Raw genomic sequence first — 130,105 nt, forward strand, 5'->3', positions numbered from 1 at the left:
GTATATATGAGCAATGTATTATCATTATCATTTGTTTACAGTTACTCCCTTAGTGGATAAAGGCTGATGATATGAAAACAGCCCCAAAAGCCCCACTCACAGAAGGTAGTTCACCATCATTTTTCAATGGTAATCCCAAGTGTGCAGTGGGCTTTGGAACATAGCCAATGGTAGTAGCAAAAATCCTATTATAAATGCTTAAGTTGTCTTGTAATTAACAGGACAGGAGCACTTGATTGGGGCCACATTCACACCATATATTTATTCCACTATTTTTTCACTTTAAACAGGCATGACTTCCCCCAGAGAATCCTGGGAAGTGAAGGGTGCTGAGAGTTGTTAGAAGACCCCTATTCCCTTCACAGAGCTACTATTCCCAGAGTTCCCTGGGAAGAGAGGTTGACTGTTAAACCATTCTGAGAATTGTAGCTCTGTGAGGGGAATAGGGGGCCTCCTAACAACTTTCAGCCCCATTCAGAAACTACCTTTCCCAGGATTCTTTGGGGGAAGTCATGACTAAAATGGAATAATAGTAGAATAAATGTATGGTGTGAATGTGGCCTGGGTGTTGGATTAAAGTCAATGTGATTGAAAAGATATTCTGCTTTCTTTTATTTACCTACTTACTTTCCTTTGTGGGTACTCAGGATATATTACTGCTAGGTCTTTCTGTACAAATGAAATTGATTGCATACCTGAAAAATGGGCATTCTTCCAAAATGGCCATTGTCACATTTTAATAAAACATTACTAATGAAAGGGTGTTCTTTAGAATGGCAAGAACAATTAAATGTTTTGCATGCCTTGGTATTCCTAACAAAACAACAAGTGAATTCACCCTTGGAAATATTATTACTTTATTATTTCTAGCATGCACGCACGCACGCACGCACGCACACGCACACACATACTGCCTTCATGATCCAGTGAAAGATCTTTCTTCCTTGCATATTTATTACTTTATTCAATATGTGCTTGCCAGCTTTTAACATTTCTTCAAATAAGGAAAGGTTTTAGTTTAGTGTTTACATGTGGTGCACTTTCCTATGATTCAGGCATTAATAATAATCAAATATAGTCCAGAAGATGTTCTGTGTAGCAGCTGGAAGGCAAAGAAACATAGCTTGGTTTATTATATATTTGATGTTGGCTGTCTCCACCACCCTCTGTGGCTACGCATATAAACTGTGAAGTGAGTTATGTACACAGTAGCTGAAGTAATAAAGAACATTCTTTACATATTACATTGCAAATCCAAATAATAAAATTTGCATCCAGAAAGAGAAAGCAAATTGTGTTCTTATTGAAAAGTCTGATAAAACAGATAACTTTGTCTCCAGGATGTGTCCATAAGGATTTTACATGAGCTTTTGCTATGTGTATTTTAAATGGTTTAAATACTAACAGAGCAATCCAAACCCCCTATGTGCCAAGCAACCAACACCAGGGGAGTTGGATGAGGCAAAGGTGACCCTCTGCCAGCCTTCCTCCAGCTGCTGTCTGTGGAGTGACACCATTATTACTCCACCAGCTTCCTGGCCAACCAACAGTTGGCTGGGTGGAAATGCTACCAGTAGGATCCCCACTACTGGCAACCAATGGAAAGCCCCCAAATGCAGCATTACAAGGGTAAGGAGAGGATGAGCCAGGCCAGATGTGTTAAATCCTGAGCTGGATCATTGGCATGACATGATGGCATTGGGCCCGATTGCTGTGCAAGCTCCAGGCTGGTACAGCAGTTTGCATGGCAGGACTACAGATGTGGTGGTTCTGCCACTCCATTAAGCCCCCCCCAGCAGCAGGGACAGTTAGGATTGCAGTCTAAAATAGTAAGCCTTCCTGCATCGGGTCCATATAACTTCTGTGACCTGTATGGCATATCGCTAGAACCAGCTCAAGACAATGGGCAGAAAATTATTTTCAAATCTGATGGCTGCCTTATTCTGCCTTGTAGTAAGCAGGGTTGTAGTCATCCAGGGTCTCAGGAGGCCTTAGACCCCTTACTTTGTTGGGAGCCAGGTCCCAGCAGGATCCCTATGTCTCCGGCATCCTATGAGCCAATCAGCATGAAAAGGAACGTTGGTTAGCCATTGAGAAGAGTCTTCTAACTTGCTTCCTTGTCATTTCCTGCTGATGGGAGCCAATCAGAGTAAAAGGAGTTCCTGTTAGTTCCTACTTCAAAAAGCCAAGTTGTGGAGAGTGAGAAGACTGTAATACAGAAGAAGAAACAGTGAATTCTAATGATAGCATCTCATCTACATGATCAAGAAGTTTCATAGCAGGAGATAAACACATAGACACCAAACACAGTAATTCAAGCAATATCTCTGACAGCAAGAAAGGGTAGTCAAATGATGACAGTGACAGAGAAGCAGAAAGCAGTATTCAAACCTGGCCACATCTTAGAAGGGAGCGTGGTTGTGAGGGGGCGTGGCTGTGACTATTACAAAGGGGCCATGCACTTCTGAATTTGTCACTACACTACTGATAGTAAGGCATTCATGTGAATGAAGCACATTGTTAAATGGTGGTAATAGCTTCAAAATCCCTTAAGTGAATTCCCTAGATTATGTATAAGGTAAGCAATGGGAAACAAGCTCTTAGCTTCAGAATACATGGAATCATATAGTGTAACCTGTTGTCATAAATATAATGGAGTAAGTGTACCTCACTGAATTAAAATAAAGGGTTGATGGACATAGCGGGTAAAGCATCAGTGATTGAGGGAATGATATCAAAATCACACACACACATTTCCTACATACAGGGGAAAAACATTTTTGAGTTGCAAAGAAATGAGAATTAGAATAGGAAATTAAGGTAGCTTCTCTGTTTCTGGCAAAATTAGAACATAAAATGATAGCCTTTTGTTGTAGCATTAGAAAACCTGAAGTCCACCTACAGTATATGTATTCCAAGAAGAAATACAAGTGCAAAAGTTGGGAGGTGAGAAACAATGGATACCAAAATCAAGAGTTTTGAAGGGCAGGCAAACCTAAGAACGTGCAGCTTTCTTGTTGCTGTGGTCTGAATGCTTGGCACCTCAGAGACATGCTGGTTGATGCCTAGAGACAAGAAGTAGGTAGTTTTGATGCAATAATCTCTCTGGCTGACATCTAGAGATGAACCTGTGGACAAGTCGAGGAACCTTACCTACTGCAGGATGGGGACTTGGCAAAGCCATGTCAAGAATCATACATGGCTTCATAGTTCCCCTATGGTCTTGAGGATCAGCACCTTCCAAGATAAACCCATAAGACCCCATACTGAACTCAGACTCACATCCTGTTCTGACATTTGCAGTGCCCTTCACTTATGTAGTTCCATTAAGGGATACCATTAAGGGCAAACCATAAGGACGCAGACATTTATGCGGGGTTCTCCATGCAGCAAGACATGCAGGTCCACTTAAACAAAAAGTTAGACTCATTAGCAGACACAAAGAACTTTGAATTGCTGTCAAGGAAATAAAAGAGAACAAAATGGGTATAGCTTCATTTAGTTGCCCTTAGCTGATACATTGGGCAGGTAGAAGATTCATAGCAAAAGGAAGTAGTAATAAGACATCTGTCAAAATATATCTCTGCTTGAAGACTCTTAACAAAAGACTTTGTCTCTACAGTTGTAGGAAATTTATCTTCGAAATTGACATAATGGCATAATAAAGAATCTGCTCCAGATATTGAAAATGAGGCACAGGTAGGCCAAATAATATTCTGTGCCTGGAGTGAAACAAAGTTCAGCTACATGCAAACTTGTCCCTTAGAAATGTAGGCAAGTTGGCCCACTCAGATACAGATATACTGATATTTGAACATAATTTCAATAAGTCGAACATGCTCTGTTCCTAATTCTTCATTATATCCTCCTGGAAGTAGGCATCGTAATGGTGTAATGCATTTTTCAAAAGTAATTCAACCCCCCTTTGGGAGGACCAGATGCCCGATCATGTTCCTTAGTGGCAACACCCCATCCATAAGTCCTCATCAAACTGATGGTCAAAGAACAGCTTGTATTGCTGAAGCTCAGCTTGCAAAGAAACAAAAGTTTTCCACTTGAGTTTCCAATAATGTTGATGACAAAAGGAGCAAGGGGAAAAAATGACACCTGCAAAATGAACATTTTAATCTGTATAAACTTCTAAGCAATGTGCTCATGGAGAGGCGTGTGAAAGTGCTGGTCTGTAGTTGATGCCTACTGATATCTTACCTGTTTCAAACTGAGCCTTCTCTTTTTACTACTTGTGCGCAGAAGGGATTTTCCTGGTGGCATAGGAAACCAGCAGAGGCAACCCGGGAAACTGGTGCCACTGGCAGGTTGACAACTCCCATACACTGAATATTAGCAGGTAAAACAAGGTGTGTGTGTGTCCGCTTCTGAGTTTTCCATTGATCCTATCACCTGTGTCCTTGAGAGAGCAATGGAAGTAGGGAGAATTTTCTAGGGTCCATATCTGTGTGGGAAGAGCAGGTGTGTGCTTGAGGCTTTCCCTTCTATTCCCGGCTGATCATTGCAGCAAAAATAGGAAGCAATTCCAGGTTGCTGGCTCATACCCAGAGGAATTGGAATCTAGCCAGGAGGAACTTCTTGTGGGATTCCCCCTCTCCTTTAGAGACAATGTAAGGAAGGCGAAATAGTAAGCAGAATCTGATTTCCAAAGTGAATGTTGATGTGACTTAACTGCTTTGAATTTACACTCTCTACTCTGGACATGCTAATCCCACTCATATGTGGTGCTGATTGTGATTCCTCAATAGAGACAGCATGGTTCTCTGCACAAGCTCAGATGAGTCCTCTTCTTTATTATTACTTCACATAATCCAGGGGTAAATTGGAATAAGCTTGTCTATGCTGAGTATGTCTAATTCTGAGTTTATTTCAGAGATCTGACCAGAGGTGGGATCTGCCTATGAGTGCAGAGTGTCAGGTCATCACGGATACCTATAGTGGTAGGGATGGAGATGTGCAAATGGTTCTTGCATCTTGCCATAATGTATTCCTCAGTTTACTTGATTAGAGATCTGCACAATATTTCACATCTAATCCAAATGCCTAGTCTTGGATCTATAAGTAGTAAACATTTAATCAAGGTGTTATGATTGGGCTTGGAGCTATCTACATGAGTAGAACATGGTGCTGCTGCTAGGGGCTGCCCAGTTGGTGTTGACCTGTGACAGGGCCTTTTCAGTGGTGGTTCCCCATTTGTGGAATGCCCTCACTGGTGAGATGTGTCTGTCTTCCTCTTTATTGGCTTTAAGGAGGAATTTAAAAGCATTCAAGTTTACCCAGGCACTTGATGGCTAAAAAACTGTTCCTAGCAACCCTGAGATCAGTAGTTGTACTTTTTTTTAGAATGCTTTTAACTGTTTTTTTGAATGCTTTGAAATTATTATTATTGATGTGTTTACCACCCTGGGCCCCTTCGGGAAGAAGGGTGGAATATAAATTTAATCAATTAATCAATCAGTAGAAATTGCCATGGGCTACAGCAGCTCCATAGGTTTTCAAAAATTTAGAGTAAGAATATTTAGTAATATTCACACCTTTACATCTGCAGACATAAGCACAACCATCTCTGGCCCATTGACAATGATGGAATAAAATGTCCAGGCTTGAATGGCCAAGCTCAACTGTGACACCCAGGACAATTTTATAACTGCATCACTTGTAGCCAAGAAACTATATAATAAAAGAATAACAGCTACTTCTGTAGGCAAATGAAATGTCGTTGTTAGCACTTGGGATTCATTAAGGAAAGTGATATAAGTATACACTTAAATATAAAAAATGGAAAATACTATAATAATAATAATAATAATAATAAATTTAATTTCTGTGTCGCCTATCTGGCCAATGGCCACTCTAGGCGACGTACAAAATCATTAAAATACAATTAATAAAATACAGTGATACAATATAAAACAGTGTAAAATCAATAAATCTGCAACATCAGTATTAAAAGAGGGCAGGAGGCATTACAGTTATAGCAGTTAACCCTCCCCAGAAACCCCGAAGGCCTGTTGAAAGAGCCAGGTCTTTAAGGCTTTCCGAAATACATTTAGGGAAGAGGCGTGCCGGAGATCTTGTAGGAGGGAGTTCCAAAGAGTGGGGGCCGCCACTGAGAATGCCCTCTCTCTAGTACCCGCCAATCTGGCTGTTTTTGTTGGCGGGATTGAGAGAAGGCCCTATGTGGCTGATCTTGTCGGGCGGCATAATTGGTGGCGTTGAAGGCGCTCCGTGAGATAAACTGGGCCGAAACCGTGTAGGGATTTAAAGGTCAATACCAACACCTTGAATTGGGCTCGGAAAACAACTGGAAGCCAGTGTAGATCGAACAACACTGGTGTGATGTGATCCCGGCGGCGACTATTCGTAAGTAATCAAGCCGCCGCATTTTGTATAAGTTGTAATTTCCGAACCGTTTTCAAGGGTAACCCCACGTAGAGCGCATTACAGTAGTCCAAACGAGAGGTGACCAGGGCGTGTACCACTTGTGGGAGCTGGTGATCAGGAAGGTAGGGTTGCAGCCTTTGTATGAGGTGTAGTTGATACCAGGCTGCCCGGCTCACTGCCGAAATCTGAGCCTCCATGGACAGCCTGGAATCAAGCACAACCCCAAGGCTGCGGACCTGGTCCTTCAGGGGTAGACTCACCCCATTGAACTTCAGGTGAATATCGCCCAACCTTCCTTTGTCCCCCACAAGTAGTACCTCGGTCTTATCAGGATTCAGCTTCAGCTTCTTCCTTCCCATCCATCCACTCACGGATTCCAGGCACTTGGACAAGGTCTCCACAGCCGACTCTGGTGAAGATTTAAACGAGAGGTAGAGCTGAGTGTCATCCGCATATTGATGACACTGCAGCCCAAATCTCCTGATGATTGTCCCCAGCGGTTTCATATATATGTTAAATAGCATGGGAGAGAGGATAGAGCCCTGTGGCACACCACAATTGAGAGGCCAAGGGTCTGAAACCTCTTCCCCCAATGCTACCTGTTGGTACCTGCCGGAGAGAAAGGAATGGAACCACTGTAATACAGTGCCTCCAATTCCCAATCCCTCCAGGCGAAGTAAAAGGATACTGTGGTCGACAGTATCAAAAGCCGCTGAGAGATCGAGGAGGACAAGAAAGGTGAATTCTCCCCTGTCTAATGCCCTCCTCAAATCATCTACCAGAGCGACCAAGGCTGTTTCAGTTCCGTGACCAGTCCTGAAACCCGATTGGTATGGATCCAAGTAATCCGTTTCATCCAAGTGTGCTGACAACTGGTTGGCCACCACTCGCTCAATGACCTTGCCCAAAAATGGCAGGTTCGAAATTGGGCGGAAGTTATTGAACATTTGGGGATCCAAGGAGGGCTTCTTTAAGATGGGCTTTACAATTGCCTCCTTGAAGACTGATGGCATCACACTCTCTTTCAAGGATGCGTTTACCACCGCTTTGATCCCCTCGCCCAATTTCTCTCTGCAGCTCATAAGGAGCCACGAAGGGCAAGGATCAGTAAGCCAAGTGGTTGGCTTCACAGATGAAAGCACCTTGTCCACTTCCTCAGAAGGGAGAAGCTGAAACCGACCCCAATTTACCGGCATGCAACTGGCCAACTCTGGTTCATCCACTGTGTCCACGGCGCACGGGATCGAGCTCCGTAAGTGTTCGATTTTATCAGTGAAGTGCTTTGCTAATAAGTCACAGGAGGCCTTTGACTGTTCCATGGGTTCCTGAGCAACTGGACCGACCAGGCTTCGGACCACCTGGAACAGCCTCCTGGGACAGCACTCCGCAGACGCAATAGAGGCAGCAAAGAAAGCCTTCTTTCCTGCCTTTATTGCCACTTGGTAGGCAGCTACTGCTGCTCTAACCTGTGTCCGGACATCTTCGGAGCGAGATTTCCGCCACCGGCGCTCTAGTCGTCTCACCTCCTGTCTCAGACTACGCAACCACGGTGTATACCATGGTGCTAGCTGAGTTCTATTCAGGGGGAGAGGATGTTTCGGAGCCACCCGGTCTAATGCCCTGGTGATCCCCACGTTCCACTCCTTCACCAGGGTTTCGACCGGGCGACCTTCGGCAGGTTCCAATTCCCCAAGCGCAGTCAGGAATCCATCCGGATCCATCAGGCGCCTGGGGCGGACCATTTTAATAGGTCCTTCGCCCCTACGGAGGGGGCATGGCAACGAGAAGTCCATGTTTACCAGATAGTGGTCTGACCGTGACACAGGAGTGGCGTGAATCACTCCCAACTTCAGACCACTTCTCTCCTCTCCCAGGACAAACACAAGGTCGAGAGCATGACCGGCTACATGGGTGGGCCCAGTATTACTTAGGTGCAGTTCCCAGGAAGCCATGGTTTCCAGGAAATCCCGAGGGGCTCCTATGAGAGCAGCCTCGGCATGCACGTTAAAGTCACCCAGCACTAACAGCTCTGGGGACAATGCCCGTACAGCCGAGACCACCTCCAGCACCTCGGCCAGGGAATCTGCTGTGCAGCGGGGTGGGCGGTACACCAGCAAGATCCCTAAACTGCCCTTCGGGCCCAGCCTCCAGTACATACAATCAACAAATTGAGTCCTATGGAGAGGAGGTCTGGCGAAAACCAAGGACTCTCGATAGATGACTGCCACACCCCCTCCCCGCCTTCCCACCCTCGGCTGCTGTGCATAACGGAAACCTGGCGGACACATGGCCTCAAGAATTGGAGCAGAGGCTTCGTCCAGCCAAGTCTCCGTAATACATGCCAGGTCTGCGCGCCCATCCAAGATCATATCATGGATGAGCGAGGTTTTCTGAGCCACAGACCTGGCATTACATAACAGCAGTCGAAGGTCGGTAGGAACCTTGCGTCCCCCAGTTTTCATCTGGTTCTGAGCATAATGCATCTGTCCCGTGTTCCCCTATTCCGGCATGGTCTGCCAGCAGCACCCTTCCAGCGCCTGCCGCCCAAGTTTCCTATAACTTGGCCCCCCGCCTCCCTCCCTGGCTTGCACATGCCTCTATCCCTATCTGCTTGTCAACAGGCCACCCACCCTAATAAAATTAATCTGGAGACCCGCCTCCGTACCCTATAGCAGCAGTTTTTACTAACTTAAGTTAAATAATTAAACCAATTAATTAATTAATTAAACTAATTAAACTAAATTTGAATTAAATTAATTAACTAAAGCAATACAATTCAACCCAATTCACATTCATACATATTCACACATTCATACACCCATACATCCATACATACACCAGTTTAAAGCAGCACCTGGGTTGTGATAGCCGGCCAGAATGGTAATCGCAGCCGGCCACAATGATAGATCATAAGCAAAAGCAAAAGCATTGAAGCTGTAATGACAAGTCCGTGGAATTCTTGGTCCGGGTCACAGCGACAAAGTCCCAGCCGGCACAAGCTGGCAAGTAACGGCAACGGCGACAGCACGACGACGATGTAGACAGCGTCTCATCAGCAGCGCACCCTGCGAGCAGGACGACCCACAGCAGCAACGGTGACACCAGGCAATAGGTACGATGATAACAATACAGGGCCGCAACACCCCGGTGTTCTAGCAGCGGCCAACCCGTAACGGCAGCCGCAGCGCGCGAGCAGGAAGTCCAGGCAAGCAGGCAGGGAACAGCCGTGGCGAAAGAAGGACAAACAGGCCCTGGGGGCGGTACAACCCCCACAATAAGCAAGCAAGCAGGCGGCCGCGGCGGCAACATAAGATGACACAGGTCGCACGCGACGGCGTCTCGACCACAACAGCAAGTGACAGGTGGGGCGGCGAGCTACAGCAAAGAATGCAGCAGCAGCCGCAGGCCGCAGCAAAGCCCCGAGCCACAACAGCCACAATGCCGGAGGAATCAGCTCACACCGGGATGGAAGCACAACCGCAGCAGCAACGAAAAGGCACCGGCCGCGATGAAGAACGCCAGCCATAGCAATTCCGCCACAGAGAAGGTTACAGCCACATACACCCTTTTATGCTCATAGGAGGTAGTTGGTTGAAGTTTTGTCTCTCCTCAGAGAGAATAGCATCAGTTGCAAGCAATGGAACCCTGCTTAGGTAGCCTCCCTTAGGCACCAGTCAGAAGGAACCTTTCAGAACCTTCCTGAGGGAATAATACTAATGCTGCAATCCAACACAAGTGGTTAGGCATATTAAAGCCCATCTGTTTCAACTGCCTTATGTGCACCTAACTTTACTCTGGACCATAGCCCAAGACTGTAGCCCTGTGTCTGATTATATTACATGTATATTAAGTCTGATTGACATTTGAGTGCATGTAAAGGAGTGTTTTGATGCCATTTGTGTATTTGCTGAAACTGCTCAAAATCTGAGGAATGTTAATCCATTAAAAAGATACCTTTCCTTTCACCAGAACTTGTAATGTACTGTATTCACAGGGGCAAAATCACAAAAACACAACATGGCTGTTATGGGGACGCAAGGCATAATACAAAATTAGAGAGTATTGCCATTGTTGCCTTTGCTTCCCTTCTGCCCCTGGACAACTTCATACTTACCATGGGAAGTCATCACTTTGAGGAATGTAGAAAGAGGTGAAAGGACAGCAGAGAGGTCAAGAGAGAGAAATATACATGAAAGGAGACAACAACAACAATCCTCAATCTGCTCCCCATGCTGGCCCTTGTCGCCTATTGCCCCAGCGCCACCAAAGAGCTTCTTCACTCAGCAGACTCATGAGCAGGATGTTCCCGGAGATGCGTCGGCATCTTTGGTCATCTCGACGCCGCTGCTTGAGATCGGGCCCGCCGGGTAGAGCTACGGCGGGTGGCTGGTGGAGACTAAAAAGTGCCTCCCGAGCTTCCAGCTGGGCTGGCCCAAGAAAAAGGACTCCCTCTCAGGAGGCCCCTGCTTTGAAGAGAGTGAGAGCTGCTAAAAGGAGTGAGACTGCAAGTAACGTCATGGGTGGGGTGTTTCTAGGAGCCAAGCTGAAACTGTCTTAATTTTCTTCTATTTTTGCCATATTGCCAAGTGGTGTAATGTGACCTGTTTAAGATTGTAATGTTATATTTATAGTATTGAAATGGTTTTTGTGTTGCTGTGACATTTGTTGTTTATTACTGCTGTTGTATTATTTTATTATGAAATTGTTTTTGTAATTGTTGTTTGCTTTTGTTGTAAGCCACTTCGAGTACAGGGTTTTTTTGTAAGTCGCTTTTTGGAAAAAAAGCAACTAATAAATTATTATTATTGTTGTTGTTGTTGTTGCTGCTGCTGCTGCTGTTGTTGTTAATAATGATGATGATGATGATGATGATAATAATAACAACAACAACAATAATAATCTGTGTTCTGCTGGTCCTGATTGTGGAGATACAGCTATTAAAGACACAAGAATGCTATCAATAGCAACTAGCTGCAGTGGTTATGTTCTGTCTCCACTGTCAGAGGCAGTATGCTTCTGAATGCCTACTGTTGGGAATCACGAGAGGGGAGAATACAGTTTTGCTCAGGTCCTGCTTTTGGGCTGTCCATGGGCATCTGTTGGCTATGCGAGAAGATGCTAAACTAGATGGGCCATTGCCTGATACCGCAGGCTCTTCTTATGTTCTTAACTCTGTTTTCTCCAATACTAATATCAAACCAAAGCCTAGGCTGCTATCCTGTAACCAATAACTTGGGAAAAGCCCCATTAAACACAAACATACCTCTGTGTAGACTTGTGTACCATTGTACTGTCAGCTAAGTATATAGTGAATCCTTAATGAGTGCCTGGGTTTAGGTCCTACACAGCATGCCCAAATCTCTTTTCAAAGAGATCACTTTTTATATTTTGCATTTACCAATATTTTTTTTTGGGGGGGGGCATTCTTTAACATCCACCCACACTTGTTTTGTAATAGTATTTGCAGAAAATAGCTTTTAGGGAATCCCTGATCTAAGACGAACCCATCACAGGAAAGATGCATCCTGATTGGTAGGCAAAAAGGAAGGGCAAACTACGGAGATTCCAAGGACTGCTAGAAAATAAAGCAGAACCAGGAAATGTGCAATAAAGGGGAGGTGGAAGCAGTGACTCTTTAGGACCCCAGGGATTGCTATTGCCTGGTATCCAAACTATTAACTTACCAGTCACAGCTCTGACTTCACTCATTTGCTAATAACACTGACAGGCAGGAGCAGCTAGGCTGCCATCTGTCGGGAATGCTTTGATTTGGATTCCTGCATTGAGCAGGGGGTTGGACTTGATGGCCTTATAGGCCCCTTCCAACTCTACTGTTCTATGATTCTATAATTCTATGACTCATTCCACAGAAATTGCTTAGAAGGGCACCTGCACATTTTATTTCATAACTCCCTTAAAAGGGGGTTGGATACTAACTTAAAAAAAAAAAAAGCTCAGTGTCTGGGGGCCCTTTCTGTGAGTGACAATTGTGCCTGCAGGTGCTGTGTTGGTGACTCCCGAGGTAGCAGATCTGCTACCTCAGATCACATCCTCAGGGAGAAGTCCTAAACCTCTCATATACCTTTAGCCAACTCATAGCTCTCACCCTCTCTCCTCCAAGCTGCTAAATTGCTGTTTCTCTCACTCTAGTAACTCTCTCAAATATACCCTTTACACCCTCCCCACCTCCTTAGCTGGAGGTGGGTAGGGTGTCATCTTCCTCAAGCCCTGATGGGTTATCTTATTCACACACAGAGATTCCCAACCATCTGCTAAGCATTGAAGAACCATCACCCTCCCAACTTGGTTTACTAACTAGCAATCTGCCTAACAAAAGAAATGGTCAGGGAGATGCTGTAATACTACAGTCCAGCTTTCTATCTGAAAGGTTGATTGGCAGATTCACATTCAGCCTTTGATCATTGCTCCATTATGACAACTTGCATGTGTGAATGAATCATTACATATAGAACTTTCACATGATTGCAAACACACTTCTCCATGGAGATGTTCCTGTATGACAAATGAGCACATAAAGTCAAGGTCTAATAATAATAATAATAATAATAAAATTTTATTTAGCAGACGCCCATCTGTCCGACTGAATGGATACTCTGGGCGACGTACAATATAAAATACAATATAAAATACAATCTCCTCATATACATAATCATCACATTATTAATATCATAACATCTCATCTGAAGACCATCTTACGCTAGTACAGTGTAAAACCTAACCCACCCCAGAGATCCCATAGGCCTGCCTGAAGAGCCAGGTCTTCAAGGCTCGGCGAAAAGTCAACAGGGAGGGGCATGCTGAAGGTCAAAGGGAAGTAAGTTCCAGAGGGTGGGGGCCACGATCGAAAAAGCCCTCTCCCTGGTCCGCACCAACCTAGTTGTCTTAGTCGGTGGGACCGAGAGAAGGTCTTGTGAGGCTGATCTTGTTTGGCAGCATATTTGGTGATACTGGAGGCGCTCCTTCAGATAAACTGGGCCGGAACCGTATAGGGTTTTAAAGGTTAAAACCAACACCTTGAATTGGGCCCGGTATACAATAATAAAACATGATAGCCATAGACCATATTTTCCATCATTTATTTCTGCATGTTTTTCAGAATATATAATATTTTATAAGAGGAAGGCAATGGTAAACCAATTCTGAATACCTCTTACCATGAAAACCCTATTAATATATCAAAAAAAAGATTCATAGGGTCGCTATGTCAAAATCAACTTGAAGGCATATAACAACAACAACAACAACAGACCTTGACTTTATGTGCTCATTTGTCTTTGGTTATTGGTCAAGGAATAGGTTCTCCATGGTAGATTAATGTTCATCTATGGGTCATCATGGTTTGCATAAGCATATGATAAGGAATCAAGTGATGGACATGTCTGTGTGAACATGTCCCAAGACATGACATCCTATACAACATCCATACGTCAGTGGTGTTCTTGGTGCAATCACTTTAAACTATGAATGGATGTTGTAGAATCTGCCCAAAAAAGGTGATTCTACAACATCCACTTGTAGTTTAACATGATTTTAGCCATTACCTGGAAACAATGAAAGAGGATCCCTCCAGGTTCCTTTTTACATAAATAAAGAACATGCATATATGTTAAAAATCAATATCAAATTGAAAATCAGAAAAAAAAATCTTTATCAGAATGTAAAGTTCTAGCACTAGGTCTTACTAGAGCAGTTCTGGGACCAAGAACCTCACAGTTTTGTATCACAATGAATTTGATAAGAATGTTTTTAATATGTTTTTAATATGTTTTATAGATGTTTTTAGTATTTTGTCATTTGTTTGCTGCCCTGGACTCCTTCTGGGAGGAAGGGCAGGATACAAATTTAATAATAATGATAATAATAATGATAATAATAATAATAATAATATTGTTTCCCACCCTTTTATCTAATTTGTTTTTGAGTGTTTTGAACAGCAGCTATCTTGGTTTATGGCAGATGTGGAAAACCATTAGTTATCTCTATCCAATTCTTGAAAATCCATCTGATGGTGAGCCAACTTGATGCCTCTTGATTGACTTGGTTTACAACCTGATGAAATAATTAATCTTCAAAGAGATTATCTTAATTCCCTGATTATCTTAACTGTTGAGGAAGTGAGGCATTTTATGTATGTAGCCAAGGTATGGAATAATAACCAAGTGAACAGACCTACTGGGGTTGCAAAGATCATGAAATTTGTCACAGCATTTTGGTAAAAAGTCTTCAAAATCTGATGGCTTTGTTCTTTCTCTCTTTCCTCTCCTCCAACTATATTTACCCACTTCTTCCCTTGATTTATTCTTGTGATGTCTGAATTTTCTGCAGCACTCTCAAGTTTTCCGATGTGTTGAGAAAGCTTTTCCTGTTTTTTAATTACTTGTATTTTCAGGGAAATTTACGGGAGATATGAAGGAGATTAACTTTGAGCAGTTGGAAAGACTCAAGATGATAGGAAAGCTATTCTGAGAACAGATTTTTGTGTGGGTCAGAGAAGGTGGCAAAGGGATGGGAATGTTTTTAGTTGGCATGTATCAACTGAAGAGCATGCCCTATTGATGCTCCAGGATTTTATAAAAGATAAAGGTCCTATAGTTGTTTACAATGTTAGTTTGCAATGGCTGCATAACTGAATGCTCTGCCATACACAAAAGCCTCTGCATAGAAAACTGGCATGTAAGAGAGAACAGTATGCTAGAATCATTCTCCCTGAAAACTAATTTCCTATGTGGATCATTTGTTTTTAAATAGGAACATTATGTGATGTGAACCCCCATCAGCAGTCTCAAGTGATACAGTCCACGTAGAGAGTTACCATTCAGTGAGAACTTTCTCAGAGTCCAACCCTGGGAAAGAGTGCTGTAGAAGACCACTGAAGGTGCTGGGCCAGGGAGATCCTCCCTGGCTCTTCTGCCGTTTCAAACCTTTCTAGCAGAATGCAGGCTGAAGATGCTACATGTGAAAATACTTTCAACCTGTAGTGGAGTGTTGTTCTTTTGCCAAAAATAATGGCAAGGATAGTTTTCTCTTTTGATTATTTCTTGCACTATCTACTTGACATTTTCATAAATGCCAGTGAGCCAGTATGGTGTAGTAGTCAGAGTACTGGACTGGGACCTGTGTGACCAGGGTTCAAAAAACTGCTCAGCAAGGAATCTCACTGGGAGACCTTGGGCCTGTCACTGTCTTTCAGGCCAAACTATCTCACAGGGTTGTTGTGAAGATAAAGTCGGGAGGGGGATAACATGTTTGTATACCACGTTGAGGTCCTTGGAGGAAAGGTGGGATATAAATGTAAGATTGATTGATTGATTGATTGATTGTTTGTATTTGTGTACCGCCCCATAGCCGAAGCTCTCTGTGCGGTTTACAACAATTAAAAACATTAAAAACAGATATACAAATTTAAAAACACATCTTTTAAAAAGCAATTTAAAAACACATGCTAAAATGCCTGGGAGAAGAGGAAAGTCTTGACCTGGTGCCAAAAAGATACCAGTGTTGGTGCCAGGCACACCTTGTCAGAGTTATCATTCCATAATTTGGGGGCCACCACTGAGAAAGCCCTCTCCCTTGTTGCCAGACTCCCAGCTTCCCTCGTAGGAGGCACCCGGAGCAGGGCCTTGGATGTTGAGAGTAGTGTATGGGTGGGTTCGTGTCGGGAGAGGCATTCTATCAGGTATTGTGGTCCTAAGCCATGTAAGGCTTTATAGGTTAAAACCAGCACCTTGAATCGAGCTTGGAAATATACAGGCAGCCAGTGCGAGCTGGCCAGAATTGGTTTTATATGTTTGAACCGTCTGGTCCCTGTTACTAATCTGCAGAGCTTGGAAAAGTTACTTTTTTGAACTACAACTCCCATCAGCCCTAGGCAACATGGCCAGTGGATTAGGCTGATGGGAGCTGTAGTTCAAAAAAGTAACTTTTCCAAGCTCTGAATCTGGCTGCTGTGTTTTGTACAAGCTGCAGTTTCTGAACCATCTTCAAAGGCAGCCCCATGTAGAGCACATTGCAGTAATCTAATTTGGAGGTTACCAGAGCATGGACAACTGAAGCCAGGTTATTCCTGTCCAGATAGGGGCGTAGCTGGGCCACCAACCGAAGTTGGTAGAAGGCACTCCGTACCACCGAGGCTACTTGAGCCTCAAGTGACAGAGATGGTTCTAGGAGAGCCCCCAAGCCATGAACCTGCTCCTTCAAGGGGAGTGCAACCCCATCCAGGACAGGTTGGACATCTGCCATCCAGTCAGAAGAACCACCCACTAACAGCATCTCAGTCTTCTCTGGATTGAGCCTCAGTTTATTAACCCTCATCCAGTCCATTGTCGCAGCCAGGCACTGGTTCAGCACATTGACAGCCTCACCTGAAGAAGATGAAAAGGAGAAATAGAGCTGCGTGTCATCAGCATACTGATGGCAACGCACTCCAAAGCTCTGGATGACTGCACCCAACGGTTTCATGCAGTTGTTTAAAAACTATTTTAGTGTTCGTATATAATAAAAAAACAAATAAAATCCAATGATCCAATACTAAGAAATTTTAAAATATATAATTGCAAACCAAATATTGACAAAGTACCCCCAATTAACATTAATTCAATTGAATGTAACTATTAGGTACAAAAATGATACGCATTTGGGAAGATTATTAGTTGGGTGCATGAGTGTCTACCCTTTCCCAACCTTGAGTCCCCAGATGTTGTTAGAGTACAACTCTCATCATGGGAGTTGGCTAGGGATTATGGGAGTTGTAGTCTAACATCTTCACTCCATTCACTCAGTTCCTCAATAATTTAGAGCAGGGCTTTCAGTGTGGCTGCCACTTTTCTGTGGAACAGTGTCCCTGTTGAGATACAAAAATCATCCACTCTCTGTAGTTTTTGGAAACAACTGAAAACACGTTTATCCCATCCCGGCTGGATGAAAAGGCCTCTGTCTTAGGTGTTCATTTTGTATCGTTTTAAAATGTATCTTCAGTTGTTTATTGTACTGTTTTAAAAACTATTTTAAATGTTTTTATGGTATGTTTGTAAATAGCCTTGAGGCATGTGTAAAAGATGATTCAAAATTTAAGAAATACAAATAATAATATCTGGGAAAAAGCTGACACATTCTATATATGGACCTATATTGGGGCACAATATCAAGACTTTCTTCTTGGCCAGTTTCATTTGATGTTGCCTACTATTCCAGATAACCCTTAGATTTCCCTCTGCATGGAGCCTCAGGAAGCAATAAGGAACCCTCTGTTTTAAAGTTAAACCCTGTTCTGTTCCACCCATGCTCCAGGATCCAAAGGGCTCCTTTAAGGAAACTCAAGGGCTTGGGCAGACTCCAATTTAAGGCCAGCTACAAGCTTTTGGGGTCCTTGGACAAAACACCTTCAGTGGGCTCCCTTAGCCATAAATACGTTAGTTGCGCAAACCAACTTATCTCACATTGCCTTTCATCTCCTTGGGTATGCCATACAAAGTGAGAAAACTGGTGCTGTTGGTCTGGGATACAGGCAAATGTCCACCCTTCCCACATTCACTCAGGAACCAGACATAACCTTATGCCATATCATCAACATAAACTGTTTCAAAAGAGCTTTGCCATGTGGTGGTGGTGGTGGTGATTTGAGTAACACTAATTTCATTTCTCCTTAGGTGCTTGTAACTAGTGCAGTTCTTTGGATCCCACCAAGTAGTAATATATCAATTATTTATCCAATAAGGGCAGTGGATAGTTATTAATCATATTCAAAAGGTTCAAGTCTTGGGTCTCCAGAGATCCAAGTAATTTGGTGCTAAGTAATTAGAAAAAGGAGTTGTGGGAATCACAGTGCACTTAATTAGTCTAACATTGTTCAACTATTTTCTGCATCTAGGAGATGCTGCACATTGAAATTGCATGTGACTGAAGGAAGGTGAACATCCTCTCATAGAAATGTAAAAGAGCAATAAAAAAGCCAATTACACGATAACTGAATCAATATTATACTATTTCCTGAATGCTGGATTACTGGTATTACAGTGAAAATTTCAGCTCTGTTTACTTTCTAATCTTAGCAAATGTTGCACCCATTTTGACCACTCCTTCTTCTCCTCACCTTCCATCTCCTCCCCTGTGGTGGCATGAACTTCATCAATGGGCATTATATAAAGCACAACTGTAGAAGGATTTCTGTCCTTCCCTCTCAGTCACCATGGGGCTAAGGCTAACCAGCCTTTTGACACTATGGCTGGCCATTTGCTATGCAAATGAAATAAGAAAAGGTAAGACTTTTAAAGGAGATGCTGGGGAACTATCCAGTGGTAAAACCTAGGGAACACTCACTGGCTGTTGCAAGATGCAACAAATAAAAAGGGCTTTTGAATACACAAAAAGTATTCTGGATGGTGAGCACTATGTGCTTCTGCTCTCTGTTTATAATAGATAGTATTCTGGATGATGTGAACTAATATGCTAATGATGTTAAGGCACAGGGGATCCGGTCTCAGAGAATTTCAGGTAGGGAGGGAAAGAGGTTGTATTGCAGCCTTCAACCTAGTGTCCTCCAGATGTTTTGGAGTATATCTCCCATCACCTCTAACCAGCCAGCTATCTTGATGGCTCCTTCAGCACTACAATACTGATTCTGAATTCATCATTAGTGTTCAAATGCCAAGGACCTCCAAATGGGGCACAACTTACTTTCTTTGGAAATGTAAGCTAAATGGCCCAGTCATTTATAGATACAACCTTGAGTCTGCTGGTATATGTGATGGAATAAACTTATTTTTAATAAAAATATTTATGAAATTCTATATGGCAGCAACTTTGCTTGAAATGCTTCAGCAATTTTGCATGTCCTATGCTATCCTAATGGATAAATAAAAGGTAACCAGAGATATCACAAAATTGTTGCTTCAGTGTGCAGTACATCATTTATGCGTCAAGGTGCCTATGTTTCATGTTTTTATGGCAAAGATGAAACAACAACATTGCAGTAGAACATTTGATACTGGTATTGACCTCTTCCCCTTCAGAGGCTCTTTGGATTTTACAGGTTGTTTTTATTTCATTACATGTCATTCTTCTGCTTTATTGTTCAATGATTACACTCAGTGGTTCCTTTGTCCTTGTTCTCCATCATTTCAGGAAGAAATCCTAGTCATGGCCACTATGTCTGCAGTACCTGGGGGAACAACCACTTCAAAACTTTTGATGGTGATTTCTACCAGTTTTCTGGTGTCTGTGAATACAATTTTGTTTCTGACTGCCGAGAGACTTACAAGGAGTTCTCTGTCCATATCCAGCGTGAGCTGAATGACCAAGGGCACCCTGACATCCAATATGTTCTTGTCACAATTAAGGATGTTGCAATCTACCTCACGCACAAGATGGTGGTGGTGGATGGACACATGTAAGTTCTTCCAATATTATTATGCTTTCAACACATGGAAACTTACGTTCTCAGCAACAATTCTTTCACAGAAAGCTTATAGTACTAATTGTTGTAACTGTAAGCTTTTCCAACTACTCAAAATAAATTTGAAGGAATTGCATTGTGTAGAAAGTCAAGTCATAGATCTTGGTTAATGTTGCTATTGAAACCTTGCCTGATGCAAAGGTTGAAATGCATTAGGTGTTTTTTAAGTGAAACATCTGAAGAAATTTCAAAGGAAGTCAAAAAATATTTTAATAAGACAGGTGACATTTCTTAAGGTTTCTACACATCCACAGAATGAATTGAATTTGGACATTGTTGTTTAGGTAAGACATCTGAGAAATGACAAGGGACTCCAAAAGAGTTTCAGTCATTTCTCAGGGGGATTTGTCACATCCCGAAATGCTGCCCACTCCTAATGACATAATTGCCTACAAATCTTATTAGATGAGCATGTCCCCTGCATGTTGGAGAAGAACAGAATTCTATTGTGACTTTGAGCAATTTCCCCAGCACTACTTCTCATGTGCCGCATGTTGCAGTCCAATTTTGCATTGCAACCAAAAAGCAGAGCTTGGAAAAGTTACTTTTTTGAACTACAACTCCCATCAGCCCAATCCAGTGGCCATGCTGACTGGGGCTGATGGGAGCTGTAGTTCAAAAAAGTAACTTTTTCAAGCTCTGCCAAAAAGATAACCACCAGTGGAAATTATTATTAAAGCAAGGTACAAAACTGGAAAATTGATACTTATAATATTTATAATATATAATCATTTTTATAATGTGCACAGACCTGACAGCCAGGATTGTTAAAATATTAATAAGTGATTATTGTCATGGTTATCTCTTGCATCTTTCACCTTTTTAGTTACACTTCATATACAGCTACCTATGTTTGTTTTGTTAGTTTGTTTGATCATTTGATCTTGTTCATTCTTACAATGCATCTTTGAAATAAAACATTATAGTACAAAATTTCAGATGGGGAAAATGAGGCTGACAAATAGTGGCTCCTCCAGAGCCACCAGGTGAGTCTGTGGCCAGACTGAGAATTTTGGGCAGGTTACCTATAGATCCAGTTCCACCAGTGGACCATGTAAGCTCTTCATTGGTGCTTACCTGATTACAGAGACATCCTAGCCATGGCTGTGACTCTGTATTTCTTGGCTCCCCTATATCTCACTGTACACACTGACTACATCCTCTACAAAAGGATGAGACTCATCCCTGTTTGTGCTGAAGATAAGAGGGAGACAACAGCAGTTCTCCTAGCTATGCTAATACCATGTGAAAATGACCCATTTAGCCAATGGCTGGGCTGGTTCTATTTGGTGTTTGTAAATTCTAATTGTTTTTTCAACCCTACCACAGCTGAGATGGATCATGGATTTTCTTCTTAAAGTAATACTTTGTAGTCAGGAGGACATTCCTTATCAGATTATTGCATTTGAAATCCATACCAAAAGTTGGGTAACTGGCTTAAGAAAACATATTCTTTCTTATAACAAATGTTAATATTTTCCTTTTCCTGTAATATGACCTGCTCCACTGTTCTTAGGTTAACTAATGTTTTACTTTGCAACAAAGCCTCTGAAATGAGTATAACCACTTATTTAGTAATATCCTGCTCTGGAAATAAAACTCTTGAGCAAGAACTTAATCTAAAGGTCTACTCAGTAAAAATCAAGAGGTGTTGGGAATCAATCTACCAAGTATCGATTTCCTCACAATCTCTTTAGTTCTAAAGGGAGTTTAAAGGCACACAAGCCCCATTGCATATTAAGGCTATAATCTGCATAGGCATGCTACATCCATTCGAACATACTGTGTAGGAAAAAGCAAGGACAAGTCAAGGACAAATGAAGGTCAAGCACAAGAAACCAATTTGAGTCCAAACATAAACCAGGGAAAACATCAGTAGGTAACAGTTGAAGGGTTAATAACAGAGGGAATCCTATCTAAAGCCGGCTAAGTCAAAGGGGCCAGTGTTCTCCCAGCAACTGGGAGTCTGAAACTAAGAGATGAATGATATAGCCTAGCCTCGCAGGCCACAATGAAACCTAGCTATAGTTGTTTTAAGGTTGTTCTGAGAGTCCTATCTCTTAAGGAGTACCCTTACTTGTGAGGATTCCTTTACTCTGGAGTCATATTGCAACTATGGCTTTCAGGCATTCATTTCATCAATGAAGGACTGTATCTCAGTGGTGGAGCTTTTGCTTTGCATGCAGAAGGTCCCATGTTCAATCCCTGGCATCTCTAGATAGGGCTGGGAGACCTTTGTCTGATACCTTAGAGAGCCACTGCCAGTCAGTTTGGCAATACTGAGCTAAATGGACCAATGGTCTGTCTTGGTATAAAGTAGCTTCCTATATTTCTATGACCCACAGTTCAGGCTTGGACCTTTAGGTGCCTGCATTCGCAAGGCCTGGGGCTGTATTAACCTCTTTCTCTGACTCTGCCGGGGGCTGTTCTGCTGATAATAACACTGGAATCTACCCCAAGGGCCCCTCAAGGGAATCCTCTGGCAGTGGCCCTGTTGAGGCTTTGCCTAAAATCTCCATGTTCAGGGCTGGCAATTGGACCTTGCCTACTTCCCAAGTTTTTTGGGGAGGTGCAGGCCATCGTCCAAGGATTCGGTGCCTGGTTCTGGGTAAGGGCTGACAGCTTATATGTTCTTCAGCTACAGAACTAAATTCAAATGTCATCCTGCATTTTCCTGGAATTGGGGGACTTTTTATTGCATGTGTGTTCATGCAAGGTGATTGATCCCCCCCGCCATGTTAGCTTAGTGTAATCTAATCATTTCAGTAAGTAAATGGGGAAAGGAGGGGAAAGGCGCAATGGATACAGCACACACACAAAAAATAAAATAAGCACCTCTTTAATTCACAAGTAAAATTTGACAATCCATTTTCTTAGATCAGTGGTTCTCAAACTTTTTTGGTTCGCAGCGCACTGTAAAACATAAAAATTTTCTGGTGCACTTCTTGTACAAAATTAAAAATATATTAATATATTTTAAACTATGAATAAAAATAAATTATAGAAAACTATTACTTACCCTATACAAATGGGTTTCTTCTCATTTTTAAAATATACTTTTATAATATTTGAGGCACACCTAGCCACCTCTTAGGGCGTACCAGTGTGCCTGGACCCACCATTGAGAATCACTGTCTTAGATTAATGTTCAAATTTAGATGCAGAAACTGAGGAAAACCTAACAAACTTTAACAGATTATGAATAACATTCTGCTTTGTTTTGTGTATTCATAGACACTTTAGGCAGGATGTAATTTCATGTAAATAAAATTGTGTCTTACATATTGAAAAAAATATTGGGGAAAAATACTGTTGGGATGGCATGGTATGAGGGCTGTAAAATAGATTTGAATTGAAAGGTAAATCCTCACCAAATTCTACAAATGTGTGTGTTTGTCTGTCCTGCAGTGGTATCTAATGAAAACTCTACATGACTTTCTTTCCTATAGTGTAAAGACTCCATATTACAGTTCTGGTGTCCTCATTGAGAAGAATGACATGTATAGCAAAGTCTATGCCAGAGTGGGGCTGATTTTGATGTGGAACAGAGAAGATGCCTTGATGGTATGTGTGACCTTCGACTTCAAGTTTGATGCCTTGGTGTAGGCTTTAGGGCTTAGGCCCAGCACACTTATGAGACTGATTGCTTACTTCTGTCCCTGTCTAGTGGTTAAGGGTGCCCAAGAGGACTCCCTTGAGTGCATTTCTTGACAACAAGGGAGAGTTTAGAAGCATTCTACAATTGAGGAATTCTTTTCCTCTGGATACCCAGTAGTGGTTGAGCCTAATTCAAGTTCAACCGGGCTGCAAAACCTTTTTATGGCTCTGGCTTTGGGTCGATAGGATTATTTTTTTTAAATTGCTGTTTAAAAATGTGTTTTTAAATTTGTATATTTGTTTTAATGTTTTTAATTGTTGTAAACCGCCCAGAGAGCTTTGGTTATGGGGTGGTATACAAATGCAATAAATAAATAAATAAAATAATAAACGTTGGTAGGGAGATGGAATTTTGGGATTAATATTCTATCCTATTCCACTGCAAAGGGTCACTCTGTACTGTATTCCAGAAATGCTTCCCTGCAAATCTCTCCAAAAAGTTATATACTATTTATGGAAAAGATTTGGGGTAATATCTAAGGAAATCATTGTGCTCATGGAGCAACTTCCACTCCAATAAAATTTCCACTCAATAACATTTCCCCTCCTTCTCTTCCCCCTGGACCCTTCCCCCAATCTGGTCTAGAAACCCCAGGTTACAGGTGCATGAGGAAAGGAGAAGCGGGGGAGTTCTGGTGCACTGTATGAGAGGAAGTTGTTCCATGAGTGCAATGACTTACTTGGATACAGTTCTTGGTGTTTCCTATATTTCAAGCCCACTCCCTTTTTCCTTGGATACAATTCTTGTTGCTTTCTATATTTTACGTCCACTCCCTTTTTGGTTCTTCTTCTAGAAAATTGTTTTGCTTGTCATCTTAGAGCACAGGCACTGCATGTATAAAGATCCCACTGTCCCAAATTAAATTACTGGCGTCTGGCAAGGATAGAAAAGACGTATGCTTGAGACATTGAAACACCACTGCCAGTCAATGTAGCCCTATTGGGCTGGGTGTCCCAATGGTCTGACTCAATGTAAAGCAATTTTATATACCTCTTTGATACCATAGCTGAGATGTTCTTTCTGGTTTTACTTTTTCATTTTAGGTTGAGCTTGACACCAAGTTTAACAACTATACTTGTGGTCTTTGTGGGGATTATAATGGCCAGCAGATTTACAGTGAATTCCTCTCCAATGGTAAGTGGGATAACACTACAGAGAAATGCCTATTATAATGATTTACAGATCATGAACACTTTCAATGCAGAAATGACAACCAAGCTATAGTTTTCAATACTAGACTTTTCTAAATGCACAGAGAGATTAAAATACATTTTATTTCTATGAAATTGGTTCATAAATGTGGAATGAATTCTATGGTCATACTCAGAACAGAACCATTGAAATGAATGGAATTGTGTAATGTGTACATTGATTTCAGTAGGTGTACTCTGAATATGATTGACATTGGATACCACCCTATGCTCATAAAAGCAGTTTTGGAGAGTTTAACCCAGTATTTTGTTCATGTGGTCATGGTGGCTTAAGAGCATCATATTCATCCAGAAAACATGTAAACATCAAAATGATTGATGGAGTTCACTTTACAGATTGTGAAACACAGCACTTCCAATAAATCCTAATTTAAGTCCTGAGGTTCATGGATTCTTTCATGAGCATGGATTGGAAATGTAGAAAACATTCAAAATTTACCATGTTTGAATTCATCTTTGAATGTATGAGCAAAGAAGTAATTAATGTAAAATTAAAAAATTAAAAAAGAGTAATGTAAAAGGTTTAAGTAATCTATAATAAGTGACTGGTAATTCATTATTCAGTAAGATGCCAAGAACATAAGCTAGAACAAAGAACCATTACCATTCAGATGCTTAATTATTTGAAATACATTTTAGTGTCTCTAAATATGCTGTTCACTCCTTCTCATAGGATTGAGATACAATCCAATCACATTTGGAAACCTACAGAAGATCAATAAGCCCAGTGTTATATGTGAAGACCCTGATGAGACACAAACTGTTGAATCTTGCAACCAGCATGTGAGTCTGAAAAACCTCATTATACAATACATGCCAGGAAGAGAAAAATAGGGGAATTATAAGTGTGTATAACTTAACAATGTTCCCAGTTGATGCGTGGATGTGTCACTGGAAGTTAGAGGAAAGGAGGGCAAGAATGGATTGCCCTCTACAGACATAGATTTCTGTGCAAAGGTTGGAACTTCTTCCTTGTGCTATGCAAAATGGTGGGGGATCAAGCAGGCTCTGTATATGCACCATATATCTTAATGAATGTATTGATGACCCAAAGATCTTCATGGCAGTGGCAGCTTTAGATTCTCTGACAAGCAGAGGACTAAAGCAGCAGTCATTAGATAGTAAGGATGGAAAGATCTGTCAATTTTGGTTCTCCCTGTTTCTCATTTTTTCTTAGCTTAAATTCGCTTCTCCACATTTCTGCAGCAATTTGTGATTTTTAAAAAAAAAATCATGAAAATTCTTCAGCATTTTAGTGTCAATTTCTCCTAATAAATGCATTTTATGCAGTTTTGACTAATGCACACATTTTTGAAGCAATTTCTTCTAATATAATGCATTTTTGTATGTTATTTTCACCAATATATTCATTTTGTGCACATTTTCCTCTCATATATGCATTATTGCTTGGCTAGGAAACCTCATCGCAAAATTCAGATAAGTGTGAATTTCAAAGGATGGCTGTGTTTCAGTTTTCTTATTGTTTCAAAAACCGTGAATTTAATACATTCAGTTTTAAATGTGAACTGAATCGAATTTCTCCTCCATCCCTATTAGACAGTGCATAATACAGACACCCTCAGATCAATAGCACCATAAAATATCTAAGTCAATATGAAAAATGCTTGTATCAAGACCATATTTCCCATCATGAGGTTAAGGAACGAAATCATATGTAGCCAATGTCACTCAAAAGTGACTACTTATCAGACGCTCTGTGTCAGCATCAAGAGCTCTTGTTGAGAACAGTGACTTAAATTCTGTATTTCTTAATCTTGAACCCACTATTTAGGTTTATCAATTATGATTTATTTATTTATTAGATTAATATCCTGCCCTTTCTCCCAGTAGGAGCCCAGGGCGGCAAACAAAAGCACCAAAAACACTTTAACATATCATAAAAACAGACTTTAAAATATATTAAACAAAACAACCATTAAACACATATTAAAACAAAACATCTTTAAAAACATTTTGAAAAACCTTTAAAAATATCTATTTTTTTAAAAAAAAGAAGGTTTAAAAACATATTAAAAAGCAATTTCAACAAAGATGCAGACTGTGATAAGGTCTCTGCTTCAAAGGCTTGTTGGAAGAGGAAAGTCTTCAGTAGGTGCTGAAAAGATAACAGACATGCCATCTGTCTAATATTTAAGGGGAGGGAATTCCAAAACTAAAGGTTTGTTTTCTGTGTTGTGCGGAATGGACCTCCTGATAAGATGGTATCTGCAGGAGGTCCTCACCTGCAGAGCTCAGTGATCAACCGGGTATATAAGGCAGAGCTTGGAAAAGTTACTTTTTTAAACTACAACTCCCATCAGCCCCAGCCAGCATGGCCATTGGATTGGGCTGATGGAAGTTGTAGTTCAAAAAAGTGACTTTCCCAAGCTCTGATATAAGGAATAAGACTGTATTACCGGTATCCTGGTCCCAAGCTGTATAGTGCTTTGTACACCAAAACTAGAATCTTGAACTTAGCCTGGTAGCTAATAGGTAAACAGTGCAATTCTTTCGGCAGCAGGGTGACATGTTGGTGATACCCTGCCCCAGTGAGCAGTCTTGGTGCCACATTTTGCACTAGCTTGGACTACAACCTGGGAGACCAGGCTTCGAATCCCCACACAGCCACAAAGCTCATTGGGTGACCTTGGGCCAGTCACTGCCTCTCAGCCTCAGAAGGAGGCAATGGTAAACCAGCTCTGAATACCGCTTACCATGAAAACCCTATTCGTAGGGTTGCCATAAGTCAAGATCGACTTGAAGGTAGCTCATTTCCATTTTACAGCTTCTGGGCCAACCTCATAGAGTCCATTACAGTAATCCAGCCTGGAGGTTACCAGTGCATGGACAATAGTGGTCAGTTTATCCCAGTCAGGAAATGGCTGTAGCTGTCTTACCAGCCAAAGCTGGAAAAGGCACTCCTAGCCACGGAGGTCACCTGGGCCTCTAGCGACAAAGCCTGGGAGACCAGGGTGCGAATCCCCACACAGCCATGAAGCTCACTGGATGACCTCGGGCCAGTCACTGCCTCTCAGCCTCAAAGGAAGGCAATTGTAACCCCCCTCTGAATACCACTTACCATGAAAACCCTGTTCATAGGGCTGCCATAAGTCGGGATCGACTTGAAGGCAGTCCATTTTTTTCCATGACCCCATCCAAAGCAGGCAATTGACCAGTTATCCAATCTCCAGAACCACCAACCCACAGTGTCTCCATCTTGCTAGGATTCAGACTCAGTTTCTTGGTCCTCATCTAGCCCACCACCAAGTCCAGGCAGTGGTCCAGGGCTTGCATGGCCTCTCCCTATTCACATGTTACAGAGAAATAGTGCTGGGTATCGTCAGCATACTGCTGACACCTTACCCCAAATCTCCTGATGACCACTCCCAAGGGCTTCATATAGATGTTAAACAGCATGGGGGACAAGATAGTACCCTGCAGCACCCCACAGCACAACTGCCAGGGGGCCAAAAGACAATCACACAATTCTATTCTCTGAAAATGACCCTGGAGATAGGATTGGAACCACTGTAAAACAGTGCCTCCAATGCCCATCTCACTAAGTTAGCCCAGAAGGGTATCATGGTCAATGGTATGAAAAGCCACTGAGGGATCCAAGTAAGAGTAACAGTGTTGCACTCCCCCAGTCCTTCTCCTGATAAATTTCATCCATTAAGGCAACCAAGGCCGATTCAGTCCTATATCAAGGCCTGAACTCAGACTTGGATGGGTCAAGATAATCTGTTTCATCCAAGAGTAGTTGCAATTGCTGCACCACAACCCTCTCAATCACCTTCCCTAAAAAGGGGGTATTTGCAACTGGTCATTACTTGTCACAAATCAATGGGTCTAGGGTGGGCTTTTTCAGGAGTGGTCAGATCACTGCCTCTTTCAGGGCGCGTGGAACCACTCTTCTCATAACAATGCATTGACCACACCCTGGATCCACTTGGTCACACACACCCCTTGGCAAGCTTTAATAAGTCAAGAAGGGCAAGGGTCGAGAGGACACGTTGCTGGCAGCATCATTGAAAGCACCATGTCATCAGGCCGCATCAACTGAAACTGTTCCCAAGAAATTGCAGCAGACGTTGCACTGGACACCTCACTGGGGACTACAGTAGATGTGGATAAGACATCAAGATTGCTACGGAGGCGAGCAACTGTACCCTCAAAGTTCCTTGCAAACAATTCACAGTGGGCCTCTGAGTTTAAAACTCAATTTGCTGGAGCTGATGTCAACAGACCCCTGACAATATGGAAAAGCTCCATGGATGGCTACTTCAGGATGTGATAGTGGCAGAGAAGTGGACTTATGTCTCACTTTACATTTCAACAGCTGACATATCCTAACAATAAGGAATTCTGAAATGAATTACAATACAAGTTGCACATCCAAACCTGTATAATACTAATAATTCCACATTTTAGGTAGCATAATAAAATAACAACAAATATCTCTAAACAATGTACCTAAGTGCATAACAATGTTTGTTCCTGTAGCCTCAGAGGCCACTTTGGGAAAAGAAACAGAAAGAGTTTGGGAGACCTGTTAAAACTTTCCTCTCTTTCTAGCGTGATGAGTGTGAGAAGCTGTTGACTGCTCCAGCTTTTGCGGACTGCCAGTCCCACCTGAATTTGGAACAGTACATTCAAGCTTGCATGCAGGACAGATGTGCTTGCCAGCAGACTGAGGACTCCTTCTGCATCTGCAGCACCATCTCAGAGTTTTCACGCCAGTGCTCCCATAGTGGTGGCAAACCTCAGAACTGGAGGACATCACAACTGTGTCGTAAGTAACTAATTGGCTCATATAAGATGGCAATCCGGCATAATTAACAGGGGAAGGGGAATCACTCCTTAAATTCATGTAACTCTGAATTGTCCAGAATGCACCCGTCCTTGATCTTTTTCATTAAAAAAGAGCTGCCCTGGGCTCCTACTGGGAGGAAGGGTAGGATATAAATCTAATAATAAATAAATAAAATTATAAATTAAGGCTAATTTCCAAACAGCATCAGAGGAAACCTTGGGACCTGTTCATATAATAACCAATGAGAGTTTTCCCACTGATTTTGATGGAAACAGAAGTCGAATAATTGTTTTCCTGTTTGAGAATTAAGGAGAACTGAGAACAAGAGACTGAGATATAAAGAAATTGTATTCTTAAATTCAACTGAAACTAATGAGGATTATGATTTTAGTTGTCTGGATTGTCTTTCTTTTGGCTGAACTCTCATTACATATGTTAGCATATGCATATATTAAACAGTACAAAGGGCTACAACTTCTCCCTCCCCCCCCTCACTCACTCTCAATCGTTCACTCACTCACTCAAATCTGGACTTTTATCAAAGCCTTTGTTAATTTTCACCAAAAACTGAAAAAAATAATACTAATGGAGAGTAAACAATATTTAGACTTAATATTATGCCCAATTCCTCTTAGTTAATTTCCATTTTTTCCCATTAGTATCTTCCCTGAAATGTAGAGTGTTCTTCCTAGCCAGTGCCTATTTCTTTCATTATTTTAGCTAAGTCATGCCCTGAAAACATGGTCTACCTGGAAAGTGGCTCACCCTGCATGGACACCTGTTCACACCTGCAGATCAGCAAACTATGTGAAGAACACTACATGGATGGCTGTTTTTGCCCTGAAGGTAAACTTTTCTCTGTGGCACAGTGGGTACAACAATGGGCTTAGATATCAGGAAATCCAGGTTCAGATTTCTACTCAGCTGGGTGGCCATGGACAAAGTTCTAACCTACTCCTCTGGGCTCCTGTACTGTGCTGCAATGTTAGGAAGAATACCTTGTTGAACTCAGTGAGACTTCATTCTAGGTAAACTAATTTGGGATTTATTTGAAAAGTGCCGCTCTTAGCTCCTTTGGAAAAGTGTGAGTTACAAATATTATAGATAAATAAAAATATTTGTCAGGGTTAGGCCAGAAGTGATTTCCCTCCTTACAAAAGCTAACACTGTCTTGTATTAGAAGCCACACCAAATGCTTTGCCCCTTCTGGACTGTTGGGCTAATCTCAATCATTAGCTTGGGGGTTTGGCTGAGAATTTCTTTTTTCAGTCTTGGTAGTGGGTTAAATTCCATTCAGTTCCTTCCTAAGTATGTGTAGGTGTGCAGCCTTAGTTGCCATGAATGATGAACATCTTTTATTGTTGTTGTTGTTGTTTTGCAGGCACAGTATATGATGACATCACTGGGAAAGGCTGTGTGACCACAAGCCAATGTCACTGTAAACTTAATGGGAATCTATTTTCCCCTGGTCAAAGCATCACTAAAGAGTGTGAAAGCTGGTACGAAATCCAATTCCCTATGTAGTAGCAACCACTCTCTCTGAGAGTAATTATGGGCAGAACATACTATTTTTGAGTTGTCACTTATCACATTCTTGTAGGAATGGGAATGTCTTCTTGATGAACTCCTTGTACTATTAGATGCTTTCATAGCCAGCACTCAGTATAATTATTCTGCTAAAACATACCCACCTTGATCAAATAATCCTTGATGAAAAATTGCTTAGCATCACCAAATATGTACTCACCTGAAATAATTATATGCGTATGAGCCATAATCCAGTCTCTAATTGGAAAAAACATCCTTCTGGAAAGGTTCTTGGAGTAGAAGAAGGAATTGCTACTGCTGCCACTTTTCTATGTAGCATCAGTACCATCATAGCTTGCTGTATCTGGAATATTTGGAAAAAGAAGAGGATATTAGGTACAAAAATATTACAGGCTCATTTCCAAATGGACCTGTTGTGGTGCAGATATTTCCAGTACAATCTCTCAGTTTGTATGTCCTGACCCCACTTTTGATTTCTTGTCTGTATTTCCAGCACCTGTCAGTCAGGTAGATGGGTGTGCCAGGATTTACCCTGCCCAAGTACTTGTGCAGTGGAGGGAGGATCTCACATTACTACCTTTGATGGGAAGAAATACACCTTTCATGGAGATTGCTACTATGTGCTGACCAAGGTACATGCATGAAACACTTCTACTCTGGTCATAGAAAATATGGCAATTTTCTTTATTTGCTTCTGAATTTCCAGTGTTTTGAAGACTGAGAAGGCTAATAATATCCAGGTAGCAGAGCATTCAGAGTGCATGCTGGTTACCTTAATGCCCATTGCATAGGCTAGCTGATTATGGATTGCTTGTGATGATGTGAATAATTCAAAGAGTTTAGACACTGTTATAGATGCAAATGTGTATTAAGCTAATATCATTATTTCCTTTAAGACTTTGGGAAAGTTCAATTATGCTAGGGGAAACAAATCAGTTTGTTTCTGGCTCATACATCTTTCAACTGATAGTTCTCCTATCAGTGCATTCCATCCCATTTCCACTTTAATCCATAAATGTTTTCCCTCAAAAGTCAGCACAAAATTTTGCTTCAAAGATGTATCTAAACATAAATTTCTAAACATATTTTCCTTAAAATAGGCATTTAAAGGTATTCTGTTATTAGAAAGAAAAGCTATGTCAGAACCCCAGGGAATTATGAAAACCAGTGAATAACTAAGGGCGATATTCAGAACTTTTTGTGCTAGCACAAGGATTAACACTAGTGCAAGGGGATTCCTCCCCTCCTTTCCCTGTGTGCATCCTGTGCCATCCCCCAATCTGCTCTGGAGGGTTGGGGGAACCAACCAGATTAGGGTGCACATGGAGTGAGGAGTGAGGGAGAATGTTCCATTATGCAAGGAGAAATCCTTGCACTGATGGAATATTCTCCTTAGCACTATGTTGAATACTACCGTTAGTTTCAACCTGCATATTAGTTCAAAAGGTGCAGATGAGGTTAGTATTTTTATTTGTAGGTATCAAGTTCCTTAAGCATCCTTAAACTGTGCTATGCCTATGCTGTGAAAGTGCAACCAACAGCATAACCCTCTTCATTTTCTGTCTTGTGATCCATGCCATGATCAGTTGACCTCTTTGTTGGTTGTACCTGCTATAGTACAAGGAGAACCAAAACTAAGATGGTTTCCTGTCCATTAACAGTATCATCACATTTGTGTCTAAAAGTCACTATAAAGCAGAGGTGGCTAACCTAGGAATCTCCAGATATTATTGGACTCCCATCTCCCATTGGCCCCAGCCAGCAGGGTCAGGGTTGATAGGAAGTGGATAATGGTCAGGGTTGATAGGAAGTCCAATAACATCTGGAGGGCCAAAGGTTAGCCACCCTGATATAAACCTTCTCATTACAGCTCCTTTGCTGGCTCATTTTGCATTGATTGGCACTATATGATGAAATCATTACCATCAGATACTATGCTAGAGATTATGGGTAGCCTAGCATCCTTCCTGCTACTGCATCTCATAGGGGCTTTCTTCTCTGCAGCAGTACTAATGACTGCTACTCCTTTGGTGCAAGGAGAAGAGCCAACTCCTAACACTGGAGCAAGAGGTAAAGCATTCCCAGTTTGAGGAATGAACCTTGTATCCATATGCCAGGGGTGGGAAACTGGTGGTCTATGAGCCAGATGCAGGATCTAGGGTCTCTCCATTTGACTTGCAGTGTCCCCTACTTGCCTCAACCCTCCTCCCAAATTGGGAGCCAATAGAAAGCATTTTAAAAATCCAATTAATTAAATGCATATGCATGAGTGTGTGTATTTGTGCTGTATTTGTATTGCTAGGAAAAAGTGGGAGTGAGTGTATGTGAGTGTGAGCATACACACATGCATATGTGTATGTGTGTTCTGTGTGTCTGTGATGTGTACTGTATATGTGGGTGGTCATGCCCACTTTTGTCTTGGCCACACCCACCATTAGCATGTGGCCCCATGAGGGTTGGCCAAGAGGGTATGTGGCCCTTGGCTGAAAAATGTTCCTCATTCCTGCTTATGCACTTTTATTAAAATACAACTGAATCTAAGATAGGGATAAAATGATGCTTATGAATGGGAATGACTTTAATGGGATTTGGGGTCCGATGCTGTCAGATGTTTTCCAACAGGAAGGCTTATGCTTTCCCTGAAAGAAAAAGAAAAGGCCTGTGACCTGGATCATTTTCTGACATCCTTAAATGCACTTTTTATTTAAAGCACTTTTTGTTTAAACAGGTAATTTTAATCTTTCTGTGAAATGAGTTATTTCATAGCAGCAGTGGTTGACCGCATTAATTATATTTGTTCTTCTGTAATTGCAGAGCATAAAGAATGACTCCCATGTCCTCTTGGGAGAGCTGGGCCCATGCGGTTCTACCGACAAACAGACATGCCTAAAGACGGTGGTGCTATTGATAGACCACAGGAAAAGCGTAAGTTTAGGGTAGATAATGATGGTATGGCTTTGAGCAAATTCATCCAGAATATGATGTCAGTTCAAGGTTTTGCTTATCTCTCAAAGGCATATCCAATCAATACTCTAAGATTCCCAACCCTCCCCCTGTCTCTGCCCACCTTTGGCTGACTTTTCTATTTGTTTATCGGGACGGCGTCTTATTCCATTTGTATTCTGTTAATTCTTCTTGCCCAGCCTAACAAAAATAAAATTAAATTCTGTCATATGTAACTCTACTATTACCATTCTGGGAGGTTCTGGTTAATATTTAAATGTCAGAACACTGTTCCAAGTGTCTGAATTACATTGAACAATGAACCAAACGTAGAAACCCTCATTTCAATTTTTTCTGTAAATAATATACTTTGCTTATCTGAGTGTGTGTTTTTTACACCCTCTTTAACTTCAAGCCCACATTGCCATTAGCTTTGGGCTCTATTTATTTTGTAATATCTTCATTTTAAATCTTCTATATTTCTCATTTGTAAAATGTACATGATAAACATTTAAAAAGTTATATTGCCCCAGAAAGTTTTGTGCCAAAAACCTAATAAGAGTTTTTTGAGCATTATTTCCTCATGACGCATTCTGCATTGTACACTCATGAGTCAGGTGCCAATTGCCAAAGGGTATATATACTCTACAGCAGGGATGGGTTACCTGTGACCTAACAAATGTTATTGGGCTCCAGTTCCCAGTGGTCACTGAGGGTGTGATCTGTAGTCCAGCAAAATCTGGAGGGCTACAGGTTCCTCACTCCTACACTACAGATTTAAAGCAGATTCAATTCTATTTAACTTTCTTGGTTCCTAAGCAGAGTACTGTTGACTGTGTCATTTGGTGAAAGGCTTCTTAACAAACAAAATTCAGCGTCTGAAATCAAAGGTGACTGTCCTGAATCACTGCATTCCCCCAAGCCCCAACACACACTCAAGGGTATGTGATCCAGGCGAACTCAAGAGGGGTTCCTTTCCCCACCAGGTCCCAAATCCCTGAGAAACAGGTCTATGGAATCCCCTTTCACTCTTCTGGTGCCTGTGGGTGTTTGCCACTCTTTGTAGCCTATTCTCCAGCACTGCACTGCTATTGTGAAATGGTGCTACCCCATGCTAGCTGCCAGCCTTCAAAAGACACAGCCTTTCTGTTGCTTTACACCCCCCAAAAAACCTCACCACAAACTGATTCCCTCTTGTCAATCTGTTCAGGTGGCAACCTTCCCCCTCCCCCCGCCACTACTTTGTTCCTATGTTTGGCTATGTCTACATTAAGAACCCGGGGGGGGGGGGATATGGCTCTGAGATAATTCAAACCTAGTGAGGAGTGGATGCTAAACTTATAAATCATCCACTGGCTGCATGATGGGTGTCCACATGCCACCTTCCACATGTCTGCCTCCTGCCAGGAGCAGATGCAACACACTTCCCCTCCCCCTCTATATACTTCCAGTTGGAAGAGGAATGAATTAGACTGAGGCTACTTCCCTGACTGAGTACTTACTGTAAATTGGCCAGCTGAAAATATGTGAATGCAATCATTTTGAAAATTGGAGTTTGTATTACTTTATTTTACAAGTTAATGAACATGGAATAAAGAGGCTGAAAAAATAGCATCGGGAATGGCTGGTAAAATATAATGAAGTTTTGATTCTTCTCTAATATTTGGATAATGTATTTGCATATTGTGGAAATGTGTTAGCTAATAAGTATCCAGAATCATCTTAGACAAATTCCATTGTACATATCTATATATTCTGGAGGTCACCATACATTCTGCAACTATCTTTTCAGTGTGTCATGCTTATAGAAACTGCCTTCCAATCCAAGAAAGGGCACTCTATCCTGCAAGGTGCTCTCCGTGTCCATGAAGGATCATTTGTGTGTATGCACATATGTGTGTGCATGTGTGCACATTCCATTGCTTAGTTCTTTGGGTTGTTTAAGCTTTTCCCCAAATCCCTATAGTCAGATTGAAGAACACTGTCATTATTCACAATTTCCAAAGTGAGTTGCCTTTGACTATTGAAACGGTTATTATGAATGTTCATGAAACATAACATTACCCTTGAGGTCACACTAACATAGGCTGTTTCTCTCTTCACACAGATTGTAGTTTTCAGATCAGATGGTACTGTATTACTGAATGAAATGGAGGTTCACTTGCCTCATATAACAGGTGAGGAAGGGAGACACAACACCACACCACTCCCTATGCAATGCCTAAATTGATGTTTCCACAGATATTTCAGATTAGCATTTTGTGTTTTAAGGTGTTAGGCAAATGAAAACCAGAGATGACTAACATACAGAGCATGATTAAAAGTAATGCTATGTAAAATATGCTGGGAAGGAGGGTAAGAAAATGTCCTCGTTGGTTTATTTGCCAGGGGTTGATCAAATACAGTATAGTGCTTATCGTTGCCTCAGGGTGCTTTTCCTTTTCCATTTTCTCCTTTCTTCTCCTCCTCCTCAGTGAGAAATCATGCTAGCCCAATATCCACCCTTTCCAGCTCTCCAGGTTGGCAATTCAGCTAACGCCAATATTCTTCACAATAGGAAAGGATATCTGATATGTGAACCTGGGATAAGACAAGATGGCTACTATTTCCCCTCTATGATTAGATGAATGAATTACAATCAGCAGGCAATAACTAGGCTTTCCCTTTGTTTTCCAGCCAGCTTCTCAGTGTTCCAGCCATCTTCTTACTACCTTATTGTGCAGACGAACTTTGGCCTTAGGCTGCAGATCCAGCTGGTTCCAGTCATGCAGTTGTTTGCCATTGTGGATCAGTCTGCCATGGGAATACTCCAAGGCAAGTCTGAACTTTAATCTTGAACTAAAGAGGAGGATATATCAACACTAATAGGGGGAAGTTTTGTTTTTTTAATGGGATGAAATCTCTATCTGAAAAAAGCCAGTGTATTGTATTGTATTGTATTTATTAAGAGATTTCCATAGCACTATCACCAAAAATGTTCACAGGGTGGTTTGTAACAAAATAAGACAATATCTATTATAATAAACAAAAACAATAAAAGTAATTCTCATAAAACACATAATTAACAGCATCATAATTTAAACATGAACTCATCAGGCTCTAAAATCCTGACAGAAAATGTGAGTTTTTACTTGGTATCTGAGGGAATATAAAGCTGGGGCAAGTTGCACTTTAGTGGGGAGGTCATTCCACAGATGCCAAGTCACCACCAAAAAGGCTCTTTCATGGCCCCCCGCACCTCATTTAATGTAGGGACCACCAGCAGAGCCTCATACACCGATTTTAATGCAGGGGCAGGCTGATACAGGAGCAGGTATTCTTAGATATTTGGATCCCAGACCATTTAGGGCTTTACATATCTTAAAAGAGTTCATCCATAAAACATAAGACTCTGAAGAAGCATCGCCAATAATCAGGGATAATCGGAGTTATAATCCAACAATACTGGTTCCTAATTCCTGTTCTAGACTCTTCAATTATTGAATAGAATGATAGAATAAACTGACTATATTGGATTGGAATAATCTGTCTATAGCACCCAAGCTATTCAATTATTGTATAAGGATCTCACAGTGCATCTGCCCTTCTGAGTTTTTGAACCTCATTGTGTTGTTCACTCTACTTTTCAATTTTTAAAAATTTGGTAAATCTCCATTTCCAAAGAGATCCCACAATAGTTTGTCACCCCCTGGGTAAATCATCTCACACAGCTATCTCAGCACTTTAGCAGAAAATCAGTATTGTGGTCAATACCCACAAAAAAGAAATTTGGCATTATCTGAGATTTTTTCCTGCTACACTGCCTCTGCTACTTGAACTAAAAAGGGATAGCACAGAGAACAGCACAGGTGCTATAAGGCATTCAGGAGCACTGATGTACCTGAGTCCTGATAAAAAAGTATGTACACTTTAGTTAGTGATGTACACGTTGGATTTGGGGAGAACTTACATTTAGAAGGTCTTAGGCTTTGTTGTGTTGAACATTGTTCACTGTCCCCATTGTACAAATAAAAAAGACACAACATTTTTTAAATAAAACCACCAACAACATCTGTTTATTCATCCATAGGTCTTTGTGGGAATTTCAATGGAATAGAAGGAGATGATTTCAGAACATCGAGTGGATTAGTAGAAGCTACGGGGGCTTCCTTTGGTAACTCTTGGAAAGCACAAGCCAGCTGTAGTGATAAGCCAGATGAGTGGGGACACCCTTGCACTCTTAGCCTTGAAAATGGTAAGGATGAATGGTTTTCATAAAGAAATTACAGAATTCAATACCTGTGCATTACTTTCTGTAATGTTCAGATCAAATATTTCATCTGAAGATGGGCAATTTTCTTTTTTTCTTTAGGACAGCAAGTTGTGATGTATAAATCTATGCTAGGTCTGGGGCGTTGAATGCACTATAAGCTGGCTGCTTTCTGTCACTGTTTCAAAAGAAACAGAACAGTTTCTAAAGAAATAGGATGCAACACTGGTGGAGAGATGCCAATTTTACCTCTTGCAGTTTTGAAAATGGAAGCCTTCTTAAAGTTTTTGCCCATAATATCTCTTCTATTTTATTATGCTTGGCATATTCTCCTTATACAAAGATCAAAGACTCCAAGAAGGGAAAACTATTGAGCATGTACAGTTCTCACAATGATTTGTTACCCAGTTATTTGCCTTTAAATGCATAGGGAAGTTGCATAGTGGTCAAACACCCAGCCCCTGTATACAATGCTCATTTGGCATTGCTGTATTGCATTGCAGAGTAATCTGAATTCTAGAATATGGATATAGCAATAGGCATTGCATAGAAAGACATGAAATGAGTGGTTGATAATAACATTTAATTTCTCCCCAGAAAATTATGCTGAACACTGGTGCTCTTTTTTGAAAAGTACAGAAACTCCTTTTGCCAGATGTCACTCAGTCATTGATCCAGCAGACTATTATAAGGTATGAATTTTTAAATTATACTGAGTCTTTTTCTCTGGCTTGGTGTTTTGTTATATGGATCTGTTCATTGTCAGGAATTATAATAAACTCAAAATAGCAGCTCTTCAGCTGTCTTCCAAATATTTTGTATAGTATTGGGGGGATAAAATTATTGATGATGGATAATCCAGTTTCAAACAGCCAAGTTTCTAGCACCTTTAGTTAAAATATATGAACTAAAACAAACCCATAATAAATATCTAGAAGCTATAAGGAGAAGCTATAAGCTAGCCAGAGAGCTGTTTTAGCTACACCCAGGGGTGTAGTCGTCTAGGGTCTCAGGGGGTCTTAGACTCCTTACTTTTTTGGGAGTAGGGTCCCAGCAGGATTCCTGTATCTCCAGAACCCTATGAACCAATCAGCATGAAAGGGAAGTGTGTTAGGCACTAAGAAGAGTCTTTTAACGTGCTTCCTTGCTGTTTCCTGCTGATTGGAGCCAATCAGAGTGAAAGGATTTCTTATTAGTTCCTACTTCAAAAAGCCAAGTTGCAGAGAGTGAGAATTTGGTAACTGCAAAAGAGACAGTGAATTCTGATGATAGCATCCCATCTACATAATCAAGCAGTTTGGAAGCAGCAGGAGATAAACGTATAGACACCAAATTCAGTAATTCAAGCAATATCTTTGACAGTGAGGAAGGACAGTCAAATGGTGACAGTGATGGAGAAGCAGAAAGCAGTATTTAAGCCTGGCCAGGTTATACTATAATCTTAGAAGGTTGTATAACCTTAGAAGGGGATGTGGCTGTGTGGGTGAGGGGGTCAAGGGACCCTGCACTTCTGAATTTGCCACTACGCTACTGGCTACACCCAAGGCTTTGGAAATATCCTGTAGGAGTTGTTTACATTTATTTTTAAATAAGCCCTCATGCCACATAACAAACTGATCTGAAAAGTCACCTCATTATATTAAAGAAAAACAGTTTGCTAACAGTTTGGGTGACTAACAAATCTAATAAATGAAATGAAATGAAGTTGAAGAAATGCAACCATAAAAATCTCTTGGTCATATGGAAATAGTTGCAATTTTCTTGCGGTCCTGACCATAGACATTCTCAGATGGCAAAAATTAATTTTATATTTAGTACTTAAATATCTCTAGCTCTGATCTAGAATCATAGGTAAGATATCCAATTCCTGTGTATTAGAGGGAAGGCTTCCGTTAGGTCAAAGGTGGGGAATGTGGTTCTCAAGAGGAGAATGAGGCCCTTGGGCTGAAAATGTTCCCTGCCTGCTTTAAGTGGATCACCTTGCTGTGGGGGGAGCAGCCCATTAAATGCTTTTAAAAATAAACAAATAATGGGAGAAATGCACTCTAGCATGTGACAAAAGGATGGGGCAATCTTGAAACAACTACTCACATTTTTAAAATAAGGAAATAGAGACTTCTAAATGTCCACAAATGCCACTTGAAAGGGAAAACTCTCCATTTATCATTTTACTTTCATCTCAACTGCTGCTGTTGGGTGCTAGTTCTTCACTCACCTTCCTGTAAATGTGCTTGAAAGTTTACTGGTTATTTTTCTCCCTAGCGTTGCAAGTATGATACCTGTAACTGTAATGCCAATGAAGGATGTTTGTGTGCTGCCCTATCCTCTTATGCCAGAGCCTGTGCCTTCAAAGGGGTCATGTTGTGGGGCTGGAGAGATATTGTCTGCAGTAAGTGTCTATATCCCCATCCCTACCTTAAACAAAACGGACAAAACCCTTTTGGATAACAGTGCATTATCCGTAATGTTTTTAGACTAGAATGTGGTAATAGCAAATATAGTATACATAATTTATCAAAATGGCTTTTGGAGCATGCAGAATATTTGGGTGAATTGATGGTGAAACACCCATATATGTTGTTTACATTGACACAGGAATACACTAGGACAAACACAATGAATTCAGATGAATTAGAATTACATTTTGGACAATGAGGTGCCTATAGTACAATGTGAGGCAATGCCAAGGAACGTAGACAGCTGAAAGTCATTTATTCCTTCCTGATATTTCATGTATGGCTGTTTTATCATCTAGACAGTAATACTTTTCTCCCTTCTGTTGTCTTCATTGCTGCCTGAGAAATATTTCGTGTTCTCCCAAACATATCAACGTTTCTTCATAGAAAGCATCAGAAATAACGTTCAGATAGCAAGCACAAAATGGTTGGTTGACTTTAGAAATAACAAACAGGGCATATTGTGTTCACTTTGAGTTTTTAATTTATCATTTTCTCCCGTTCATTCAGACAAAGAAGTGTCCTCTTGCCCAGCCAACCAAGTCTTCCGTTACAATGTGACCACATGCCAGCATACCTGCCGTTCCCTTTCCTATGGTAATAGGCATTGCTTGCGAGGCTTCACTCCAGTAGATGGCTGTGGCTGCCCTGAGAATACCTACATGATGGAGAAAGGCATCTGTGTGCCAATTGCTCAGTGCCCATGTTATTACAAAGGTTCATATGTGGGGCCTGGAGATGTTGTTATGAAACAAGAGGGACGCTGGTATGTTAATGCCATGATTTGTTGTTTTCTTTCTGATGAGGTGGAGAGATCGATAGTACAAGAGACTGCTCTCTTTTCGTGTTGCACTACAATGTTGGTAGATTAAACAGGATGGAGAATCTTGGTATTATTATGTTGACAGAGTAGGAGCATGAGCATGCCACCCTGAGCTCCTGCAGGGAGGAAGGGCAGGATATAAATAAAATAATAAATAAATAAATAAATGTATGAGCATTCTCTTCAGCAATCATAATTTGGCATAACTCAGTAGAAGGTTCTTCTAAATCAGCATTAGAGATATAAACAACACAATGCTTTTTGGAGTGTCTAGTGTTTCAAATCCTTTAGAAATCTATGTTTTTCATCAGGCATTGAAATGCTTCAGTGTTAATTCTTGAGATTACATGAACAGGAACATCATGAGTATACATGATACTCTTTTTTCCTCTGTTTATCTTTAATGGATGATCCAAAGGTTCCCAAAGTGCTCTTCCATATTCCCCTCAAAAGAATTTGTCTCAGAATAAAAATTTAGAAATATATTGATAATTCTTATTGAGAAACTGACCTCTTACCTTTGGTGACTGAACAATTTTGCTCTTATGTTATTTTGTGCATTGTCAGTAGAGCACCCATCATGTTCAAGAGATATCTAGGAGAAGTGGTACTCTTAAGTTTTTGCAGTGTATCTTTAGTTTGTATTCATAGCATTATAAAAATTGGAATTAACTGGAAAAACCCAAATATCTGGCATATAAATTTTTCTTCCGTGTATTTCTCTCTAGTGTTTGCAGAAATGGAAGATTTCACTGTGTATCAGTGGATCCACCAGATCATGGTAGTGTAAAATTTGAAGTTATATTATGCCTTTTTCCAGTTTGAACTGTCCTCTATATGATTTTGTTGTTGTTCTTAAGAAAGCCTTTTGAAGCTGGCTTATGCTAAAGTTTACTTCTTCCTAAAAATATACCAGAATTTTCCCTGACATATATATGTAGGTTTATCCTCAGTCTTTGATTTGATTTGTTTTAAATTGCTTCATACAAGTATTGATAAGAGACTCCTAATATTAGTTAAATATATTTATTTACAGACTGGTCTTAAAGTTAGAGTGGGCTTAAATGACTACCTTTCCAACATGATTCTAAGTTCAATGGGTGTAAGACAGGGATGTCTGTTAGACCTTTTGTTTAATTTTTATATAAATAAAGCTTTCCATATTGTTGTGGTACTACTATGGTAGGTTCTCAGAGACCTTGGGTTATTTTGTAAAAAGGATTTTTTCTTACCTTGACTTAAGCTAAAACTAAGATGATTCCATTTAGTAAAAGACTGTACCCACATAAGTGGGAAATAGATAATATAGATATAGAATCAGTGAAAGACCAAGTAAATAGATAATATTAGTATAGAATCAGTTAAAGAACCTGTTAAAGACTGGAAATTCAGTTCAGCCAGAACCAAACTTGAGTACCACATTTTGAACCCTAAATTACTTCCTAAATGTTTTCTCCCTGTAAGCCTGGAGCATATCTCTCTTAGAGGCACATAGAATGCTACTCCATGATCTTGCAGAGAATATTGGCAATGGCCTTCCCATCTTCCCTAGCCACATACCCACACACTACATATTAGACAGACAAAATGGCTGCCTAATACTTGCCCTTTAAATCTAGAATTTGGTATATGGCTGGTGCTGTTCCTCTGTTCAGTAGATGAACTCACTACAAATAATATGGCATCCACTATTTAATATGAGTGACAATTCAAAGGAGAAAGGTGCCTCACAGAGCAGCATAAGATTTTTTTCCAGAGTTGTCTTTTGTATGTATGCATTGGTGCATAATAATAATAATAATAATTTAATTTTTGTGTCGCCTATCTGGCCGAAGTCACTCTAGGCGACGTACACAATAAAATTCCAGTAAAATTACAATTTAAAATACAGAGCAAATACAATACAGCATCATAAAACAGTGTATAAACAACGGGCATTCAGTAATATTGATAAAGATTAGCCCACCCCGGAGGTCCCGAAGTCCTGTTCAAAAAGCCAAGGTTTTAATGCTCGGCGAAATGCATCCAGGGAGGGAGCATGTCGAAGATCGAACGGGAGGGAGTTCCAGAGAGTGGGGGCCACCACTGAGAATGCCCTCTTCCTAGTTCCCACCAACCTAGCTGTTTTTGTTGGTGGTACTGAGAGAAGGCCCTGCATGGCTGATCTGGTCAGGCGGCTTAATTGGTGGTACTGGAGGTGTTCCTTCAGGTAAACTGGGCCGAGACCATATAGGGATTTAAAGGTTAATACCAACACCTTGAATTGGGCCCGGAAAACAACTGGAAGCCAGTGCATGGTGTATATGTTGAGAATCTCAAGGCTTTGTAAGTGCCAGCTACTCCACTGTCTGAATCACCTGATTTCCTCTGGCCAGGTTTTCGATTTTCCTTGCTGATTAAGAAAATGGATCCAAGAGAATGTCCTCAGTGTTCTATATTTTATTTTACAGAGTGCTCAGCAAATAAGACATATTTTGACTGCAACAACATTGACTCTTGGTCTTCCCAAACACCAATACAACTTAGCTGCCAAATGCTGAGTACTGATCAGGTATGCTCTTGTATTTTTGACCACAGCTTCTCCGTTCCCTTGTTCCTCAAGTGATGTAATTCACAAAGGAACTCTTATGGTTAGAAAATCCCACTGAGACTGTAGTGCATATTTCCTAATAAATGTTATTAGGATTGCAACTGGGAGAAACAAATATTTGCACTTTTATATCACCAGTTTTCCTTCATTGGCTCTGATTATTTTTACATTATTAACATTTTCCTTTCATTTAAAATAAAACATTTCTTCCATGTGGGTAACTAAGGTTACAACTCCCTCCTCCACCAGCCTGTTAAGAATGCCCCTGGGAATGATGCTATGTCATGATGTAGTATCTTTCCCAGGGACATTCTGTCCCAGAGACAAGGCCAAATTGCTGAAAGCAGGCAAGCCATTGTTTGAAGTGGCAGCAAATTGCAGTTGAAGGGTGAAATAAGACACTGATACTTCAACTTGGGTTGAACATGGGCCACTTTATTAAATTACAACGTATAAACCCAATTTAAAGTGACCTGCAGAGGGAAAATCTAGGTGCGGGACTATCTCTAAGCAAGTAGCTTGCCATACAGCTCTTGGGCAACCAGTCCCTGCTGAGGCAATGGCAAGCCCATCTGCTTACCCCTTACCCCTGCCACACCTTGTAGGTGAGTAGGGGGGCCTTCCCACGTCATCCCCACCCGGGGTTGCATAACCCTTGGGTAGATGAGATAAGTTAGCCCCAGAGGCAGCCCATATCCTGTCCTCGAGCCGCAAAGCCTTGCTGGACAGGCTTCCGGAACCGCCAATCACCTCCAAAGGTGCCTAAGGGAGCCACCTAGCTGTCCTTAACTATTTCCCTTCCCGCACCTTCCCGCACCAACGCTATACAAAAGTGCCTCATCGGGCATTAACTGTCAATATATAAATCGCCAAATCAGCCAAAACAACCTATTAACAACAACGCCCCCTAACCCGATTCCCTCCCCCTCCCATAGTGTGGAGCAGGCAAAAAACCTGCCCGCCAACAAGGGTGGGCAGGATAAAAATTCCTGCTCGGCCCCGAAGTGACTCCTAGGCACACCATAAAAGAGGGAGGGCGGGGTGGGCGTTGCGATGAAAAGAGGAAGGTAGGAGGGGCTGCTGGGCTTAAATAAGCTCTCCAGCCTCCACCCCCTCCCTTTACCAAGTCGCGCTCGTGTCATAGGCGTGACGTGCGACTCTGCCCTCTTTTGAGATGGGGGCAACTGCTTCACCCCCATCTGCAATTATGCCCCGCCCATCAGCTGTGTGATGAGCGGGGCATCATTTGCAGTTGAAGGGTGAAATACGACACTGACACTTCAGCTTGGGTTGAACATGGGCCACATTATTAAATTACAACGTATAAACCCAATTTAAAGTGACCTGCAGAGGGAAAATCTAGGTGCGGGACTATCTCTAAGCAAATAGCTTGCCATACAGCTCTTGGGTGACCAGTCCCTGCTGAGGCGATGGCAAGCCCATCTGCTTACCCCTTACCCCTGCCACACCTTGTAGGTGAGTAGGGGGGCCTTCCCACGTCATCCCCACCCAGGGTTGCATAACCCTTGGGTAGATGAGATAAGTTAGCCCCAGAGGCAGCCCATATCCTGTCCTCGAGCCGCAAAGCCTTGCTGGACAGGCCTCCGGAACCGCCAATCACCTCCAAAGGTGCCTAAGGGAGCCACCTAGATGTCCTTAACTATTTCCCTTCCCGCACCTTCCCGCCACAAAAGGGGGACAAATCTCTATTTAGTCCCCCTTTGCCCCACTGCTGAGAAGCACCTCTCGCAGACACCCCTGCAGGTCCCCAAGAAATATATTGTTACTTGTGTCAGACAGGTGAACGCCATCTGCCCTGTAAAGTTCACCCTGCCAGTGCCGAATGCATGGATGTGGGATGGTTAACCCACCACGTGGAAGAAGGGCCAAGCGAATCCGTCGGTTGACTGTCTTCCGCACCCAATCTATAGCCCTTGGATCCCATACGCCACGCCACTCCCTCCGCGGGAGCATGTCTGACCATATCAGATGTACGCCAGGCCACCATTGCCTAATAAGCTGCATGTCAGCACATGCTTGAAAGATGAGGGCCTTACCCTTCATAAAGCCAAGGTCATTCCCACCAAGGTGTATGACCAATACATGCGGAGTAATCCGCATCGCGTGTTGCTGGAATAGTGTGGGTAGGAGCCCCTCCCAACGCATTCCTCACCGGCCAAGCCACTGTATCGCTGCCCATCTGCTCAGGCCCAACTGTGAGCCGGCGCTCGAGTTCGCTGCCCTTCGAGCTGCCCAGAATACCATGTTGTGGCCGCAAATTAAGATTTGTGTCTGCTCCGTTCCCGACCAGCAACCTGTCAACATAAATGCAATTGTTAAGCTTCCGCAGTCCCCATTCGTCTAGAAAGGGCGAATATAGCCCTTAAATGCAACAAAATAAATAAATTAATTAATTAAAAGCACCAGAAGACCAACGTCCAACAGCCTGTATCTGTGTTTGGGGAAAACCAAAACTTGCTGCTGTAGAAGCAGCTCCAATTCGAAAGGAATGGGTACCGAATTGTGCAGGGTTGTGGCCAATCCCCTGTAAAGCCCTTTTTGTTAAAACCCAAAACTGGTAAATGGAAAGGGGTTCCTGGTTTGCATGGGTGAATAAATATCCTGCACCGGGCCCCCTATCTCTCAAATATGCTTGCAAGGCCCGGACAGGGCAGAGGTTAGGCATTGAAGCCGGGGCCAAACGCACGCGTCGTCCTTTACACTTTTGGTCTGTTTTAGACCTTCTCAGGACTATACAGGCACAACCTCCTTCTATTGAGATATCTGCAAACTGGAGGGCACGTCCAGATGTCTCGCTTAGAACACGCCACTACCTCACCAATCCTGAAAGCCCCGAAAAACAGCGTAAGGGCCACCGCATGAAATAGCTTAATTTCATAGCTGGAGGAGCAAATTGCTTCCCATTGCTCAACCATGCCCAATAACATGTCTGGTGAAATAGGGCAACGGGAATCCGGTGTGACGGGTTGGTTGCGAGCCCACCCTGTCAACATGCGACGGACCCTAAAGTCCCCAGCATGATCCGAAAAGCCACCAGCCTTTGCTAAGAAGGAAAGCCCTGTCAGCTTACCTTGAAGAGCATGAACTGACATGCCACGTTGCTTACCGTCCACAAGGAACTCCATGATGTGACTCACCGGATTAGGCCACTCTGGAGCATAGCCCTTGGCAGCCCAAAATTCTTGCATCGCCCTACCTGCCCTCCGGTAACTGGCAAGCGTGCTGGGGGCAATGGATAGGCTTATGGCCCTCTCCGATTCAGCTCTCCAATCTCCCAAATCGCAAGGGGCAATGCTTCCGGCTGAGCCCTGGCCCACGGTGCCAACTGACGGAAATGATCCATCTGATTCTGTGACAGAGCATCAGCAACATCGTTATTAATGCCAGGAACATAAGAACATAAGAACATAAGAAGAGCCTGCTGGATCAGGCCAGTGGCCCATCTAGTCCAGCATCCTGTTCTCACAGTGGCCAACCAGGTGCCTGGGGGAAGCCCGCAAGCAGGACCCGAGTGCAAGAACACTCTCCCCTCCTGAGGCTTCCGGCAACTGGTTTTCAGAAGCATGCTGCCTCTGACTAGGGTGGCAGAGCACAGCCATCATGGCTAGTAGCCATTGATAGCCCTGTCCTCCATGAATTTGTCTAATCTTCTTTTAAAGCCATCCAAGCTGGTGGCCATTACTGCATCTTGTGGGAGCAAATTCCATAGTTTAACTATGCGCTGAGTAAAGAAGTACTTCCTTTTGTCTGTCCTGAATCTTCCAACATTCAGCTTCTTTGAATGTCCACGAGTTCTAGTATTATGAGAGAGGGAGAAGAACTTTTCTCTATCCACTTTCTCAATGCCATGCATAATTTTATACACTTCTATAATGTCTCCTCTGACCCGCCTTTTCTCTAAACTAAAAAGCCCCAAATGCTGCAACCTTTCCTCGTAAGGGAGTCGCTCCATCCCCTTGATCATTCTGGTTGCCCTCTTCTGAACCTTTTCCAACTCTAGAATATCCTTTTTGAGATGAGGCGACCAGAACTGTACACAGTATTCCAAATGCGGCCGCACCATAGATTTATACAACGGCATTATGATATCGGCTGTTTTATTTTCAATACCTTTCCTAATTATTGCTAGCATGGAATTTGCCTTTTTCACAGCTGCCGCACACTGGGTCGACATTTTCATCGTGCTGTCCACTACAACCCCGAGGTCTCTCTCCTGGTCGGTCACCGCCAGTTCAGACCCCATGAGCGTATATGTGAAATTAAGATTGTTTGCTCCAATATGCATAATTTTACACTTGTTTATATTGAATTGCATTTGCCATTTTTCCGCCCATTCACTCAGTTTGGAGAGGTCTTTTTGGAGCTCTTCGCAATCCCTTTTTGTTTTAACAACCCTGAACAATTTAGTGTCATCAGCAAACTTGGCCACTTCACTGCTCACTCCTAATTCTAGGTCATTAATGAAGAAGTTGAAAAGTACAGGTCCCAATACCGATCCTTGAGGGACTCCACTTTCTACAGCCCTCCATTGGGAGAACTGTCCGTTTATTCCTACTCTCTGCTTTCTGCTTCTTAACCAATTTCTTATCCACAAGAGGACCTCTCCTCTTATTCCATGACTGCTAAGCTTCCTCAGAAGCCTTTGGTGAGGTACCTTGTCAAACGCTTTTTGAAAGTCTAAGTACACTATGTCCACTGGATCACCTCTATCTATATGCTTGTTGACACTCTCAAAGAATTCTAATAGGTTACTGAGACAGGACCTTCCCTTGCAGAAGCCATGCTGGCTCTGCTTCAGCAAGGCTTGTTCTTCTATGTGCTTAGTTAATCTAGCTTTAATAATACTTTCTACCAGTTTTCCAGGGACAGAAGTTAAGCTAACTGGCCTGTAATTTCCGGGATCCCCTCTGGATCCCTTTTTGAAGATTGGCGTTACATTTGCCACTTTCCAGTCCTCAGGCACGGAGGAGGACCCAAGGGACAAGTTACATATTTTAGTTAGCAGATCAGCAATTTCACCTTTGAGTTCTTTGAGAACTCTCGGGTGGATGCCATCCGGGCCCGGTGATTTGTCAGTTTTTATATTGTCCATTAAGCTTAGAACTTCCTCTCTCGTTACCACTATTTGTCTTAGTTCCTCAGAATCCCTTCCTGCAAATATTAGTTCAGGTTCAGGGATCTGCCCTATATCTTCCACTGTGAAGACAGATGCAAAGAATTTATTTAGCTTCTCTGCAATCTCCTTATCGTTCTTTAGTACACCTTTGACTCCCTTATCATCCAAGGGTCCAATTGTCTCCCTAGATGGTCTCCTGCTTTGAATGTATTTATAGAATTTTTTGTTGTTGGTTTTTATGTTCTTAGCAATGTGCTCCTCAAATTCTTTTTTAGCATCCCTTATTGTCTTCTTGCATTTCTTTTGCCAGACTTTGTGTTCTTTTTTATTTTCTTCATTCGGACAAGACTTCCATTTTCTGAAGGAAGACTTTTTGCCTCTAAGAGCTTCCTTGACTTTGCTCGTTAACCATGCTGGCATCTTCTTGGCCCTGGCGGTACCTTTTCTGATCTGCGGTATGCACTCCAGTTGAGCTTCTAATATAGTGTTTTTAAACAACTTCCAAGCATTTTCGAGTGATGTGACCCTCTGGACTTTGTTTTTCAGCTTTCTTTTTACCAATGCCCTCATTTTTGTGAAGTTTCCTCTTTTGAAGTCAAATGTGACCGTGTTGGATTTTCTTGGCAATTGGCCAGTTACATGTATGTTTAATTTAATAGCACTGTGGTCACTGCTCCCAATCGGTTCAACAACACTTACATCTCGCACCAGGTCCCGGTCCCCACTGAGGATTAAGTCCAGGGTTGCCGTCCCTCTGGTCGGTTCCATGACCAACTGGTCTAGGGAATAGTCATTTAGAATATCTAGAAACTTTGCTTCTTTGTCATGACTGGAACACATATGCAGCCAGTCTATGTCCGGGTAGTTGAAGTCACCCATTACTACCACATTTCCTAGTTTGGATGCTTCCTCAATTTCATATCTCATCTCAAGGTCTCCCTGAGCATTTTGATCAGGGGGACGATAGATCGTTCCCAGTATTAAGTCCCTCCTGGGGCACGGTATCACCACCCACAACGATTCTGTGGAGGAGTCTGCCTCTTTTGGGGTTTCGAGCTTGCTGGATTCAATGCCTTCTTTCACGTATAGAGCGACTCCGCCACCAATACGTCCTTCCCTGTCCTTCCGATATAGTTTATATCCAGGGATAACCGTATCCCACTGGTTTTCTCCATTCCACCAGGTCTCGGTTATGCTCACTATATCAATGCTCTTCTCTAAGACCAAGCACTCCAGTTCTCCCATCTTGGTTCGGAGGCTCCTAGCATTAGCGTACAGGCACTTGTAAGCAGTGTCTCTCTTCAAGTGTCTTTGGCACTTGTGGTTAGGCCTGTGGTAATTTTACTCTTCTGAATTTATATCCTGTGCCCCTGCTCTCACAATGCCTACTTCTAGGCCTACCCCTTTTAAAATTTCATCATTTCTTTGGTTTTTATCCCAGGGGGGAGGTTTATTCCGAACCGGACCTTTCTCAGCTCCTGTCGGGTTTCCCCCCTCAGTCAGTTTAAAAGCTGCTCTGCTACCTTTTTAATTTTAAGTGCCAGCAGTCTGGTTCCATTCTGGTTCAAGTGGAGCCCGTCCCTTTTGTACAGGCCCGGCTTGTCCCAGAATGTTCCCCAGTGCCTAACAAATCCGAACCCTTCCACCTGACACCATCGTCTCATCCACGCATTGAGACTGCGAAGCTGGGCCTGTCTGGCTGGTCCTGCGCGTGGAACTGGTAGCATTTCAGAGAAAGCCACCTTGGAGGTCCTGGCTTTCAGCATCCTACCTAGCAACCTAAATTTTGCTTCCAGGACCTCACGGCTGCATTTCCCCATGTCGTTGGTGCCAACGTGCACCACGACCACTGACTCCTTCCCAGCACTGTCTACCAAACTATCTAAACGACGAGCGATATCCGCAACCTTCGCACCAGGCAGGCAAAACACCTTGCAGTCTACACGCCCATCACACACCCCACTGTCTATGTTCCTAATGATCGAATCACCCACTACAAGGATCCCTCCACCCCCTGGAGATATATCCTCGGCACGAGAGGATAGCTGCTCATCCCCCAAGGAATTGGTCCCTTCTAAGGGATCGTTTCCCTCTTCCTCAGCTGGATGCTCTCCTTTCCCGAGACCATCGTTCTCCATGATAGCAGGAGAGCTATCATCGTTGGAGTGGGACACAGCTATAACGTCCCTGAAGGCCTCCTCCACACACCTCTCTGCCTCTCTCAGCTTTTCCAGGTCTGCCACCTTGGCCTCAAGGAAATGAAGTCGCTCCCGGAGAGCCAGGAGCTCATTGCACCGAGAGCATACCCACGACTTCTGTCCAACAGGCAGATAGTCGTACATGCTGCAGGCGGTGCAAAACACTGGAAAGCCCCCACACCCCTGCTGGCTTCTTACCTGCATAGTTTTGTTTAAGGTTTATTACGTCAATGGGTTGGAGACTGCGGTATAGTTGAGGTCAGGGAACAGATGGGCAGAGTGGGGGGCCCTGGCCTCCTCGCCCTGCTGCCGAACTCGCTCTGCTGCTTAACTCGCCTTGACGCTTTGTCAGCTGGGGCTCCCTCTAGCTCGTGGAGCAGCCGTGGAACATGCCGTGCCCGAAACAAAACATTAAAGCGCAGGCATTGGAGAACGAAGGAACGGATGAGACCCATAACCCTGGCGTTCCTAGACGTAAGGGAATTGATAACCTGGACTGTGGCCATGTTATCACACCAAAAGTGGACGGTAGAGTTCTTCAACTCCCCAGCCCACAGATGGACTGCCACAACTATTGGGAAGAATTCTAGAAAGGTCAGATCCTTGACTAGACCTTCTTGCATCCATGTCTGTGGCCATTGTCCCTTACACCAGGAAGACCCAAAGACTACCCCAAAACCATAACCCCCAGACGCATCAGACTGCACTTGTAATTCAGCTTCTAATAGATGGTCTTGTCTCCAAAAGGATATCCCATTAAAGTCCTGTAAGAAGGAGGACCACACAGTCAGGTCAGCGCGTAATGCAGCTGTAACCCAAAACCTATGGTGGGGCCGCGAAAGCCCCACCATGGCATCATAGACTCGTCTTAAGAATGCTCTGCCAGGTGCTATGACCCGGCATGCAAAATTAAGGTGCCCAGCTAACTCTTGAAGGGTGGAGAGAAAAACCTTCTGGGCACCTGAGACTTCTGAGATCTTCCTATATAGAATAAGAAGTTTCTCATGGGGCAGCTTGCAGCATTGGTTGTTGGAGTCAATTTCTATGCCCAAGAAGGACAAAACAGCTGCTGGACCTTCCGTCTTTTCCGTGGCTAAGGGAACCCCAAGTTCTTCTGTTAAGCCATGGAACTGTGTCATTAAATGTTGGCAAACACTCATGCCAACGCTCCCCGCAAATAAAAATCATCTAAGTAATGCACCACCGAATCTAGCCCAGTCCGCCTTTTAACAGCCCGTTCTAAAAAGGTGCTAAAACGTTCAAAAACAGCGCACGAGATAGAGCACCCTATAGGCAATGCTCGATCCATGTAAAATTTATCATCAAAATTAAAACCCAGCAGTCCAAAGTCTGCGGGGTGGATGGGTAAAAGCCAGAAGGCGGATTTAATATCGCATTTGCCCATGCACGCACCTGGGCCACAAGCGTGCACCATGCGCATCACAGCATCGAAAGAGGTGTAACAGACTGTGCATAGACTGTCGGGAATGAAATCATTAACCATCCATGTGGGTATGACAGGTGGTGTATTAATCGAAATTCCCCTGGGGCTTTTTTAGGCACTAAACCTAATGGGGATACCCTAAAGTGAGGGAAGGGGGGTGAATGGAATGGACCAAGTACTCGCCCTGCCTGTACCTCTTTATTAATTTTCATTTGCACAAGTGCCTCCATGCCCAGGAGAGATTTTAAATTGCGGGACATGAAGGCGACTCTTGGGCCATCGTAAGGAATGCGGAAGCCTGACAAAAACCCCTGTAATAAAAAACTGGCATCCCCCACTGCCGGGTAACCGGCAAGTAAGGTCCGCAGTACATGCAGCTTAATTGGGGAGGGGCCCTTTTCCTGGAGCAACTCCAGGTGGGGGCTGCTTTCTGCCCCCTTGTTGATCCCTACCCCCACCCCTGTAGAATCTATGCCTGGGGCAGGCATTGGAAGGGTGCGCAGCTCCACAAACGGCACAGTCATGTCGATAATGACAGGGAGTGCGTGCGCATACCCCCCGGGCATTAAATTCCCAGCACAACTGCCGTGGTTGAACCCCCTGCCCCGCATTAGTGTGGGGAAGGGTAGCAGCCGGCTGTCTGCTGAGAAGATGCCCACTGTCACACCTATCCCCAGTCATAGCCCTGGCAGCAGCCATAAACTGCAGCCATAGTTCAGGTTCTTTTTTGTCCCACCGTAGGGACCTGTTGCATGCCACCCGCATACGAAAGACCTCATCGTAAGACAGCAAGGCCATCCCTGAGAACTCTACATAACCGCGATATATGATGTCCAAGTACTTCAAGAGAGACAGCCCCCTGTGGGGCTGCCTTTCCATCAGCACTCCAGCATATATCAAAAATGCAGGCAGCCAGTTGGCCCAGGTACGGCCAACCCTCCGGCGCCTAGGTTTCTCAGCATCGCCATCAGCATCTTTGTCCCTATCTCTCTTGGGGAGTTCCCTATATAACAAGGAAAACAGGTCCACGTACTCCCCTTGCCAAATTTTTTCTTTCGTAGAAAGGAGCAAGTGAAAACCTAAAGTGACTGATGTGTCCCCAAACGGGATGGCATTAGCAGCCACAGACCCCAAAGGGTCAGACGGAGCACCCAGACTTGCCATTGCTGTAGGTTGTAACTGTTCCCCAGCAAGTGCGGCAGCGGGTGCAAGTCCCTCAGCTGACATAGCTGATGTCAGCACTTGTCCAGTGCCGGCATGCTGCCAGATTTGGTTGCATGCAGCCTGGAGCGGTGGCTGGGATGGTCCACCTGGAGTAGATGATACTGTCAGCTGAGTGCTAGCACATGGACCCCACGGCCTCAACCCCCAGGTTAACCCCCCAGCAGACTGAGCAGGCTGGGCAGACTCACCTGCACCCGTCAGTGGCCCAGAAGCGCATGGAGCCTGGCTGTTGCTTGCTGCAGGTGACATAGTCCCTGCTGCTGCTGCTGCTGTTAAAGTAGCTGCTGGCCCTTCGCTCACTATCTGGCTTGTTTCAGTGGGAGTCTCCAGAGCATCCAGTTGTGCTAAAATCAACGCAAGCACATCAGCATTAGTAGCCTGATGCCCCGAGCTTGACACACCCCAAGACTTAGCCATGGTGCGTCACTGCCCATCCATAACCCCGGCAGAGGGTCCAGCTGTGGCTTCAGGTTCTCGGGGAGGAGCCACCACCAACCCCCTTGTGGGTATCCCAGGAGTGGGTGAAACCCTCCTCCCCCGCTCTAAAGCCTCCAGGTGAGCCAAAATAGCTGCCCAAGGGGGGGCCTCATCGTCATCCGAAGAGCCAGGTGGCAGGAGGGGGCGCTTTTGTGGAGGCTGACAAGCCTTCCCTTTACCTTTTGCACCCCCTTTTCCCTTTTTTGATGGCATTACATCGAAAATACTCAGGTACAATTATATCAGTCAACAATAATATTTGGAATTATTATTAATATTGTTAATGGTAGTACCAATGAATCCCTTGCCAAATATAATAGGCCCCGAGTATCAATATGATTATGACTTCACAATAAAAGGGAATATCAGGAACTTAGTGAATGAAATCTTGCTTAAACTGGCTCTTGCTTAAACCACACTCAAACGGCTGCAGCAGCCACCAGGAGGCAGTGCAGCCGGAGGCCTAGGAAAACCTCCTCCCCCCCACCAGCCAAGGGAGGGGTAGTCAAACAGTCAGGCTGGGCAGTCCCCTGTGACGCGGGCTGCTACACCAGCCGACCGCCGCTGTAATCTTCCCCGTCCAGGGAGATCTGAGGGCTGAAAGAGCCCACACTCAAAGGCCTCAGCCTAAAAATGAGGCCGACTTCGCCACCACCAAGCGCCTTAAAATGGTGCCGAACATGCGGCGATGCAAATGGCCGCCGCTCTCGTCGTCTCTGCGAAACGTCCCTTGCTGTCCATTGCGACGAAAAGAGGAAGGTAGGAGGGGCTGCTGGGCTTAAATAAGCTCTCCAGCCTCCACCCCCTCCCTTCACCAAGTCGCGCTTGCGTCATAGGCATGACGCACAACTCTGCCCTCTTTTGAGATGGGGGCAACTGCTTCACCCCCATCTGCAATTATGCCCCGCCCATCAGCTGTGCGACGAGTGGGGTGTCATTTATTGTTAAATGAAAAATAACAACACCCTTGTCCTTCTTACATTTAAAGACAAAACTACCCCTGGAACATTTATTGAAGTCATCCACCTCTGAAAGTCTCGAATAGGACCCTCCTGTTTTACAGCCCAACTTTGCTTTAAACACGCACACAAATTTAATTGAATCCTTACTTCACTTTGCCAGTAACAATTTGATAAACCTTGAATTGTGAATCTGAGTCTGATTTGGCTTTATGAAGTCATCAAATCCAAGGCATGTGACTTCTGAGTGACCTTATCATGAAATATGAACATAATGTTATTCTTGTTCCTCCTCATAGTTCCAGACAGAGTGTATCTCAGGTTGTGTGTGCCCCAATGGATTGATTGATGATGGCAGAGGGGGATGTGTTGAAGAAGAGGACTGCCCATGCATTCATAACAAAGACTTTTATTCCCCTGGACAAACAGTTAAAGTGGACTGCAACACATGGTAGGATCATCTTTACTGTTACCTGTCGTAGTCATATCAGTGTATGAATGCATTACTATGGAACAGAGTATTGTATATGTGGTGGACTACATGTTTTCTTAGCTACCTCATTTGCCCAGCACTTCAAAAACAATGTAGTACATTGTATTCAATATAGTGCTAAGGTCAACGTTGTGTTAGTACAAGGATTTCTCCTTGCACAGTGAAAGGCTCCTCCTTTTCTCACCCCACCCCGAGCACCCCATAATTTCTGTTCTGGGTTTTTCCTCAACCCTCCAGAGCAGATTTAGGGATGGTGTGGGATGTGCAGGGGGAAGGAGAGGGGGGAACCCATTGCACTAGCAGTAATTCTTGCCCTAGGGCAACTATTTTGTTGAATGAAGCCCACAGACACAGAGCTTAGGCCTTTCACAATTTCTTTCTTTTTTGCACCCCCTAGTACTTGCCAAAGAGGAAGCTGGAATTGCACCAACAATTTGTGCTTTGGCACATGCATCATTTATGGGAGTGGCCATTTCATCACCTTTGATGGAAAATTCTATGACTTTGATGGTACTTGTGAATATGTGGCTACCCAGGTAATATTCAGCTACAGTTATGCAGTTGCATAGTATTCTGAATTATTTTTATGATGCTGGTCTATATAGCTGCTCAAGCACTCCTCAAAATCTCATCTTAGGAAATTGCCTTACCTGGTGGAGTAGCAAATAGCATTCTTAAGATCATTTCTAAGGATGGAATTCAACAATATGGTTCCATTAATGCAAGGACATCTGACTGCGACGGCGCAATGGAACTTTTCCTGCCTCTCCTCTCCCTGCTACCCCCCCCATCTATTCTGGGGTTTTCCCAAAATCTCCAGAGCAGATTTACATTAAAATGTGAACTGAACCAAGTTTCTCCCCCATGCTTATCACAGTAACAATCACCCAAACAGAATCTGCTAGTTTTTAAAACTAATTATGTCCAGGTCACCCAGTTGTTGTGTTCAGCAAATGTAATTGGACCCAATTGCCCCATGAATCATAGATGATTGTTAAACATGAAATATATTAGGTTTGCTATTAACACAAATATTCAGTGCAGCTTTAGTGGCTTTTCAAACAGATTAAAATCAAAGTATTTTGTTTTAGTTTTTCTGAGTGTTGTTCATCTCTCTCTCTCTGCCACCTTTCTCCAGGATTACTGTGGAAACAGAGAATCAGAGGGAACATTTAGTGTCATCACAGAGAATGTCCCATGTGGAACCACTGGAGTCACCTGCTCAAAGGCTATTAAATTTTTTCTAGGGGTATGTATGAGCATAGAAGAGAAGAGGCCTGAAATGGGTTTGGTCTGCGCCTGTAAAGAATCAAAACAGGTTGCAGAAGGGGGGGCAGTTAGGAAAACCTTTGAGTTCTTATTCAAACCAGGCTTTTTTACTTCTAAAAGAGCTAGTCTGATATTAGATGAGCTGACTTAGGAGTATCAGCTTAACATGTTAATATCTGCTTTTATTATAAAGCCTCTGTTACACATCTGCCTTTCAGAGCACTGAACTAAAGCTGGAAGATAAACACATAGAAAAAATTGAGCGGAATACTAGTAGCTCTGTGACTTTTTGGATTCGTGAGCCAGTTGGGCTGTACATTGTAATTGAAGCCAGTAATGGTGTTATTCTCATCTGGGACAAGAAGACTACTATTTTCATCAAGCTGGCACCCTATCATAAAGTGAGTGATTCTGCAATGTCTTTGTATAATGTCATGGAAAGTCTTCTATTAATAGACAAATGCAACAAAGAAGGTGACCTTTTATTGCTGGCTGAAGCAGGTATGCCTTAATGCATTGTTAGATTCTGCACTGGGTGCCAGTATGTGTTGTATTTTATGGCAATATGTTGATTAACACTATGTATACTACTCTTTATGTATACTGAAGACCTTCCTCTTTCAACAAGCCTCTTATGTAGAGACCTTATCCAGTCTGTGTCTGTGTTGGAATTGGTTTTTAAGACTTTTTGAAACATTTTAAAAATATGTTTTTAAATATGATTTGCTTTAATATATTTTGGTCTGTTTTTAAAGATGCTTTAGAGTGTTTTTAGTGTTTTTGTTTGCTGCCCTGGGCTCCTAATGGGAGGAAGGGCAGGATATGAATGAATGAATGTATGAATGAAAATTATTTGAGTGTCAATATTTATTTTGCCAAAATGGCACTATCTACTCATAAGAGAATGGTATCAGCAGGCTCAGAGGAATCCCAAGGTTTGCAGAAATAACAACAACAAAACTCTGTGTGTGTGTCTCTGTGTGTATAACCCAAAAATGTCCCAATGAAGACTGAAGTGTGGAGTCACCATAGAATGCTGACTGATTGCTCACGGAGGACAGAAAACTAGGGGCAGGTGGTGGTGGAATGGAGAGTACATATGTAACCTATACATTCATGCACAAGAGGGAGGTATGAGCAGGCTTGGGGGACCCCCAAAGCCCAAGAAACAGTCCAAAGAGGGCTAAGGGGAATGCTGACAAACAGGTGGGAATTGAACAGAAGCTGAAACCAGAGCTTGGAAAAGTTACTTTTTTGAACTACAGCTCCCATCAGCCCAATCCAGTGGCCAAGCTGGCTGGGGCTGATGGGAGTTGTAGTTCAAAAATGTAACTTTTCCAGGCTCTGGCTGCAACAGATGCACTCCACACTGCAACATATTGTTGCAGGCCCCGCTTGTATTAAGTTACTGCAGTGAAGATGACACACGCCATATAAATAAGTGTATAAAAATAAGAAATTAAGGGGGAAATCCAGTCTCTCCATGGGATTCTCTTACTACCAACTCTCTTCCCATGTTAGTAGTGGGACAGGATGAGGTCAGATATTCTCACTGCACAATAAGAATATCTGGAAACCTTTCATGCCTAGTATTAGGCCACGTTCACTGATTATTTTGATTTTGATTATAGTAAACTCCGTTCTTTTCATGATAATATTTGATAGCTTGCTACAATTAGTTCAAAGTATGAATGTACTAATTCAAGCTTCGTAGCAACTATTTTGTGCAGCTATAAAGATGGTGAATAGACCACAGGCTGAACTGAGTCCAGCTTAAATAGAAATGAAACCATCCCACTTCCATGACATCTTCCTCGACTTTGAGCACTACTTGTTAGCTCTCTTACCACACATGAATAGCTGTGCTCTCCCAAGGGCTGACCCATGCACCAGTGCATGCAGGACACAGGCTAGACTCTGCCAGGAGCTGTTGGTGTGATGGACTGGCGCTGAACACCTGGCCTTTCTGCATTGAAGCCACAACTATGTACCAGGAGGGCAAAGGCAGTGAGAAGGCTGACATTGTGCAGGTGCATTGGCAGGAGTACCAGACTGGCCTCATATATGCACTCACACAGTGCCAATCTTCCTGCTAGCTCATCCCTCCCCTCTTCCCCTGGTAAACAGCAGTGCTCTTTTGCCGGGAGTCCAAGTGCACAGTGCCGCTCTTTCTCAACTACCACCTCTGGATTGTGCTCTTTGTTTCCTAAATATTAACCTTGCACCCTCCCCTCCACCCCAGTATCTGTAGTTGGTAAAACTAGAATAAACCCACCCAAATCAATTTGGGGAGATGTATACACATTTCTCCTAGCTTTTAGGCATTGTAAATACTTTTCAGCTCTGATGTATTACCTGTTTCTCTTTTAAGGGAAACGTCTGTGGCTTATGTGGCAACTTTGATGACAAGTCCAGTAATGACTTCACAGCAAGGGACATGGTCCAAGTAAGCAGTGCACTGGCATTTGGAAATTCATGGAAAAAGGATAGCGCATGCCCTGATGTGGATGTAGACATTGAACCCTGTGATGTGAAACCTCATCGGAAATCCTGGGCAGAGAAAGAGTGCAGCCTCATCAAAAGTGTTGTTTTTACAGAATGTCATAATAAGGTTAGTATTGTTGCTTAGTTACTCGGCAGTGCTTTGCTACAGTAGCCTTGAAGAAAAAGAAGCAATTGCCATACAAGAGCATATGGACAATTTTAATTTTTTTATTTTATATTGTTTGATCAAAATAAATGCATCACTAAGCAGTTTACATAAAATAACACAATCAATTAAGTGGATAATCAATATCTTCTTAAAAATAGCTATGGAAACTGCAGACAAAATACAATTATCAAACTATAGATGAAATCAACAGATTTTAAAAAGAAATGTACATAATAAAATTACATGCTGGGGTAGGCTTGCCTAAACAAAAACGGTTTTCAGCAGGCATTGAAACCAGTACAACAAAGACGTCTGTCAATATTATTAGCGGCAAGTTCCAAAGAATAGCTGCTGCCACACTAAAAGATTGATTCCTCTAAAGTATGGAACAAACAATACGCACAAGGAAAAAAAGTCAGTGCTTTCATAGACATCATAAAACATCCCCTTTCCCAACAGACTATGATCCCAATCCAAAGGAAGTTAGTTGCACTGAAGTCCCTTGCAATCAATAGGACAGCAGGTTAGTCACTAACAATGCAATCCTAACCATGTCAACACAGAAATAAGTTCTGTTGAATTCAGCAGGGCTTATTCCCAGGTAAGTGGGGTTAGGATTGCAGCCTAACTTAAATCCATTTATTATTCACTATTTCAGTGGGACCTGGGGTGCCATTTTATGCAGTATTTTCTTATATTACATGTGAATCCTCCCCACTCATGTATCTTTCATAATGGATTTTGTCATAAACATGTACAGCAACATTCAGGCAATCATAGGGGATCATCCGTAGTGCGATGGGCCTAAAAGTCTTACCACATCAAATCATATGAATCTACAATATCCTGCAGATGATTTCTAACATTGTCTGTTGGAGGTGTTCTTTGGATTAGGGATCACTAGCTGCAAAGACTATGCCCATACTACCCTGAACACACCCAATCTCGTCTGATCTTGGAAGCTAAGCAGGGTCAGCCTGGTTAGTACTTGGATGGGAGACCAGCTGAGAATACCGGGTGCCGAAGGCTTAGAGGAAGGCAATGGTAAACCGCCTCTGAATACCTCTTACCACGAAAACCCTATGAATATATCGAAAAAAAGATTCATAGGGTCACCATAAGTCGTAGTCAAGTTGAAGGCACATAATAAGAACAACAAAGCTGCAAAGATCGTTTAACCAAGGAAAATGGGACTTGGCCTATGTGGCCACTGTGGGCAAAGAGAAGGAGATGTTATGATCGGACATGTCTTGAGTTCTTGGTACTTGGCTGGGTGTGGAGCTCCCATTTCCCTATTTTCACCCTCTCCAGAACTCTCTGCAAGTGCTCTGTTTTGCTTGAAATGAAAAAGAGATGAAGTCATCAGAATTCTCTTCACTGAAAAGCAAATATATTACTTATGATATACAGAATGTTACTAGCCTAAAAGACTTCTGTCTGAAATAAGAACTGATCAAAGAACTCAAGGGAGTAAAATATGATATAGGTCCTTGATGCCTTCATGTGTTGCAATCTGTAATGGGATGGATATTACTGTGCCCTGAGTGTGCCATGAACATGCACAACAACATCAAAGTTCACTGGCAACTATGGGGAATCATGATAAAAAAACTGTTATGGGTTAAGTATTCCATTTAGAGTGACAGAGTTTAAATAGATGATCCATTGAAATATCTCGGCTCTGTGATTTTGTGACTTCCTAATAGGTGGCCCCAGATCAATTCTATGAAGCTTGTGTGCACGACGCTTGTGCCTGTGACTCTGGTGGGGACTGTGAGTGCTTCTGCACTGCAGTTGCTGCCTATGCACAAGAATGCATCAAAGCTGGAGCTTGCGTCTACTGGAGGACTCCTGACATTTGCCGTGAGTATTCAAGATAAATTAGTTCTCGTATATGCATAAAATACCCAAAGAGAGGATGGGCCAGAAACAGAGGCTTAAAACTACCGCAGTGTTAGATGCACTAGTATTTAATCACCCTAATCCCAGTCCTATATATTTAGAGATGTACCAGTGCTCCCCGTCTCACCCTTTTCATGTGATATCCACAGGCCTTGAATAAGAGCTCTTTTATGATGTTATCTAGTTGTGCCTTCAAAATAAAATGTAGGTGGGAATTACACATTTAGAGGGGAACAGCAGGGCTCTGGCCACTTTTGCTCTCCCTCCCCCCATTGTGTGGGAATATCTTTAAAGGATGTCCTGGTATATGCACGTAGGACTTCCTTGTGATTGTGAACCCTGATCACACAAGGCTCCCAATCACAGGGAAAACTTACTTGTGTACAATAGGCTCCCCTTTACAGGCACTCCTCCCAATTCATGGATGGCATGTGACCAGGATTGGGGGAGGGGACGTCCTGTTCCATCTAATTACAATCACATAAAGGGGAATAGCCAAATAAGACTATAGTTTCATATCAGAATATGTTCCATGTTAAACCAGGGTGAATTGAAATTCTAGTTACATTGGTGATAGCGATGGTCCCAGAATAGGGAACATATGCACAACCGTCATATGAGGGAACTTCTGCTGTTTGTTTTCTGATGACTATTATTTCTTCTGTTAGCAATCTTTTGTGACTACTGGAATCCTACGGATGTATGTGAATGGCACTATGAGCCTTGCGGAAGTGACATTGTAACATGCAAGATCCTTAATCACATTAGCACCAACTTTTCAGTGCCACACTTGGAAGGTATGAAACTGCCAGTTAATGGTAGCTTTTGCTCTTCAAGAAATATTTGTTAATGCAGTTTGGAATACATTTCATCTAGGGCTGTGCGCTAGATGTGACCAAGGCCCAAGCCAAATTGGGCTCATTAGGATGTTTTGGGGCCTTGGCTGAGTCAGGTTCAGATAGCCACAGATTGCTATGGGTCAGATTGGGGGCTGTCAGGGGGTGGGGAATCAGGCAGAAAGAAGAGGCAGGCATTAGGTGGGAAGTCCCAATGCCATGGCTCTCCTTCCTGCCTGAGCACAGCCCCACAGGGGCACTGCTTCAGCTCATCAGCTGAATGAGCAGAGGCAGCAATCCTGCAGGGTGCAGATGCTAGTTTGCAACTGACTATCCTCCAGGTAAGTTGCTTGCAAGGCAGGACCGTGCAGGATCGGTGCCTCCATTCAACAGCTGACAAGCGAAAGCAACAATCCTGCAGGGTGTGGGTGCTAGTTTGCAAGTAGCTTTCTTGAAGGAAACCTGCTTGCAAAACAGCACCTCACAGAATTGATCCCCACGTCTCCTTCCTCTGCCCCCTCCTGGACATGTTTAATTAGGGTTTTTTTTAACCCTAAATAAACATTAGCCCTGCCCTTAAACTTATTTGGGACTGGCTCTGAGGCAAGGTGAGTGGCCCCTGGGGTTGACCCAGGGCAGGTTGGCTTTGTGCCCCTCCAGATTGGAGTGATGGGGCAGATGGGGGGGGCTGTGCAAAGCCCTAATTTCATCTAATGGGTTATAGTAACCTCTACCACTTCCCACCCCCTAATTAATGCATTAACCTCTTGGAAACTGTTTGCATACAGGTTTGGTAGAAAATGTTTACAGCTTACAGAGTCACATCCAAGTTGTCTGCGCAGACTGAGAGCCTTGGGCATGTCAGGGATGGAGAACCAATGGCCCTCCAGATCTTGTTGGACTCCCCAGCCAGCATGGTCAATGATTAGGGATGGCTGTAGTTCTGCAACATCTGGAAGGCACCACATTGGCTATCCGTGCCTCATGCAAATGTTGCTGTTATGTTAAGTATATTGCCTACATGTAATTTTACAAATTGTGTCTTTGTGGGTGCTAGGTTGCTACCCACGATGTCCTTCAGAGACCCCGATATACCATGAAGAGTTTAATAGATGTGTGACAGAGGATTTGTGTGGCTGCTATTATGATGACACTTACTACCCAGTTGGATGGATTATACCCACATATGAACCCAAAGACGAGTGTGAGAAATGGTATGTGAGAATAAAGAACTAATAGACTAGCAGTAGCAGAAAAGCATTTGTATATAAGTTGATAATTACACTGCTGGTTTTTTGTTCTGTCGCTAGTCATTTTCATGAACAAGAAAACTGTTCTTAATAGGGAACTATTTTTAAGCTAGCCTAAAATGTAATTGGCCTCAATGCAAATGTGCTATATGTACAGGAATTTCCAGTTTTTAAAAAGATTTATCCAAATGTGGCATTTCTCTACTAAAGTCACCAGTTTTAAGCTAAATTCCTCCCACACAAAAGTTGTGACTGAAGGGAATGCACTTGCCACACGGGAATTTGGCCTTCTCCTTTTCCTTTTCGATGATGATGGTGATTACATTAATTTATTACCCACCTTTCCCCAGCAGGTGCAATAAGGATAAAACAATTCAAAATTCAATATTAAGAAGTTAAAACAAATTACAGTCACTGGAATAGGGTGGGTCCTGAAAACACATATCTCAGGTGTCAAAGGCCAAAGTGAAGAGGTGCATCTTCAGCATATGCTAGAAACTATATAATGAAGGTGCCATGCACACCTCTGTTGGGAGGGAATTCCACAACCTATGAGCCACCACAGAAAATGTCCTCCCCCAGGTGACCAACCATTGATTCTTTGAGGGCAGCAGAACTACCAAGAGGGCTCCTTCTGCAAACCTTAAAACCTGGGAGGGGCCATAGTGAAGGAGGGGCCTTTCAGGTATATTCATCATCATCATCATGTGGGTTTTCTAGTTTCCCATAATGCTTCACATACATAATTTATTTATGTCAGTATTCCTTACCACAGCCCTTTAACATAGGCCAGCATAATCATATTAATGCTGAATAAGTAGGAGGAGCTGGAACTGAGAATTTGTCGCTTTATTAAGGCCATCCAATATGTTCATAAATGAGCTAATATTTGATACAGAGCTTCCTTGCTAATGGTTCATCTTCTTAACTACTGTTCTGAAGGAGGTAATTGGTTTGGTTATTTTTTCTGAGGCTGCCTAAAATTTCACTGGTCATGATGTAAATACTGTGTACAGCCCCATGTGCACAGGGACTTCCATTTCTGTTCTATAAAAAGGAAATATCAGCAAAGCCATTCTCCATTTTGCTTTAAAGCAGAGTATATGTGAGGCCTCTGGCCATGGCTATTAACTAGAACTGCCCAATTTTGTGTGGGTCCTGCGCAATGGCGTCTATGGTCCCTTTCCTCCATTGTTCCCTTCTGTTAGGATGAATCCTTGCCCTGCCAGCAGGGTGTTGGTGTGGACCAAAAGGAAAGCCTCTAGTGTTCCATCCACAAGGAAATAGAAGATGACAGCTGAGATCCCTGTGATGGGCTGTCTCCCATTTTCTGTTGGGCAGAGCATCAGCAGAATGCATGATTCTGTCATGATGGACCCTCTGGCATTTTTTTGGCAGATGCTAACATGCTGGCTGCTGATCTGCGGTCTGGAAGTGCCCATGAATTGCAGGGATTCAAGGCAGTATATCTGCCTAATACAGTCATGAAGTTTTGGAGGGTGGGGTGGGAGAAGGCTTGTGTCGGGTGAGTGAAACTGAACAGTTCAAAAATAAATGAAGAAATGTATCTGTGTTTGTTTCTGAGTCAATGTGATTTGAGCTAGGGGAAGCTCATGCATCACTAGGCAAAAAACTGTATTGTTGAGTCTTCTTGATATTGAAATGCTGGTTTTAACTTTTAAAGCTTAAATGTTCTGGGTCCAGGGTGTTTAATGGAGCATCTCCTCCCTTACCTTGCTCTCATATTGATGGAGGAGGCCCTCCTCTGCTTTGTTAAGTGATGTTGCTGATGACATGATTTTATAGTGTTATGATGTTTTAAAGTTGGAAGCCACCGTGGACACAATTGCAGGCTCAGCATTTACCAAATGGAAGTACAAAACAAACAAATAAGTCTTCCAATGTTTAATTTCTGAGAAGTTTTTTTTTTTAATTTCAGTTACTGTGCCTCAACTGGAAAAGTGGAGTGTGAGCCTATAACAGGTATATTTCATTTTGTTGTTTCTCCATTCAGAATACAAAACAGAAAAACACTGTACACTTTTGCTGCATATTTATCTGGGGATTGAGCAATGATTTAGAATGAGTCCCTACTCATTCTATTTTTATATTAAATAACAATAGGATAGCCTTTTTCCATTTTGCAGTAGCTCCACAAAAAGGAATGTAGCCAAAGGAGAATTGGGTTGCTAAACATTTTTGTTCAAGCACTTGTCTTTCATTTTTATCTATAAGGTATTTCTTGAGTCTCATAACCTGTCACCGAGGGTAATGCCCAGCTTACTTTGCAGTGCACCGCATGCATATTTACTGAGAAATCAGGCCCTGTTGAGTTCAGTGGCGTTTACAACCACATGTGTGATTAGGGCGCAATCCCTTCCCCCAATGATGATGGCTGGTGGGGTTAGGATGGCGTATTGCCTCCTCTTCACCAGCCTCCACTGGCAGAGAGAAGCCCTGCTGCCATTAGGGCTCTGCTACGGTGGAGACCCTAAGCTGTGCCATGGTGGGTGGGAAGCTACTGTGAATGGGGCATTGTGGAATGGGGTAGGAGCAGAGCTTGGAAAAGTTACTTTTTTTGAACTGCAACTCCCATCAGCCCCAGCCAGCATGGCCACTGGATTGGGCTGATGGGAGTTGTAGTTCAAAAAAGTAACTTTTCCAAGCTCTGGAACAGTGGAGGCTTTGCATCCATGGGATCCAAAGCCCCTTGGGCCCCTCATATGTAAGTTCACTGCTCTGATGCTGGCACTAAAGTTGCTAAAGCAAAAGAGAAGAGTAAGGAGTTGTCAGGGTAATAAAGTGATAGGCATGGGACTGAGAAGGGGCTTTGTCTGGTGCAGTAGAGCTGAGCATTCCCAGGATATAAGTGTTTTTTTGTTTGTTTCTTTCAAACTCTCTAGCTTAGGATATTGTTTGTTTTGACATTTGGGGTCGGGAGGGTAGACGGTTGTCTGGTGATCTGTCATGGTAGAAAACAATCATTTCATGATGGAAAAGATGTTCATGAACCCACTGTGAATGAAGGTCAGTAGAATGACTTTCAAATTGCTAAACATTTTTCTGTCAGTGCTTGTCTATCATTTTTATCTATAAGGCATTTCTTTAGTCTCATAACCTGTAACTGAGGATAATGCCCAGCTTTCTTTACAATGCACCCCATGCATATTTACTTAGAAATAAGACCCTGTTGAGTTCGCTGGAGCTTACTGCCAAATAGCAGCAGAAGTGGGAGTGATGCTGCTACCTGTACACACAGGCTCATGTGTTTGGTGGGTGGAGTTGTTCGTCTTTGTGGTATATTCGTGTTTTGAACCAGTTAGTAGTGATTACCTAACAGTGATGGTGATTTATTTTAGTTATTTTAAGTTATATTGATGTTTAACATTTTTTTAAATGCTTTGTATTGTTTTAAATGTTTAATTTGGTTTGATGACTAATGTTAAGATGTCAGTGTTTAAGATGATTTTTTTCAAATGGTTTGCATTGTCTTAAATGTGTAATTTTGTTTGATTTTTTTACAACACTGTAAACTGCTTAGAGGCTTATTTTGAAGTATGAAGCAGTATACACATTTATTTATTTAATAAATAAGTAAATAAATAAAATAAAATGTGTGTTTAGGGCACACTCCTACCTCCCTTCCCCGATGATGATGGCTGGTGGGGTTAGGATGGCATATTGCCTCCTCTTCACCAGCCTCTGTGGGCAGAGAGTAGTCCTGCTGGTATTGGGGCTCTGCTTTGATGGAGATCCTAAGATCTGCTATGTGGGTGGGAAGCTATGAGTGGTACCCATTGAAAAGCCACAAAATGGGGCATTGTGGAATGGAAGCTTTGCATCCATAGGGTTCAAAGCTCTTTGGGCCCCTCAGCTGCACCAGTCTGGAGCTGTCACAACAAATAAAGAAAGAAATGAAATGAAATGAAAACCATCTTCTGCCTTGACTGGCAGGATCTATTGTACTCCGCTGCTCCTGGCTGGTGGTTTGGATTGCTCTGCTCATTAATCATCCTGGAGCACATGGTGGACCATTTTAACAGCCCTCCTTTTAAATCAAGTCACATTCTTACTACGGCATGGGAGCCATTTTCCTATGGCCAGTACCCATGCTACTATGAAAAACATCTGATTACAGAAATTATGCTGGTTGGTACATTCATGTGGGGTCTGCCTGGCTAGGAATGAGAGTAATGACTGCATAGGAAGGACCTACATAAATAGCTCATGTAACTCCGATAGGCAGATACTTGCCACAGTGAGATAACACAGTCATCTCGCCATAGGGAACCAGGTAAACATTCCACGGTGCTTGCTGTAAATATGAATGGAGCTTAGATTCATGTATTTCACTTAATAGCAGAGCTTGGAAAAGTTACTTTTTTGAACTACAATTCCCATCAGCCCAATCCAGTGGCCATGATGGGAGTTAAAAAAGTAACTTTTCCAAGCTGTGCTTAATAGATTTATTAAACATCCTAGCACCTTGATCCTAAGCACATTTACTGGAGAGTAGGTCCCACAAGCTTCTGTAGAGCTTACTTCTAAGTAGAAGGGCATTGAACCAAAAATCTTAATAAGATCCCACATGTCACCAGGTTAAATAAGTCTTTACCTACAGTTATCATTCATTCTTACAGAAAAACACACTATTCGCACCTTGGATTATTTCATGTACATTTTGATTGGTTGTTTTTTATTATGCTTCAAGTGAAAGAACTTAAACACACTGATTTCCTTCATACAGGCAGCTGTTGCTATGATGGCAAAGTGTACCATGAAGGAGACTACATTGAAGAGAGAAATGGATCGTTCTGTTTCACCTTAGTATGCACAAATGGCACTATGAAGGTTGATGTACGCTTTTGCACTACAACTTCAACTGTGACTCCCACAATGACTCTTTCAACTACCTCTTCCACTACTACTACCCCTACCACAAGTAAGCTTGCAGCATTGCTAATAGGAAGACACCTTTGCTAACTATCTCCATAGAGAAAACTGCATTGACGTCAAGTTTGTTTTATGTCTCCATGTATAGCTAAATGGCTTTAATTTGCATGCTGATGCTCTCAACATGACATGAATCTTTCTCCATGTCAAAGCTATAATCTTCTCCAAAACCTCTTAAGATTGTACAGTAAAGCTCCATATTTTTTTCTTCCCATTTCAGCTTCCACTACAACCTCCACTATAATCTCTTCAACAAGTAAGTCTTCATAAAGAAGTTGGGGAGGAGCCATAGTTCAGTAGTAGTGTATGTGCTTTGCATGAATGAAGTCTCAGGTTCAATCCCTGGATCTTCTGGATCTTAAGGAAGCCCTGGCAAAATTTCTGTATGAGGCCGTGAAGAGTCACTACCAGTCAGAGCAGACAATATGGGTCTACATGTACTAGTGATATGACTCAGTTTAGAGAAAATTCATATATTCATATGTAAGTTCACTGCTCTGACCTTGGCAGTAAAGTTGCCAAAGCAAAAGAGAAGAGAAAGGAGATGTCAGGGTGATAAAGTGAAAGGCATGGTACTGAGAATGGGCTTGTGCAGTAGAGCTGAGCATTCCTAGGATATAAGTATTTGTTTGTTTGTTTCAAAGTCTCTGGCTTGGGTTATTTTTGTTCTGATATTTGGGGTTGGGAGGGTAGATGGTTGTCCGGTGATCTGCCATGGTAGAAAACAATTATTTATATTCATATAAATGCACTGCAAATGAAGCTCAGGAGAATGACTTTCAAATTTGACTTCAAATCTTACAGCTCCATGCTTTGAACTTGTCTGCCGATGGAGTAAATGGTATGATGTCAGTTTTCCTGAAGAGGGACCGGAAGGTGGTGACTTTGAGACATATGATGCCATAAGAACTAAAGAAGGAAGCAACTTTTGTTCAGCCCCACAAGATATACGGTGCAGGGCTGAAAATGCACCTGATCAAAGTATTGAAGAATTGAAACAGAAAGTGGACTGTAATGTTACTTATGGGCTCATTTGTAGAAACAAAGACCAGGATCAGAGCATCTGGACCCTCTGCTATAATTATGAAATACAAGTCGAATGTTGTCAAATGGAAATTTGCAGCACTTCTACCATAACTCCCACCACTACTCCCTCCACTCCTACCACTACCTCCATGCCACCTACTACTACACCAACTACCACTCCTACCGCATCTTCTACAACCAGGTCAACTACCACTCCTTCTACAACTTCAACGCCAAATACTCCAACCACAACCACTACTACAACAGGTAATGAATACATTGTTATTTCCTGGTATTGCTTTTCAATGAATAAAGGTTCACTCACAGAAAAGTGAAATTTATTGAGTGCTAATATAGTAATGAATTCGGATAATATATCTTTAAAAAGAGATTTACATGGCTAAACATAAATAATACACTTCACCTAAAAAGGGGTAGAAAAATTGATAGGTATTTGTTTTATTTAAACATATTTATCCATAATTTTCCCTTAGTGGCTACTAAAATCAGCCTGATTACTTTTTTTTTTTTTTAGAAATTACAAATGATATAAAATATTACTTTGATTAAGGGCCCTTCCCATATTTAATTTCTTGCTCAGTGTGTAATACAGGCAATCCTGTATATGGCTTCAGGAACATTCCCTTATTTGCAAGCATTTTTTCTCCCATTGAATCACTGAAGTATTGCAAGATGTAATTATGCTAGGATCAGACTTCACATATGTCCCTGCAAGCATATTCCCTCAAATGCCCATGGATGGTAATGTGTACATGGAATGAATTCGGAAAACCAACCTAGGCTAAGGCAAGATTCACATTGGAGAAATTTAATATCAGGTCTCAGGGAATGACTGCAGAATATTTTTCCATGATGTAAATTCTCAAATGCAAATGCAACCTGCAAATATACAATACATTTAGAAATTGGTGAATAATTTTATTAATATTTCTCTATTTTTTCTTCTCTTTTCTTGCATTAATTTCATCACTGTTGACAACAGTCTCCACAAGTAAGTACACATTAAAAAGTTCCATTATAATTTACAGCATACTTTGTGTGTGTATCAAGAAAGTCAGAAAATATTATGATGTGGGAATGCTCTGGGAAACAAACTGACTGAACTGGAGGAAATCTGCATCTTGCATGTTTCTGCTGATGGAGTTTAAAAAAGGGAGCAAGTGTTTTCCTGGGCAATTCTAGCTCTTCAAGCTAGAAGAAAATAGTCCATCTTTTCCCTCCAGTTCATGAATATGGTCAGGTAGCCCATTGCCTAGAAAAGCTCAGGCCATAAGAAACCAACAAGCCCCTAAGGTGCCACAACATTGTTTTTGGCTCCTTTGCTGATAATGCAATACATGGGAACATTTTAAAGCAGCTACTTAGTTCTTTTATTGTTCGTATTCCACGCAGGCAAGATTTGAAAAGGGAAGCAATGGTATGAATTTTGTGGTAGTGATGAAGTCTCTGGCACCAACTGACCAAGGAGTGTGGTGTCACAGAGGCCGAAGAGTGCTGATGTCATGAACAGAGGGGTGTCGCACACTAAGGAGAGCAGAGTCAGTGTCACTGAAGGAAAAGAGCAGAGTAGGCATTAGACTGAGGAAAAAGAGCCTGAGTTAAGAGAAGGATTGGAGAAGGAGACCAGAGGAAAGTGGAAGGAAAAAAGGGGAAGCAGAGAGGCAGGTCAAGGCAAAGAAGCTTAGGTGAGTGGTAGGGATTGAAAGATCTGTCAATTTCAGTTATCTCCATATCTCATTATTCTAAACTTAAATTCCATTCTCCACACTTCTGCAGCAATTTGTGATTTTTTTTAAAGTCATGAAAATTCTCCAGCAGTTTTCTGTGAATTTCCCTTGATAAACACCCTTTGTAGGCAGTTTTGACTATTGTACACATTTTTGCAAGTCATTTCAAGTCATATTATGCATTTTTGCATATTATTTCCACACATACATTCATTTTATGCACACTTTCACCTAATATATGCATTTTTGTGAACACTGGTTGGCAAAATGCATTGCAAAATTCAAGTAAGTGTGAATTTCAAAGGATGGCTGGGTTCTGGTTCTCATATTGTTTTGGAAAGTGAGAATTTGATAGGTAGAGGTTGAAATGCGAACTAAATTGAAATTCTCACCATCTCTATTGAGTGGTGCATAGAAAGACAGGGACAGGGGATTAGAATACCAAAAAAGGCTTCGATCCTAAATGTAGTGTGACTGTGCCCAGTCACAACTGAGGCCTTGATTTGATTTGATTTGATTTGAACTGAGGCCTTAAACCATCTAGTCAAAAATAATGATGTGTTTTCCCAAACATATAAATCCAAATACATAAATCACCTTGGCTAGAGAAATTTCTGTCAGTTTCAGAAGAAAGTGGCAAGATGGGACGGTTTACATTATAAAATAAAAGGGATTAATTGAACTCCATCTGATGGAATCTGAAATTCTTTAGCAAGTGTGAGTTTATGAATGCTGATGCAGCAATAAGCACTCATATTATTCTAGATTTGTATATTGTATAACAATGCTTTTGCAAGCTTTGTACGTAACTTACTGTTTTCAGAATCACCTGTGCAACTATTGAGTTAGTTCTTTCTGCCATTGTTTCATTGCAGCAACTTGTGCCCATACTGAAGAATGTGAGTGGTCCGAATGGATTGATGTGAGTTACCCACTGTATGGCCGTGATTTCGGTGACTATGAAACTTATGATAACATCAGAGCACACAACATCGAGATCTGTGAGACGCCAGAAAACATATCATGCCGAGCAGAGAAATTTCCTGATGTCTCATTGGAGGAACTGGGACAAAAAGTGGAATGCAACGTTTTGAATGGACTTACGTGTAACAATAAAGATCAGGCTGCTACACCTGCGGTTCCAATAGATATGTGTCTCAACTATGAGATTAGTGTATACTGCTGCAAACCTATATGCTTCATTACAACATCAACGACATCTCCAACCACAACTCCTTCCACTACTACCCCAACTACCACCACCACCAAAAGTACGACTACCATCACCCCCACACCAATTACCACCACGCCAAGCACTACTTCCACACCATTTACCACGACACCAAGCACTACTTCCACACCATTTACCACCACACCAAGCACTACTTCCACACCATTTACCACCACGCCAAGCACTACTTCCACACCATTTACCACAACACCAACTACCACTCCTATTACTACCACCTCCACGCCATCCACCACTACCCCAACTACCACTCCAACCACAACCTCTACAACCCCTACAAACACGCCAGCTACCACGACGTCAACTCCAAGTCCAACTACAACCAGTACCACTACAGAAACCACTCCAGGTAATGAATATATTGTTACTTCTTAGTCTTACTTTGGATAAATGAACTAATCACTCACAGAATCATTAAAAATGCTGACCACGTTATGAGGGCATGTTTGTATCAGCACATGTAATCATTTTCCCCCCTTATTTCATTTTACTTGAACCATTGCAGGTACTAGCATTGCATCAATACCCACCTCCTCTTCTTAGGATTGCGGCTTGACTTTCTGTTGTCCCCCCCCCCCCGAGAATGTACAGGTGTAGGTAGAGATGTGAAGGCCCAGGAAAAAACAGGGAAAAAATCTTTCCCGCTTTTTCCAAAGCCTTGTGTTTTGTTTTTACAGGTCTAAAAACAGTAAAACACTTACAGTTATAAAATGATTATAGTATGTTCCAAATGGAACAGAACAGTATCAATTTGGTAAAAGAGGTGGGACCCACAAAACAAAGTACTTTAACTGTCAGAGGCCAAGGTAAAGAGGTGTGTCTTCAGCTTATGGCAAAAGCTATACTTTGAAGATGCTAGATGCACCTATGTGGGGAGGGAGTTCCACAATTTTCTGTAAACAAACCTAAGACAATATTCATATTGCAGAGATTTAGCATCAGGTCTCAAAGAATTATTGCAAAATATTTTACGTTAATCTATAATCACATGTGGGAATTTCACCTACAATAATGCAATTCAGTTAGGAACAGATGGATAATTTTTAATACTTCTCTCTCTCTCTCTCTCTCTTCTTTTCTTGTGCTAATTTCACCAATGACAACAGTCTCCACAAGTAAGTACAAAAACAAAAGATAGATTACAACTTTTTAAAAGAAGTCAGAAAATAGAAGGATGCAATTATTATAACCAGGCTCATCATACTATAATGAGACTATAGGTAGTGTTAGGTGACTGAGTTAGGAGGACTTAATGTTCTGTTCTACCTTCCATGTTTCTGTTGATGAGATACTGAGAAAGTTGAGCAAGTGTTTTCCTTGCCGTTTACAGGTCTTTAAGCTAGGAGAAAATAGTCTGTTTTTACGGTGTGTTTTGTCAATGTACCTCTTCAGTGAAAGTATTCAATGTATGCTTTTTGTGGACTTCAACCTATCTGTTGACGACCTTGTCTAAATAAGTATACCAGCTTTTTACTTCACTTCATGCATCTGGTGAAGTAGACTATAGAACGGAGCTGAAATTTCTCAATAGAAATGGACAGAGCTGAACTGAAACTTCTCAGAAGACATTTTCTCAGAAAACAGTCTTTTCGTTTTTCTTAGCCCTCTAGAACAAGAATGCCACTTTGCAGATTTTTTGCTGAATGGTCATACATTGTTTTTGGCGGGGGTTGCCATTCCTCTCACCACCCCAATGCTCCAGAGCAGTGCTAGATCTAGGGCTAAGTGGAGGATGCCAAGTAGTGGAGAGACTGCCAGCAGAGATGCTGCTGCTTCCTCTTGCATCGGCGGGGGGCGGACCCTTAGGAAAAAGAAATAAAGCTGTTCTGCTGTTGCTAATGGTGAGCCTCATCCCCAGTGAATTGTGGAGAATTTCTCCTCTCACTGGAGGAATTTGGTGAAATGCCCCATAAATTGCTTTGCCCACAAATAGGATGGCGAATTTCAAGAAGCCATTTGCACATGCAAGCTCTAATTCCTTACAAAGGCTCATGCCATAAAAAAACAAACAAGCTCTTAAGCTTCCACAATGTGGTATGTTTGGCATCCTTGACAATGTTGCAACATATTCAAACAGCCTCATATGCATGTTTCAAGCTCAGAAAGCACATCTCTTTGTGAATTTTTTGTCTTAATTTCTGAATAACCTGGCCAAATGAGAAAGCTTACATTATAAAATAAAAGGGATTAACTGAACTCCAGATCTGATGGGATCTATGGTTTTCTTGAGCAAATTTGAGATTATGAATGCTGGTGCAGCAACAAGCACTCATATTATTCTAGCTTACTATATTTTATAACAATGTTTCCACAACTTGAGCAATGGTTACCTGACATATTGTTTTCAGAATTACCCGTACAACAATTGAGTTGGTTCTTTCTGCCATTGTTTCATTGCAGCAACTTGTGCCCATACTGAAGAATGTGAGTGGTCCGAATGGATTGATGTGAGTTACCCACTGTATGGCCGAGATTTCGGTGACTATGAAACTTATAATAACATCAGAGCACACAACATCGAGATCTGTGAGACGCCAGAAAACATATCATGCCGAGCAGTGAAATTTCCTGATGTCTCATTGGAGGAACTGGGACAAAAAGTGGAATGCAACGTTTTGAATGGACTTACGTGTAACAATAAAGATCAGGCTGCTACACCTGCGGTTCCAATAGATATGTGTCTCAACTATGAGATTAGTGTATACTGCTGCAAACCTATATGCTTCACTACAACAACAACGACATCTCCAACCACAACTCCTTCCACTACTACCCCAACTACCACCACCACCAAAAGTACGACTACCATCACCCCCACACCAAGTACCACCATGCCAAGCACTACTTCCACACCATTTACCACAACACCAACTACCACTCCTACTACTACCACCTCCACTCCATCCACCACTACCCCAACTACCACTCCTACCACAACCTCTACAACCCCTACAAACACGCCAACTACCACGACGCCAACTCCTACTCCAACTACAGCCAGTACCACTACAGAACCCACTCCAGGTAATGAATATATTGTTACTTCTTAGTCTTAGAATGGATGAATGAACTAATCACTCATAGAATTCTGAAAAATGCTGACCACATTATGAGGGCATGTTTGCATCAGCACATGTAATCATTTCCCCCCCTTATTTCATTTTACTTGAACCATTGCAGGTACTAGCATTGCATCAATACCCACCTCCTCTTCTTAGGATTGTGGCTTGACTTTCTGTTGTCCCCCACACCCCGAGAATGTACAGGTGTAGGTAGAGATGTGAAGGCCTAGAAAAAAACAAACAAAAAAATCTTTCCCACTCTTTCCAAAGCCTTTTGTTTGGTTTTTTTGAAACATTGGGGTGGGGGATTGAGCTGGGACATGTAAAAGGGTACCGAAACTTTTTTCAATCCTGGCAAATCTTTTAATCTTTCAAAGTCCATGATAAAGTATGGCATCAAGGGAGAGGGCCTTCTCAGTGGTGACCCCCAAATTATGGAATGATCTCCCTGACAAGGTGTGCCTGGCGCTAACAATGTTATCTTTTCAGCGCAAGGTCAAGACTTTCCTCTTCTCCCAGGCATTTTAACATGTGTTTTTAAATTGCTTTTTAAAAATGTGTTTTTAAATTTGTATATTTGTTTTTAATGATTGTAAACCACCCAGAGAGCTTCGGCTATGGGGCGGTATACAAATGTAATAAATAAATAAATAACAAATATGAAGATGCATAAACTGATAGTGAACACTCAAATGTAGCTCCATTTGTAACTAAAAAATTAAAAATTAAATGAATTTGTAATTATCATCTGCATTAACATTGTTAATATACCAAATATGAAAATTTAATGACAAACCAAGTTATACATAATTTATATTTATGTTGCTCAAATAAAAATTACTTTCAATCTGTAAATGTGCTAAAAAATAAGTATTGCATATTATTCCATTTTCTCCAAAATTTCAGGTTTTTTCCCCTGAAGATCCCTGGAAAAACTGGAAGGGGGTTGCCATGCCATCAAAATTTCTTGAGATTTTACATCTTTAGGTGTAACTTTGATGTAAAGTGTAAAGGGTGAAATATACACATAATGGGATTATGCAGTAGCCAGGGTTATGTGCAAAATCAGAAGAGCAGCTTTCTTGTGCAAAATAAGCTCTCTCTTTCTCTCTCTCTTTAAAGAGGAGAGGGGAGGAAAAAGTCTCCAATAATAGGAAAAAAGGGATAATAGCTAGAGACAAGGAACATAATAAAGTATTTGTTGTTTCTCTAATTACAGACTGGGATATGCAGCAGGATGAAGTTAACTTGCTTCGGGCAACATCATGGGAGGTGGGAAGATGTGTGAAGGCAGTAATTGGTTTCTGATTGAAGAAGGAGAATTTGTGACCTGCCAGATTATGATGGATTACAACTCCCATCATCCCTGTCCATTGGTCATGCTATCAGGGACTGATAGAATGTGTAGTCTGGCAACATCTGTAGCACCACTGATCCCCCTCCCATTTCTGGCATAGGGAAGACTTTTTGAAGTTTAGTATTATTGTTGTTGGGGAATTTGTGCTCCACTTCAGGTGGCAAAATGTCTTGGTTCTGCCTGAACTGCAAGACACTTAGTACTTTTTTAATTGGCTACTTGGGATCAGCCATCATATTGCCACAGATGTTTCATAACTTTTTCAGATGAAATGGGCATGCATTGATTACTTTTCTTACTTTTCTTTTCTTTGCTGCATATTCAACAATAACCACCACAGGAAGCACTACAAGTAAGTAGTTTCTCCATAGAAACATAGATGTGTTTTTGTTTGGTTATATAATATTTCTGCAGAAATGTTAACTGTGCCCCCCTCTTTTGTGTGTGCGTGGGAAATAAAATATCAGTTTCTGGTTGACAATTTTAAAAGATGAGACTTGGCTCAAAAATATTTGTCAAATATCAACATCTAAAATCCATTTTGGTCAAGTTACAAATCGATTAAAATACTGATGAATTTGAGAGAACAGCTACCAAATCTGTAAGTGCTATAGGCTTAAGGTTCAAAATCTTGTTTTTAATACCTGAAATAAGTGTTCATTGGCTTAGAAAGATTAGAATCCCCTTTCATTGTCTTATTCTTTCTTTATCTTTAGGTGAGCAAGTTTGTAACTCTGTTATGTGTAACCCATCATATGTAAGGGGTTTCTTTAAAATGCAATTTATTTTTATCTTACAGATCCCTGCATCATGTGCTCTTGGTCTGATTGGATTGATACAAGCTACCCAGACTATAATGACAAGGATGGTGGTGACTATGAAACTTATGAGAAAATCAGAGAGAAGGGCATAGACATCTGTTTGTACCCATCAAACATTTCATGCAGAGCAGAAAAGTTCCCTGACACTTCACTTGAGGAATTGGGACAGACATTGGTATGCGATGTTTCTGTAGGACTAATCTGTAAAAACAAAGACCAAGTCCCTGGAAATTTGGCACCAACATGTCTCAATTACCAAATCAGTGTTTATTGCTGCAGAGATGTGTGTGCTACCACATCAACAGTTTCAACAGTTTCGACTACAACACTCACTTCCATCACCGGAAGTACATCTAAGACTACAACAGTAACAACAACAACAATACCTTGCACAACTGAAGAAACTGAAATACCATGGACCTCTTCAGGTCAGTATACCATAGTCGATTCAGTTCCAAATGATAATATGGCCCACATATAAAGTTTGCAGTTGCATTTCTGAAACTACATTGGGCAACCTTTGGTGTTTTTATTCATATTGTTAAAACATACATTGGGATGCTGCTAGAAAATTGCTTAAGATGTACATGTTCTCTGAAGTGATAAAGCTGGGATATTCCAGGTAATCATTTGTGTGGATATAGCTCTATTTTTAATGGTAACTCTCAAAAATATCCATCTGTAACTGTTACTTGGATTATGCATTTGCATTTCTATAAGGCATAGCTTTAATAATATGCATCCTTTCAGCACCATTTCTGTCTCTCATTATGGAAATATGATTAATCCATACCTAAGAATGAAATATGTTATCCCTGATCTGGCATGGGAAATCTTTGTTTAGTAGTGATTCCCATGTGCTGTTGCTGATGCAGGAGCAAACTTTGATACACATCTGCATCTGCAACAGGACAATACTGGGTGAGCAGAATACATCTTTTCATAGTGATGAGGAGTGTTTAACCCCATTCAGGGCCGCTGGTTGTTATAATGTTGGTTGTGTGCAATTAGACCTGGAGAGAAACCAATGGAATATGTTGTCCTCCAAGGTAGCTAATAAGAACATAAACAACAACTAACAATAATGGGGTGGCTCTCTGAAGGCCAGTTGTAGCCCCAAAGGAACAGTTTATTATTTTCCCCTTTTAGCATAATCAGCATAAAAGTATATGGCAGTTTAATATAATAATATAATATATTAATATAATATAATCAGGAGGTTTCCTCCTGAATCAAATTACAATATCCATAGTTAAATCTTTAGACCAGTGATATTTTGCAATGATTTTGCCAATGATATTTTGCAGCCGTTTTGCAAAGTCCCAGTGCTCCCTGAGGCTGAGCCAATACTTTAAGAAAAGACTTGTGACACCATTTAGAAACCTTCTGAAATCATGACTGAAACTCTGCAAAGCTGCTGCCAGTCAGCGTAAACAATACTGAGCTAGACAGACCCATGGTCTGACAATATAAGGCAGATGCCCATGTTCCAATTCCTGTTGTTGCCTATTTTTTTCTCCCATAATGTGATGCCTGAAGAAGGCTGTTTCACCCTGCTGGATAGTAGGATAAGCCTTGCTTTAGTTATTGATTTTAAGAGTTATTTTTAACATGTTAACATATATTATTAACTTTGGGATGTATTGTTAAAAATCCCAAAATTAACATTATGTTAACGGATTAAAGCTCTTCAGCCAATTGCATTAGAAACAACATACCTTCAAATTAGGTTACAACTGTGCTAGTTTTACAACACAATCCTATGCATTTATTCAGGATTAAGTCAAACTGTGTTCAGTTAGGCTTACTCCCAACTAAATATTTTATAACCTGCTCTGAGCCATTTTTTTCACTAAAGGGCAGGGTATAAATACTGTAAATAAATGATAAAGAAAATATCCATAAGATTGCAGCTAGTATGGTGTAATGGTTAAGATGTTGGAGTATGACCTAGGAGACCAGGGTTTGAATCCCCACACAGCCATGAAACTAACTGGGTGACCTTGGGCCAGTCAGGCCTCTCAGCCTCAGAGGGAGGCAATGGTGAACCCCATCTGAATACCGCTTACCATGAAAACCCTATTCACAGGGTTGCCATAAGTCAGGATTGACTTGAAGGCAGCCCATTTCCATTTCCATTTTGATTAATTGTATGAGTTTTAGCTGCCATCTGTGCACACTTAACCAGGAAGTAAGCCTTATTATAATAAAATAATAATAATAAAATTTTATTTGTGAGTCGCCTATCTGGCCGAATTAACGGCCACTCTAGGCGACGTACAATTTCACAGTAAAATACAATAAAAATACAATAAAAGCCAATGAGGACCAAACAATAATTAATAATACCAATATTAAAAGCTAACCCACCCCAGAGGTCCCGTAGGCCTGCCTGAACAGCCAGGTCTTTAAGGCCCGGCGGAAACCTATCAAGGATGGGGCATGGCGAAGGTCAAAAGGAAGGGAGTTCCAGAGGGTGGGGGCCACAATCGAAAATGCCCTCTCTTTGGTCCGCACCAGCCTCGCTATCTTAACTGGTGGGACCGAGAGAAGGTCTTGTGTGGCTGATCTCGTTAGGCGGCATAATTGGTGATGCTGGAGGCACTCCTTCAGTTAAACTGGGCCGAAACTGTGTAGGGCTTTAAAGGTCAACGCCAACACCTTGAATTGGGCCCGGTAAACAACTGGTAGCCAGTGTAGATCTATTAACACCGGAGTGATATGATCACGGCGATGGCTGTTCTTAATCAAATGTGCCGCTGCATTCTGTATCAGTTGTAATTTCCAGACCGTTTTCAAGGGTAACCCCACATAGAGCGCATTACAGTAGTCTAAGCGGGAGAAGACCAGGGCATGTATCACCCATGGGAGCAAATGGGCAGGAAGGTAGGGTTGCAGCCTCCTTATCAGATGTAATTGACACCAAGCTGCCCGGCTCACTGCCGAGACCTGAGCCTCCATGGACAGCTGGGAGTCAAGAATGACCCCGAGGCTGCGGACCTGGTCTTTTAAGGGTAATCTTACCCCATTGAACACCAGCTCTATATCCCCCAATCTGCTCCTATCTCCCACGAGCAACACCTCGGTCTTGTCGGGATTTAGTTTCAGCCTATTCCTTCCCATCCATCCACTTACAGATTCCAGGCACTTGGACATGGTATCCACAGCCAACTCTGGTGGGGACTTAAACAAGAGATAGAGCTGAGTGTCATCCGCATATTGGTGGCACCGCAGCCCAAATCTCCTGATGATGGCCCCCAGCAGCTTTACATAGATGTTGAATAGCATGGGGGAGAGGATAGAACCCTGTGGCACTCCACAATTGAGAGGCCAAGGGTCTGAGACCTCATCCCCCATTGCCACCCATTGGCATCTGTCTGAGAGATAGGAACGGAGCCACCATAAAACATACCCCCTATTCCTAAACCTTCCAGGCGATCTAAAAGGATACTGTGGTCGATGGTATCAAAAGCCGCTGAGAGATCCAGGAGGATGAGGAAGGTATATTCTCCCCTATCCAACTCCCTCCTCATATCATCCACCAGGGCGACCAAGGCTGTTTCAGTTCCATGCCCAGTCCTGAAGCCTGATTGGAATGGATCTAGATAATCTGCTTCATCTGTGTCTGTAACTGTTTGGCCACCACTTGCTCAATCACCTTGCCCAGAAATGGTAAGTTAGAGACTGGGCGGAAGTTATTCAACTCTTGGGGATCCAAGGAGGACTTTTTCAAGATGGGCTTTATAACTGCCTCCTTGAGGGCTAATGGCATTGCACCCTCTTCCAAGGATGCATTTACTATTGCCTTGATCCCTTCGCTCAGTCTCTCTTTGCAGCTCATAATGAGCCATGAGGGGCAAGGATCCAGCAGACAGGATTAAACACAGTAAGGCTTACTCCTGAGTAAACATGCACAAGAGTATGCTGTTCATTCACTGTTTAACTGAATTATCTCCATTATTATTTGTACACAAATAAAATAACAATTTTGAAGAAGATATATCTGGGTGACAACAGACTTTTTAAAAGATGTGACCTAATTAATTAGGGGCACCATTGGAGGTGAAGGGTTTTAATCAGTTAATTAATCAAAAAATAAACTAAAGAGCAAAATAGTAGTTCATCTAATCAATGTTTTTCATTCCTTCTTTACAGGCACTACAATTTCCAGCACAACCAAGTCTTCAACTATCACAGGGACTGTGTCCACAGCCACATCATCATCTACACCAACCCCTACTGGGACTCCATCAACAACCACGTCAACAACTACCACTTCCACCCTGAGTACAACTACACCTATGCCACCTACATCAACCACAACCACCACTGAAACCCCTACAACCACATCAACTTCTACACCAACCCCCACTTGGATTCCATCAACAACACCCACTACTACCACTTCCACTCCGACCCCGAGTACAACTACACCCATACCACACCCATCAACCACGATCACTGAAAATCCTACTACAACATCAACATCTACACCAACACCCACTCCGTCAACAACCACATCAACTACAATTACCACTTCCACTCCGACTCCAAGTACAACAACACCTACACCACCTACATCAACCACAACCAGCACTGAAACCCCTACCACAACCACATCAACATCTACACCAACCCCCACTGGGACTCCCTCAACAACCACATCTACTACAACTACAACTACCACCTCCACACCAACTCCAAATACAACAACACCTACACCACCCACATCAACTACCACTGAAACCCCTACCACAACCACATCAACATCTACTCCAACCCCCACTGGGACTCCCTCAACAACCACATCAACTACAACTACCACTTCCACTCCGACTCCAGGTACAACACCTACGCCACCTACATCAACCACCACCACCACTGAAACCCCTACCACAACCACATCAACATCTACACCAACCCCCACTGGGACTCCCTCAACAACCACATCAACTACAACTACCACCTCCACTCCGACTCCAAGTACAACAACACCTACACCACCCACATCAACCACCACCACCACTGAAACCCCTACCACAACCACATCAACATCTACACCAACCCCCACTTCCTCAACAACCACATCAACTACAACTACCACTTCCACTCCGACTCCAGGTACAACAACACCTACGCCACCTACATCAACCACCACCACCACTGAAACCCCTACCACAACCACATCAACATCTACACCAACCTCCACTGGGACTCCCTCAACAACCACATCAACTACAACTACCACCTCCACTCCGACTCCAAGTACAACAACACCTACACCACCCACATCAACTACCACCACCACTGAAACCCCTACCACAACCACATCAACATCTACACCAACCCCCACTTCCTCAACAACCACATCAACTACAACTACCACTTCCACTCCGACTCCAGGTACAACAACACCTACGCCACCTACATCAACCACCACCACCACTGAAACCCCTACCACAACCACATCAACATCTACACCAACCTCCACTGGGACTCCCTCAATAACCACATCAACTACAACTACCACCTCCACTCCGACTCCAAGTACAACAACACCTACACCACCCACATCAACCACCACCACCACTGAAACCCCTACCACAACCACATCAACATCTACACCAACCTCCACTGGGACTCCCTCAACAACCACATCAACTACAACTACCACTTCCACTCCAAGTACAACACCTACACCATACACATCAACCACCATCACCAGCACTGAATCCCCTACAACAACCACATCAACATCTACTCCAACCCCCACTTCCTCAACAACCACATCAACTGCAACTACCACTTCCACTCCGACTCCAGGTACAACAACACCTACGCCACCTACATCAACCACCACCACCACTGAAACCCCTACCACAACCACATCAACATCTACACCAACCTCCACTGTGACTCCCTCAACAACCACATCAACTACAACTACCACCTCCACTCCGACTCCAAATACAACAACACCTACACCACCCACATCAACCACCACCACCACTGAAACCCCTACCACAACCACATCAACATCTACACCAACCCCCACTGGGACTCCCTCAACAACCACATCAACTATAACTACCACTCCGACTCCAAGTACGACACCTACACCATCCACATCAACCACCACCACCACCACTGAAACCCCTACCACAACCACATCAACATCTATACCAACCCCCACTTCCTCAACAACCACATCAACTACAACTACCACTTCCACTCCGACTCCAGGTACAACAACACCTACGCCACCTACATCAACCACCACCACCACTGAAACCCCTACCACAACCACATCAACATCTACACCAACCTCCACTGGGACTCCCTCAACAACCACATCAACTACAACTACCACTTCCACTCCAAGTACAACACCTACACCATACACATCAACCACCATCACCAGCACTGAATCCCCTACAACAACCACATCAACATCTACTCCAACCCCCACTTCCTCAACAACCACATCAACTGCAACTACCACTTCCACTCCGACTCCAGGTACAACAACACCTACGCCACCTACATCAACCACCACCACCACTGAAACCCCTACCACAACCACATCAACATCTACACCAACCTCCACTGGGACTCCCTCAACAACCACATCAACTACAACTACCACCTCCACTCCGACTCCAAATACAACAACACCTACACCACCCACATCAACCACCACCACCACTGAAACCCCTACCACAACCACATCAACATCTACACCAACCCCCACTGGGACTCCCTCAACAACCACATCAACTATAACTACCACTCCGACTCCAAGTACGACACCTACACCATCCACATCAACCACCACCACCACCACTGAAACCCCTACCACAACCACATCAACATCTATACCAACCCCCACTTCCTCAACAACCACATCAACTACAACTACCACTTCCACTCCGACTCCAGGTACAACAACACCTACGCCACCTACATCAACCACCACCACCACTGAAACCCCTACCACAACCACATCAACATCTACACCAACCTCCACTGGGACTCCCTCAACAACCACATCAACTACAACTACCACCTCCACTCCAATTCCAAGTACAACAACACCTACACCACCCACATCAACCACCACCACCACTGAAACCCCTACCACAACCACATCAACATCTACACCAACCCCCACTTCCTCAACAACCACATCAACTACAACTACCACTTCCACTCCGACTCCAGGTACAACAACACCTACGCCACCTACATCAACCACCACCACCACTGAAACCCCTACCACAACCACATCAACATCTACACCAACCTCCACTGGGACTCCCTCAACAACCACATCAACTACAACTACCACCTCCACTCCGACTCCAAGTACAACACCTACGCCACCTACATCAACCACCACCACCACTAAAACCCCTACCACAACCACATCAACATCTACACCAACCCCCACTTCCTCAACAACCACATCAACTACAACTACCACTTCCACTCCGACTCCAGGTACAACAACACCTACGCCACCTACATCAACCACCACCACCACTGAAACCCCTACCACAACCACATCAACATCTACACCAACCTCCACTGGGACTCCCTCAACAACCACATCAACTACAACTACCACCTCCACTCCGACTCCAAGTACAACAACACCTACACCACCTACATCAACCATCATCACCAGCACTGAAACCCCTACCACAACCACATCAACATCTACACCAACCCCCACTTCCTCAACAACCACATCAACTACAACTACCACTTCCACTCCGACTCCAGGCACAACAACACCTACGCCACCTACATCAACCACCACCACCACTGAAACCCCTACCACAACCACATCAACATCTACACCAACCTCCACTGGGACTCCCTCAACAACCACATCAACTACTACCACCTCCACTCCGACTCCAAGTACAACAACACCTACACCACCCACATCAACCACCACCACCACTGAAACCCCTACCACAACCACATCAACATCTACACCAACACCCACTCCATCATCAACAACAGAGTGCTACTGTGTAATGAATGGAACCCGATATGAGAGAGGTAAATATATTGGGTTTAATCCAATTGAGATTGCTTTAGTATGTTCCCCAAATATTGCCATACACATGAAAATTTAATTTTCATTTAGTATTTTTTAATTGATATTATACAGCCCCGAGAGTGGCTGTATATTATACCCAGCATGGATTTTTCACATTCCACAATGTTAAATTGAAAATATCCCACATGCCATTCTGATACTTCCCATAAACTCATTTCAAAACAAAACCTTGCAAAACTTATAGTCCTGAACTCAGAAACGAAAGCAGAGAAAAATCAACTCATTTGAAATGCGGCATTGGAGGAGAGCTTTGCGCATACCATGGGCTGTGAAAAAAGACAAATAATTGGGTGTTAGAACAAATTAAACCAGAACTATCACTAGAAGCTAAAATGATGGAACTGAGGTTATCATACGTTGCACACAGAATGAGAAGACATGATTCACTAGAAAAGACAATAATGCTGGGAAAAACAGAAGGGAGTAGAAAAAGAGGAAGACCAAACAAGAGATGGATTGATTCTATAAAGGAAGCTACAGACGTGAACTTACAGGATCTGGTGGTTTATAACAGATACTATCGGAGGTCACTGATTCATAGGGTTGCCATAAGCTGTAATCGATTTGAAGGCATATAACAACAACAAATTTTCATGGCACAAAACAGTCAGAGAGAATTGAGAATTCAACGTGTAAAAAGGGGGAAAAACAGGCCCTTTTTGGACTTTTTTCTGTCAGTGTACTCATAGTTTGTTGAAATTAATTAGAAATCAGCCATGTTCACAAAGTACTTGTAATCCTGTTACTGGCCTTTCCCCATACTCTGACCTTCATCTTCTGTGGTTTAAAAGTTAAAAAATACCTGGCCAATTTTTAATTAATTCAAGAAATTTAGCATTGGAGTGAATGATAAGCCAGAGCATGCTTGGTAAGAACCAATTGTCAGTATTCTAAAAGCCAGAATCACAGCAGCTGGGCTTGGCTAATCAGGGGGCCATACCCACACCAGACCTTTATTTCACTTTAGACAGTCATGGATTCCCCCAAAGTATCCTAGGAAGTGTGGTTTGTGAAGGGTGCTGAGAGGAGACTCCTATTCCCCTGACAGAACTCCAGTGGCCACACTGACTGGTTTAACAGTCAGCCACTCTGATTGAAGGTCTGTGAGGGGAACAGGGCATCTTCTAGCAACCCTCCGCACCCTTCACTAACTACACTTCCCAGGATTCTTTGGGAGAAGCCATGACTCTCCAAAGTGAAATAAAGGCCTGGTGTGGATGTGGCCAGGGAAAGCTTAGGTTTAAATTTGGGTGGGAGGCTACATGTGCTTGCTGTAGAATAAAAAGGTGGGGGAAACCCTGAAAAAGAATGATACTGTTCACAATGTTTTCCTTTTGGAAAGGAAAGGGGCTTCCCCTCTGCCCAGTGCCAATCCACCCAATCTCCTCCCCTCCCTCTCCCCACCATCCTCCTACGCTCCCTTCCCCAGGTGAGTTTCACTGATCATAAGCATGATTGTACAGGAGTCAATCCCACTGAGCTCTAAAAGCATGCAAATGAGCAAACCTGCCTTTCCTTCCTCCCCCTTCTATACCCTCCCTCTTGTCCCTTCCTTCCCCCTTCCTTCTCGCCTCCCCCTCCACTTCCAATCCCCTCCTTTCCCTCTCCTCCACCTTTCTTCTCTCCCCTGCCCCTCCTCCTCCCTGATGGTCAGTTTTACCTATCCCAACCATGGTGGCTTGGGAGTAAATCCCATTGAACGCAATAAACATGCAAATGATCAGACCTGCCTTTCCTCTCCTTCCCCTCTCCTCTCCCTTCCTTCTTCCTTCCTCCTCCCCTGCCTACTCCAGCCCTTTTCTCCCTCTTCTCCTCCTCCTCCTTCCCCCCATGGTCAGTTTTACCTATCCTAAGCATGATTGCAAGGGAATAAATCCCAGTGAACTCAATAAGCATGTTAATGATCAAACCTGCCCTCCTCCTCCCCTCCCCTTCCTTCCTGCTCCTATCCCTCTCTTCCCTTCTACCCTTCCTCCTCCTCCCCTCCCCATCCACGGTGGTCAGTTTCACCTATCCTAAACTTAATTGAACTCAATAAGCATGCAAATGATCAATCCATTCTCAGCAAATTTGCACAGGATCCCATTTCTTACCTCCTGGATTTAAAAGCAAGGAAATTCACTAACAGGCTCAGAGGCACATGTTACCAAATTCTTCTAAGCAACACAGGAAGTGGATTGGACTCTGAAAGACCAACGCAAATTGTCTTTGCTTTTTTACAAATTTTAGGGCCATACAATATCTCAAACAGGAGGTCAGGTCTCCCCTGGTGCACTCACTATAGCCGCCCAATTTCCCTGCTTTTTAAAGTTTGACAGAAATATTTATTGGCTATAGGTATGTTCTTAAACCACAAGGTTTTTTTTTTTTTAGAAAGGTTATAGATTAAAACAGAAATGGGTAAGTTACAAACAAATATTTAATTCAGATAATTTAAATAATACTTAGGAAATCTATACTACACCCCCTCAACACCAGACAAAGTGCTAAATATCTGTTCTCCTATCCCACATCTGACACTGGTGTGGCAATGCATGGAATAGAAAATATTTTAAAGGCAAAGTGTAAGTCATGGTGAACGAGATATCAAGGTAAATAAAAAATACATCTGATAAAGCCAGCTGTGTAAGTAGTACCTACAGACATAATGCCTGTTCCTAATGTTGACAGATAGCAAGGAGATGCATGTAGTATCTTAGCAGTTGAAATGGTTGTCACAGGCGACAGGTACTTTTGCCTTAGAACTGAGAATGGTATCCTGAAACAACTATATTCAAGATTGCAGTTTTCTAACTGCAAGTAAAACCTTGTGAGTTTAGAGAGCATCCCACAAGATAACGTGCTGTCATTGTTCTCTGTTGTTAAACATTCGATTGCAACTGGGCAAGATTTTGTGAAATGCTATTCCAACCTAAAGCCAAAATCAAAGGTGTTTCAACATAAAATACCTGTAAAAACACACATTACAGAATATTTCTTTTCTTTTTAATTAGCACTGCCTCAACCAGGGATGGTTAACTTGTGGCCCTCCAGATGTTGTTGTGCTCTAACTCTTATTGATCCAAGTCAGTATGGCCAGTGGCTAAGGATGAGGGGAGTTGTAGGCCAGAAACTTCTGAAGGACCACAGGTTCCCCATCTCTGGCCTAATCCAATCTGCAGAATTTCTAGGAATAACACAGCCCCTACGGAAAGCTCAAAAAGCAAAAGTACCGACATTGACCCATTATACTGTTTCAATTGTTCACGCATTCCTAAGCCTTACTTGAAAATCTATAGAAAAGGGTTGGGTTGACCTCATTTGGGTCTTCCTTGTGCTTGTATCCACAACTTTTTCACCCTTCCTAATGAATCTTTGTCTTCAAGAATTATAATTTCTTTGCCATTTCTTTTCAAGTGTCAAATCTATGTATGCTAAATGCATGTGGGGGGAGAAACAGTGTGTTGGAGAACCCCACCTCACTATGCACATTTACCAAAGTATAGGAACAGACCCTGCATTTGTGTATACAACCCTATGTGTGCATGCAGGTTTGTCTATGCAGTCAGGAACTTGCTTCTTCTCTTGCAGGGTTCCTCACTACCTGTACAGAGCCCATGTGTATATAGTTTGTACATGAATAAGATCTGTTCCCACACTTTACTGAGCACATATAGTTTTCTGTGCCATTGCCATCTTGCTTCACCCCCTCCCCGCCAGCTCAGACATTGATTTCATAGAACAGCCATCTCTGTAAAGGGCTATAGTAATTCAGTTAGAACAATTTACTGTCATCGAAATCCATTCACTTGGAAGTTAGTGTGAATTAGCTCCACAGAATGCATGGCAACATGAATTTAGAGAGTTTCCTCCCTAAACTTACGTGCTTTGCTTGCTTTAAATTATTGCCTGTTCAGTTACAGCAGAGATAATTCTGCCCTGCACCAACTCAATGAGCAGCTGAGGTTTATAGACTTTGTTCATAGAATCATAGAATAGTAGAGTTGGAAAGGGCCTATAAGGTCATCAAGTCCAACCCCCTGCTCAATGCAGGAATCCAAATCAAAGCATTCCCGACAGATGGCTGTCCAGCTGCCTCTTGAATGCCTCCAGTGTCGGACAGCCCACTACCTCTCTAGGTAATTGGTTCCATTGTCGTATGGCTCTAACAGTTAGGAAGTTTTTCCTGATGTCCAGTCAAAATCTGGCCTCCTGCAACTTGAGTCCATTATTCTGTGTCTTGCACTCTGGGATGATTGAGAAGAGATCCCGGCCCTCCTCTATGTGACAACCTTTCATGTACTTGAAGAGTGCTATCATATCTCCCCTCAGTCTTCTCTTCTCCAGGCTAAACATGCCCAGTTCTTTCAGTCTCTCCTCACAGGGCTTTGTTTCCAGTCCCCTGATCATCCTTGTTGCCTTCCTCTGAACCTGTTCCAGTTTGTCTGCATTCTTCTTGAAGTGCAGAGACCAGAACTGGACGCAGTATTCAAGATGAGGCCTAACCAGTGCTGAATAGAGGAGAACTAGTACTTCACGTGATTTGGAAACTATACTTCTGGCATTTGCCTTTTTGCAGCCACATCACACTGTTGGCTCATATTCAGCTTGTGATCCACGACAGTTCCAAGATCCTTCTCACATGTCGTATTGCTGAGTCAAGTATCCCCCATCTTATAACTGTGCATTTGGTTTCTTTTTCCTAAGTGTAGAACTTTGCATTTATTCCTGTTGAATTTCATTCTGTTGTTTTCAGCCCAATGCTCCAGCCTATCAAGGTCCCTTTGAATTTTCTTTCTGTCTTCCACAGTATTAGCTATGCCCCCCAATTCTGTAAGGTTCATTCAGGTAGTCTGCAGGAAAGGTTGCAGAATGGTGAAGAATATCTGTACTTGGCCCTGAACTTGATTACTTCCCCCCCCCCGACAGCGTCTGAGACCATTTTGATCAGGGGCAGATGATCCCAAAGGCTTATGTATCCCTGACCTACAGCACAGTTAAAGGGTTCTTTCTCAGCAGCCTGGCTTATGACCCACGATTTACAACAGGAGTGTGGAACCAGATCTGGCTGGTGGGCCAGAACCTTAATTACCTAAGTCCCTGTGGGCCAACTTTGGCATGTGGGCAGGGCTGTAACTATCAACTGAGAGGTGGATACAGCTTGTTCCGTTGAAGGCATGTTCCCAGCGCCAATGGAGCTTTCTTGCAGTGCTGATCAGCTAAATGGTGCTCACAGGGAGCCTCCCAGCAAAGGGCCAATCAGGAACTCAATTTAAGCTCCCAGTTGCTCCTTTGCAGTCTGGGCTTTCCTTTGTGACCTATAACTACCCCACACCTGATGTCACATATGACATCAGGTGTAGGTCAGGTGAACATGGTGTGTGGAGAACATTCTTGGGACCCAAATTGGGAGCTGTACTGCACCTAATTAGGCCCACAGGCTAGAGGTTACCCACTGCTGATTTACATAATAAGGTGCTGGTTTTGAAGATGATGCCAGCAATGTTGAAATGAGAAGATTTTCCAGTTTTAATTTAAAACACACACACACACAAATAATGCATCAGCAGTCATGAGTGAGGTGATAAACTTGAAAATATAAAAAAAACTAACACAATTGTAACGTTTGACATTATTAGGGGAAATTTTTTAAACCAATCTTTTGTTGAAAGCAAACATTATCTTTCAGCTTAAGAGTTTGTAATTTGAGATTTTGAAACAGTAAGAGTGAGCTTAATTTTTTAGCAACTTATGTTCAACAGTTTTATGGTTAAAAATTAAATTGAGTTTTGTCAAATTTCAGCAGCAAATTTGAAGTTTCTTCTGGTTGGAACATGTGGTGGAGCTTCAGTGACGACCCACTGAAATTCACAATTCCAGTGAATGTGGGCACAAAGAGCTGTGCAGTCAGTCTAGTCTATAATAATATTTGGCTTAAGGTGTCTCCCAGTATTGGAAGCACAAAGATGAAGCTTTTTGTTGTATGTTTGTTGCTGTTTTGAGTGTTTTTATGTTGTTCCTCTTTTAGATTTATTGTATTTTTGTTGATTGGATCCCCCCTCCTTTTTGCTAGCTGCATTGAATGCTTCCATTTGGAAAGGAAAATGTAGGCTATACATTTTATTATCAATTAAGAAATAATGGAATCTGCTGAGCCACCCAAATTTTTTCAGGAATCCAGTCCTGGAATTTCAGAGGGCAGGTGTATAATGTTTACAGTTGACTTCACCAGTCTTTTAGCTGAAGGAATTTGAGAAGGTGTATCTCAACAGAAAGTGTCCCAGCCATTGTTTCCTTAGTTGTGTTCAGTTACAACTTATGCTAACACCTATCTTTCAAAATCTAGGTGAAATAATAGAAGAAGGCAGTTATAGAGGAGTGTGCTTTCTTGCCAACTGTTCATGGTGGTGTGAAGTAGAGTATTACTCTTGGAATTGTTTGTCCACAACAACACCAACTACAGCTACAACCTCAACAGTGCCAACTACAACAGGAACTAGTACAACCATAAGCAGCAGCACCACTACGTATGCACCAACAAATGCTACAGCACAAACCAATATGTCTGTAATAACAGAAAGTTCTACATCTCCAACTTCTCATCGTGTAGAAATAAACACATCCTCATCCACACCCACACCCACATCCACACCCACATCCACACCCACATCCACATCCACACCCACACCCACACCCTCTTGTAAAAATGGGACTGTTCCAGTAAGTATTTTTTTTAAGCATTGTAATTAATATGGGCACATCTTGAATTATTTTGAATGTTTTCCTGCCTCTCCCCTTTCAAACCTCAAATTGTTCTTTTCACATTTTCAATAAAAAACTTTCAAGATTTATGCAAGAGCTACGGAAAGGAAGCTGCAGCCAGTCTGTGTTTGTTATGTATTGAATGACTTTTCCATTCATGTGTCAATTCTGTCCATTTTTTTTTCACTTGAAAGGAGTGATTTTCCACTGCGATTTGCTGTTGTCCAAACTGTAGGTTTAAAGAGAAAGGATACAAATGATATTTATCAATTTCAAGTGAAAGAAAATAGACAAAATTAATTCTGATGAGTTTCAAGTTGTAAAGAAAATGAAACTGGTTTTATCCACCTTTGGTGAGCTTGTCATGCAGTGCATTGGCAAAATAAAGCAATACAGGATATCACTACATACAGTATAGACTTCATTTAGCTATATCAGCCTGGAACAGAATGTTGGCAACTGGTTTTTACATGTACAGGTTGCAAGGATTCTCTTGACCCAGAAATGTTTCTTCTGTCTTGTGACCTAGTGCCAACCTCACAGAAATCAATTTGATTTGGGCCTATGGGGGTCTTACCTAAAATCATATCTAATCCCTAGTGTTGAATATTGTACTTTGGATTTTATACATTTAAAAATAAATAAAATGAGCCATGAGTATGTACACAGCTGTGAAGTGTGCATTTAAAACAGTATTAATCTTCAGGTGAATTATTTGACATGTGTTGACTGGAAAACTGTTGATTATCAATCCATCAATATATATTTGGACATGAATGTTGTTTAAAGTGCCATATATTTTATCTCTGTCTTCTCAAATACAGCCAGGAGGCTCTTGGTGGGTTTGTGAGTGTACCTATGCCATATGCATTACAAATGACACATGGGAGTTGGTTACTGTAACGTGCGAGGAACCACCCGAGCCCCAGTGTTCCAATGGGCTTGCCCCTGTGCGTGTGATGAACAAGGATGGATGCTGCTGGCACTGGGAATGTGACTGTGAGTTTATACAGAAAATCTGTTAGGTGTTCTCTCAAAGAATTCCTGCTGACAGGGGAAAGCTGTAGTTCATACAATGGTATCATATTGGCATCATATCACCCTTAAGAATGAGGCCTTCTGTGTGAGGTAGCCAGGAGTGTGTCAGAGCCATCTGATGCTCTGGCACTCTGGTCATCTCGCCCAGAGAGCCTCGCTCTGAAGGACTCTGGGCCCTTTATCAGAGTGAAGCAAGGGAGGAAAAGGTGAGGAAAAGGTGGATGTGGCATCAAAAAGCCTTACCTCACCAGGTAGCTGGTGGGTAGACAACTTTCCAGTCACTCAGGCAAGTTAATAATGAGCCGAGTGGGGATGGGGGACACCAATTCGCCAGCCTGTGTTGCTTGAGAACATGTTTTCATTCCGCCTCATTATTGGGCCAACCCTGTGTTAAGGCAACTCAGTAGTAGAAATTTATTGATCCAATCAACTGCTCTCACAATAAAATGTATACATCAGTTAATGTAACAAAAATAAGATACAAAATTATTGATTTTCTCTATTAATAAGTAGAAAAACACGATTACATTTGTTAGATAAGATTTTTACCCTATTCTGATAGGGCATGCCCCTGTGGTTCAGCGAAAACAGAAAAACATTTTTTTCATTTCTCAGATTTCCAAAGTGAAGGATGTAAATTAAATGTTAACATGGAAGAAAAGCTTGAAAATTTGTACAGAGTTGTTTCTTTTAGAAGAATTGTTAGAATTATCATATAATGCCTGATGATACTGGTGGAGAACTGATAGAAATGGTTTGTTTGTCCTCCTGTTTTTATTGTTGCTGTTGCACTGTTGTTGTATGCATCACAAGAGGTAGATTCAGTTTCTTGAATGTTATTTATTATTTTATTATATTTTATAATATATATATATATATATATATATATATATATATATATATATATATATATATATATTATATTATATTTTATATTATTTTAGCTGGTGGGGCTGATGGTATTTTACTCAAAGCCACAATTTCTGTGACAGTCTCCATCTAGATTTTCTCACTCTTACCCTTTCTTGTAACAAAAATGTTATTCATGTTCCTCTGCCAAACCAGAAACTCAGCCAGTTTTATTGTCTTTCTAAAGGCTACTGCACTGGCTGGGGAGACCCACATTATAAGACATTTGATGGCTTCTACTACAGTTACCAAGGCAATTGTACCTATACCCTGGTGGAAGAGATTAAAGAAACAATTGACAACTTTGGAGTGTACATTGATAACTACCACTGTGATCAAAGAGAGCCAGTCTCCTGCCCACGTACACTCATTGTAAAACATGAGACACAGGACATACGCATACACACGCTCAGACCAATTCCTGTAAAAATAGAGGTATGAGTCAAATGGCTTATGTTTCAGCATTCATGTAATGATTGTTATGACAATGAGAAAACTGCAGTTGTTTAAATGCAGCTCAGCATTTGCTAAACAGATACTAAAGATGATAAATACAGTTGTTTTAATAATTTCTTTCTATAGCATATATAGTATGGAGAGTTCTTCTGACAAGAATCTTCACCACAGTCCTCTGAATTAGGCCATTGATATTAACATTCCCATTTTACAGATGGAGAACAGAGGCAAATAAATCCTGCTCTGGAGTCTCCTTGCAGATATGCCTGTCCAGCTGCTTCCCTATACTCTAATGTCAGAGGCAGCTCTGATCACATTTCCCCATTTATGCTAGCTTGGAACTCCATGAATGCAATGGAGCACCCATGGAACTTTTGATCAGGGAGATACTGATGGGCCTCCCTCCCCACCAACCCACCGCCCCCATCCCTCCCTCCCTCTCATTGGTTGCCTGTGGCCTCAGAAGGAGGTAAGGAGGTTGACAAGCACCCACAGTAATTCTCTTTGTCCTGAGGCTAACTGAGAAAACAGCACAGAAAAACCTTCCTCATTCTTTCCCTCCTGCTGTTGCTTGCAGGCCCCTTTCCAACCTGTGGCTATTTTCCCTTCCCCATCTTTCTACTTGTGAGTAGGACCTCATGTAGGTGTTTGCTGTCAAGCAGGCTGTGTTCATTGCATTGGCTGGGAGGGGGTGCTTCAATCCCCAGTGTGAGTCGTCTCATGCGTCCCTGCTTCCATTGAGATACACTGCTACTATTGTTAGATGGTTGTACCTCTGCACTTCATCTGAGTCAGCCCCACCCACCTCTTTCAACCTCTTCCCCCAGCATGGGCCCATTGTGCAAGCAGAGTCTGGTCACACAACATTGGATTTCATCCGTAATTTGTATGAGGATAATTTTAACACTTGCTTTAATTGATTAAATAGATTAATTAGGCCCTTAAATGTTGAACACTACTTACTTGTATCCCTTTGAACCCTTTGGATATTAGGTGACCATAAATGGGAAGACAGTGAATTTACCTTACAAAAAATACGGCGTGAAAGTTTATCAGTTAGGTATTAATTATGTGGTGGAAATTCCTGAATCGAGGATAAACGTAACCTTCAATGGTATATCCTTCACTATTCGGATGCCCTACGAGCTATTTGGCAACAACACCCAGGGACAGTGTGGTAAGGATTATTTTGTTTGTGCTTTTAAAATTAGAACATGTAAAGTAAATAATATGAAAAGTATCACCAATATAAAACATTGGGTGAATATTCTAAGACTACATTCACACCTAATTTCAATGGTAGTAATAACATGATCTAGTGTGTGAAAGCAGCTCGCCCCCCCTCCAATTAATTGGGGATTCTTTGCATGCGAGCAAAAATTAATGGAAGTTAGAAAAATCTGTGCTACGAGTTGTGTCAATCCACTTTCACACCTTGTGTTATTATTATTTTATTATTATTGTAATAATAATAATCAGAAGTAGGCAGTGGAAACCAAAATGTTTACAACTGTCTGAACTCCTCTGCCTTTTGTCAATGTCAGGTACATGCAACAATAATACAGCAGATGATTGTAGGATGCGCAGTGGAGATCTTGCACCTACCTGTGAAATAATGGCAGATGACTGGGTTATTGATGATGCCTCCAAACCACATTGTCCTCGAATGCCCCCAACTCTGGGACCACCAACTGTTAAACCCCTCTGCAAACCATCTCCGCTCTGTGGACTTTTACTTGGGAGGTAAACATGCTCTCAGCTCTTTTCACTTTTGGAATATGCATCTGTTTAGTTTGGTCCTCATTGCTTAAAGTTTTATTTTTCTACAGTTGCCTGGTCTTCAGAGTGATTTAAGAAATTTGCTTTGCACCTGTATGTATTTTTCTGGGGTAACTGAGTCCCCCAAAATGCGTGGGCATGGGGACTCGTATTTATTATCCAGTTGCACAAGTACAACTTTTGGTTACTGATATGCCTGTTTTTCAAGAAGTTTTTTGAGTCCTTTTACTTATTATGTTTTTTGAAGAAAGTACTTTACAGTGTTTTATCTTTATGAGGGTGAACCCATGTTTCCCACAACGTAGGTCTCCATCCCATCTCATTGCACTGCAATACCCTACCTCTGTTATTCCCACTTTCTCAAAGCAATGAATGGCTCAAATGAATCAGTCCCGTACCTCCTTCTGTGTGTCTAATTTTTATGGCTCTGGGCTCAAGAAACTTTCATCCCATTTACTCATAATCTGCAGTGAATTCTGTCACCCTCTTTGATAGCAACTTTAGGGAATGCACTCCTAGCCTCTTCTATATATTATAGTATGAGATATGGAAAAATCTGGCAATTTTGGTTCTCTCAGTTTCTCACTTTTCCAATCTTAAATTCAGTTCTCCACATTTCTACAGCAATTTGTGTGTTCTCCAGCATTTTAGTGCAAATTTATCCTAATAAACACATTTTTGTAGGCGGTTTTGATTAATGTACACATTTTTACAAACCATTTTTATCATATAATGTCTTTTTTGTTTGTTATTTTCACTCATATTTTCATGTTTATGTACATTTCTCCCTATTATAGGCATTTTTGTAAACATTGGTTGGCAAACTGCATTGCAAAATTCAAATAAGTGCAAATTTCAAAGGATGGCTCTTTCAGTTGTCATATTGTTTCAGAAAGTGCAAATTTGATAGATTTGGTTTTAAATGCAAATGGAATAGAATTTCTCATGGATCCCTATATGAGGCATATGTAGAATGAACAGTTTTCCTAAGGAAATAAGCATGGATAATTCTGTAATTAATATTAATTTAATTTTTTTCTGCATGTAGTGTTTTCAAGAAATGCCATGACGCTGTTGATTATCAAAGCTTCTATGAAGCCTGCGTATTTGATAACTGCAGGATTCCTAACCGTGGCATGGAATGTGCAAGTCTTCAGATCTATGCATCAACGTGTGCAGACCAAGGAGTCTGCATTGATTGGAGAAAGTTTACCAATGGCACATGTCGTAAGTGCATACTTTTAAAATTCATCTGGAACTATTAGGATGACTGTGGAACCTGTGCCTCTCCAGATGTTATTGGACTGTAACTCTCATCAGCCCTAACCAGAATGGTCAATGACCAGGGATTTATTTATTTATTTATTTTATTTAATTTATATACCGCCCGAAGCCCGAAGGCTCTCTGGGCGGTGTACATAAAAGGTAAAAGCAAGGACAATATATAAATACAATAAATACCGTAACTCAAAAAAACAAAAACACACAAACAATAGAAAAACCCAACAACATCCTGAAAACAACATAGTAATAAAATACTATAAAAATACACTTTAAAATGCCTGGGAGTATAAAAAGGTTTTCACCTGGCGCCGAAAAGATAGCAGCGTCGGCGCCAGGCGCACCTCATCGGAGAGACCATTCCACAGTTCGGGAGCCACAACCGAAAAGGCCCTATTTCTAGTCACCATCCTCCGAGCTTCTTGATGGGATGGTACTCGGAGGAGGGCCTTAGATGTTGAGCGCAGTGTACGGGTAGTTTCATATTGGGAGAGGCGCTCCACCAGGTATTGTGGTCCCATGCCGTGTAAGGTTTTATAGGTCAAAACCAGCACTTTGAATTTAGCCCGGAAACAAATAGGAAGCCAGTGCAGACGGGCCAAAACAGGTGTTATATGAGCGGACCTTCTGGTCCGCGTCAACAATCTGGCCGCTGCATTCTGGACTAACTGTAGTTTCCAAACTATCTTCAAGGGCAGCCCAACGTAGAGCGCATTGCAGTAGTCCAATCTAGAAGTTACCAGAGCATGAACCACTGAGGCGAGGTCGTCACTGTCCAGATAGGGACGTAGCTGGGCTACCAATCGGAGATGGTAGAAAGCATTCCGTGCCACTGAGGCTACCTGAGCCTCAAGAGACAGGGAAGGGTTGAAAAGAACTCCCAAGCTACGAACCTGTTCTTTCAAGGGGAGTGTAACCCCATCCAGAACAGGGTAAACATCCACCATCTGGGCAGAGAAGGCACTCACTAACAGCGTCTCGGTCTTGTCTGGATTAAGCTTCAGTATGTTAGCTCCCATCCAATCCATTATCGCGGCCAGGCAACAGTTTAGTACGTTAACAGCCTCACCTGAGGAAGATGCAAAGGAGAAATAGAGTTGCGTGTCATCAGCGTACTGGTGACAACGCACTCCAAAACTCCTGATGACCGCACCCAGCGGCTTCATATAGATGTTGAAAAGCATGGGGGACAGTACCGATCCCTGTGGGACTCCACAATGGAGAGTCCAGGGTGTCGAGCAGTGTTCCCCAAGCACTACCTTCTGGTGACGACCCACCAAGTAGGAGCGGAGCCACCACCAAGCAGTACCCCCAACTCCCAACTCCGTGAGCCGTCCCAGAAGGATACCATGGTCGATGGTATCAAAAGCAGCTGAGAGATCAAGGAGAATCAACAGGGTCACACTCCCCCTGTCCCTCTCCCGACAAAGGTCATCATACAGGGCGACCAAGGCTGTTTCGGTACCAAACCCAGGCCTAAAACCGGATTGAAATGGATCAAAATAATCAGTGTCATCTAAGAGCCCCTGGAGCTGGCCGGCCACCACCCGTTCCAGAACCTTGCCCAGGAACAGAACATTCGCCACAGGTCTATAGTTGTTCAAGTTATCTGGGTCCAAGGAGGGTTTCTTCAGGAGCGGTCTCACTACTGCCGCTTTTAAGCAGTCAGGGACCACACCCTCTCGCAAAGAGGCATTGATGACCTCCTTGGCCCAGCCGGCGGTTCCGGTCCTGCCAGCTTTCACCAGCCAAGAGGGGCAAGGATCCAGCACAGACGTGGTCGCCCGCACCAGTCCAAGGATCTTGTCAACATCCTCGAGCTGCACCAACTGAAACTCATCCAATAAATGAGGACAAGACCGTGGTCTGGATGCTTCATTGAATCCAACTGCTATAATATTGGAGTCTAAGTCCCGACGAATGCAAGCGATCTTAGTTTGGAAGTGTCCGGCGAACTCATCACAACGGGCTACAGATGGATCTATAGTGTCCCGAGGGCCAAGATGTAAAAGCCCTCGTACAGTTTTAAAAAGCTCCGCTGGGCGGGAGAGTGATGCCTTAATACTGACAGCAAAGTAACTCTTTTTTGTTGATGGCCATTGTAGTCCAGCAACATCAGCAGGGCCACAGGTTCCCCGTCCCCATGGTATTCATGCTTCATAGGAATGCATCCAAACACCTGCACACACACACACACACACACACACATACACAGAAAAATGCCTATAAAATGCTCCTTATGCCACGTATTTGTTGGATCCTCTAGTAACAGAGGTACTGTACTTCTCCAAAAGTTGACTGACATACATTTATAAACCCTCTTAATAGGTGGATACTTGTGATTCCACTGCAACTCTGAAGATTTTTTCTTCAGAGTTTTTTATTATCCAACAATAAAAAGTACAGAGAGGTTTATTTCATTCATATGAAAATGCCCTGGCACAAGTAAGTGATAAATCATGCAGAGAGTTGAGTGCAGGAAGCTTGCATGCAAGGAGTAGCCAATGAATGAGCAGAACGGATGGAGAGAGGTCATCATAAGTAATGCCCTATTCCCTCTTTTGTTGTTGTTGCCACTTCATGATGGCACCTGATGGTGGACTCCTCCTGGGATGTACAACTGTGCTTTCTCCTCATGTAAGTATCCTGTGTAGGGGAGGTTAGGTGAATGAAAATGCCCAGATGAGGAGGGCACCATTAGATGCTGCCACTGACCATTAAGAAAGAAGAAGGTGCAGTAAGAGAGAGTGTACACCAATCAATTCCCCCCTTTTCTTTCTCCCTCTCTTCCCTAACTCAGTGGTTTCCTGTTCTGTTTGTGTAGAGAGTCCATATCCTGCCTTTTATATAAGGAGGAGCTTCATCTCAATCTTTGTTGAAAAATGTTAACCAGTTCCTGGTTGAAAATTGTCAGCAGTTAAAATAGGCATATGTGACTATCATCTTTCAGCGAGAACCATTACGGTTAATATCACTGATTCTTCTGCATTATTTATCTTTCTGTTTTTTTTAAAAAATTCTAGGTGTCAGCTGCCCATCTAACAAAGTTTACACAGCATGTGGTTCTTCTCAAGAGGAGACTTGCAAATCAGGGTAATTACATTCCTGCTAGCCCAGTACCATCTATCTGAGTGAACTGATGTGATAAGCTCTTTGGTACTGTTGTTTAGTATAATGCATGTGTATCGTATATCATGCAGTAGAATTCCCATCCGCTCCTTTGTAGTCAACATTCTTACATGCTGGAAACCACACTATCTGACCCTGGAAATCCCAAACCCATTGTGCATACACACCCTCATTTGGCCAGGGATCCAGTATGTGTGCTGGTGGAGGAAGCACACCAGGCCTGCACATCCGGGGCTACATGTGACATAGGTGTCACATGCATGCTATGCTACGACCGTAGTCCCAATTTACATGATGTTTTACTCTGCTTTTGAGGGGGGAGGATCACATGAATCAGGCCTATTTGCATGTTGCCTCAGCACACGTTCCTTTGCTGTGGAGAGGCACACATGTTCTTTCACTATGAGAATACAAATCACACTTGGATGTGCCCAATTCCTCATAATGCATTTACTCAGCACTTGGTGATTCTCAGATCGATGTGGAAAGAGCCTCCATTGGAATGTATTTTGCATGCTCGTGTGCTTACACAAATTATTTCATACATAAAAGATGGTACGAAACAGGCAGCTTGGTCCTTACTGTATCTGAGCTGTAGTAACTCCACAAGTCCTGCTGGCCAGATTATGTATGAGTTTTGTTACCTGAAAGTTTATAGAATTCTTCTCCTGAGCCACCACATCATTCTTGCACAAACCCCTATCAGTATATGTTAATTCCAGCACTCAGCACAAATAAATATATGACATCCACATGTGGACGCTAGAATGCAGTGCAATACCATAATCAAGACCATCACCAAAGTCAGAACTATTACTTGCTCCGCTGCTGTTCAGAAAGTTATGGCTTCAGCTGTATAGATATAGATACAAATATAGATGAAGACATGTGGATAGACATAGCTAGATATGCCACAGATTTCTTATTTGAAATGTCATTGACTTAAGCAATACATTTCTCTCATGCTATATGAGAACAGTTGTGACTTCCTGGGCTATTCATCTGTTGCAGCTTAATTGGAGTCAACCAAACTCAGCAAATTGAAGGCTGCTTCTGCCCTGAAGGGACTACACTTTATGATGCTGGTGTGGATGTCTGTGTGAAAACCTGTGGTGAGTTTTCATTCTGATTTTTCTTCCAGAAATTTGGGGTGCAGTTCTATGGAACTTGGGAGGGCATTGCAGGGATTTTGTAGATCTCTTTCTCCATAGGCAGAGATGGCAATTCCTTGGTGGATCCCGAGATCTGCCCGTAGAGGCCTCCTCATTGCAGCTGTGGAAACCTGCACAGCTGTTCCTCTTTTGCTGATGGTGTTCCACCAGTGCTAGGAATAGGAGCAGGACCCATCAGGGGGAGATGAGAAACGGGTCCAAAGCTCTCCCATTTCTTCAATATGCCTCAGACTGGAAGGAAGAGTATGCCAACCACAGAGTCGGTGCATTTTGTTTTCCTCCAGCCCTCTCCCCTTCTTCTGACCTGGTTGGCACAAGAGCAGGAGGAATTTGGCAGCTCTTTCACCACATATTCCCCCTACCCCACCCTCACTGTATTTCTCTGCCTGATAAGTGACTTTCAGGAACTGTAACATGAGTAATAGAGGTTTTCTTTATTCTGCTTGCAGGATGTGTTGGACCAGATAATATACCAAGGAAGGTAATCACATATCTGTTTGTTTTGTGCTCATTTTGTGTTGAATTCTAAGCATTCCATTGTAAGTTTACTTTACTTCAAAATCCCAACAACTTTTTTTTTAATGTAGCATATTCCAAATGGCCTACCAAAATTTGCTGCCACAGTCACAATTTTTGAGCAAAAATGGTCTGGGAAGGTATATTGCCCAGTCACAGTTTTTCAGTATGTTGTTGTTGAAAGATTCAGGGGCTTTCCATGGGTGGAGACAGCACTGCTTTGGTCTTTTTTGTGTGTCTGTGTGTACAATTTATTTTCACCATCCTGTGGCAGTGATGAATCTCCTCTTGGAAGGTGGCAGTCACCATTTTCTCCCAAGAATGCTGTGCAACGTTGGGCATTCTTGGTGGGAAAAAAGAGAGGCAGATATCAGTTGCTGGCAACTGCAGGAGGTGCGAGTGCTGTTGCACTCAAGTCCTGCTTGTGGGCTTCCCATAGACATCTGGATGGCCACTGCAAGAACAGGATGGTGGACTAGATGGGCCACTGGCCTGATCCAACAGGGCTCTTCTTATCTTGGCAGCTGGTGCCTGCCAAGAGGAGATCCGTCATCACCATGGGTGGTGATGGCCTTGCCTTTATCATAGACAGTTGATGTGGTATAATGGGTAGAGAGTCAGACTAGGGCATGAGAGACCAGGGTGCAAATCCCCACTCACCCAAAAGCCCACTTAATGATCTTGGGTTAGTCATTATATCTCAGCCAAACCTACCTCACAGGGTTAAGGATAAATAATGGAGAAAATGAAGGAGAACCATATATGCCATCTTGAGCTCTTGGGAGGAAAAGTGGGGTATAATGAAATGGACAGAAGTGGGAAAAATAAAAAAGATCATTGCTTCCGCATATGATAAGCCCCAGAAGCTTTCAAATAATTTCACATCTCCCGTCAAATCACCTTGCATTTGGGGGTTCTCCAAAATTTGTACTACTGAATGTTCTGTAGCAAGAACTTAAGCCTAATTAATTTATTAGCCCCCTTCTGCTCTCTCCTAAAATCCGTGTAACAGTTATTTATTTATTTCATTTATTTATTTTAAAACTGTATAGCCTGCCCTTCCTTGGTACTGATACTATGATGGGTGCAGCAAAAAACAAACAAGGAAATGAAACAACCATAAGTAAAACAACAAAGCAATTCTTGAAAGCACCAGCAAACAAAGACAACTAAAAACAACAACTAAACAGAGGAGATGACTAAAACTGCTACTCTCTAGAAACCTAAAAAGTCTGAATAAACAGACATATTCACTTAGTGCTGAAATGACAACAATGTTGGGGCTTGAGGTACCCGTAAGGCATGGTTAAGGAAGTGGCCAACCCTCCATGGGCAACTTTAACAGGTGGGCTGGGCTGCCCACCTGTCAATCACTTGATGTTATTTGATATCACATGATTTAATCTTGTAGCCATGGATGCAAAGGAAGGGTTTCCCTTTGCAGCCATGGCTTGAACTACAAAAAAAGAACCTTCATTTGTAGCCACGGTTTGAAATAAGGGCTTCTTGAATTTGGTGCCTTTTTCTGTCGCCAAGCAGGGTGGCAGAAAAAAGGTGCCAAATCTAAAAAGTGCCCATTTTAAGCCATGGCTGCAAAGGAAGATTTTTTCTTTGCAATTGAAGCCATAGCTGCAAAGTAAGAAATGGCAGCGCTCTTAGCTTTCACTCCTGATTTGTCCTTTTGAATTTGGGACTGTGGCTGGACCTATCCCACACCTGATATTATATGACATCAAGTGATGAACAGGTGGCCATGGTTATGCCTAAACAGCTTTGTGGGCCAAATGGGGAGGCCTGGTGGACCTAATTAGGCCAGGGGGGTGGATGTTCCCCATGCTGCTCTATGGAGAGGGCATTTCCAAACAGGGACAAGTTATAGGAGACATTCAACATGGGCAGAATTCAGTTTTGTTTTGCTTTACATCCTGTAGGCATTCACATACTTACATATTTACCTTTCCTCATTGACAGTTTGGGGAGCAGTTTGAGTTTGACTGCAAGAAGTGCAGTTGCCTGGAAGGAGGCAGTGGCATTACCTGTGAGCCCCTCAAATGCCCAGAAACAGATAATGATGAACAGTGTGAAGGGGAAGGATTTCACAAGATCATTGAAGTCAATCCTGACAACAAATGCTGTTCTAAAACCACTTGTGGTAAGTCCATTTTGGGAGCCCTTTGCATTTCAAACATCTGCATTGGAGCAACCATAGGGCAATGGTAAAGCAAAAACATTACATGTATATGGCTGTAGGTTCACTTTCTAGCACCACCAGTTTTCAGACAGTAGAGATACAGCATACTGGAAAATCCCTGTCAATTCAGGTAAACAAAGTTATTGGTCTGACTCAGTGATAAGTTTTTCTTATTGATTGATTGATTAATTGATTGATTGATTGCGCTTGTATACCGCCCCATAGCCGAAGCGCTCTGGGCAGTTTGCAGCAACCAAAAACATTAAAACAAATATATATAATTTAAAACACATATTTTAAAAACAATTTAAAACACAATTTAAACATTTAAAACAATATAAAAATTTAAAACACATGCTAAAATGCCTGGGCGAAGAGGAAAGTCTTGACCTGGTGCCGAAAAGATAACAGTGTTGGCGCCAGGCTATTTTAGTATGGAAAAAATGGTCAACAAGGTATTCCAGCAGTAGCCCTTGGTGGGGTGGGGTGGGCGGGGTGGGTGTTGCTCACCTGGCTTCCCAGTGCAGTGTGCCACTGCCAGTTACCGAGAGGGAGACGGGCAAGGTGATGGGGAGCTGGTGTGGACACAGTGGCAGGAGTGACAGATTGCCCCCTTCGGCTGCTACTGCATCCCATAGACTGAAGAACCATTCTATCCTTTTAACTACATTTCCCCTAACAATGGGAGTATTCCCATTTCATGATACACAGTTACTTCACAGTTCGATATTTATTTGCAAGATTCATGGTTAATTCACTGTTCAGTAGTCCTGGTTGAAAACAATTTAAGGAATTTCCCACTGTTTCTGTAATACCATTTTGCCTTTTCTTTTTCACAGTATGCAACGCCACTGACTGCACAACACAGCCTTCTCCATGTAAGCCAGGGTTTGAGGCCGTTACTGACACTCCTGCAGGCAGCTGCTGTCCTGTTTATCGATGTGGTAAGTCTATTTTAACACATTATGAAAGGATCAGCATACCCTTTGGGAGGTTCAGAAAAACCTTCTGATCCTAAGCATACTTAGCATTAGAAGTATCTACCTGCTCTTAGTGGAATTTACTTCCAGGTTGTTGTGCTCATCTTACAGCCTAATGCAGGGGTAACCAACATGGTGCTCTCAAGGTGTTGCTGGACTACACTCTCCATCATCCCTGATGACTGACTCTGCTGGCTGATGGGAGTTGTAGTCCGACAACATCTGGGGAGCCACATGCTCCTCAACCCTGCTATGTAGGGAAGTATGGCAGGGAGCTATATAATAGTAATGATTTGTAAGTATCCAGTTGTCTTCAAATATGAAGTCTTTTCAATGTTGCCTTCTTTTTCCTTTTTTATTTTTTTGTAGATCCCAAAGGAGTTTGTGTGGTTAACAATAATGAATACAAGGTAAACATTTCCTTTTCCTTCTGACTCTAAGGGATGAAAACAATTTCATCTTGTAACAGAAGTTCCATGAAGTGATTTCTTTATTTGTCCTTTTTAAGAGCCCAGATACACATCCCATTTTACTAGTGAGCTTAAATTTTTCAGTAAATGCTGGTAAGTTCCAAAGAACTTAACAGCACCTCTTTCTGTATGTCTACTGAAACACTGAGTTCAGTGGGGTTTGCTCACAGGAAAGTATGTACAGGATTCGTGCTTTAGGCTGCAGTTACTAGGAGCTAGCCCCATGGAACCTGGGAGGACTTTGTTCTGAGCAGACAGCAGCATAGTATTGCACTGTGAAACAATCAGCAGCAGAGTGTGAAAGGGGTGGAGCAGCAGACGTGCCCTCCCAGTGGTAGCACTGCGGCTCACAGGGCAGGGCAAGATGAGGTGGCATCAAGATTGAGGGGTGGGGCTCCAACCCAGAGCTCCCCCAAACTTGCCACTTTCTCATACCACCCCATCTGCATCCTGGAGAATGCAGTGCTGCTGCTGCTGGGAAGTCACTGCTGCCGATCCACCCCCCTGATGCAGCACGGTTGCTGCTCCGACCTATCCCTACCCCGCCTCTGCCGCTAGGAACAATGAAATGAACAAAAGTGTGAATGGAGCAAGGATAGATATTCAGGAGGCAATAAGCAAGAGCTAAAAATGAAATGGAATGAGATTTAAGAATCCATGTGGAAGATTGAAAGTTATTGCTGCCGCTCATTGCTGCCATTCTCATATTATCCCATTTTTGTAGTAATTTTGTACCTAAAGGAATATAAACAGGTATATTTCATGTTGTGCTTTGCTAAGTTGAACTTTTGCTCTCCTATTGTAGCCTGGTTCAGAAGTCTTAGGAGACAAGTGCCAGCAATGTTTCTGCACAAAGCAAAGAGACAACAGTACTAATCTGAATATTGTCAGTTGCAGCCCTGTCCCATGCACTGAGACATGTCAACCAGTAAGTATTATCCACTTAAAAAACAAACAAAACAAAGCCCAGTCACTATAAATGTTTATGGAACAATGGTTGTAAGTGAAATGGGTCTGATCAGCATGACTCAGGCCTACTTTATACAACGTCCCACTTGTACATCATAACATCTTTCCACATACAAGTTGAAGCTGGTATGAGTAAGCGTGTTTAGTGGTACCCCTCTCCAGGTATTCCCCCTCCATCATGTGAGGGGGAAGAGTAGGGGCATGCTGTCTGACCCCAAGCTCTCCCTCTCATTGCCATCACTACTCCCATGGCCCTTCATGTGATGGAACTGAACTTCTGGAGCACGGACCCTTTTCTACTCAAGTAGGCTCCCTGCACTGTTTAAAACCCTCATCTTCCATACACCGTTCCAAGCTGGGTTCACACACCAGTACATGTAGGATCTGTCACAGTTGTCAGTGTCTGAAATGGCCCATAAAACCGTTTATCATTTCACAGGCACATAACAAATACATCTATAAGCGGGGACATTGCATTTGGGGTAAATTAAGATGTTGAGTGACCACCACAGATGGAAGCTGAACTTGTCTCCCATTCAAAAGCAGTTCTACTGTCCATTCATGGCTAAAATGGCAATCCAGGGACCCAGCAGGGAGTGGTGGCATGGCCAGCTTAGGCCAGTGAGGAGCCCTTTTAAACTGATATGGCTGGTTGGCTAGAATCCTGCACAGTAGCACTACACAATGCAAGATTTTACTGCAGATCCCATTTGTACATCATAACTGAGCATCTCTTTCTCCATAGGGATATTCTCTTATACAACAGCCTGGTGACTGCTGTGGGAAATGTGTGCAGACAAGCTGTGTTATACAAACACAAGATAATGATGTTCTCATCTTGGCAGTAAGTGTTTTTCGAAAGATGGTAAGATCAAATAGTAATGATTCTCTTGTAATTCTTAACTTCTGATGCAAGAGAGAAAGCAACTAGCATGGAGAGAAAGACTTTGATTGGACATCTCCAAATCAATCAATAAAATCCACACCCACGTATTTCATGACCCATTATCCTCATGATGCCTAAGTCTCTGTGTGAGCTCCTGGTGGTGCACATTCATTCTGAAAACAAATGAAAAAGGAATCAAATGCATTCCCATTAGTTTTATATTTTTTTAAATATAAAAAGAATATATAACTAAAAATGAATGTACCTTCATTTTTATTTTCAAATTTTCATTTTCTAAATTTGTTTTGTCCAATCGGCCTAAACTAGGATGCCCTGAGGGAGCAGTAGATTACCTGAAAATGTGGATGGGTGACACCAAAGTTATAGGCAGCCAAAAACAAAGTGGGTCTCCATAGAATTTAAGAGGATGCTTTTTGTTACCTCTTTCATAATTGCCTCTGCAGTGGATATCCTTTTCCAATCTGACTGAAATTTGGCAGGACTAGTGCCCTGAGGGGGTAATGAAAAGTCTACAATTCCCATGCCATTTGGATGGAAATCATTAGGGTACAGGCTCCAAAAGGCTAGGTGGGTCTTCATTGAAATCAATGGCAAGATGAAAACAAAGGTTGTTAAGATGAAGAGTGAGTGAAACAAATGCAATTAAAATGGAGATAAATGCAACAAATGTGGCTTTAAAAGTTAAAAACACTTTTTCATTGCACTTCTCTAATTTCTCCGTCTTTCCCTTAGTTCCCCACTCTCCTTATTCCAGCTATCTGCTACTGACAGTACATAAACGCTTCCCTGATTGGTTACCTAGGAGTAATTATTGCTTGCTACAGGTGACCAAATGAGTGCCTATTCAGTTGCAACCCTGTTCTTAATCACTCTGACACATAATTCTTACAGTTCTTTCATTTCCACAGTACTGACACTCACTGGCCTCATTCATGAATGAGACCTATCTTAGGCAAAGAGTCGTATCTTTCCATTGCAAAAACTCATATATTTTAACCTTTCTCATGATAATGCCTGATCTGCTTTGTGAGACTTTTAGAAAACAGGAAGATGTTTAGCCAGTACTGAATTTGTTTCTTTTTCTTGAACAGCCTGGTGAGCGACGGAGTGCTCCACATGACAACTGCACTGTTTACAGCTGTGTGATCATAAACAGGCAGCTGGTCTCTTCCACCTCTTCAATAAGCTGCCCAGCATTTAATGAGGAAATGTGTCAGCCTGTGAGTAAATACTGAATATGCACATTCATTCCTGTGAAAATTCTTTAATTTGATTTAAACACATCATGACCAAGAGCTGATATAGTTGGATTTTGTGCTGTATTCTTGGATATCTTTCATTTAAAAGTGAGGATAGGTCTGAAAGAAAGAAAAGATTCTAAAAAAAATACCTGCATGATTGTTAGCTTTAGTATTGTATTGTATTGTGGTTGACTTTAAATGCTGGAGCTTCTAACTGCACCAAAACATGTTTCTATTCAGAAGGAGATGGATCCAGACCAGGTTAATTGCACTTAGTTCTCATTGATATCAATGTAAAAGTTAGTCATCATTACTAATCTAGGTCCCATTGAAATCATTGGGACAAGTGCAACTATGTCCTTCATCTGAATCTAACCTAATATAATGAAAATATCTGGTGTATCTCAGTTGCATGCATACATCCGTTTCTTCAGAAAATTTTTAAGAACAATTTCTACTGTTGAAAGTTAAAGGTTAAAAAGAAAGTTTAAAAGGAACAGGTTTTTTTTAAAAACCAGTTCCACATATAGAATTCTAAGCCAAAGACCTCCTACCTACTTGTTCTTGATTTATGAAACAAGACTAAACAAGACTTTGTTTACTGGCTTTATCCAGTAAGCACTTCAGTGGAAGGTTTTTATTTTGCCATTCTAGATGAATATACAATTCAGTAATACTTTTTTTCCCCTAGAACACCATTACGTATTTGCCTAGCGGATGCTGTAAAACATGTAAGTATTATAAATTATATATCCATGGCATCTCTCTCTGTAATAAATGAATAAACACCAAAAGGGTGATACTCGATGTTAATCATCCTCTGAGTACACCCATTGATTTCAGTGGGTCTACTCTGAGTATGACTTAGTTGGATATCACCCAAACAAATGAATAAAATGGACCAGTTGCTGTAATTTGAAAAGTTAAGCTAAAACTATGTTTGAAAGCAGTACGTTTTGCATAGGTTTTCCTGTAATGGCATTACAGCACAATTGCAACTTTACTGTGTTTAGATGCTCAGCTTTATATTTTTACTCTTCTGAAATATGATATTTAAAATGTCCAATTTAAAATCAGGAATGCAAATTATTGGAAGGTATTTTTTGTTATTAGAGAATCAAAGGCCCTAGAAACTAATCTAGGATAGGGTTTTGGTAATGGGAATAGTGTTATTTCAATAGACTACATTGGCATATACAAACCTTTCCATACAGATTTCTGAAGATCTTATGGGATCACTGATCATTTGGCCTCATTCTTTTTGAATGGTTGGTTGGTGGTTTGCAACTTGTAGAGCCTATGGTGAGTGTAGGAGGAATGGGAAGAATTCCTAGAGCCTGCTTCTCCAGGGACATGCCTGGAAAGTCTGCTGAGCTTCTGTATGCCAAACTATAATTTAAGGAGTTATCTAGGAGCCAAATACAATTTCTGCTTATGTCTTCAATTTTTGTTATTTAAATTATGGCCATAAGAGTGTGATTCCAATCTTAAGCATAGCACATAGTGAGGTGACGCTAACCTCTTCCTTCTCTAGCTTCACACAAAATAGGAATTCCCTCTCCACGTGGTTAGGGGCTTTAGGGGAAAAAATCCAATTTACTTCTGAGTAAATACGTATAGGGTTGTGTTGTTAGTTATGTTGCCAAATTGCATTAGGTATATATTCTAGGGCTGAATATTCAATAAAATGTTAAGCTTTTTGAATATCTATACACCATGGTATGCAGGGTGAACAGATATTATGGTGCCACCCTTGACTCAGTCCATGAGAGCAAAAAGCTTGAAGTTTCTGAAAGCATTTGAATGAATGTCTTTTGATACCTTTTGTTCTTCAGGTAAACCCAATGCTCAGCCAATACCAGCGCCATCGTGCTATCCCACTGAAACAAAGGACTATATCATTTATGATGGTTGCCGTTCAGCAGACCTGGTCTCTGTGACTCAGTGTGAGGGACAATGCGGAACCTCCTCACTGTATGTACACCAAATGACAATAAGATCCTGAAATGCATTTATATCCACTTGTGTACAAAGCAATCCCATATTTTCCAAACTTAATTATACAAATTTACCATGTTACTGTAAAGAACTGTGTGAAGAGACTCCTGCTTATCTGGGCATCAGATTCTCCTAATGTTTTGGACATTAACAGGCCATATGCATAAATGAAGTTGCAGAATATATACTTTCCCTTTAAAGGTGTGCTTAATTCTTCTTTAGATAGACAAATAGGAAGGCACCAATTGTAGGGAAATGAAGGGAAGAAACATCCAGGTGCTCAAGAAAAAAATTGTTATTCAGCCCACTGTGTTTCAAACTTTTCTTCCTCAGGGACACTCTTAAATGGCAATTGATACCAGATTGACACTAGTCAGAACTCAGTTTGAAATGTATTCGGATTATTTTTTTAAAAAAATTACATGCTCTTGGAGGTTTCCTCCCTTTCTCCCTCTTATTTCTCCCTTGGGTACAATCCTATGTAATTGAAAGTATGTCTCGCTGAAATCAGATAATTTTGCTGACAACTCCTCAAGAGAAGTGTGACATCTGATTATAAAAACAGTAACTAACAATAACAATAAAAATTATACAGCCATGAGAGTGACTGTATACTATAGCCAGCGTGGATTTTTCACATTCCGCAATGTTAAATTGAAAATATCCCCCATGCCATTCTGATGCTTCCCATAAGCTCATTTCAAAACAAAACCTTACAAAATTTATAGTCCTGAACTAAGAAATGCTTGTTTAACAACCCTTTCAATTTTCATGTCGATACACAAAACAGTCAGAGAGAATCGACAGTTCAAAGTCTAAAAAGAGAGGGGGAAAACTCAGAGCCCTTTTGGACTTCTTTCTGCCAGAGTTCTCATAATCTGTTGAAATTCATTAAAAATCAGCCATGTTCACAGAGTACCTGTAATCCTAATACTGACCTTGCCCCTTACTCTGAACTTCATCTTCTGCAGTTTAAAAGTTTTAAAAAATGCCTGGCTGATTTTTAATTAATTTAAGAAATATTGCCTGGAAGCCAATGATAATGTGGGGCATGCTCAATAAGAATCACCTGTCAGTGTTCTAAAAGCCTCACAGCTGCTGGGCTTGGCTAATCAGAGGGCCACACCCACACCAGACTTGATTTCACTTGAGACAGTCATGGCTTCCCTCAAAGAATCCTGGGAAGTGTAGTTTGTGAACGGTGCTGAGAGGAGACTCCTATTCCACTGAGAGAATGGTTTAACAGTCAGCTACTCTGATTAAAGGTCTGTGAGAGAAACAGGGCATCTCCTAGCAACTCTCAGCACCCTTCACTAACTACACTTCCCAGGATTCTTTGAGAGAAGCCATGACTCTCCAAAGTGAAATAAAGGCCTGGTGTGGATGTAGCCAGGGACAGCTTAGGTTTAAATTTGTGTGGGAGGCTACATGTGCCTGTTGTAGAATAAAAAGGTGGGGGAAACCCTGAAAAAGTATGATACTGTTCACAATGTTTTCCTTTTGGAAAGGAAAGGTGCTTCCCTTCTGCCCAGTGCCCACCCACCCAATCTCCTCTCACTCCCACTCCCCTTCCCCCCGCCTCTTCCCTAGGTCAGTGTTGGGCTACGACCTGGGAGACCAGGGTTCAAATCCCCACACAGCCATGAAGCTGACTGGGTGACCTTGGGCCAGTCACTGCCTCTCAGCCTCAGAGGAACGCAGCGGTGAAACTACCTCTGAATACCATTTACCATGAAAACCCTATTCAAAGGGACGCCATAGGTGGGGATCGACTTGAAGGCTGTCCATTTCCATTTTCAAATATGATTGCATAGAAATAAATCCCACTGAACTCAGAAAGTATGCAAATGATCAAACCCACCCTCCCTTCTCTTCCCTCCTATCCCCTCCCTCTTGCCCCTTCCCGCCCCTTCCTTTGCCCCTCCCTCCCCATCTCCGTCCCCTTCCAATCCCCTCCTTCCCCCTCCCCCTCCCCTTCCTCCTCCGCATGGTCAGTTTTACCTATCTTAAGCATGATTCCATGGAAGTAAATACCACTGAACTCTATAAGCATGCATATGATCAAACCTGCCCTCTTCTCCCCCTTCCTTTGCCCCCCTCCAATACACCCCTTCCCACTCCCACTCCTCCTCCCCCATGGTCAGGTTTTCCTATCCTAACCAAGATTGCATAGGAGTAAATCCCATTGAACTCAATAAGCATGCAAATGATCAGATCTACTTTCCCCCTCTTTCCCCTCTCCTCTCCCTTCCTCCTCCCCTCCCCTCTTCCTTCTTCCTCCTCCCCTGCCCACTCCAGCCCTCCCTCCCTCCCCCCTGGTCAGATTTACCTATCCTAAGCATGATTGCACGGGAGTAAATCACACTGAATTCAATAAACATGCAAATGATCAAACCTGTCCTTCTCCACCCCTCTCCCTCCTGCCTGCTCCCATCCCAGTCTTCCCCTCTGCGTTTCCTCCCCTCCCTCCTCCTCCTCCTGCCCTCCCCATCCCCTGTAGTCAGTTTCACGTTTCACCTATCCTAAGCATGATTGCAGGGGAGTAAATCCCATTGACTCAATAAGCATGCAAATGATCAATCCATTCTCAGCAAACTTGCACAGGATCCCATTTCTTACCTCCCAGATTAAAAAGCAGAGAAATTCACTAATAGGCAAAAAACCTTGCGGTTTAAGAACGTACCTATAACCCACAGCTATTTCTATCAAACTTTAAAAAGCAGGGAAATTGGGCAGCTATAGTGCTGTGCTGATCTTGTTTTAGCAGGGAGGAAGCAACATTATTAAGAGTTGATATAGTTCAGATGGTTACTTTGAATATGTCTGATTTACTTTGCAATTTTAGTGAAGTTTCCTATAGGAAATCATTTTCTTTTGTTTCTGTTTCTGTGAACATGTGAAGTACAGCAACACTTTGCAAAATTTACACTAAAAAAACTCCAAACATAATTGTGGAATAATGGCACTGACTTCTGCAGAATAGTCTCCAGTGGACCTCAGCAGTGTCTCAATTTGCACAAGATAAAACAGTGGGAGGTGAAATATATTCTAGCAAAATGCTAGGTGTGCTCTATGTTTTTAATTGACTGTGCCCACCTTGCCTTAAATGAAGTGGTTTAAACATAGCAGGATGAAAACATGCATCCTCTTTTCTCCAATAGCTAGAATAATTGAAGTAGCAACATATTGTAATCAGTCTGATTTTACATCAGACTGCAGTTTCGGATTCCACTGTTAATACACCCAAAATAGAAATAGAACATAACCTCCAATTTGAAACACAAAAGGCTGTCTTCACTATCATATGACATTGACCAATAAAAAGGCTTTGAAATTAATAAAATTAAATTTGACACAGATTTCTGGGATAAATGAGGGAAATAAAATTTTCTAGTTTAGATTCTGTAGAAACATTAGTAAGACAGGAAAGAAGCAAAGTAAGAAGAACACCAACAAACATACAAAAATATAATTCTCTATCTTTGGAGATGGCAGGTGTTGCCACCACTCACCATATGCTCAGAGGCACATGTTAGCAAATTCTTCCAAGCTACACAGGAAGTGGATTGGACTGTGAAAGACCAACCCAAATGGTGTTTGCATTTTGACCAATTTATAGGGCAGTACAATATCTCAGAGAGGAGTTCAGGTCTCCTGCTCCCCTGGTGCATTCACTATAGCTGCCCAATTTCCCTGCTTTTTCAAGTTTGATAGAAATAACTGTGGGCTATAGGTACGTTCTTAAACCGCAAGGCTTTTTACCTATTAGTGAATAACAATAAAGGATTGGAAAAAGATATGAAAGGAATCTAACAAGAAAAACATTTTCAATAATAACAAATATTTGTATAGTACTTTTGAGAGTTCAAAGCACTTCACAGAAACAAGAGGTAGAGTTTTTCTAATATTACACCCCCAGTCTTTAACTGCTGCTCAGTCACTAAAATTGCTCTTAATTTCAATCTATTGCACACAGTAACTCTTTTTTTTTGTCTTCTCATGCTACAAAAACAGATACTCAGTTGAAGCCAACTCAATGGCGCACAAGTGCACTTGCTGCAGGGAAGCAAAAATGAGCATGAAGGAGATCACACTGCTGTGCCCTGATGGGAAGAACAAGCGGCACCGCTACCTTCATGTGGAAACTTGTGAGTGTCTCAGTACCGAGTGTGACCAGTCACACTCATCGAATTAGTCCCGCAAGAGCACAGCAGAAAGTAGCACGGAAGAGTCCAAGGATAAGGAACAGAATGCTGTGGAGCGTGTCACAAAGGCAATTGATATGTCAAAGGTCCATTTCATGAAGGGCTAAACAACAGGTTACAAGTGAAGCAAGAAAAAGGTTCAAGGGACTACACAGGTGGTGATTGTTTTCATTCATAATTCAGTGCTTGGCCTTATTTTCCACAGTCCTCTTAATATGACTGGTTCTCATTGTGCTTGCTTTATTTATTTGTGTTTTTTAAAAATAATTGGAGAAACGTTTTTCCAGAGTTAAAGAGAATGGGAGGGTTTATGTATTGGACTTTTGAGTTAGCTTCTTTCTGCTTTGAATAAATAAAGGCACATTTCAAAACTGAAGTCTTGGCATCCAGTTTTCTTCGTAATCACCTGCACTCTGGCACTTTTTAAGACTAAGGGAACATGATGTTCACTTCAGGAGTTCCAAGAGAAAATGGCAATGCTTATACATTTTCTGAAACAGCAAATGGCCTGCCCCTGCCTCCATTGGTGCTCCCCTGTTTTCAGAGCTTGGAAAAATTAGTTTTTTGGACTACAACTCCCATCAGCCCAATCCAGTGGCCATGCTGGTTGGGGCTGATGGGAGTTGTAGTTCAAAAAAGTAACTTTTCCAAGCTCTGCCTGTTTTTAATCTCCTGGTATTTTCTTTCTTTGCAGTGTCTGTGGGTGGCTTCATCAAATCTCATGGCTTTCAGTAGCACCTACATGCTGATGATACCTAGCTTTCCCCCAGACCTTTCCCCTCAATCCAGCCTATCTGAGATTTGTGTCTCACTACCATCTCAAACAATTTGCCCAAGACTAATCTTGATTGCTGATATTCTTGATTACTGTCTGTATCCAGTGACGACAGCACTGCCTATGCAAAGGAAACAGGAGGGGGAGGGGACACATATATGTGTAGACAGCACGACTAGCACTTCTATTGGGCTTAGGGAGGAAGGTGAAGGTACAAATAACTCAAAAACATCCATGACAGTTCTAATTCCATGCTCCTATGTACTACCAAATGCACATAAAACATGATTCTCAAAACACTAATGATGTTTTTGAAAACCAACATTTTGTGCTCTTGACAGGGCTGGAAGATGTATGAAATTATGTGGTAACAAAGGGTGCTATTAGAAGTGGAAGAGGTTTCCGTATAGAGTTTGGCAGATATAATGGGGTGAAGATTAACCAGCAGGTGCTAGTGGGGAAAAAATAGTGATGGAAATTAGAGAAGGGCATGGAATGGGTGGTTTGCATGCCCAAAGGCTGGGCAGCTTGTTGTTGTTTTTCCATCCTTTGGTACTCACTAAGGACTGCATGAGGGCTATGGCAAGCCAAAGCTGCTAAGCTTCTCTTTTCCCTTCAGAAGACTGGAAAATAATTTTTAAAATTGAGTGTATATCTTCCAAAACATTAGCTCATCTACACTATGTTCCTGCAAAACCATAACTGTATTTGTGGATTAGGCTTAGCTTTGTTTTGAAACAAAAATAAAACATCAATGAATATTCAACTATTATTATTATTAATTTCATTTATGAATTGCTTCCCATGAGGTGTCCTAAACTAGGTATCTCGAGGATTTCCTCCCACCAAAACCATCTAGAATTTGCACATTTCCTCTTTTTTTCATTTTAAAAGCGAGTTATGTAAGATATTTGTAGACACATTCTTAAGAAGGTTTTTGCTAGTATTGCAGGTCATAGTTTTCACCACTACAGGGCAATCTCTGGCTGAATATGTAAAAAGGTGTTAGGTGTTGGGGTTTGGTTTAAAAACAAAAGCAAAAACTAGGACTTGCACTGGATTTTGCTTTGCATATATTTTTCAATATTGTCTGCAAAATCTTGTCTGTACACCACCCTGATGTTTTGAAAGAAGGCAGTATATAAATATAATTATAAATAAATGTAAAACATAAATAACAAAACAATGATTTAGTAGCATACATAACAAAGTTGAAATCTGAGATATTCAGTATGGCATCACACTGTTAGCAAGGTCACCAGTGTCAATAGCTTTCAATGAAAAGACTTCAAATTCACCCATTTCAAATTCAATTGGCTGTTGTTCAATGATCTTAGAATGCTTACTCTATCAAGATACTCTTAGCAGTCAGCTGCCTGGCCCACTGTAACTCAGCCTCTCTTTGACATCAGAACATCTAAGCTAAAGCCTGTCTAAGGACAACTACATGTTTGCATGCTGAGCTACAGTGTGACATCAATGCAAATCCCCAGCCATTTGCAAGTCATGAGCTATATGTGATAGTTGCATACCATAAGTAGCAAGTGAAATCTACTCCGTAGCTTTCCAATGAATGAATCAGATACCAGTCAACAAATCTGAACCAACAAAGTGGCCTCCATGTGGATATTATTGTGGCCATCTTTAAAATTATTGCTGTGCTTGGGGGTGTTTGTTCTCTCTTCATATATATGTCAAAAGTTAACCAACAGCCACAAACGTCTAGTAACAGAAGCAGTACCTTCACAGCTGCTATTGTTGTTTTGGAGTGGTGAATCAGCTCCATAAAGAGTCCCCCCCTCAGGTAAAACACAGAGTTAATGTTTAAGCTATGCACTAACCAAAACCAAATACTCCTCTAGCAAATGATCCATGAAAAATGTTGTTCCAAAGGCCATAGTTCTGTGGCAAATGGGATTCATAGCTTAACCAGCTTTGTAGGGCAGAGGTGAGAAGCCATTAATTGTTTGACATGTCAGTTTATGGAACAAAGACATAAGACATCAGTGGTAAAAGTTCACTGTCAGATGCTGCTAGCTATAGGAAACCGCAGTGATGATGGCAATTACAGCAATTATACTGAAAAGCACAGTAAATATAATGCTATGTAAAGTGAGCTCTCTCTTGCAGGCCTTAAGCATTGCATGGGCATTTGGAGACAAGCTGAGCATGACTAAGAACTCCTCACTGTATAAGCCCGGATCAGCTTTGCTTGACCTATTGCCCTACAAGAAAAAGGAATCGGCTATAATCTAGGATTTGCCATGATCAAGCAATACTGTACTAATGTGATCTAGATATGGGAGGGGGTTTCATGCCCATGAGGGGGCTATGGGGTTCCACTGACTACCCCCATCTTCACAGGCTGTGTGCTTGGTGGCTGTGTAAAGGGGCCCTATGCATGTACCAGTCACACCATTTTGGCTGTGTGTGCTGAATTATACACACATAGGCAACATTATGATGACCCATGCTGTCATATACAGGTGGGACTTTCAAAGGTGTGGATGGTGAAGAGGATGGGCAGGAAGGATCCATGTGTACTTGCTCCCCTTCACATGTTTGGTCAGACTTGGAAGAAATATTGTTCAGTCTGGCCTAGGGATGGAAAGATCTGTCAATTTTGGTTCTCACAGTTCTCATATTTCCAACCTTAAATCAAGTTCCCTACATTTCTGCAGCAATCTGTGATTTTTTTAAAAGAAAATCTTCATGAAACTCTACAACATTTTAGTGCGAATTTCTCTTAATAAACACATTTTATAGGCATTTCTGAATGCACACATTTTTGCAAGCCATTTCTTATCATATAATGCATTTTGCATGTTATTTTCAATCGTATATACATTTTAATGCACATTTTCCCCTAATATATGCATTTTTGTAAACATGGTTTGGTTGGTGACCTGCATCGCAAAATTCGAATAAGTGCAAATTTCAAAGGATGGCTGTGTTACGGTTCTTGTATTGTTTGGGAAAGTGCAAATTTGATGGCTTCAGCTTGAAATGCGAACTGAATCAAAATTCTCGCCCATCTGGGTCAAGAAGTGGCAAGGCAACTTTGAGCAAGAAAGGAGTCAAGAAACTTCTAAGGAAAGAGATGCATGACAGGTAAACAGACAAGACTGAATAGGACTCAGGGCCAACACAGTTTCAAAAGGAGGCTAATGCGGGATAGTGCAGAGAAAGGAGAAAGCGGAACAAAGGAACAAAATGAGTATCTATTTACCACAGTTAAGACCAGAAGACAAAGTAATCCAGGTGACCTTAACTAATATCCTAAGAAGAGGACTGCAGAGCAATTCCTTGCATGCTGGCAGTAATGCGTGGATTGGTTTGTAAAACCTTGTGAGGGACGGCTGAATCTGTCCATTTTGGGTTCTCTCCAATCGCCATTTTCCCAACATTACATGAGTTCTCCACATTTCCACATCAGTTTGCAATTTTTTTTTAAAAAAAATCCTCATGAAAATTCTTCTGCATTTTAGTGCAAATTTCTCCTAACATACACATTTTTGTATGCAATTTCCCCTAATATACTCATTTTTTTGCAGTGAAATTGTCATGACCCCTGCATCTAGCAGTGATTCAGACACAGAACTGGGTCAGATTCAGGGCTCAGAGCTGACTACAGAATATAGGGAGACCATTGCACCTGAAGCTGTTGGACAGGAGGACCCAGAGTAACCTCCTGGACCATCATGGCCCATAGGGCTAGAGCCTGGACCCTGACAGGCACCTTCCTCTGAGGCAGAAGAAGCAGGTGCTTCCCACTGCACAGCATCAGTCTGGCAGCACCAGGAGGGAAGCTATGGAACCGAGAAGAGTGCCCAACTTCAGGGCAGAGGCTCTGAATGTCTCTACGGGGGTTGGAGCATGAAGGATGTAGTCTGGAGACAGAGGCTTAAAATGCTTCAGTCTGCTTCTAGCCTTTGATGGAGCAAGTTGCTCTCTTGGAGTTATCCATGGTCCAGCCTTGCCTTGCAACTGTCTTTGTGGGATCCAGTATCGGACCAGGACATGACAGCAATTTCCCCTAATGCAATGCATATTTGTATGTTAATTTCAAGTCCCATCAGCCCTAGCAAAGACCAGGCATGATGGGAGTTATAATTCAGCAACATCTGGAGGGCCAGAAGTTCCCCACACCTGTTCTAGGTTTCCCTAGGACACAACCCCTTACCAGCCCTATTTGGTGTACTTCGCAAGGGGTTTTGCCTGGCTGCAATAAGTTCTTTATATTTATTTATTTTATATTTATTTTATTTATTAAATTTATATACCGCCCGACTAGCAATAGCTCTCTGGGCGGTGAACATAAAATAAGTATAAAATAAGAGGTTTCTTGATCTGTGACAGTTCCTCTTGCTTGCCTGGATTAAGGTTAGAGAGATGTACGTGAGGGTGTGTGTGTAGAAACCTCTGACTTTTGCAGAGCCAGAATGGAATCTACTGTACAAAGGTAAGAGCCACATCCATTACTTCACCCACTTCTGCCTCTGACCTTGCCCAGCACTTGCATATAGCTCTCAGAAGGTTGCTGAGGGAATGCAGCACTTGGGTTAAAAAATGTTGCCTACCCCTGATGTAGGGTCATATTTTGATTCTTCAGGTTTGGAACTGTTCCACTTTCAGTCAGGTGCCAAAAAACCCTTACAAGCTGGGTAAAATGGACCCTTGTTGGCTGGCAACTGTCCAGCAGGCTTCCCTATCCTGTAGGCCTAAATCATCTCAGGTGTGCACTGAAACACTTGTCCACAGTTGTAGTATGTTGGGCCAAGAGGTTCAACATCTTTACTCATGGAGGAGAAAAACTCTCAAGACCAAGGATAACCTTCAACCAACTTACTAGTCTCTCTCCCTCTCTTTCTGGGAAGGACATGAGCTAGCCTTTAAAATAAACATTTCAGGTTTCCTCTTTTTTTGAGAGAGAGAGTGTGTACCCTGTAACTTCTTCAACTGGTGTCATCATCAAGGAAATGTTTGATGTCATCCATATTCCTGAACTATTGGTGGGGGTGTCCTGGTTCCCAACCAGAGAAGCAGACTCAGGACTCGAAGACTGGATTTCACAAGAAGCTTTATTCCACAGGTCAGTACAGGAACAGAGCAACCCACACTCTAGCTATGATTCACGATACAGAACAGGAACAGACTAGGCATGTCTCAGGAACCAACAAGGTATGTCTCAGGAACAGACTAGGCAAGTTAAGGCAACAGCAGACTTTGTTGCAATGATGTTATCACATCCAGACACTCTAAATATAAGAAAGGTAGGCAGACACTCTACTGGGACTAGTTACTCTGGCACTTTCTAGCTTGCGCTGCAAGACAGGAGCTCCTTCTAGAGCAGAAAGAAAGTTGTCTAACTGCAAATGTCTTTTCTCCAGCTGGTGTGACCTTAGATTGTCAGCTCTCCCTCTGAACTCATCTTATCACTCTGGCCTGGCTGTATTGGCTCATCAGCTAGGTCTGGGTGGGGTATCAGGGAGGATTCCTCCTAAGTCATGAGAGCCGGGGGGAGGGATGACTGGCAACATTAACATCACTAGACATGGAGCTGCTGGATGCTTCTGGAAGTGTCTCACCTAGGATTTCCCCAGCCTTTCCCCCAACATCTGCAATCCACTCCCAATTTTGCCAAAGATTCTCCTTTGGGGACCATGATGGGAGGGCCCTCAATTGCTCAGTCAGATACTTTTTTTCCTGTGGCAACTTCTCCAGGCTTACTTTTCCTATTAACTGCTTTGCCTGTGCTACATGCAATCTCTTGCATGTAATCTTACATGTCTGGCAAAGCTGATGTTTACATGTATATCACATCTTTCCTCCAAGGAACTCAGGACTGTGTAAATGGTCCTCTCCCTCTCTCTATTTTATGCCCAGAACAACTCTATGAGGTAGGTTACACCAAGAAAGAGTATGAATGACCCAAGGTCATGGTTGAGTGGGGATCTGAACCTGGGTCTCCATAGTTCCAGTTCAAAATTCTAACCTAGGAGGAGCCAATGCGGTGCCCTCCAGATGTTGCTGGACTACCAATCCCATTATCCCTGGCTGTTGCCCATGTTGGCTGGGGCTGATGGGAGTTGTAGTCCAACAATAACTGGAGGGCACCCGGTTTGCCTCATCTGCTCCAACTAGTACACTGACTCACCCTACAATTTCCCTTTCCAGCATATCAGTTGATGCTGTTGGCCACCGCACAAGCCTGGGCTCTCAGTTGCATGGGGAGCCTTTCTTTGTGCCTGAGGTAGAGATGGGGATGGGTGGATGTCATGCTACATGTTCAGCCAGTGTTGTTAACTAGACCCTGTGCTTTTCTTGCCCGCCCATCCCTGCCCACCCTTGTTTCTTATAACATGGTATAACATAAATTGAAGTAAACTAGTGCTAGCTTACTCTGGACCCAGTGTTAGCAACTGTTTCATAACAGCTTTGGCATTTGGGCCCTTCTGGGAGGAAGGGTGGGATATAAATTAAATAAATAACATCAAAGGGTGCTAACATATCAGGCAGAATCCTCAAATGCAAAGGATGGGCTATCCCCACTCCCTCACACAGGACAACCTCCCTTAAGGGGCCCCAAAGGCCTTGGGAGGTAGCAACAGCACCATGCTCCAATTGGAGAGGGGAAGAAGTGGTCACCAGAACAGCATCAACTGTTGACAGCCACATTTGCTTCCTAATGTCCCACCATGACTACGCAGACTGGGGCTGAGCCAAGCGTCAGGAACACAGATTGTCACAAATTGGACCCTGACTTTGCCTCATTCCATATGCCTCTGTGAAGTTGCATCCAAGAGAAGTTGTGGTAATCATACAGCCAATGTTGCTACCCAGTGTGTTGCCTTACCCACCCCACCCCACTTCTCTATTCCTATTTGTGGAGCAAAACTAAAGGACTGGCAGCAGTCATGTTCTACTAACTACTTCTTCTCAATGACACATCAGCAGCTAGAAGGAGGAAGTGCATACTGCTTTCAGTCACTGGGTGGTCAGGCATAAGGTACAATAACATTTGGTGCATTAGTTTTTTTTATAGTCTGAAGCCATCTGCATCTTTCATATTGCCCTGCCCCCAAATCGCTGCACTTGCTGATAGAAAACTATCTGTCAGAAAGGACTCTAGACTATCCTTCTCCCTGAGATGCTAGTTTTCTATCAGCAAGGAATTTATTTTCTATGGAGGAACATTCACTCCTATGAGTTGCCAGCTACAACCTGAAGTGGAAAGGCCCAAACAGAGGTTTACCATCTCATCTACTGTTTGTGAGATCTGGGCTGAGAGATGTGGTAAAGAGGTGGAAGAGAAAGAAAAGCCCATCCATGATCTTGGAAGCTCTCTCCTTCCAGAGAAAAGATATTGAACCCCTTGGCCAAAGACTTGGGCCAATACATCAAGGCAGACTTCATGAGACCCAGGCCCACAGGAACCCACCCCACTGAGATGGGGCGCCTGAGGAACCTTTTGTAAAGATCAAGACTCTGTTTTACCCAGCAGAGAATTGTTTCTTGGCACCTGACTAGAGGTGGATCAGTTCCAAGCTTGAAGAAACCTATCAAAATAAAGATTAAATTCAAGATTATAGAATCCAGGAACCAAATGCCTTTGTCATTTTAAATCTGAGAGAAGTGCAGTTTCCTTCAGCCTTTATAAATCACTGAGGGGGAAATCTTAAGGCTCCACCTTTTAATGCCAAAATAATTGTACTATAAAAATGTGTCTATAAACCAAGAAAGAAATCCTGGCCTGGCAGAGATTTTTCAGGTTACCACCTTGAATAGCATAATGGGAATGAAGAAGGGAGGCTGTTTATGGATTTTGTGCTTACTCTGCAGTTGCTGCAAGAGCAAAACATTAGTGCAGATAGGTAAGAAAAGACTACTCATATTTGTTATCCACTCTGTTTTTGGAAAAAAGGTTATATTTGAGATTCTATCTATCTATCTGTCTATCTATCTATCTATCTGACCTCCATGTAAACATCAAATAAAATAACTATGGGCATGATTCAGCCACACTTAAACATAGGAAAGTTCTATTGATTTCAGTGGAAGAAATTGATAGGTATAAATGAAAGTGCTTAAGTATGCCTTAGTTATACCCTAAGATTTTAGTTGCAATAAAATGCTGTTCCAGTATTATGGTTGATTCTCATACAGTGGTTTGTACTCAGAGATAATGTGTCACAAAATCCAGGTATACAGCATCAACTGGGCATACTGCAGCTTTGCAGCTTGCACCTTTAAGCAGGGAATCCTTCCCTAGCAGACATTTTTATGCATTTTAAAGAGTCAGACACTAAATAATACATCATGTACCTTTCACAATTGATCCAGAATGCATAACCTTTGTCCCTGAGTATCTCTTATCTGCCTGTTCTGTGAGTACTTGGTGGGTGACTACTGGGAAGAGTCCTGGTGGACATAATTTATAGTACAAAGTGGTGCAACATTTGTTTGTTTGTTTTGAAAAGCAATGTCACATACTTAGTAAAATAAATGTAAATAGTGAGGATAGACCAATATCAGTGGAAACACTATTGTTCTAATACTTCTTAACTGCCTTTCTGCAAATTGAACATCTCGCTGTCCACAGTCCTCTGTCTTGCAGTTTGATCATTGGTGCAATATTTCATATTCTGTTTGCTCCTTAATCCTTTTCATTCCTTAATTAGGTGGCTTGGCAAACAATTAAAAACAACAGACTTGAGTTTTCAGGAGTCAGGTGTATTATATATTATATTTCCCCATGTCCTTTACCAATATGTTGCCCTGGGCTCCTTTGGGAATAAGGGCAGGATTTAAATTCAAATTAATCAGCGTCATCAGATTTGCGAAATTTGAAAAGAATCCACTTTCGAAGTATCTATATTTACAACTGATCAGAATAATTTCTACTTTTGTTTTTGAGCCCAAACAAGAAATTGTGATTGAGAATTTCTTCAGAATATATTTAGGCTGTAGTCCTGTACACACTTGCCTGGAATAAGCCTCATTGAACTCAATAGGTTTTTTTCTGACTATACATATGGACTGCCTTCAAGTCAATTCTGACTTATGGCGACCCTATGAATAGGGTTTTCATGATAAGCAGTATTTAGAGGGGGTTTACCATTGCCTTCCTCTGAGGCTGAGGCAGTGACTGGCCCAAGGTCACCCAGTGAGCTTCATGGCTGTGTGGGGATTTGAACCCTGGTCTCCCAGGTCATAGTCCAGCACCTTAACCACCACACCACACTGGCTCTCTGAGTATACATATATAGGATATTAATCACATTGTTCCTGTCTGCATGAGTCAAATGGAAGCACAGAATGAGATGATATTACAATGCTATGTAGTCAGTTAGGTTTGGCTGCACAGGGACAGCACTTGGAGCAATTGAAAGTGAGAGCAAATGTGGGCAATTTAAACAAATATGTTATTATTTAGCCCATGCTTCATCAAATAATCCCACGGTAGGTTACAAAAAGATCAAAATTAAAAACAACATACTCTCTCATGGACACCATGAAATTGCATCACAAGGAGTTGACAAAAGGAAGGATTTTGTGTGTCTCTGTGTTATCTAAAATATTCATGAAAAATAGTTAGTTGTAGCTCAGCCTTAATACAGATGCCTGGTGCAGGGCTGGTATTTTTATAGATTCACACTTGGCAAACAAAGTCTTTGTATCTGATATATATTGTGCAAAAATGTACACAGCCATAATCCCAGCATAGTTTAGAATTCTGTGGTACGGGAAGAAAAAAAATCTTTAACAAAATCCTTCCAGTTCCAGGATATTTCATAATACTTCAGAGTTCACTGAATAGGAAAGAACTAATTTTGATGTGAGCTGTGATATCCTGCTTTGTTGGCATTTCCTCCAAGTGCCACATCAGTATGTTACAAAGCAATGACCCCTGTCCCCTCTCCCCCCCCCCACTTGCCAGCTTAGGAAGGAACATAGGAAGCTGCCTTATACTGAGTCAGACCATTGGTCCATCTAGCTCAGTACTGTCTACACTGTCTGGCAGAGACTCTTCAGGTTTCAGGCAGGGAATCTCTCCCAGCCCTACCTGGAGATGCTGGGGGTTGAACTTGGAACCTTCTGCATGCAAGGCAGATGATCTGCCACTGAGCTGTGGCCCTTCCCCAAGGTTGGCAAATATGACTTTAACCCCATAGCAATCCATCTATTAAAATATACAAAATTCACTGAAATAGAATCCCCTCTCATGTCAGCAATGTGTAAAACATGCTTATTTGCTATGGCACCAATCAGCTGTTCAGGAGAGGTAAGGGTCTATAGGTAGTCCTCTTGCTCCATCCTATTCCCAAACATTTGGTTCTGTCGCTGGTTGTTTGACCACAGCTATTTATGCTTACCCTGTAGCTGCTATGCTTGTAGCAAGATTAAGGCAAGGTAGTTTTCCTTGGACTAAACTCATCATGTATACTAAAGTATCACTAGTATCATTTGGTTTCCATAGCTAACTCAGTTGGTTATTCCAATGAGACATTGGAAGTCAACTTACACAAAACTACTGTCCTTGCAAGTAGGGACAGGGGAGAAATTCAATTCAGATCTCATTTAAAAATGAACTTACCTAATTTGCACTTTGTGAAACAATAAGTGAACCAAAACACAACTTATTTGATTTTTACAATGTAGTTCTCTGGCCAAATAATGAGTACATAAAGATATACACTAGAATAAAGTGTGCATACAAATACATATATTTGTGAAAACACCATAAAAATTATATTAGGGAAAACTGCCTTGTAAAAATGTGTATATTAGGGGAAATTTATTTATTTATATTTATTATTTGATTTATATCCCACCATTCCTCCCAGCAGGAGCCCAGGGCAGCAAACAAATCACTAAAAACACCTTAAAACATCATAAAAACAAACTTTAAAATACATTTAAACAAAACATCTTTAAAAATATTTTTAAAAAGCTTTCAAGACACCTTTTTTTAAAAAAAGGTTTAAAACTTCTTGTTTTAAAAGGGGGGGTTAAAACATATTAAAAAGCAATTCCAAAACAGATGCAGAGTGGGATAAGGTCTCAACTTAAAAAGGTTTGTTGAAAGAGGAAGGTGTTCAAGAGGCACCGAAAAGATAACAGAGATGGCACCTGTCTAATATTTAAGGGAGGGAATTCCAAAAGGTAGGTGCCGCCACACTAAAGGTCCATTTCCTATGTTGTGCAGAATGGACCTCCTGATAAGATGGTATCTGCAAGAGGCCCTCACCTGCAGAGCGCAATGATTGACTGGGTATATAAGGGATATTTCAGGTATCCTGGTCCCAAGCTGTATAGGACTTTGTACGCCAAGACTAGAACCTTAACCTTGGCCTGGTAGCAAATGGGCAGCCAGTGCAACTCTTTCAGCAGCGGGGTGACATGTTGATGATACTCTGCCCCAGTGAACAGTCTCGCCACGCATTTTGCACCAGCTGCAGCTTCTGGACAAACCTCAAGGGCAGCCCAACCTAGAGCCATTACAGTAATCGAGCCTAGAGGTTAACAGTGCATGGACAACAGTGATCAGGCCATCCCAGTCCAGAAATGGCCACAGCTGTCTTACCAGCCAAAGCTCGTAAAAGGCATTCCTAGCTACTGAGGTCACCTGGGCCTCTAGCGACAAAGATGGATCCAGGAGCACCCCCAGACTATGAACCTGCTCTTTCAGAGAGAGTATGACCCCACAGCACCTTCATCTTGCTAGGATTCAGACACAGTTTATTGGCCCTCATCCAGCCTGCAACTGAGCCCAGGCAGCTGTCCAGAGCTTGCACAGCCTCTCCCAATTCACATGTTACAGAGAAATAGTGCTGTGTATTATCAGGGTACTGCTAACACCTCACCCCAAATCTCTTGATGACCACTCCCAAGGGCTTCATATAGATGTTAAACAGCATGGGGGACAAGATAGTACCTTGTGGCACCCCACACAACTGGCAGGGGGCCGAAAGACAATCACCCAATGCTATTCTCTGAAAATGACCTTGGAGATAGGATCAGAATCACTGTAAAACAGTACCTCCAATACCCATCTCACCAAGTCGACCCAGAAGGATACCATGGTCAATGGTATCAAGAGCTGCTGAGAGATCAAGAGTAACAGGGTTACACTCCCCCTGTCCTTCTCCCAATAAAGGTCATCCATCAGGGCGACCAAGGCCGATTTAGTCCCATAACCAGGCCTGAACCTAGACTGGGATGGGTCAAGATTATCTGTTTCATCCAAGAGTACTTGCAATTGCTGCGCCACAACCTTCTCAATAATCTTGTGACGGGTCGGTAGTTGTCACAAACCAATGGGTCCAAGGTGGGCTTTTTTAGGAGTGGTCGGATCACTGCCTCTTTCAAGGCGCCTGGAACCACTCCCTCCCACAATGATGCGTTGACCACACCCTGGATCCACTTGGTCAAACCCCCTCAGCAAGCTTTTATAAGCTAAGAAGGGCAAGGGTTGACAGGACACGTTGCTGGCCACACCATCGCAAACACCTTGTCTATGTCATCAAGCTGCATAAACTGAAACCGTTCCCAAGAAGTTGCAGTAGACGTTGCACTGGACACCTCATTGGGGACTACAGTAGATGTGGATGGGGCATCAAGACTGCTACAGAGGCAAGCAAAGTTCCTTGCAAACAAGACACTCAAAGTGCCTTGCAAACAATTCACAGTGGGCCTCTGAAGGGTCTAAAACTGCATTTCCTTGAGTTGATGTCAACAGACCCCTGACAATATGGAAAAGCTCCACTGGATGGCTACTTGAGGATGTGATGGAGGCAGAGAAATGGGCCTTCTTCGCTGCCCCCACTGCCACACAGTAGGCACAGTTATGATGTTTTACTCATGCCCGATCAGCCTCACAACACGACTTTCGCCACTTGCGCTCTAGCCGTCATCCAGCCTGTTTCATTGCCCTTAACTCACTGGTGTACCAAGGTGCAAAGCGGGCTCCCCAATGCCAGAGACGGCTCTCGGGGGCAACC

General features: G+C 42.3%; 1 protein-coding gene and 1 pseudogene across 1 annotated transcript; both read left to right on the forward strand.

The window, feature by feature from the left end:
* Positions 1-18,598: 18,598 nt before the first annotated feature.
* MUC2 (mucin 2, oligomeric mucus/gel-forming) lies at positions 18,599-116,681 on the forward strand. The gene is made up of 54 exons (XM_061610096.1): positions 18,599-18,668; positions 19,534-19,798; positions 23,314-23,428; positions 24,566-24,656; positions 25,407-25,516; positions 29,309-29,525; positions 30,267-30,392; positions 30,928-31,045; positions 31,588-31,726; positions 33,909-34,019; positions 36,145-36,214; positions 36,714-36,851; positions 38,107-38,271; positions 38,884-38,978; positions 40,549-40,675; positions 41,253-41,508; positions 42,294-42,321; positions 43,994-44,116; positions 55,894-56,045; positions 56,485-56,623; positions 57,226-57,336; positions 57,575-57,757; positions 59,728-59,967; positions 61,716-61,872; positions 62,580-62,708; positions 63,805-63,961; positions 65,937-65,980; positions 68,745-68,939; positions 69,171-69,206; positions 69,755-70,243; positions 70,980-70,988; positions 72,600-73,322; positions 75,698-75,997; positions 77,733-77,744; positions 78,192-78,641; positions 82,369-86,283; positions 92,670-93,043; positions 93,910-94,084; positions 95,220-95,467; positions 96,482-96,665; positions 97,033-97,231; positions 98,316-98,494; positions 101,572-101,641; positions 102,689-102,789; positions 103,299-103,330; positions 105,337-105,517; positions 106,396-106,500; positions 106,906-106,946; positions 107,812-107,934; positions 108,721-108,819; positions 109,974-110,102; positions 110,815-110,854; positions 111,959-112,097; positions 116,136-116,681. Exons 1-54 carry the CDS (start codon positions 18,599-18,601, stop codon positions 116,314-116,316), a joined length of 12,405 nt encoding a protein of 4,134 aa, XP_061466080.1. The 3' UTR covers positions 116,317-116,681.
* Positions 60,921-61,038, forward strand: LOC133378515 (5S ribosomal RNA; annotated as a pseudogene).
* Positions 116,682-130,105: the final 13,424 nt, after the last annotated feature.

This window comes from Rhineura floridana, chromosome 2, assembly GCF_030035675.1.
Source record: "Rhineura floridana isolate rRhiFlo1 chromosome 2, rRhiFlo1.hap2, whole genome shotgun sequence".
Taxonomy (NCBI): domain Eukaryota; kingdom Metazoa; phylum Chordata; class Lepidosauria; order Squamata; family Rhineuridae; genus Rhineura; species Rhineura floridana.

Excerpts from the sequence above, each read along its gene's own strand:
- MUC2 (XM_061610096.1), top strand. The coding sequence starts at position 18,599 with ATGGGGCTAAGGCTAACCAGCCTTTTGACACTATGGCTGGCCATTTGC. Across the intron at positions 42,322-43,993 it reads GAAATGGAAGATTTCACTGT|TGTTCTATATTTTATTTTAC; the intron begins GTATCAGTGGAT and ends GAATGTCCTCAG. Across the intron at positions 68,940-69,170 it reads TACTACTACCCCTACCACAA|CTTCCACTACAACCTCCACT; the intron begins GTAAGCTTGCAG and ends TTCCCATTTCAG.